Source organism: Lathyrus oleraceus, chromosome 5, assembly GCF_024323335.1.
Source record: "Lathyrus oleraceus cultivar Zhongwan6 chromosome 5, CAAS_Psat_ZW6_1.0, whole genome shotgun sequence".
In the NCBI taxonomy this organism is placed as follows: domain Eukaryota; kingdom Viridiplantae; phylum Streptophyta; class Magnoliopsida; order Fabales; family Fabaceae; genus Lathyrus; species Lathyrus oleraceus.
Genome location: NC_066583.1, coordinates 507,067,831 through 507,196,319, shown reverse-complemented (window position 1 = coordinate 507,196,319; position 128,489 = coordinate 507,067,831). Strand labels below are relative to the sequence as shown.

General features: G+C 37.4%; 2 protein-coding genes and 2 pseudogenes across 2 annotated transcripts; all 4 read left to right on the top strand.

Annotated features, from left to right (window-relative positions):
* The first annotated feature begins 13,162 nt into the window (after positions 1-13,162).
* LOC127081656 (kinesin-like protein KIN-10B) lies at positions 13,163-53,409 on the top strand (annotated as a pseudogene).
* A 167-nt stretch (positions 53,410-53,576) lies between these two features.
* LOC127081655 (kinesin-like protein KIN-10B) lies at positions 53,577-66,920 on the top strand (annotated as a pseudogene).
* Positions 66,921-79,064: 12,144 nt separating this feature from the next.
* Positions 79,065-92,956, top strand: LOC127085846 (E3 ubiquitin-protein ligase KEG). The gene is made up of 16 exons (XM_051026396.1): positions 79,065-80,193; positions 81,908-82,270; positions 82,372-82,602; positions 83,172-83,294; positions 83,383-83,719; positions 83,805-83,962; positions 85,335-85,492; positions 87,424-87,545; positions 87,633-87,767; positions 88,698-88,822; positions 89,021-89,125; positions 89,235-89,468; positions 89,899-90,232; positions 90,319-90,507; positions 90,630-90,935; positions 91,304-92,956. The coding sequence occupies exons 1-16, from the start codon at positions 79,442-79,444 to the stop codon at positions 92,516-92,518; spliced, it is 4,887 nt and encodes a 1,628-aa protein (XP_050882353.1). The 5' UTR covers positions 79,065-79,441; the 3' UTR covers positions 92,519-92,956.
* A 1,932-nt stretch (positions 92,957-94,888) lies between these two features.
* Positions 94,889-97,352, top strand: LOC127085845 (transcription factor IIIA). Its single transcript, XM_051026395.1, has 6 exons — positions 94,889-95,114; positions 95,334-95,471; positions 96,051-96,342; positions 96,473-96,708; positions 96,822-96,965; positions 97,045-97,352. The coding sequence occupies exons 1-6, from the start codon at positions 94,986-94,988 to the stop codon at positions 97,219-97,221; spliced, it is 1,116 nt and encodes a 371-aa protein (XP_050882352.1). The 5' UTR covers positions 94,889-94,985; the 3' UTR covers positions 97,222-97,352.
* The last annotated feature ends 31,137 nt before the right edge of the window (positions 97,353-128,489 follow it).

Here is a 128,489-nt window from a genome sequence, read left to right as displayed (position 1 = left end):
AAAGAGCCCCCTACTTGAGAAGCATGAAAAAGATGCAAAATAGATTTAATCTCATAGTCGGGGACACATCTCCTAATTACTTGATCACTACCAAGCTTCCAAAGATATGGATCATCCAAAACATAATATTTGGCATCACTCTTGAGTTTGTGAATTTGTGTCCTAGATACACCTGCAGGAAAACCACCAGCAATGAGATAATTAACAATATCAGCAAACCAAGGAGTAACCCCATGCAAAAGTAAAAGTTGTTCATTAGGAAAGTCATCCTAAATAGGAAAAGGATCTTCATCCCTCTCTATCCTGCTCAAATGATCAGCCACCAAGTTCTCAACTCCACTTTCATCTTTAATCTCCATATTAAACTCTTGGAGCAACAACATCCACTGAATCAATCTCGGTTTTGCTTCTGGCTTCTTCAACAAGTATTTTAAAGTTGCATGGTCAGTAAAAACAACAACCTTAGAACCTAGTAAATATGATATGAATTTATCAAGAAAAAAACAATAGCTAGAAGTTCCTTTTTAGTGGTGGTGTAATTAGACTGTGAGGAATCTAAAGTACTAGAAGCATAATAAATAACATGGCCAACCTTGTCAATTCTTTGTGCAAGGACTACCTCAATAACATAGTTAGACGCATCACACATAATCTCTAAATGGAGGGTCCAGTCAGGGGGTTGGATGATGGGAGCGGAGGTCAATGCTTTCTTCAAGAAGTCAAATTCTTTTTTGCAATTGTCATCGAAGTTGAAAGTGACATCATTCTTTCACAAGTTTGACAGCGGAAGAGCTATCTTGCTGAAATCCTTTATGAAGCGCCTGCAAAAATCTGCATGACCAAGAAAAGAATGAATCTCACGAATGCAAGATGGATAAGGGAGTGTAGAAATAACATCAACCTTAGCATGGTCTATTGAAATTCCTTTTTCAGAAATTATGTGACCCAGGACAATTCCATATTTGACCATAAAATGGCATTTTTCATAATTTAAAACAAGGTTAGTTTCGATGCATTTCTCTAAAACCAAATTTAAACTATTCAAACATGCATCAAATGAAGAACCATAAACAGTGAAGTCATCCATAAACACTTCCATGCAATTTTTAATAAAATCAGCAAAAATGCTAATCATGCATCTCTGAAATGTGCCAAGAGCATTACAAAGACCAAAAGGCATCCTCCTGTAAGCAAATGTATCGAATGGGCACATAAAAGTGGTCTTTTGTTGATCTTCTGGTACAATATGAATCTGAAAGTAACCTGAAAAACCATCAAGAAAACAATAGTGTGATTTACCAGTTAGTCATTCAAGCATTTGGTCAATGAACTACAAAAGGAAGTGATCCTTTCTAGTAGCCTAATTCAATCTCTTGTAACCAATATAAACTCTCCAACTATTCTGAACTCTAGTGGGAACAAGTTCATTTTTTTTCATTTTTTACCATTGTGAATCCAGATTTCTTAGGTACAACCTGCACTGGGCTTACGTATTTACTCTGAGAGATAAGATAAATGATACCTGCTTGCAAGAGTTTGGTTACCTCTTTCTTCACAACATCGAGAATCAAAGGATTAAGCCTCCTTTGGGGATGCCTCGTTGTTTTACAACCATCCTCAAGTAAAATCCTGTGCATACACATTGAGGGACTAAGTCCTGGTATGTCAGCCAATGTCCACCAAATCGCCTTTTTATACTTCCTCAAAACCTGCAAAAGCTTATTTTCTTGATCGAAATCAAGGTTAGAAGAAATTATAATCGGAAGTTTTCCATTACTATCTAAATAAGTGTATTTCAGATTTTCAGGGAGTTGTTTCAGCTCTAGGGAAGGTGGTTCCTCAATGGATGGGGTGTTTGGGGAAGCCGGGATATCGAGAGCTTCAATTGCATAAACAACTTCATGGACAACTTCACATGTAAGAGGAATGTTACCCTGCAAGGTAGCATCAATCTCAGCACATACAACACAAAGGTTAGTCTCAGTACAATAATCACATGAATAAACATCATCAAACCCAGATAGAGATGGAAAATCAGGTGAAAATAATTCAGAAAAAGTGTTATCAACCAACTCAGAGATCAATTCAATATGAAAAACGGAATGCTCCTCCAAGAGATGTTTCATGGCATCGAAAATGTTAAATTTCGCGACAATGTCACCAAATTCCATGGACATGGTTCCATCGTCGACATAAATTTTTGTTTTCTCCATTTTCATGAACAGTCTGCCAAAAATGATGGGCGATCTGCTTGAATTTGTTTCTCCATACATGTCCAGAATGTAGAAATCTGCAGGAAAAATTAAGTCATTAACTTGAACAAGCGCATCTTCCACTGCTCCAATAGGGCGAGCATTGCTTCTGTTCGCCAATTGAATGATTAAACGTGTATGCTACAAAGGACTAAGATCAAAGTTATTATAAACAGAATTATTCATAACATTAATGCCCGCTCCCAAATCAAGCATGCAATTTTCGAATTTACTATCCCCAATGGTACATGGAATAACAAAAGTTCCTGGATCCTTGCACTTTTGGGGTATGGCCTGATTGAGGGCTGAAACAGTAGCTTTTTCAGGTGAATGTTTAGGATGGATAAGGACTGAAATGTTTTGTCCCAAATTTACTCTCTCATTACCCTTCAACCTTCTCTTACTTGTGCATAAGTCTTTCAGAAATTTTGCATACTTTGGAACCTGCTTAATCACATCAAGAAGCGGAATGTTTACCGCCACTTTTCTAAACACATCTAAAATCTCTCTCTCTTTGTCTCCATCATCAGTTCTTTTATTTTCCAGTATTCTATATGGGAAAGGAACTGGTGGCACATATGAAGGAGAATTGCGGTCCAAAATGCAGCAGAAATTAAATTTTTCTCCTTTAGAGATCCTTACGAATGGTCATGATCAGTGATAGATTATTTACCTCTTGTGACGATTGAAACCTTTGGTGCAGATCTCTTGTGACGATCAAAACCTTTGATGCAGATCCACGGAACGATCACGAACGTTGAACGATGACAACATCTCTACTTAGTCCACATAAACGAATTCCTTCAATCTCAGGGCTAGCTGGTACGAATGAAGGCTTTGAGTGCGTGTGTGTGTGTGTGTGTGTGTGTGAGAGAGAGAGAGAGAGAGAGAGAGAGAGAGAGAGAGAGAGAGAGAAAACAAAAATAATGCAACCGCTATGAATGCTTCTGCACAAGGGTTCTATTTATAGAACCACTTATGTGGGCTTCAAGCTAAAAGCCCACTTAAGTGTATTTTGGCCCATATCTTATAATATGCCCAAAATCACTTAAGCCCATGGTACCTTACCATATTTCGTATTCTACTTAAGTACACCGTATCTTACGATGTTGTATAATTCACTTAAGGGCACCGTACCTTACGGTGTTCCTTAGTTACTCTATCTCTCATCAATCTGTCCTTTGTGTGTGACCCTGCAGGTTTTCGCGACGTTGGCAATTATATTAAATCACGCATTTAACATAATAAATAGTGAGTGGTATCTAGCAACACATCACTGCTACCCAAGACACGAAAATGTCATGTGATCTGACAAACCTTTTGTGATAATACTTATGTGCATAATTACCCTTTTGCCCTTATGTCTATATTGAACACAAGGCATAGACCGTGTCATCCTTGTCCAGTTCAATATTGGGCCCATAGACATTTATCCTGTTATGCAGGATGGGCAAATTCCATCTAGGTCACTCATATCCTTCAGCATGCTTCGTGGAGTACCCATCAACTGTCTTTATGGTTATCCAGTTACGGACAATGTTGGATCAGCAATAAAGCACTCGACTCTACATCTAGGGTCCATAGTGGTTTCAGGTCGAAGAGTGGTATACACCATTATCACCATGAGAATAACTTATGACACTTTGCATAACTTTCTATATAGTATTCTCATAGCGGGTCAATCCGGTATAAATATTACTCTTAGTATTCATACCTATGTTTAAGACTTGATAACTCCTTATCCATGATCCATGAGATGTGATCATCAGTCTATATACATAATAGTCTTAATGCTTTAATGTTATCCCACTTCACAATAAAGCTCGACTACGGATACTTTAAGAATAATGTCCTTATGTTTAATGTGATCTCATGATCAAGTCACACTTGATACATTAAAGGGACTAGCTATTCTAGGGACTTTATTAAACAAACGTAATAAAGAAAAAGTCTTTTATAATTCGATACAAGTACCAAAAGTATTGGCCTCTAGGGCTTACACCAACAATCTCCCACTAGCACTAGAGCCAATCAGGCATACCCATAATGCCCATTGATCTAGTATGACCATCATGCTTCTGCTACGCAAGAGGCTTTGTCAGTGGGCCAGCAATATTGTCAAGTGTTGGTACTCTGCATATTTTCACATCTCCTTTATCTATTATCTCTCGAATGAGATGATAACGCCTAAGTATGTGTTTGGATCGTTGGTAAGATCTAAGTTCCTTAGCTTGTGCGATAGCACCATTGTTCTCATAATAGAGACCAATGGGATCCACAATGCCAGGAACTATGCCAAGTTCACTAATGAACTTTTTGATCCAAATAACTTCCTTTGCTGCACTTGAGGCAGCAATATACTCGGCCTCGGTTGTAGAATTAGCAACTGTATCTTGCTTTGAACTTTTCCAGCTCACAGCGCCACCGTTTAAGCAAAACACATAACCAGATTGCGATCATGCATATTAAAGCGTCTCAGCACTTTGTCTATGTATGTACTCTGACTTAGGCCAAGCAGTTTGTGATCTATCTCTATAGATTCTGATTCCTAATATATAGGCTGCTTCACCTAGGTCCTTCATAGAAAAGCATTTCCCCAACCAAGACTTTACTTGTTGTAGGGTATGGATATTGTTTCCAATGAGTAATATGTCATCTACATATAATACCAGGAAAACGATCATGCTCCCACTAACCTTCTTGTAGACACAAGGCTCATCTTCGTTCTTGATGAATCCATATTGTTTTACTGTTTCATTAAAACGAAGATTCCAGCTTCTGGAAGCTTGCTTCAATCCATAAATTGATCTTTGTAACTTACATATCTTTTGGGCTTCCTCTGGTATGTCAAATCCTTCAGGCTGTGTCATGTACACATCCTCAAGAAGATTTCCATTAAGGAAAGCAGTTTTGACATCCATCTGCCATATTTCATAATCATGATATGTAGCGATAGCAAGTAAAATCTGAACAGATTTAAGCATTGCAACTGGTGAAAAGGTTCCATCATAGTTAATCCCATAAATTTGTTTATATCCTTTTGCAACCAGTCTTGCCTTATAGGTATGTACCTTACCCTCCATGTAAGTCTTCTTTTTGAAGACCCACTTGCATCCTATAGGGTTAACTCCTACAGGAGGCTCTACCAAGGTCCAAACTTGGTTTGTGTACATGGAATCCATTTTAGATTTCATGGCTTCTAGCCACTTCTCAGACTCGGGACCAGTTATGGCCTCTTGGTAGGTCACAGGCTCATCTTGATCCATGAGTAATACATCACCTTGATCAGTTATGAGATATCCATATCTCTCAGGTAGTTGACGTATCCTGCTTGACCTACGTTGGTCTTGTTCTACTTGAGCAGGTTGCTCTTCCACAACTACTTGTGTTTCCTGCTCTAATTCCTCCATAGGTGTATCAATGCTTTGTGATTCTTGAATTTCTTCAAGCTCTACTTTCCTCCCACTGATTCCTTTGGAAATAAAATCCTTTTCTAGGAAAACTCCAGTTCGAGCGACAAACACTTTGCCCTCAGAAGGAGTGTAGAAGTAGTACCCTCTTGTTTCTTTAGGATACCCCACAAATAAGCATTTGTCAGATTTGGGCTCAAGCTTAGTTGAAATTTTTCGTTTCACATAAACTTCGCAACCCCAAATCTTCATGTAAGACATATGTGGTTTCTTACCACTTCATATTTCATATGGTGTCTCCTCAACCTTTTTGGATGGAACACGGTTAAGTGTGTAAGCTGTTGTCAATAGTGCATGTCCCCAAAAGGAGTTTGGAAGATCAGCGTGACTCATCATGGATCGGACCATGTCCAACAAGGTTCGATTTCTTCTCTCAGATACACCATTCCATTGGGGTGTTCCAGGAGGAGTAAGTTGGGATAAGATCCCACACTCTTTCAGATGGTCATCGAACTCTTGGCTTAAATACTCACCACCTCGATCTGATCGAAGAGTTTTTAATATTCTTACCTTGTTGGTTTTAACTCGTTAGGTTTCACCCTTTTAGTATTAATGTTATTAATAGGCATTTCGAGATCAAGGACATATAGTCCATTGCTCATTTGTGCAGTAGCATAGAATATATCATTCAAATAAATTGAGCAACAATTGTTCTTTATTATAAATGAAAAACCAAACTTGTCCAAACAAGAAATGGAAATAATATTCAGGCTAATTGCAGGTACATAATAACAGTTCTCTAACTGAATTATTAAACCACTAGGTAAAGTCAATACATAAGTTCCTACGGCTAAAGCAGCAACCTTTGCTCCATTGCCAACTCGTAGGTCAACTTCACCTTTTGCCAAATCTCTACTCCTTTTCAGCCCCTGCACATTTGTACAAATGTGAGAACCGCATCTAGTATCTAATACCCATGATGCAGAAGTAGATAAATTTATTTTAATAACAAAAATACCTGAAGTTGAAGTCTCTACTTCATTCTTCGTATCTTCCAGGTACTTTGGGCAGTTTCTCTTCCAGTGTCCGGTCTTACCGCAATGGAAGCAGGTGCCTGCCTTTGTTATGCCTCCACTAGGCTTCAAAGCAGCAACAATGGGTTTGGGTTTGGCAACTTCCTTGCCTTTCCCTTTATCACCCTGCTTGGTGGGCCTTTTGTTCTGTCTCTTTCCATTTCTGATCATCAGAATGGACTTCCATTTTGTCTTCAGATTCTGCTCAGCAGTTCTTAACATGGCTAGCAATTCAGGAAGAGATTTGTCCATATCATTCATATTAAAATTTAGGACAAATTGACTGAATCCATCTGGCAACGATTGCAAGATCACATCAGTCGCAAGTTCCTTTCCGAGGGGAAAACCCAACCTTTCAAGGTTTTCCACGTACCCAATCATCTTGAGCACATGGGGACTTACAGGGGCTCCCTCAGCTAACTTGCCTTGAAAAAGGGCTTTTGAAACTTCAAACCTTTCATGCCTTTCTTGCTCTTGATAGAGCATCTTCAGGTGTTCGATCATATCAAACGCTGCCATGTTCTCATGTTGCTTTTGCAATTCTGAGTTCATAGTAGCTAGCATGAGATAAGCAGTTTCATTGGCATCATCGACATGCTTCTTATAAGCATCTATTTCTGCCTTAGGTGCAGAATTAGGAGGTTCCTCTTCAGGAACAGGTTTCTCCAAGACATACAGCTTTTTATCATGTTTGAGGATAATCCTCAGATTTCGGTGCCAATCCAGAAAATTTGTCCCAGACAATTTTTCCTTGTCAAGGATTGATCGCAAAATGTTGTTAGAGGTGTTTGTTGTCATGGTAATCTACATAAGGATTAATGAAAATATAAGAATCATTGACATATTTAATTAGGCCTTTAATTAAATATGCTCCCACTATTTTACTCAAAACAAATGACCCTCATCATTTGATTCGGAAAATCCCGTTGGAAGATTTTCTAGTGGATCGAGATCCATATTTCACTTCGTTCTAAGTCTGCGTAGGCAGATTACACAAAACTAGGTTATTTAGGTAGGAACTCCTTCCAATTGTATCTCATACAACTCTCGAAAATTTCAGTTGGGTGAATAACTCCTTATTCCAATCCATCATATGGATCATTCCTAACTCTTGCTTCTAAACATATATAATCTTATTATAATTTGTTTAGTTAAGTTTGACCCATTGTCTTAGCAGTTGGATATTACAATTATCCCATCGCACCTTACTAATATAGAACATGCACCCCGCGTAGGCGAAACCTACATTATTCGATACTAGTCTTGATGAGTGCTAAAACTTGGAAAGCATAAACTTAATATTTAGTTTGAGGGAATTGCAATTGTTCTGATCTCACCGGCTTATTTATCATATAAATCGTCTCTCACATGCATCAACATACAATCACATGCATCAACATACATACACATGCATCAACATACATAATGAAACAGTTATGGCCCCTAGCGCAATTGTTCTCCCAAGCCAATGAGAGAACCTAAGCTAACCTAATAACGATCTAAGCTTCTCCAAGCAAGATCTTCAAGGTTATCCTCCTTTGATCTTCAAGGTTGTCCTCCTTTGATATCGAAATCTTCTATTTCTTCATAACATTACATTACAGAAGAAACTCATTTTACATACGAGGAATTGAGATGAGAAAAGAAGTTACATTAAGAGATTAAAAGGAGAGGCACGACACGCAGGTCGTATTTAAAACCCAAAACAAAATAAAGGAAACTAAGGCCATAATTGATCACCACAAGGCAATAATAACGAACACATTATTATTATTAATTTTAATTCCTTTAATTAATTAAAACCAAATTAAATTTCGGCGTCGTTTTGCATCAACACAACTCTTGCGCAGTCACAAAACGGAAAACCCCGAGAATTCTGACTCTGTGAATGTGACGACCGTCACAAGCATGTTACGATCGTCACAGGCCCATGACGAACGTCACGCGGCCAAAAATAAGAACTCCTAGAATTCTAGATCTGTGAATGTGACGACCATCACAAAGCATGTGACGACCGTCACAAAGCATGTGACGACCGTCACATTCAGCTTGTTACGATCGTCACAAGTCCATGACGATCGTCACGCGGCCAAAAACCAGCGCTTTGAAACAGTCAACAGACGTGTTCCAACAAGCCCTAAATTCACAACTCCTTGACAGCACAACCCTTGCGCCGTCACTAACCCTAATGCACCAAATTCAGACCGTCAAACACACCTCGATTGTTGATTCAGTATGATTGATCAACAGGTCATTGCTTCACCATACTAATGTCAGATTCCGAAGCAAATGACCATTGATCGCTCAAAGGAAAACAACCATTTAGTGTTTGAATGAACAAAACAGAAACAATATATCATATATACCATACTTTGCATTAGGATTACTTATATCATATATAAGTTGATTGGTCTCAATTGCGTAACCTATGGACGATCGATGTATCGCTGCTTCACCATACTAATGTCGGCTCCGAAGCATAGTCAACATCAATCATCCAACTCGTACACTCATGATGCCAAATTTAATTACCCGTTTAATTAATTGATTCATTCTGTCTTTTAAACATATTAATACAGAAAATAAACAGCTATCCGATTCATGGTTTCGTAAGTGGCTCTGATACCACTGAAGGAGAATTGCGGTCCAAAATGCAACGGAAATTAAAATTTTCTCCTTTAGAGATCCTTACGAATGGTCATGATCAGTGATAGATTATTTACCTCTTGTGACGATTGAAACCTTTGGTGCAAATCTCTTGTGACGATCAAAATCTTTGATGCAGATCCACGGAACGATCACGAAAATTGAACGATGACAACGTCTCTACTCAGTCCACACGAACGGATTCCTTCAATCTCAGTGCTAGCTGGTACGAATGAAGGCTTTGAATGTGTGTGTGTGTGTGTGTGTGTGTGTGTGTGAGAGAGAGAGAGAGAGAGAGAGAGAGAGAAAACAAAAATAATGCAACCGCTATGAATGCTTCTGCACAAGGGTTCTATTTATAGAACCACTTGTGTGGGCTTCAAGCTAAAAGCCCACTTAAGTGTATTTTGGCCCATATCTTATAATATGCCCAAAATCACTTAAGCCCATGGTACCTTACCATATTTCGTATTCTACTTAAGTACACCGTATCTTACGATGTTGTATAATTCACTTAAGGGCACCGTACCTTACGGTGTTCCTTAGTTACTCTATCTCTCATCAATCTGTCCTTTGTGTGTGACCCTGCAGGTTTTCGCGACGTTGGCAATTATATTAAATCACGCATTTAACATAATAAATAGTGAGTGGTATCTAGCAACACATCACTGCTACCCAAGACACGAAAATGTCATGTGATCTGACAAACCTTTTGTGATAATACTTATGTGCATAATTACCCTTTTGCCCTTATGTCTATATTGAACACAAGGCATAGACCGTGTCATCCTTGTCCAGTTCAATATTGGGCCCATAGACATTTATCCTGTTATGCAGGATGGGCAAATTCCATCTAGGTCACTCATATCCCTCAGCATGCTTCGTGGAGTACCCATCAATTGTCTTTATGGTTATCCAGTTACGGACAATGTTGGATCAGCAATAAAGCACTCGACTCTACATCTAGGGTCCATAGTGGTTTCAGGTCGAAGAGTGGTATACACCATTATCACCATGAGAATAACTTATGACACTTTGCATAACTTTCTATATAGTATTCTCATAGCGGGTCAATCCGGTATAAATATTACTCTTAGTATTCATACCTATGTTTAAGACTTGATAACTCCTTATCCATGATCCATGAGATGTGATCATCAGTCTATATACATAATAGTCTTAATGCTTTAATGTTATCCCACTTCACAATAAAGCTCGACTACGGATACTTTAAGAATAATGTCCTTATGTTTAATGTGATCTCATGATCAAGTCACACTTGATACATTAAAGGGACTAGCTATTCTAGGGACTTTATTAAACAAACGTAATAAAGAAAAAGCCTTTTATAATTCGATACAAGTACCAAAAGTATTGGCCTCTAGGGCTTACACCAACAACATACTACTTCTCTTTTTCTTTTTTAGTTTCTACAACAATAGAGGGTTCAATTTCTATCACAACGGAAGAAGGTTCATGTGTTACCTCAAGAATTTTTTTATTTTTTTCTGGGGCTAGTTCTGTTACCTTCCTGGATCTCAAGGAAATTGCACTCACATTAGCATTAGGGCCTTTTGGATTCACAACTGTTTGTGCAGGAAGTTGGTTTCATCCTTGGGCTTTCTGCATGGCATTCATTGAAGTGGCAAGCTGTCTAATCCGTGTCTGCAAAGTCTGAATACTGGAATTTGTTCGTTGCTGAAATTGGAGGTTATCCACAACCATTTGCTTGACAAGATCCTCTAATGAAGGTCTGGGAGGTGCAGAGGTGGAGACTTGGGGAGTGGTATGTGGTTATGGCAGGGGTATGACTAATTGTTATTGGGTGGGCTGTTGGTTTCCATGTCGAAGATTTGGATGGTTCCTCCAATTGGGATGATATTTGTTGGTGGACAAGTCAGGAATGTTATACCCTTTTTTATTGTTGCTTTGGTTGAAAAAGTTAGTTGCATATGCTTGAGGCAACTGAGTGACTGACTCATCTTAAAGAATAGGACATGTGTCAGTTGGATGTTCAGTGGAAGTACAAATACCACACAACTTTGCTGTTTGAGATTTACTCATTGCCATTTGTTTCACTAAAGAGGTAAGGTCTTCAATTATGGTTTCTAGAGCCTTGTTGGAAGATGAAACTTGAATCTCATTCATACCTTTTATTTGGACCATATAATCATTTCTGGTTGTGAACTGTTGGGATTTGAGTGACATGTTCTCAATTAGGGCTTTGGCAGCAGCTGGAGTTTTATCGACAAGTGCTCCACCACTAGCAGCATCAAGAATGTTTCTATCCGTTGGTAACAATCTCTCATAAAAATACTGAATAAGCAGTTATTCGCTAATCTGATGTTGAGGGCAACTGTATACTAATTGTTTGAATCTCTCTCAATACTCAGCCAATGACTCATTTCCCTGTCTAATACCACATATTTCTTTTCGGATTGATGCAGTCCTGGAGGCACGAAAGTATCTCTCAAGGAAGACTTTCTTCAAGTCATTCCAAGTCATGACAAAACTCAGCTCAAGATAATATAACCAATCCTTGGCAGCACCCTGTTGTAAAAAGGGGAAGGCTCTCAGCTTGATGTGATCTTTGGTGATTCCTTCAGGTCTCAATGGTGTAGAGAAAACAACCTGAAATGAGCGGCTTCGATCTCTATTCAATTCAAGTTTCAATTGACAAGCACAAAAGATATATGACAAATTTATATTCCTATATTCCGAATTAAACAAACAGATTAATACAATGGTGAATTAAGAAAACACGATTTACAAACGCGATTTAACGACAAAGCGACGAAAATGATGTTCAACAATTAGGAATGAAATTATACGAATTTAATCAAAACCATTCCATAAAATACAGATTAAGCAAATGAAATTTCATAGAATAGAATTGAAAGAGAACAAAATTAAATTGATAGGATAAAAACCTCAAAGCCTTGGAAATTCGGTTACAGCAGATTTACTCTAGAAGACTAGTTCCTCTTCATAATCGCACAAAGAAAAAAGTTATTGTGAATAATGTGTGAAGTGATACAGTACAACGGCTGCTCCTTTTAAACAAAATAAGGGTTGCACTTATAATTCAAACTGGGCCAGAAAACCTAAATTCGGCCCAACAAATGGCCCAAAAGAAATTATTTCGTAAAGTACGAAACTTCAACGAATTAGTTGAGACTTTTTCACTCCTAATAAGCTTTTGGATTCAACACAAAAGTTGTAGTTCTTTCTCTTATCTTTCCAACACATATCAGAACATGCAAAACGACACGCCATAGCTAAAGTTATGATCCGAACATTGGATAGGTATCAAATAACCGCTAAAACTGAAAATAGCAAACGAAAATATATTAAAAGCAAACATGAACTTAAATCTAAAAACACAATAAAATAGTAAAATAAGAAAAGTAAAATAGATAAATGCCTAAGTACAATTATAGAAGAATGTGCATCAAAATGCACTGATCATGCAGCCAAGAAAGGGATATTAGAGTGGGCTCAGGTTGGCTTCACCATTAACCACTGTCATCCACCGTGCTGGAGGTCACCTCTGGTGGCGGTGGAACACCATAGCACCAACTAAAACCATCATCGGGATCGTGACAATGTGCTTATTCAGAATCCGAGGTCAATTTTAACAAATTACTGCTCTAAACTCCAAACAGAAACAAAAAACCCTAAGTCTTCAAAGATAAATTATATGGCGATGATTCAAGGATTCATGCTCAAACCTTAGGGCTATTGATCCCTAGAGTATTGTCTACACAATTCTAACAAGACTATGGCAGACATAGAAGAAGAAAATTTACCTCTGAAATGGAGATTTGTTCTGGTGAGTGTTGAATCGGAGAATATGAAGATGTGATAGAAAATCATTTGAACCAAGAAAATCTTGATCATGTCTTCTTCCTTTGATTCTCTTCTTCTTCTAAAACTTCTTATGTAATCGAGATATCAAAGGTAATCGAGAGGTAAGTGAGAGGGACTGAAATAAGTGAAGGCCAAACTTAACTCTATTTAACCTTCGAGGTGAAACTTTAATGGAGTTTTCTGAGAGAGATCTATATGAGGGTGAATAGAGGTTTAAGATGAATAATGAAATCTCAAAAATTAGAGTAAGGTGAAAAATGAATTGTGATCCTATGCAGAGTGAATGATGATTGTATTTATAGATGTATAATGATTCAATTAAAATGAAAATTCAAACTCAATCGAAACTCAATCGAAATTCACAAGTTAGTTGGAAATTTAGAAATCAGTTAGAATTTCAAAATGAGTTAGTTTAATTAGTTTTAATTTTTGTTTTTGAATATGATGTGTTAGTTTGTAACTTAGAAACACGTGTTGTTACTTTGGTGTGAATTAATTGGCATTTTGAAATCCAAGCAATGACTGTGATGTAAATCGAAATTTGCAACTATGAGCAGTAACAAGGATAAATTTCCTTGAGCCATTAGGAATTTTATGTAGGGTGGTTGTGTCGTTAATTCTCACTTGTGCAGGGCCATGTACTTTGAACTTATAACTTGGTGTGTGCATGATGATGCATTCTGATTTGCTTGAGCTATTGTTAATGAACCATGTGCAATTTATGTTATGATCTTATTGTAAATTGCTGATGTAGATTGCATGTATGTTGCTGGTTTGATGGAATATTTTGTTGTTATCATATGATGAACTGAACTAGTTGTAATTGTATATTGCAAGCTACTTTTGGTAAGTCAAACTGAGGTCCATGATGTTGAACTGAGGTTGCAGCAAGCCATGGTAAGGTTGCATACTAGTTGGTCTGCGTGCTACAGTAGGGCAAGGTATGTGAGGTGATATGCAACATGATATCATATGGTAAGCTCATGCTTTGCAAGTAGTTTGACATATTGCATTTAAACTTAGACATTGTTTTGGTAATTGTTTAGATTGATTGTTGACTTGATTAATGCCAAATTCTATGTTGTAAAAAGGCAAGGAGGACTTGGTTTCGACAAGGTAAATGCAAGGCATGACATGGTTGGACAAGCCAAAGGACCAAGTCATGACATGGTGTGACCCATTTGCAAAAGATGGAGTTTTCTTGGTCATGAAGCATCATGGAGACTCATGGGATCAAGCATAAATATAAATACCATTAACATGAGGTTTAGGATAGAAAAACACAAAGGTTTACTTTGGTCAACTATTTGACCAAAAAAGTCAACAATTAACCAAAAAAGTCAACTTTTACAAAATATAATTTTGATTTCTTTTTGTAATGAAACAATGTATTTATTGATAAATGAATGGAAAACCAATGTTTAGAATGGAATGGTCATGAGGGTATGTGGATTAGGTACTTGACTTTTGAATAATCTTTAACAAAAAACAAACTGACTTATGCATGAATCCAACACTTTAGTCAAATGAAACATGATCACATGATGCCATATGAACCAAATGAACCAAGATACATGGATGAAACAATAATGAATGCCCTTATGAATCATAATGGATCAAGGAGAAACAATGGACCAAAGATCAATACAATAATGCAACCATGAATTCAGAGATCAAATACCAAGGAAATTGAAAGTATCATGGGCTTAGAACCAATGTACTAAGAAAAACCCAAATAGCATGCATAGGTATGGATGTTTGAATAACATCTTGAAACAGATGAAAATCCAAGCACATGGACATATGGGCCAGATGAATGAATCTTATGCACCAAGAAAGATTAATGATTGATGATACATGACAAGATGGTCAAGAACTTCCTCCCTATGAATTAGGGTTTCAGTTAATCCCATGGTAAAAAGTCAACCTCAAATGGCACATAATCACCAAGCATACATGATTAGGGTTTCATGATACACACCTTTGATTAAGCTCTTCCAACCAAGCATGAACTTCCATAGTCAATCTCCTAACTCATGGGCCCACAATTAAGGTTTAGATGATCAAATAAATGCTCAAGAGTTAATCACAAAATCTTAAAGGAACAAAGCCAAGAATTTGGGTTTTGAAGCACATATGAATGCCATGATGTGATATCATTGAATCCATGGCACAATGATCGAGAAATTAGGGTTTTGCATCAATGATTCCATATGAAGAGCCATAACACAACCCTAGGGCTTGATCCACAAGCAAACCCTAGATTTTGTTAGCCATAAGCTTTAAATATATGATTATTATAAGCAGGCGTTCACATTAATGAATGACGCACATGAATGAGGCATGAGTGAGTGCATATGAACTTCAAGTCATATGTTAGATGAAAAACTAAAAAGGGAGGGCAAATTTTGGGGTATGACAGAGTCATCAGACTTTATTTCCCTGCATGCTTTTTATATCTACAATGATTCATGGGGGCTCGACTCCTATGGGTTCTTGTAGATGGTATTTGCTCTGAATTACGAGCCCAAATTTCATCGAAATACCACCTCTCATGATATTGAGGCAAGTTACATGGATTTTTGGCAACAGGTTTTGTACCAATCGACCCCAAGTTTGTGTCATTGTTGCTATGAGGTATTTTCAGCTTTGGGTGTGAGAATCCTCACATGTTTATCCTTCGGAAAAAATGCCTTGTTATTGAGTTGGTGCGTGTGTGTGTTAATTATCATACCCCAAAATATGCCCTCCCTTTTTCACTTTCATATGACTTTTGGTGTATGGTTCATCTACATACTAATTGGCATCATAAGACATTCCTTTTACCATTGCATTTTTTGAAGTAAACGTGATTGATTCAAAGGCCTTTTGATATTTATGACCAACATGAAACTAGGGTTTCCCTGAGGGTTAAATCTAGGGCACCTTGATGCTATATTGACTAGTGATGACTAATTCTCTTGAACTCAAAGCTATGGAACCCCAATTCCTTGATCTTTGGCACTTATGGGTAATATGGATTGCATCATGGAATTAGGATTTGATTATGGATTGCAAGTTTCACATTGATTAACCATGAAATATTAAATTTGACTGATTGAATCTCTTTATGAGCTTTTTTAATACACTAGTACATTAGTTGTTTGATTTGGATTCAAGGCAAGACATTATGGTTCATTCAATATTCAAATTCAAGATCAAGTTCCATTCAAATTTAAAAAAGAAGCAAAATTCAAAATTTTAAATAAGGAGGGAATTTTCATTTTTTACTTAAGGCATAAGTTACAAGTTACATACATTGGACAAGCTTGCATTCAAACTTCAAATATTGCATTATAAAGTTTAGAATTTACATTATAAAGAAAACCTTAATTTTGACCTAAGGTTGACTTTTGATTAACTATTGAATTTTTATGGTCAAACAGTTGACCAAAGTCAACTTTCTAATCTTAAACATTAATCCATGGACTTCTATCTTCATATCCTCAAAAACAGTCCCTCTTCATGCTATTTGACCTCATAACCACATAGTGTTGCAATCCTTACTTTAAGAGCCATTTTCAATTTTGGCATAAATTTGCAAAATTAAATGTATCTTTGGGTTAAACATCAGGAACATGTTACAAACAATCATTCAAGGCTCACAATTCAAACATTCAAGTGTACACCAACACTACAAGCACAATCCATGAGAGTTCAAATAACTCACACTAAACTGTTAACATAACATTCTAATAACCTTCTAACAACTCATAACATTACTACAATGTTCCTCAACAATAACTAAATACATCATAATTTAAACCAAAGTTAAACCTTTGCAATACAACAGGGAATGCATAAACAATTCAAATCTCTAACTATACTATTTCAATCTAACTAATTTACTTGATTGTTTTTAATCCATTAATTGTTGTTTTGTTTTTTAGGGTTCATCTTTTCTTTGCTTCAATTCAAATTATTTGTAAGGAATTCAAGAATTTTATTATTAGAATGAGAGGGAGGGAGGGTAGATGATCTAAATGAGGCAAGATTGGAAGGGTCTGGACCTCTGCTGCTGTCGGAGGTGATTTCTGACGTAGTGGAACAAGTGATTTCTGAGAGAGAAAACTAAACATGAGTGAATTGGGAAATGAGGCTTTTCTGCATCATTTCACCCTTCCCTTAACTTGGTGGTTTGGGCTCAAATCCCTGAGCCCAATGGATTTACTTCGTGCACCGAACCCAAACTATTCACCCACTATTGGACTCAACAAGTAGTTAGTTCAGAAACGTTGGGCCTTCTGCTTCGTGGGCCAAATGCTTTGCTTAACATACCCCTTTTGTTTACTTTCTACACCTTATTTTTCCTTTTTTTATCTTTTGATTTTTATTTTTAATATATTTTTTTAGTTATTTCTTTTCAATGCACTTTTTGCTAAGTCTTTTCAAAACATTTCAATACTTTTAATACATTTCATCATGAAAAATACTTAGAAAATTAATAGTAATGCTTAGGATTTAATTAGGTTTTAATCTTATTTCTTATTTAAAAATTCTCAAAAAGATGATAATACACTTAGTTTCAATTATCAATTAATCAAGATTAGTTTCTAGGATAATTTTCAAATAGATTTTTAGTAACTAATACACATGTAATATTAGATTTTGATTAGAAATTTAGTTTTAATTTAGAAATTAATAGGTGTTAACATTGTAATTTATTCATGATTTTAGTCCTTTTAATTAAAATCCATGTGCTTTCATATCTTGATCATGCCTCTGAGTGATTTGATTGATCAAAGTCATTTTGATCAACTAATCACTTTATATTTTATCAATTTCCCATATCCATTTAAGTGATCATGAGCCTCTTGATCACTTGATAGGATTAGTCATTTGCATCGACACTTGCACTTGATTCCCCAAGTAAAATACAAGTTTAAGACATCATGCAAGACTTCAAGGCTGAAGACAATGGACATCAAGCACCATAAAAAGATTTATCTTCAACACTTTAGAGTTATAATGTGAATTGTGCGCCACGAGCCTTAAGCAACAGAGAAGAATGAGAGAGATTATTTCTATCATTGTTCTTAGTATCTTTGGGTACGGGGCACAGGCCCCAATTATTCAAAGTATTCTCCTTTGTTCATAGACTTTAGTACAATTCAAATCAAATGGTTGTCAAGTCTTCTTCTCCATAGAAAACATCTCAACACTGCAACAATCAGCATACATCACACTTGTCTCTTACACTTCCCTTTGAACTAAACATTCCACTTTATTTGGACATCCATACATTCTTTAGGTTAATTACCTCATGGTTAAACACTCATCTCTAAATAAATACTTCAGGCATTTCCATGTGGAGATTCATGCTCTGGAAACCCCCTTCTTATAGGTCTTTATCCTTGGATCTATGCAAAATCATATAATTCTGCATTAGCCACACCATCTATTGTTTAACGTCACACACTCTTTGGTTCAGATACACCTACATATGGATCCAAACAACACAATCTTGTTTCAATCAATACTTTCACCACAATATCCAAGCAACATTTTCCTCATTCCACATTTCTTTTACACTTCAAGCAATTCTCTCTTTTCTTTTAGTTGTATTCAATCAACTCTTTCTTTTTATTTTATCACACAAATATTTTCAAAACAACTTTCTTTCTTTTCTTAAAAGAACTGTTATAATTCGTTTCTTAGCAATCATACAAAAGCTTAGAGCATCCAAACAAGGATCAGAATCACCTAACGTCTATACACTTTCAGGATAAGATTATAATTGTTCCCTAAAATCAACCAATAAATCCGTATTTTCTACCACGAACTACAAAGCTTTGATTTTCTTACTACACTATAAGAATATATAGGTGGTTCAAATCCTTGGCGAGCACACTAATTTATAAACTTATTTTTTTCCTAATTTGCAAGTAACCTTTAGATAGTAACACCCATCCATGCAAAAACAAATTAAAATGGTTCTTATTGAGTACAACATATGTGAAGAGTGCTAATACCTTCCCCTTGCATAACCGGCTTCCTTACCTTGTTTCTCTTCCTCTTGGATTTTATCGATATTTTCCCTTTCCTTCAGGAATAAATAAAGTTCGGTGGCGACTCTGTTGTATCTTCAAGCATGTGATGCGCTTAGGTATTTTTCGCAACGCGACAGTTGGCAACTCTTCCGGGGATTCCATAAGCAGATCAAGCATAAATTTGTTTGTTTGAGTGTTTATTTTTATTATTTTACTTGCTTTATCTCTATGTCATTCATTACATTCTTTATTGATTTAAATAATCATTCATACTCTGAATATTTGTTATGTGTTTTATTGTTAGGTTGGGACCCAATTCCTGTGACATACGATTAACTTCTGCCATATCTGATTCAGATCTCATTGGAGGTTCCCAAATCTCTTAAGCCTCCAGCATAACCATTCCCATTATACAATCCCAATGAGCAATATGGATATCATACTGGGTCGACAGGACACTCGATCGAGGACTACAATGTTGTCAAAGCTAAAGTACAACAATTGATCGACAAGAAGTACTTAATCCTTCAAGGAGGAAACCTGTTGATGAACATTAATCCCTTGCTGTAAGACCCCAATTTTGACCCTAAGATCCCTCATGGCATCATAACATTGCATTTGCATCTTGCCTCAAGGATCATAAGCATCTTGGCTCCTTACCCTAGGATGGGAACTTTTGTGAGTTAGTTTGAGATCACCAAGCATGCTTGAATTGTATATTATTGCTTTTCTTACTTTATTTACTAACCAAAAGCACAAAAATATGTCACTAACATCTTTTGTTTGTAGCTTGAGCAGTCACAAGATCCAAAGCTTCTAGGAGATCCTATGTGCATTGATATGACCAAGTAAAGATGAAAGCAAGCATGGAAATGGTCCCCAAAGCTCTCATTCATCAAATATGCCTCCCAAGTATCTCAGTTCATCATTTTGATCAAAGCAAACTAGAGGGTTTGAGGTTTGTTTCCCAAAGAAACCTTAATTCATTTGTTCATCAACTGTGCCTTGCTCATGAAGCAACCTCAACCCATGATCAAATAAAATCAAGGGAAGTTCTTTCAATCATCATAGAATACATATTTGAACTTATTTGAGTGCCCTCAATCATCAATTCATCAAGATATGAGGTATGGACTTGAGAAGTTGATCAGTCAATTCATCTGATTATTTTGAAGTACACTGAGACCTAACTTTTAATATGTTTGTCAAATGGAGATGACCCCAAGAGAAAAAAATGTCTTAAGAACCATATGAACAACTTCATGTTCATCCAAAATTTATTTGAAGTTTGGAAGGTCATCGTCCATTTCAAAACATTATAAGTCATTTTGACTGAAACCCTAATTTTAGGTCAACTTCCCAAGTACATAACTCATTCATTTTTCATAATTTTGAGTTTGTATCGAATGAATTGGAAATTTTAATGTGTCTACTTCAATTGTTATGTTGAACAAAATTTCAAAATCCAAAAATAAATACATGTGATAATGCAAAACATTATAGGTAACTTTGGACAAAAGGCATTGAAATGTGAAAAAGTCCAACTTCAAGTGCCCATAACTTCTTCATCAAAAATTCAAATGATGCAAAACTTAAGTCCAAACTGATTGTATTGAAAATATATACAACCTTGATATTGAAGATTTTGTCATTTGGAGCTTGCATCATTGAAATAGAAGTGCTTGAAGTTTGGCCATTTTTGAAATTCTCACATGTACATGCTTTGCACCCTACACTTCATAATCATTTTTCACCAATTTCCAAATGTAAAATGAAGTTTTGGTCAACATAACAAATGATCCTCATGCAAAAATCTTTCCAACCATTACCCATAAGGTTATGTTGCAGTTTGAGAAATGCCATTTTCGAAGAGCCAAACATATTGGTACAATTTTGGAAACTCATTAAAAATGCATTGCATGAGCTAAGCACACACCATCTGCACGTCCAAATTGTATATGCTATTGTTCAACTTGCAAATCCAATTGGAATTGGGCCCTCAATGCGCCTGTACAGGCCCATGCATGGAGGCCCTTTCCATCCATGCAATGCTTTGTTCATGCACTCAACCATTCCATTGCTATAAATACAAGGCCAGTGCTTCTCATTTCAGCAACCTAAGAGCGCCTTACATGTTGCACGATTCATTCCTCAACCATACTCAAAGGAACTCACCATTTTCTCTCATTTTTTTCAGATCTAAACTTCAATTTCATTGATTAATTTTTAGATCTAAAGTTCCTAAGCCTTGCTCACCTTGATCCATAGAAGACACTGCAAGCTTAAACATCAAGTGACTGTGCTCTCAAGCTCTGCAATTCAGAGGTTCACTTCAAAAAAAAAATCTTCGAATCTGCTCATATATTGATTGTTTCTTGCTGTTGGTGTGTTGTCTGAAGTCCTCTACATAGAGGCAATCTTTTTGAGCTTTGAATTTTCAAAATCCAACAAGTTTCAGTTGAACTCCACAAAATTCAACCTCTGATTTCTCTCTCAATAGAAATCTAGAGTGGATTTGGTTGGCACAGGGGTGATGTACATCACCCCAGCTTTCATTTGGCATCTTAATCGTGGCTTTTGGTGAACATTTTATTCTCTACAACTTTGGCCGTTGTCGGAGGTTGGCTGGAGAAGACGGTGGTGTACACCACCGTCTGGTCTCCAGATTCAATCACAGTCGTGCATTTCATTTTCCAGATTCAATCTGATCCGTCCCATGTTATGATTTATTTAATGGACATGTGTGAGGCATTGACTAAAGAACATGGTAGGCGTGCGCTCAGGAGCCACACGATTTTCCAGCTCAATTAATGAGCTCTCCATCTAACACTCCACGCTTTTTGCTATTTTTAAATTCTGATTTTAATTTTCTTTTTATTTCATTAATTCTATTTCATTTCAAAAATTCATATCTCCTTCATTATTGGTCCAAAAAATGTGAGACCAATTGCATTTTTCTTCTTTTAATTTCTAGTTTCTAAAAATGATTTTTAATATTTTTTATTTTATCATTTGATATTTTTTAAGAATTTTCTCTTTTCTTCTTATTTTTAATTCATTTTAAATAGTTTTTGATATTAAAAAAATACAAAAATATTTTTCCAACCTCTTTGAATGATGATAGATCTATGAAAAATATTCTCATCAATTTATTAATTGATTTGAGATTTATTTGAGATTTTAATTCAATTAGGTTATTTTTATGCATTTTAATTTATTAAAAATAGTTTCTGATTTCTAAAAATGCTGAAATTTTTTGTCAAACTTTGTTTGACCTTGTTGAACTTAGGATAATTCACTTGGACTTTTCAAAGTTGATTTGAAGTGAATTTGAAGTTTGACATTTCTTTATTATTTTGATTCAAGTATTATTTTACTTTTGAAAAATACCAAAAATATTTTATTTGTTTCTTGACTTCTAATCTTCATTTTGCTTCTGTTTACTATTGTTTGACCTTAATCTCCTCTATGTTTGGTCAATGCTTGTTGATTATTTCATGTCATTTCCATTAATGCACTTTATTATTCTTCATCTTCTTCTTCTTCTTCTTCTTTTTCTTTTTGATCAATGAGTTAAAGATTGATGGTTAGCCTTGATACATGGGAGGTTTAACCTTCCTTGATTCAAATCTAATTCAACTTGATCATGGATCAAGTGAATGGCTTTGCATTAAGGATAGGTTGCTTCCTAATCAAGCAAAGAACCTAAATCAATACATGATCATTTCTCTTCTTCTTTGGGCATGGCAAGTTGTAGGAGCTTGATTCACTAATCAAGATCTCTAACTTGTGTTGTTGCCTACATTATTATTGACCGGCCTCAGATAGTTGTGACTTCTACATAAGTCCAATTACGATTGCTTAACATAGCGCTAAATTGCCTTATGGCACACTAATACTAGCCATTAACCATTAACATTTAATTCTTGCACTTTACATTTATGCAATTTACTATTCTTGTACATATTATTCATTTGCTTTTTCCTTTGCTCATTTGAGCACATGTTTATGTTAATGCAATTTGTCTTTTGCTCACTTGAGCACATAATTGTGCATATACTTTTGTGCTTGTGTTTTGTTTGATTGCTGTGAACCAAATGCAAAAATGGACAAAAAGGACTTAGACTTTAGGACTTTCCCTATGCAAAATTAGAGTCAAAGAGCAACTAGGCATTGAGCCTTTAGAGTGCTATAAAAGTCAAAGAGCAACTACGCATTGGGCCTTTAGAATGCTATAAATGTTGAAGAGAACTTTGAAAGGACCAATTTCTAAACTCCTTCTTGTCTATTCCTTGTTTGCTTTATAGAACTTTTTGATGTGTGTGTTCTTGTGCTAGGAATTCCAACATTGAGCCTAAGTGAAGAACCATTGTCATGAGCTTCTAAAGAGAGAGATCTAAGAGCCATTGGGGATCTTCTAAGAGCTTGCTTGCTTGATTGATTACTTGAGTATACACTTATTTGCTTGCTTATTCCAAAGGATGGGAGCTACTTGGATCATCAATATGATCTCAAGAAAGTAACTCCATTTGTGGTCTTGTTTCTTATCCTTCATCTCTTGTATGATTAGGACTTTATCCATTCTTCTTCTTCCCTCCACTCTAACCCAAGCCAAAACTTTTGTGCAAACATTAACACTTGTTTTCAAACATTAGAAACCTAAGCATTATGCTTTTGATTTTCAAATTTTCTTTTCATAATACTTATTTTGAATTGAATCTTTAAGTCAACTTTGACCATATCTTGTAAATACTTTTCATTGGTAAATATAACCCATTCAAATACTTTTGTGGTTTCAATGGCCACTTTCTTATCAAAAACTTTTCATAACCTTTAGCAAATAGGTTTGAGTTATCCTTAAGGTAGATGTAATGCTTACCTATATCCTTAGTGATGGACAATGAGTCTTCCATGCTTATTATAGGGTTAACCCCTCACTAGCATGTTGAAGCTATCCTCACATGGTGGATTTGTGGTTTTAGGTTGAGTTTTCTCCCTTGGATAACAAAAGACCTTAAGGCTTTTGGACCAATCAATCCACCAACTTGTTTTGAGATTTTTAACCCGAACTACGAGGTTTTGATCCTAATCTTTTTTTAAGATGGTACGTAGGCAATGGGTTTATCCATTCAAACACAAAATTGTAAATAAATTGTATATTCTCTTCTCATCTCCCCAATCATGTTTGCACAAACAAATTTTCATAAAAATACCAACCTTACAACAAGTGTGAAAAGGGCTCCCTAGGAGTACCTAGGATGTTTTGGGTGCTTAACACCTTCCCATTGCATAACCGACCCCCTTACCCCGATCTCTGACATTTTTATTAGTTTTTGATTCGATAAAACTTCTCGGTTTTTGTTCGCTTTCTAACCTTTCCTTTGGATAAATAGAAGTGTGGTGGCGACTCGACTTGTGTGGTTTACTTTTGATTTAGTCAATAAATCTAAAGGTAACGAATACCCCGCTACAGAAAAGTGGTGACTCTGCTGGGGACATTTGCCTAGTGGGTTTTGCCTACTTTTCATATTTGTTGTATTGTATTGTATATTATTTTGTGACATATTTTTTGTGCAATTTGGGATTACTATATTGTATGTAATGATTGAATTGCTTGATATATTAATTGCTTGTATGCTTGGTGATCTTTGTGAGATGAGTTCTATGCCCGAACTCGAGTGCATTTAGGAAAGGAGAATGGCATAGTCTTGTTGACTTGTGTGAAGTTATTCCCTAGCAAGTTGACTTACAAGCCCATTCACTTGGTGGAGGTCATGTTGGGATCAATAATGTCACACGAGTAGTCGTGGTTAGGCATTACTCTTTCCAATATAGACCTTAGAAGCCAAGGACCTTACTCTACCAAGCCCATCTTGGCCTATTTTTAGGACGTAGTGCGAAAGTCGTTCAAGTGTAAGATTTGATACGATTGTTACATGATACTACACTCATAAGAGTCTCTCTTGAGAATATTTTTGGAATACGAGTAATCGTTTATCCGATAATATCAAAAAGATGGGATGATGACTATGGGAACCTCTTGTAGAACATGTTTGGCAGGTTTAAACCCTAGTACACTCCCTTTGGATGGTTCTTAACCGGGACCCCATGCTCGTGACTTACAACAAACCCTTGATTCATGGTTGATCCGTTCTTGTGTATCCTTAATATCAATGGAACTTGGGTGTTGATAAGGTGTAAACCATAATCCACCAAAATGGATGACTGATATTAAGGATGACTTGATCCATCCCATGACCTTTGTGTGGTGTGCTTTGCTTGATCCTTGAGTGTGATTGTTGCATCCATGCATTCATGCACACATTTGCATCTATATCATCAAATAATGATAAAATTTTCAAGGAACTTAAGAGGTCTATTTGCAAATTTTCAGACATGGATAGACAAAGAAGGAATACGAAGAAGTACAGTTTCAGACAACCCGACTTGAAAGAGCTAAGGAATTTGACATCCTATGTATTAGATCCCTTGGGTTTCAAGGCCCGTCATGGGAAGCTTCTATCTATTCTGGCTACTCAAGTGGACAAAGGATTGATGAGTGTATTGGTGCGGTTCTATGATCCCTTATACCGTTGCTTCACATTTCCGGATTTCCAGCTTTTGCCTACGCTTGAGGAGTATGCCTATCTTGTGGGTATACCTATCCTGGATCAGTTGTCGTTCAGTGGCTTAGAGAGGGTTCCTACTTCTCAAGAGATTGTTGATCTGTTGCATATGGATGAATCTCTGATTGGTGCTCATATGACTACCAAAGGTGGAATTCAAGGTCTCCCTTATGAGTTCCTCATTGCTCAAGCTACTATGTATGGGAAGGCCATAAGTGAGGACGCCTTTAAGGCCATATTTGTACTTCTCATCTATGGGCTAGTGTTATTCCCCAACATCGACAAGTTTGTGGATGTGAACGCTATTATGATTTTCTCTACTCTTAATCCCGTTCTGACTCTGTTGGGTGACACTTATTTCTCTTTGCATATGAGGAATGCAAAGGGTGGTGGTACCATTGTGTGTTATTTGCCTCTGCTGTAAAAGTGGTTTATTTCGCACTTGTCACAAACGGTCGCCTTCAAGGAGAACAAAGGATGTCTACGGTGGTCCACGAGACTCATGTCTCTCACTAATGATGATATCTTTTGGTACAACCGTGTATATGATGGTGTGCAGATTATCGACTCTTGTGGTGAATTCTCCAATGTGCCTCTTCTTGGTACATGTGGTGGGATTAACTACAACCCTATCTTGGCACGTCGTCAGCTTGGGTTCCCCCTAAAAGATAAACCTAGTAACATTCTGTTAGAAGGTGTGTTCTTCCAAGAGGGTAAAGATCCCCAAGGCTTGAAGGGCAGGATGGTTCGCGCATGGCGCAAAATCCATAGGAAGGGAAGGAAAGAGCTTGGTCCGAAGAATTGTATTGCTTTGGAACCCTACACCTCTTGGGTTAGGAGGAGAGCTTCAGAGTACCTCATCCCTTATGAGTATCTGAGACCTACACCTTTGGTTGTGGCTGGGCCTTCAACCCTCCCTGACCAAGGAGTAAAGGAGTTGAGAGACGAAGACCGTTCATGTGCCTGGATCCGTGAACGAGAGGAGCTACTTCAGCAGCTCAGAGAGAAGGATGCTTTGATAGAGTTCCTCGAGCACCGGGTTATTGATGAACCTGATGATGTGGTGACTTCTCTTCTTCCTCGATCTTCCAAGTTCTGGAAGAGGAAGTACGATCGACTCGCCAAAGAGAAGGCAGATATGAAGGCAGCCTATGAGAGAAAGGTGAAAAGGCTTCGTGCAGCTTATCTTCCAGTCTCCAGAGCTTTAGATGATTGCTTCTAGGGTTCTATAGGATGTTCATTTTCCTTCTCTCTTGTATTGTATTTGGTTACCAAGACTTTACTTCTTTGGTGTAAAAATATTTTCCAGATATGATTGATATGATATTTCTATATATGTCTAAATGATTAATATTCTTAATATTTGCAAATAGAGCCCTAAAGTTCCTCTGATAAATAAAATAAATCATATGCACAAGCATTGCATGCATCATGTGCATAAGCAGGTTTTGCTCCAGGCTTCTTGTTCAATGGTCTAACTCTATGTTCTTCATTTATTTTGAAGACAAGCTAACTCACCGGTACTACACTCGAGCCAACGCTTCAAGACTGATGGATCACCTAGAGCAAGAGAACTGTGAACTCAAGGAGGGAGTGGCCAGATTGACTGCCCTGATGGAGTCTTTCATGGCCGCCCAAAGTCAGTCGTCTCCGACGCCTTCAACTTCTCCCCAGAGGACAGTCATCTCTGAGATTGCCTCTTCAAAAGTGCCTGCAGCCAGCGCCCACTTTGCACCAACTGCTATGCCAGCCGGGTTTCCCTGGGGGATGCCCGCCAACTTTGTTCCTGAGGGTCTTGCCCCCATGTTTGCTTCTATGCCGGCATCTAGCCCGGTCCTCGTCGTTCCACCTCTTGTCGTGCATACTATGCCAAGAGTAGACAACACCATCTACCATTCTGAGCCATCTGAGGGCCCAGATGTCTATGAAAAGATGGATGCGATGAATGATCAGTTTCTTGAGCTCCGCAAGGAACTCAAAACTCTCAGAGGAAAGGACCTCTTTGGGAAGTCTGTTGCTGAACTCTGCCTAGTTCCGAACGTCAAAATCCCTATAAAATTCAAAGTGCCTGACTTTGAAAAATACAAGGGAAATACTTGCCCTCTCAGCCACCTGGTTATGTATGCAAGGAAGATGTTGACTCAGACTGACAATGATAAACTTCTTATTCACTATTTCCAGGACAGTTTGTCTGGTGCTGCCCTGAGATGGTATATGGGCTTGGACAGCGCGAACATCCGATCCTTCAATGATCTTGGCGAGGCTTTCGTCAAGAAATACAAGTATAATATGGATATGGCTCCCGATAGGGATTAATTGAGAGTCATGTCCCAGAAGGACAAGGAAACTTTCAAAGAGTACGCCCAGAGGTGGCGAGAGCTAGCAGCGCAGATTGTGCCTCCGATGGAAGAGAAAGAAATGACCAAGATCTTCCTTAAGACCTTGAGCTCATTTTATTATGAACGGGTGATTGTCAGCGCTCCTTCTGATTTCACCGAGATGGTGAACATGGGGATGCGTTTGGAGGAAGGAATCAGGGAAGGGTGCCTGACTAGAGAAGAATGCTCTTCTACCAAACGATATGGGGCGTTAGGAAAAAAGAAAGATGGTGAGGCACATGCTGTGACCTCCCATATTAAACCCAAAAGACCCTCAGTGAGGAGGAAGACCGTGCGTCCCGCCGGTAATCAGCATCAGGTGGCTCACATAACGTCTGTTTTCAGAGAAAATCAGCACTATCAGAACAATAATAATCAGCAACAACAACATCAACAATATCAACAATAGCACCGTCCTCAACAGCAGGCTTACCAGCCTCGAAACAACAATCAGACTAGTACTAACTATGAGAGGAAAAGGTTCACCTTTGATCCTATTCTTATGACCTATGCAGAGCTATATCCCTCTTTGATAGAGAGGAAGTTGATTACTCCATGCGACCCACCGGCTATACCTACCAACCCACAATGGTGGTATAAGCCTAAGCTACATTGTGTTTATCATTTTGGCTATACCTATCAACCCCTTTAAGCCTAGAGGTAGGAGTTTCTTTTTGTACGAAAAAACCCTCAGTCTTAACCGAGGGCATGGTAGTCTTCAATTAGTTTGACCATGCATTCAAATTTCAAAATAGGGAGCATCCCACCCGAGGATTAATCACGTATTATCCCTCACGGGAGGTCGAAAACCACAAATCCACAATGGTAGTCCCTAGCCAACAAAAGGAATGAGACAGTCATAACCTTTTCAATAAATCAAACGAACAAATGTCACACAATTTGTTCCAGTAGAATGAGAAATGCAATATATGTATATATATATATATATATATATATATATATATATATATATATATATATATATATATATATTATATATATATATATATATATATATATATATATATATATTATATATATATATATATATATATATATATATATATATATATATATATATATAAGAAAAAAATAGCCTGCTAAGTCGAAAACTTGAAAAACAAGTGACATAGGAAAAAATTAGGACATCACGGTGGATTGTAAACTCGAAAAACCAGTCCAGACAAAAGTTAGGCAAAGAAAAAAGTCCTCAATAAAAACAAATTCGTGTGACTAGAAAAAGCTAGTGATTGCCACTCCGAAAACCCCATTGGTTCCTTTACCATCACCATTCAAAATCCTTTTGAAAAATGAACGCTTGTGTTGAACTAGTTGAATGTAGGATTGGATAACATCAAGGAGAATGTGTGGGTTAAAGTCAAATTTTGAGCCATAAATCCTTTTCTTTTTGAAACCAAGAACCAAACCATGTTACAACCCTCAAAAGACCTAATTGAAGTATAGTTTATTTTGGAAGCATATTACAGTAAAATCGTGTTAAAGTTGACTCCTAAATGATTTTCTTTTCATTTATGTTGGTATTGATATGAGATTCTAACTTTTATTCACTGAATGTCACAACATCATTTCGGTGAAAAACGTGGATTTCAAAACTGACAAAAGCATAACATTAGAATTATCATTTTCAAAGTGAACACTTTTATTCCTGAATAAGCACTTAGCGACAATAAATTTTTCACAATGGAAAGTTGGATCACACCAAGGGGGAAACGCCTGAAAACCCTGTTGAGCAAAAAGACAAAACACTTCAAGATTCAGCCAATCCGGGGCAATCACGTTGAGATTCGACACATCTCTCCAATATCCATTAGCTAGTGGAAGTCCTCTAAGATAAGCCAGCCAGGGGAAAAATTACTTCGAGGCTCTTACTTAAGCAGGCCACCTCAAGAGAATAATAAGTCAACCGCTCCAAGAAATGGTAAATCAGGGGCATATAGTTTCAAGACTAGGGCATAGATAGGCTACGAAGGTACAAGTCCTCTCCATGTTTTAAGGCAAGCGCAGAGGTGTATCAACAATCGTTGAGCTCGAAGTAGGTATCGATGAATCATGTCTTCATAACCCTTATCTTAGCCTCAAATCTCAAATCTTCCATCTCTCACCACATGAGCATTTGGTAAATCATTACACAAATCATTTCCATGCATTAACCATGTAGCTTTACTCATGTTTATCATTCATCAAACATATCATAACGCCTTGTAAAACAAAAAAGAAAGGCCAAAACCCAATCATATTTGGCACCTCTGTAAAGCCCGACTTGCTTGGCATCTCTCAAAGCCCAATAAATTGAATTTTGCATATAGTAATCATCATCGCATAAAGCATTACATCCTCAAATCCATAGCATATCCATCAAGATAGAGCATTATGCCATACAAATTCAAGCATGCATATGAAGCATAAGCCAAACGCCTGTCCGTGTTGGCCCTATTACTTTCCAATACTCGTATTTATTGACCTTTTTTAACACTCGTTTATGTTGACATCTTTTTCTAACACTCATCTGTGTGCTTCCTAAAACTTATTTTCAATACTGGTCCATATTTATTTCCAACACTCGCCTGTGTTGATCCATTTTTCAATACTCGTCTGTATTGATTCCAACACTTGTCTGCGTTAATCCCTTTTTTCAATACTCGTCTGTATTGATTTCCAGCACTCGACCATGTTAACATTCTATTTTCAATACTCATCTGTGTTGACATCACCTTTTTTAATGCTCATTTTTATTGATTTCCAACACCCTTTAGTGTTAACATCCTCTTTTTAATACTCGTTTGTATTGATTTCCAATACCCGTCCGTGTCGATATTCTCTTTTCAATACCCATCCGTATTAATTTCTAGCCCTCGCTCATGCTACTCTTACCTTTCCAATACTCGTCTGTACTAACTTCCGACACTCGTCTGTGTTAATCATTTCCCCAATAGAACATTTCAGTCAATTCTCAATAGATAAACCTAGACAAGTTTGTCTGCCAATCCATATCTCTGGTAAACAGATTCCCAATAATACACTTACCTTCTTTACACTACATACACTCCATCCTCAATGGATAAATTTTTGGATATTCTTACATTTAATCCTCTTCTATCTTGAATTCCCGAAAAGTTATCGCCATTTGTACATTCGGGTCCAAGATGATTAAATAGGGGTAGTTGTCATACCCCCAAATTTTCCCTCCCTTTTTCACTTTCATCTGACTTTTGGTTCATGGTTCATCTGCATACTCATTGGAATCATAAGACATTCATTTTACCATTGTATTTTTTGAAGTAAACATCATTGATTCAAAGGCCTTTTGATGTTTATGATCAACATGGAACTAGGGTTTTCTTGAGGGTCAAATATAAGGCATCTTGATGCTACATTGACTAGTGATGACCAATTCTCTCGAACTCAAAGATACAGACCCCTAATTGCTTGATCTTTGGAACTTATGGGTCATGTGGATTGCATCATGGCATTAGGATTTTATTGTGGATTACAAGTTTCACAGTGGTCAACCATGAGAGATTATATTTGACTGATTAAATCTCTTTATGGGAATTTTCATTACACTAGTCCATTAGTTGTTTGGTTTAGATTCAAGGCAAGGCATTATGGTTCATTCAAGATACAAATTCAAGATCATGTTCCATTCAAATTTCAAAAAGAACCAAAGTTCAAATTTTTAAAAAAGGAGGAAATTTTCATTTTTTAAAGGCATAAGTTACAAGTTATATACATCGGACAAGCTTACATTCAAACTTCAAATATTGCATTACAAAGTTCAGACTTGAGATTATAAAGAAAACCCTAATTTTGACCCAAGGTTGACTTTTTTGTTCAAACAGTTGACCAAAGTCAACTTTCGAATCCTAAACCTTAATCCATAGACTTCTATATTCATATCCTCGAAAATAGTTCCTCTTCATGTTATTTGACCTCATAACCATACAAGGTTGCTATCCTTACTTTGAGAGCCATCTTTCCATTTTGGCACAAATTTGCAAAATCAAGTGTATATTTGGGTTAGACATCAGGAACATGTTACAAACAATCATGCAAGACTCATAATCCAAATATTCAAGTGTACACAAACACTATAAGCACAATCCATGATAATTCAAACAACTTGTAAGACCCCAATTTTGACCCTAAGATCCCTCATGCCATTTCATCATATCAATTGACATTTGGATCACACCTTGGCACCCCCTTTACCCCTCATTCATTGGGTTTGTATTGGGAGAGATCACCAAGCATCATTTGATTGTATCATACTTTGTATTTTATCATTTTTACTAACCCAAATACAAAAAGTATGTCAATATATAGTTTGTTGCTTTTGTAGGTAGTATGTATGCTCGCCTTTGATCTATCAAGTTCACATCTAGGGTTTAAGACCCTCAGTGCAAAGAGTTCAATCAAGAATTGGTTTACTATGGCTCTAAGCATCATATATGAATCCCCATGATCTTCACATGTTATTTTGTTCAAGAAATCATCAAGAGTTTGGAGTTGGTTTGCCTTTGAAGCCCTAGTCCATCTGGGTGTCTTGTGTAACTTCTTCACCAAGCTTCTTCAACAATTAATCAAAGATTTCAAGGGATACATAAAAATTCATCATATTATGCATATATGATCTCCCATTAGTCCCAAAAGTCAAGAGATTTGCAAGTTAGCAAGTTAGTTGATGGTGGTTGACCAGAAGGATTCATCTTATCAAAACTGGGATCCCTAGACCCTATCTCCTACAAATGTTTATCATATGAAAATGATTCCAAGAGAAAATTTACTTTGAATAACATTCCAAACAACTTTCATGTTGAGGTATAGACCTAGTTTTGCTTGGAAAATCATTTTTTATGGTGAAATATTATAGGTCATTTTGTCTAAACCCTAATTTGGAGGTCAACTTCCCAAGACCATAACTTGCTCAATTTTTATGAGATGAAATATTTACAAGTTTTAAAATAAAATTCAAGATGTCTACTTCAACTTTTATGTTTGGAGGAATATCTAATTCAACTTTTATGACCATGTGATATGAGGATACATTATATGTCATTTTGGACCAATACCATTGAACAAGTGATTTTCCTCAACTTCAAAAATGCATAACTCCTTCAAATTAAATCCAAATGATGTCAAATTTGTGACAATTTTTAAGGACTTTGATATAGATACAACTTTTATGAAGGAACTTTTCTCATTTGAAGCTCACATAAAAAGTTAGCCAAGGTGGAATAAGTGAACATATGGCTTGACACTTGGAAATTTTTTTGATATGTTAAAATTTCCAAATTCCACCTAAATATTCATCATGATACAAGCTTCAAATGGAAAAATGCTCAACATGAAAGTTGTTCCTATTGATCTAACCTTTCCAAAAAGTCAAATTTCATCCATTTTGGACAAGATTTGAATGGGATGCACATGTCTTGAACATTGCATCATCATTTGGCAAAGATCAAACTTCAAACTTCCATATAGATTTGCCTTGCATTCCAAGTTGATTTTAGACTTGATCACACTCAATTATGGACCTAGAGGGATGATCTAATGGGCCTGTACACGCCCATGCACCCATACATCACTCATTGCCAATTTTGGAAACTCAACTGTAAGATGAAAATATCATGTGATTCAGCTATAAATAGAGGACCATATGCTTAGAATTAAGGAATCCTTGGCGCCAACTTTGATCCCAAACCCCAAACCCTTCCATTTGAAAGGATAATCCTGAGAATTTCTTTGTGAAATTGAGTCTGAATCTCACTGTTTTTAGATTCAAAACTCCAGGGGTCCAAGACCTTTTGTGCATCTTAATCTACTTCTGCAAGCTTCCTGAGTGAGATCAAGCATGAGCCAAAGCACTAACAAGTGAATCCAGACCTGCATTGAAGGTATTTTCCAAAAAAAATCATCTCTTCGATTCTCACTTAATTTTCCATAATTCTCTTGGATCCTTGGTTGTCTGAAGTCCTACCAATGTAGGAAACAAGATTGAGTTGTTTTGAGGTCAAATCGAAGCAACTCAGATCATGCACCTCAAATTTCAACTCCTTGTATCTCTCAATATACTTGGAGTTAGGATGAATTGAGGCTAGATTCGTGCTCAGTGCCATTTTTACTTTAAAATCATGTCCTTCTTTTTTATTTTAGTGATGGTTATGATTGGACCAGTCTGGCGAGGCTCGCCTGAGAATGAGACCGAAGATTTGCTCCGGTGGTGAGTTGGCAAGGTCTAGAGCCACATGATCAGTTTAAAATATTTTAATCATGAGCGTTGGTTTTGATTACCTGGTTTGTGGCGCGCTAACTCAAGTCCACCATGGAATACGCGCTTGTGGCCACTTGATCTGCCACCTCAATTAATGAGGGAGATCAAATGGTCCACGTTTTTTCTGATTATTTGATTTTCATTTTATTTGAGTTAATTTCATTAATTCATATTAAATTTAATATTGATCCAAAAAATATGAGAGTTTCACCAAAAAAATTTAAATAAATTCCTCTTTCATTTTCTAAATTAAAATTATGTTTTGGATCATTATTAATATTTTTCATGATTTAATTGATTTTGTGAATATTTTTAATTATTTAAAAATAGTTTTAAGTTTCTAAAAATTATGAATTTTTTTATCCAAGGTCCTTTGACCTTGTTTGACATATGATAAATCTCATGGTCATTTCTTTGGTGTTTTGATGAGGTTTTAGGAAATTGAACAACCATAATTTAATTTAATGCATATTTTAGTTAATTTTAATTATTTAAATGCCAAATAAATTGTTTTGAGCCATTTTAATTGACTTGCTGAGTTTGACTTATGTTGTTGGGCCTTGGTCAAGGTTGATTTGACTTTGTTAAGTTAAGATCATTGGATTTAGGGGATTGATTTCATCTCCCAAAATGAATGAATGATCTTAATTTGATAAAAGTCCTCCTTTAACCAATTTGTGTTGATTCTATTCCCCCTGTCTCTTCATCTTATTCCCCTTCTTGATTCATTCATGTCATGGACCTATGATATCTCAATATCCTAAGGCTAGTTGATTGAAAAATCAACATGAGTATGGATGAGATTAGGTCCACCATTTTGCATATTCTTTTTGTGTGTGGTATGTTTTATGAGCATAGTCCATTATACTATGTCTCTAACATGCATTAACACCAAAATTCTACTGTCAAACCTTAAATAGTTGTGACTTCTACATAAGTCCAATTACGATTACTTAACATAGCGCTAAATTTTTGATACAAAAGGCATAGCATTCTAGTAAGTGAGATTGTAAGTCTCCCCTCTTTCATGGTATTGTGTGGAAACTTGGCCTTTTTTCCTTCCTTTGGAAGATGTCTTGGTTCAAGGATCCATGATTGTGATAAGTGGGTTGAGTGTTCTCCAAAGAATGACTTAAATAAAACAAAAGCAAAAGCAATACTAACTTCTAATCAACTAACAACTAACATTTAATTTCAAGCCATTTACTTTTATGCACTTTAATTTTGAGCCTTTATTCATTTGCCATTATTCATACCATTCAATTTGTTTACTTTAATGTCATTTTCACTTTGCTGTTTTGAGCCATAATTTGTGATATATTGTGTTTGTATATATTTGTTTTGTTTGTGTGGTCTTTTGACCTTAATGTACATAATAAAAACAAAAACCCTAAAAGACATTTGTGTGGACTGTTGGATTTGATCTGAGACATTGGACTTAGAATTAGGCAACACTCCCTATGCAAAAGACTTGGCCAATGACAACTTTCATGAAACCAAGTACTTGTGAAATGAACATTCATCTTATACAATATTGAAGATCCATTTGAGTTCATCTGCAACATGATCATTTTGAAACTGTCATCTTGAACCTGTGTCTAATGCCTACTTTTGAAGTCATCTGATGCATGAGAAATTTTGGAGGAAATCATGGAGTTGCTAAGCTTGGATGTGGCTATCTTTATTTGATACCTTGATATTCATCTTGCTATTTGTGTATTGATATTGCTTGATTCTAAAGTCCAAGGGAAATTTGGGTTTCTATATGACATTCTTGTCTATTGGATTGCAGCCCATTGGTAAGATCTTTTCAACTTTTAACTTTTAAAATTGTGCTTAGGATTAGCCTCTTCATCTCCTCCCCACTTCTTTAATTTCAAAAATCTCTCCCTCCATTTAAAATCCTCTTTGTTTGTGATTTCTAAACTTAGACTTTTTTGCAAATTAGAAACTTTGGCCTTATGCCATTGAATTTTTAAACTCTTTTCTTAATCAAACTTGTGAATGAACTTAATTATACTTGACTTAAAGTTTCAAAAGCCAAAAAGAACTAACACTCATCCAAACCATTTTTAGGCCTTTTGTGCCTCTTTCAAAATTAAAATTTTGTTAAAAGCAATGCACTCACTTTGAAATTGATACCACGAACTACGAGGTTTTAATCCCTCATTTTTATGTTGGTACGTAGGCACGAGTCTGAAGGTCTTGTCAAACATAAAAATATAATTAATGATTTATTGTCTCATCCCTCCACTCTATTTATTGCAAACATCATTTTGTACAAAAACACATATGCACACAAGAAAGGGCTCCCTAGGAGTACCTAGGACACTTCGGGTGCTAACACATTCCCTCTGTGTAACCAACCCCCTTACTTGTAATCTCTGGCATTTTATTAGTTTTGATTTGAAGACTTCTTATTTTTGGGTTTTATTCATACTTTTCCCTTTTCCCTTGCAAACAATAAAAGTGTGTTGGCGACTCTGGTTTTATTGACGTCTAGCTTATCCATAGCTTGATGGTCATGAATTTACCGCTACACAACTCACACTAAACAGTTAACATAACATTCTAATAACCTTATAATAGTTCATAACATTACTACAATGTTCTTCAATAATAACTAACTACATCACAATCTAAACCAAAGTTAAACCTTTGTAATACAGCAGGGAATGCATAAACAATACAAATATCTATACTAATTCAATCTAACTTATTTACTTGATTATTTCTAATCCATTAATTGCAAATATATTGGCTTATAGCATAAGAATACTAAGCATGCACCTATGCTAAGAGCAGTTTAGGTTAATGCAAGCCAAACCATAGTTAATTTTCTTCTAAGCTAATAGGCAATGCAACAGTGAATTTCAATTGCAACAACATCATAGTTTACACATCAACTACACCACTAACTCTAGCTTAGCATTAACACCAATGTAACACCAATCCAAACTTACAAGACTCACATGACATACCAGGCAACAAACATTCACCAAAGCAGCATATCAGATCAATTAACATTGAGTTAGGTTACAAAATACACTTAGTTCAACCTAGCATTGCAATTAAACCAACATCTATGAACACACAACTCCATGGCCACATGACAGTCCCCTAATTAACATGTTTCTAAACTAGTGCATTAACATTCCAATTGTCATTAATAGTCCCATAACCAATTAATCAACAAAATAATTCAAGTCAGTTCAACAATCCTAATTTAGGTCAATAACTTTCAATTCCAAACATAGGTCAAACATATGTATCAACTAACTAATTCACAACATTCATAAGAACCACAATGTAACTGAACATTTCATTCATACAATCAATGTAATTTTACATCTAAAAAGTATAACTCTACAACTAACATACTTCCCTCTTCCACTAACCTTGACTTCAGTTTAGTAACTTGATTGAACACCAAAATAACCTAACTAATCTCCCCTAAACTTCTAACTACTAATAGCATGTTAAATAACATAGTTTAATCTAACACAATCAAACTAACAACCAACTTATAACAACTATTATCTCTAACTATTAACTAACATTAACCTTCAATCTCACATGCATAATCAACCTAACTAACACTTAACTCAGCACTAACAAAACTAACAATTTTTAATCACTAACTAACTATGCAATTCACCTAACTAATTTCACTAACTAACTTAAGAAACTAAACTAACAGAATCTAACAAAGTTACATTTAACAACTAACTTCCTCTCAATTTCACTCACCACTTAATCCCTCCCTAACTGATAACTATCACTGCTCTAGCTTGCCCGAAGCAGTTAGGACTAAATCCCTATAACCATTCTCCTTCAATTAAGGAGGACAATCACAATTCTCCCAAACTCATTGAAAATCACTCTCTCAAGCACTATGAGATTGCTCTTAGAAGCTCTCGTTGTACCCCAAAATTTACCCCTCCCCTTTTCATCTTTACATTCAACCCTTAACTTGAGAATCATTTGCATACACTCATGTTTCATTCATATGCATCAAGCATCCTTCCATACCTAGTGGCTGATCATTATGGATCCAAAGTTCTTGGCTTGCAAAGCTAGGGTTTTTGGTGTGGATGAAACCCTAGAGGTTTGGCTTGGATTTCATCTAATCATAGGGGATGTGAAACCTTAATGGCCTGATCTTTAGGGCATGAGTTCAATAAATCCATCAAGGTAATTTTAAAGGGTCTCAAACCCTAATTTGTTGATGATTTGGTGGTGAGGCTTCATGATTGTTCTCGGGGTCTTATCTTGACTTCTAATCCTTAGTTAGGGATCATATATGTTGAATACTTTATTGGTAAGCATCCTAACTCATACAAAGGCTTTGATTAAAAGGTGTGTTATTGAAACCCTAATCCCAGATGCTTGAAGGCTTATGCTAGTAGGGTTTGACTTAGAATCATCTTGGTTTGACGGAAACTCTATTCCTTTTGGGGAGAGCCCTTGCCCAACATCTTGTCCATTATACCCAGACATCTTCCTGTCTCTTTCAAGATCATGTGTCTTATCCATATGATGTAGATCATTAATCATTGGTTCTTGGGGTCATGCTTGCACTAATACATTGTTTCTTTGGGCTTTGGCTAGCTTTTGATCCATAAAGGCTTGTAAACCATTTCTAGGTTGTCATTATGGATTCATCTATGGTTAATCAGTATTCATGCCAACCTACACAAATCCATACAAGAAAACCCGAGTTTGAGATCTACGGTTGACTTTGGTCAACTGTTGACTTTTTGGTTAACTAGTTGACAAAAGTTAACCACTTTCCATAAGTCATTCTCAAGCCATTCACCTTCAATCCATGTCCATTTCAAAGTCCATGATTCATTCCAAACATTGACCATCTTTGACTATATTCCATTAAATTTACCATTCAATATCCAATATTCATTTCTAATTTCGAGCTAAAGCCATTTCATTTCACACAATTTCATCATAGGCCTTGAATCATCAATTTCAATACCACTATTCTACAAGTGTCATGCCATAGTCATTCATCTCATTCAAAACCAATTCTAATTTTCATGCTACCATCATCTTTAACATGAACAAAAACCAAGCTATATTTCATCACATTCTAGTTCATTATAAACCATTCACCATGTGTTGATTATTTGAACTTAGCATAGTCATGACCAACAAATGCATCTACATAAACCAAAATTTCAAAACCTAATGCTCATTCATTAAATTCCAAATCCAACATTCACAATCAAGATTCCTATAAAACTCTTATTTACAAATCATTATGATTTCCATCTCATGATGAATCTATCTACATTCTCTAATATTCATATAATTTGTAACCATTTTAAGAGACCAATCATAATGAAACATCCTAAGTTCATTCCAAGCTAACAAAATCCCTACTAACATCAAAGCATTTCAATACATTTGAGTTCAAAATGGAGAGGGTTATCTACTACATGTGCTACACCATGACACCAAAGTATACAATACATGTTAGACCTAAAGCCATCCAAGACAGAGTGTTGCCACTTTGCATTACCAACACCAGTCAGTATAGGAAAAGAGTTGCCAACATGATGACACTTCCCAATAAGGCATGCTTATCAGGTTTCGGCTGAGTATGTGGTCACAAAGATGATGTATCTGTGTCTTTAGTACCTTCGCCAAGGAACAAGATCATCACCATTGCTCTGAAGTGGATGGAAGACTACAACCTGTCTCCTAACAGCAACAAATGTCCAACAATGTTAGGCCTACAAAACAATGGACAACATCCAACCATTAAGTCTTATTTCATGTTAAAGATAACAATGGTGCATATTTGTTTATATAACATATCAGACCAAGGAGAATACAGTCATGTGCAAGGAAATAGTTGGCATAAAGGTCCTCACTTTCCTGCATCAGCCAAGCATCATACAATCCAACAGTTCATCAGTAGTACTCCATCATACTTTATGGCCATAACAATTGACATAGAATCTAGCAATGTATATAATGGCATACCAAGTACATCAATAGTGAACCAGCTCTGCATCACACCTCATCAACCAATGGAAAATTCAGTGTAAAACTAAATAATTCAGGCCATGGATGACCCTAAGCCAAAGACTCCAAAGCCATCAAGGCATCCTTGCATAAACCAGAATAGCTCAAATACAACAACACTGAAAAGTCCCTGCATTTCAATTGGTATCGTAGAATGGAGTTAACATCAATGAAACACCAATCCAAATTCACCAAAACTTCATAACAGTTAGCTAATACAAAGAAGCATAACATAGTAGTTCAAGTAATCAATCAAATTCACATAATAGTTCCATTAACATCACTAACATGATTTCCAAGTCCCTTAATAATTAGCCAATTTTTCCATTTAATCCATTCCAAGTAATTTCAAACCATAGACTAGCTACTGCCAATTTTAACTGTCATTAGCTAACTAATTTTCCAAGCTTCTAACTGATTCACTAATACACTAACCACCAATAACAAACCTGCCCTAACCCTTAACAAACTGACATAACCTGCTCCATTCTATTACAAGCAAATCCCCTATAAAGGTTTAATTATTGCCAATCATTGGAGGGGATCACTAATCTCAGCATTTCACTCTCACTCTGTTTTTGCTCAATCTCATTTCTCCCCCTCTCTCACTCAAAGCTCTACTCATAACTCCATTGAAGCTTCACATTCAAGCTTCAAGAAGAGTAAGCTTAACCTTGCATCATTCTCAGCTTAATCATATCATATAAGTACAGAAGAGGAAGAATTAATTCGAAGAAGAAGCATACATTAAGAGAGAGCCACGATCGTACATATTAATTAAGTGATTTTCCGTCGCTTACTTCGTCTACTCTGATTCAATGCTTCGCTGGAGCAACCCTCTGCTTCGGAGGTAGGTCCATCCTCACCATTTTGTAGCATTGATGTCATCCTTTTGTAGTTTACCTCAGGGCGACTCAAAGCCCTAACACTTAGGGCTCTGAGTCATAAGCCTTACCATGTAATTTGTGTTTAAACCTCTAAGGTTCTTGAGCTCTTTAATCGTATTTGTGATGATGGATCCATTTTTGTTTTAAATTGAATATGAATTTGAATTGGGGATATGAAGATGATTCTAATGGAGTATCTGGTTTATGTTTCTGGTGTCCACCACCGCCGAAAGCGATTTTTGGCACGGTGGCCCGCGACGATCATTTGATCTGAGATGGTGGGAAGTGAGGGCGTGTATTATAGCTCCATTCAAATTCAATTTTGGGGGGCGCATTTTGGAGTTTTTTTGGCTTTAGGCAATGACATGTCATTTTTGTTGGGCTTACTACATGGTGGGCCCAACCGTATTTCATCCAACATCATCCCCAGCTGATCCATACACCCCCAGATTGTAGTGTTGTGGACCATTTTTTATTTGCAGGAGAGATTCTTGGGCTTAAGGCCCATTTGCCGATCACACATCCAACTCCAGAACTGCACCCCCAACATTTGTGTAGTTTAATTACATTTTAATTCTATATTTTTAGCTTAATTAGGATTAATTCTTGTTAATCTCTTTTTTGCTCAAGTTAATAGAATTTTAGGATTTAATTATATTCTTAGGATTTAATTAGAATTTAAGATTAATTAGCTTAGACTTTTAATTAGACTAAAATTAAGATTAATTAGTTTTTTAATTGATTTTAGAATTTAGTTTAGTTTCTAAACAATTAGGTGTAAATAGGTATTATAACTTGATCAAATTTCAGGTTCTAGTTAGAATTTTAATTTTGTTAATTGATATTTCATGTGAAAAGACCATTTTACTCGTAAGGGTTATCTTGTTGTTTTAGCCATAGAAATGCATGTTCTTTTAAGACTAAATTTTGACTTAGAGTATTAGCTAGCTTAATAAAGTTGATTTTTCATGAAGTATCTAATTAACATGACTTTAACATGACATGCTCCCTTAGGATTAACTTGTGAATATCTTAACCCTTAAATTATGTTAATCATAGTTCTCAAGTTAATTCAAACCCTTCGATTTAAGTTGATCAAAAGCAATTTTGATTAACTAAATCCTTTGATCATGTATAATCCCACAGACAAATCAAGTGATCAAAAGTCCCTTGATGAGACTACTTATAATATTATGGATCTCGAAGCTTCAAGTCCCGACTTTCATGCAAGGCATCCCAATCAAATCAATCAGAGGATTATACAAGATACATCAAAGATCAACACTTGATAACTACGATTCAAATTGTATGCCACGAGTCTTAAGTAATGAGGAATGATGAGGCAAAGTTTCTCTTACCCTCGTCTAGAGTGACTTTACATACGGGGCGTAGACCCTAGCTATTCAAAGCATCTGTCTTCATTCATAGACTTTAATACAATGTGAATCAAATAAATTGCCAAGTCTTCTTCATGAAGCAACATCAACTCAAAGAGCAACAAAGAGGATTCTCCTCCAACAACTTGTTAGTTGTGATAAATATCACATGCCACGAGCCTTAAGTAATGAGGAATGATGAGACATAGTTTCTCATATCCTTGTCTAAAGTGACTTTGTGTACGAGACGTAGGCCTTAGCTATTCAAAGCATTCTCCCTCATTCATAGACTTTAGTTTGATTCATATCGAATAACTATCAAGCACTATTCATATTCCATTATCAATCAATCACTTCTTTTGCCTCAATCATCTTGTTGTCATCCCTAGTGGGTTGAACTAAGAAAGCTTTGGCTTTCTTATTGCACGGTGAAAATACGTAGGCACGAGAATTCAGATTCTCTGCGAGCTACCTTATTTTTTTCTACCTTGTTTATTAATCCTATCTTATTCAGTGATTCTTAATTCTTCATCAATCAATACCATCTTTTTGAGATCAAATACATTTTTCCTTTGATTCCATATCAATTCCTTCCTTTGAACCAATAGATGTTTACCATGATGTCAAACACTTAATTCTATTTGTTTCTGGTTATGACAAGAGTGTGTATGCCTAGTTTCCTCCATATCTTAGTCTATACCTCTTTTACTTTGTGGGTCAGAGTTTACTCCTTCATGGATCCAATATACCATTCTTCTTTGATCTCAAATTGTTGGTTCCCCGACCAGTGATATACTGTTCATTCAATCCAAACAACACTTTCTTGTGGGTCCCATACCTACCCTTTTAGGAAATCTGTCCATATTGTGAACCAAGAGATGTTTGCCTTGATGCCAAACACCTAATTCATTCTTTTTTGGTATGACAATACAATGGGTATGCCTATGTCCATCCACATCTTAGTTTGTACCTCTTTACTCTTGGGTTCATAGTAAGTTTGCCTTTATGGGTTCCCATGTTACCATTTTGTTAGTACACATTATACTATTCATCACTACAATCATACCCTTGAAGTTATTTGTCTTGTTAGTCCCAGTTGCTTAGGCAAACACTTCCTTATCTTTCCTTTGTTTTTGTGCTTCCACGAACTACAAATTCTCTAACTTTCTCATCACACGATGAGAATACGTAGGCACGAGGATGCGAATCCTTGGCGAGCATAATCCTAATTATTCCTTCTTCTGCCTTAGGGAATCATCCACTCATCTCCATGATGCATTCATATTCCACCTTCATTCACTTCACGTGATATAATCTACCTTTGAGCCAAATACGCTATCTATTTGAGCTTCATCCAATGTCAGCTTGTGAACCAAGAGATGTTTGACTTGATGCCAAATACCTATTTCATTCTTTTCGGTATAACAATACGGTGGGCATGCCTCTGTCCCTCCACGTCTTAGCTCATACCAATTTTACTCTTGGGTTCAGTTTTCTTCCCTTCTTGGAGTTCAAATCACATAATCCTCCAGTTCAAACCATACTTGATATCACTCTTCTTTCACCTCCCACCAATAGTTCTATGAACTACGAAACTCTAAATTCCTTATTGCACTATAAGGATACGTAGGCATGAGGGCCCCAATCCTCACCGAACACTTTATCTATTTCTTTTTATTTTCCCTTATTCTTTCACGAGTAACCTTAGATATAACACCTATTCGAGCAAGAACAATCAAAATGATTCCCATGGAGTACCATGGATGTAAGGGGTGTTAATACCTTATCTTTGCATAACCGACTTCCTTACCCAATATCTCTTTCCCCCGAGTTTTATCGATGTTTTCCCTTTCCTTCGGGAATAAATAAAGTTCGATGGCAACTCTGTTGTATGTTCGAGCATGCGATGCATTCAGGTATATTTCCGCTAGCTTTAGCTCTCTCTCTCTCTCCCTCTCCCTATCTCTCTCTCTCCAACTCTTTCTCTCTACTCTCATTTCTTATTTGAAAAATTCTTAAAAATATGATAATACACTTAGTTTGAATTAGCAACTATTCAACATTAGTTTTAGGATAATTTTAAATTAGATTTTTAGTAACTAATACACATGTAATATTAGATTTTGATTAGACTTGGTTTTAATTTTAGAAATTAATAGGTGTTAACATTGTAATTTCTTCATGATTTTAGTCCTTTAATTAAAACCCATGTGCTTTCATACCTTAATCATGCCCTACAGTGATTTGATTGATCAAATTTATTTTGATTAATTAATCACTTTACATTTTATCTATTTCCCTTATCCAGTCAAGTGATCATAAGCATGTTGATCACTTGATATGATTAGTCCTTTGCATTGGCACTTGCACCTGATTCCCCAAGTCAAACATAAGTTCAAGCCATCATGCAAGACTTCAAGGCCGAAGATTCTGGACATCAAGCACGACAAAAAGATTCATCTTCAACACTTGATAATTATTATATGAATAATGCGCCACGAGCCTTAAGCAATGGAAAAGAATGAGATATATTATTCCTACCCTTCTTCTGAGTATCTTTGGGTACGAGGCGTATGCCCCAGTTATTCAAAGTATTTGCCTCTGTTCATAAACTTTAGTGTAATTCAAATCGAATGAATGTCGGGTCTTCTTCTCCATAGACATCATCTCAATATTGCAATAATCAACATCCATCATATTTGTCTTTTACACTTCCCTTTGGACCAAAAACTAGACTTTCTTTGGACATCAGTATATTCTTTAGGTTAATCACCTCATGGTTAAGCATCTATCTATGAATTAATACTTCATGCATTTCCTTGTGATGCTTCATGCTCTAGCAACCCCTTCCTTGTAGGTCTTGATCCTTAGATATAGGAAAAACCCTACAATTCTGCATTGGCCACACCATCTATTGGTTAACGTCACACACTCTTTGGTTCAGACACACCTACTTATGGATCCAGACAACACAATCTTGGTTCAAACAATACTTTCACCATAACACCCAAGCAACACTTTCCTCATTCTACATTTGTTTCAAACTTTAAGCAATTCTCTTTTTTCTTTTAGTTCCATTCAATCAACTCTTTCTTTTTCTCTTATCACACAAATATTTTCAAAACAATATTCTTTATTTTTTTTTAAAGAATTGTTATAATTTGTTCCTTAGCAGTTAGAAAAAAGCTTAGAGCATTCAGACAAGGATCATAATCAACTAACGTCTACACACTTCAAGAATACAATTATAATTATTCCTTAAAATCAACCAACAAATCCGTATTTTCTACCACGAACTACGAAGCTCTGATTTTCTCATTGCATTATGAGAATACGTAAGCGCGAGAGTTTGAATCCTTGGCGAGCACACTAGTTTTTTCCCCTCATTTTCAAGTAACCTTTAGATAGTAACACCCATCCACGCAAAGAACAAATCAAAATGGTTCCCATTAAGTACAACGGATGTGAGGGTTGTTAATACCTTCCCATTGCATAACTGACTTCCTTACCTTGTTTCTCTTTCCCTTGGGTTTTATCGATATTTTCCCTTTCCTTTGGGAATAAATAAAGTTCGGTGGCGACTCTGTTGTATATTCGAGTGTGCGGTGGCACGGTGCACTCAAGTATTTTTCACGGTGTGACATTAGTTCATATTGCTCGACGCTAGGAAAATATTCGGCGGTATGCCTCTCTCCGTAGGCGATTGATGAGTTTTCTATATTCATGGAGTTTCCCTTCTCTTTCACCTTCGACCTGTGCGTGTGCGGTATAATTTTGTGCTCGTTGTCATAACCCAAAATGTGTCCTACCTATTTCCATTTCATTTGGCTCATGGCTCATGATTCATCTGCATACATTTACCCTAGTCATTCATTTTTAAGGATCAGTCATATGTACTTACATCTACATGTAATATAATTGATTTAGAGATTCATATTACTTATGATACAAGATATTGAATTATGCCAAGAATGCCATCAATCTTCATGAATTAGGGTTTCTTGTTGTGTGCAGGCTTGTGAGACCATTGAACTACAATTGACTTTTTGGTCAAAGTCAACTTTGAATGTTGACTTTATCTTGACCTAAGTCTTGGAATTCCTAATTATTTTCAAGGCATATTGGTGGTATTGGTACACAACATGGACAAGAAGATTTGGAAGCCAATCACAAAAGATTAACTTGTGGTCAACAAAGTCAACCATGGAAGATTGACTTTTTGTTCACCAAGTCTTATGAGGTATTTATATGTTAACTGATCGCTCTATTCGGAAATGCACGAATCGCGTCAGAGTAATATAAAAGAATATCGACCCCACAGAGACCAAATCGTTAATCTATCGATTAATATCGTTACGATGTTTATCTAAGGCGGTATAAAAGAGATATTGATGTTGCAAAATAACAGTAAATAAAGAAAATAATAAATACAGTGCAAATAAAGACAGGTTTGAATGTATTTCACGTCAGTTAAACGATGTGTCAATTGTCTAAATAGAACTACTTATGGGGCAATATTTTCTACTCTTGAAAAGAATCCATTTAACAGGAACTATCACTTTCACGTATTCAGAACCGAGTTTACCCTTAAATTAAGGCCTTTTATTGTCACTTATAAAAGGTGCGCAAAACGCTAAAGTAGTGAACTTATTTTTAAGAAATAAGACTCGTAAACTTAGTTGAAAAATGATTTTGATTTGGAAAGTTTACCCAATGAGTTTCCTGATTTTAAATCTATCAACGCGTCCGAAAACAGTTTCAAAATCGTTTTTCCTTAAAGTGATAAAAATTCCTAGTTAACTAAGCCAGGGTGCTTTCGCACTCCTTGAGTAATTAAAACTAACCAAGTTTGCTTCATAAAACTAGAATTAAAAATCAAAACATCATTTAAAGCATTTCTACAGATTCAATATGTGAAACATCTCTTTAACCGCGATCCTTACATTCTGACCTTTGAAAGATTTAGCCAGACATGGTAATACAAACAAACACAACGATATTGATCATGATGAAAAGTTGTTTTAGAATGTAAGGCGTAAAGAACAAGTAAAGCGTGTAAAATAATTAAAACGAGCAATAAAGATAATGGCGAGAAATTTAAATAAAGTAAAGACAATGACATGAATTAAATAAAGTAAAGCATGACAAGAAATTAAATAAAGTAAATCATAACAAGAAATTAAATAAAGTAAAGCATGACAAGTGAAATAAATAAAAGTGATTAAATTAGAACCTGCTCCAAACGGAGGCTTTAAATCTGGTACAAGGAAAATAAACCTTTGACTTTAAAGATAAATACGATAGCAAAATCAAAGTGCTCCAACTCAATTGCATTACGGTGCGATAACCCCTCGATGTGACGGATTACCGCTTTTACAGATGATAATATAGTCTTAATGTTGTAAACTAAGTTGGATTATTTAGAAATGAACTAGAACGACTTATTTATAGAGGAATTCAGCAGCGTGTAAAGACCATGATGCCCTTCAACTTCTCCTTAGTGGGAACGTGAAATGCAAAGGTGGCGCCCGCCACCCCTTCATGGCGCCCGCCATGTGTGTGAATGAGAAAGTTCATGGGATCGTGGCGGTTACCTCCTGGTTGAGGGCTGATCTGTCATGGCTTCTCCTATAGCGGCCGCCATGCATAATGCCATGTGTACAATATTTGCCGAAAAACCCTAATTTTTGGTCTTTTTGCTTCGTTTCTTCTAAAAAGGTCCCGAAAGAGCTAAATATATGAAAACAACATAAAAGAGAGAATAACACAAGTAAAATTATAATAAAGACCTAATAAACATGTGAAATCCGAGTCAAAAACGCGGTGTGATTCAGTGTGATCAAATTCTCTCACACTTAAACCTTTGCTTGTCCTCAAGCAAAACTATTTATAGCTCATGCAAGAAAAACAGTATCAACCAGAGTTGATTCAAGTAAAAAAGGCTTATAAGTTCATTCAAGGAATGTATTGATAGGTACTAACGAATCGAACTAAGGATATTGTAGTGACACTTCCTGCAAATGCGGCCATAGGCTTCGTTCCAATACAAATCAATCATATCACCCCACCATACCTAGGCCTTCTTTTCGTCTTCTTCAAGTCCTTTTCATTCAGGTGCAATCACATTAAGCCCGTTATTCGTACATACTCGTAGTAAGGTGACCAGTTGGTGATTATGATCTTAAGCATGGGGCTCTGGTACATAAGTTGGTGTAACCCCTTTACTTAACCCAATTTGTAGTTGTGGGGGATTGGATCATAATCCACCCTACCAAGTTCAGCACCAGATACCTCTGAACCAACCAACAATAGACATATCATTATATATATTTTTTATTATTTTTCTACATGTTTCGCAAATGTCTTTATTTTGCTGGGTTAAATGACCGTGTGAGAGTCACCTAGCCCGAATTTTCATACAACTAGAGAACAAAGCAGGAATTTTTATGATCATTCACTTATTTTCACCGGTCCCTTACGTAAAGCATGCTTAAGTCGGAGCTGGCTGCAAGGATAAACTACTTAAGGACTTATTTGGAACAAAAATTAGGGCCACATCATATGGGGTATCGGGATCGACTCTTATAATCATGAAGCCTACGGTGTTAAGACAATATCGATTTTTTAAAAAAGTTTTCCTAAGTCTTTTACATCCCGTCATAAACCTGTCTTATAGCCTGAATATTCAAGATGCACTGTTGTCTTTGCTCACAATTTTTTTTGTAAGGTTAAAGAAATGGGAGAAATACGGATACACTACACAAATGACTCGTCAAACACATGTTATTTTATTGAAAAGAAAAGGAAAACAACTAAAAATAAAGGAAAGCGATAAAAAGCGATAAAAATCTCCTCCCACACTTAAACCGAACATTGTCCTCAATGTTTCGATATGAGATAGGGTAGGAGTAACTTGGAAGAGAGAGAGAGAGAGAGAGAGAGAGAGAGAGAGAGAGAGAAAAAGAGAGAACTATGGGTGGTCACCGCCCTGGTCAGGATGCCTGGGTCGACGACGCCTGCTACGAGTACTAAGTCCTTCCTGCAGCTGCCTAGAGCGACCTAAGAGAGACCCTTGGTTGGCATCGATAAGTGCAAAGTGACGCTCAGTAGCCTGTCGCTGGCGATGTTGCTCATTAATGATCGTAAGTAAGGACTCAATGATAGTCCGATGTGCTTGCTCACTACGCTACTGGGAGGCTACCATAAAACTCATATTATCTGTCAATTATTGGTTTGTGGTATTCAGAAGGGTGTCATGCCTTTCCTCTCGAGCTAGGTGCTCACGCCACATCTCCTCAGTGATGTAAAAACTGGGAGCGGTACCTGCAAAATGATCAGAAGAAGAAGGTGCAGTGTGTGCAGGTGATACAGTAGGAATATCATGAGCAGGTGACTGATCGTGCCGGTTATACTCATCATCGGTCCCTTGCTCATCGTCCATATGAACATTAGGTGGCAAAGGACCAGTAAAAGGTGGAGAGTGACACTGCTCTATGATATTTCTAACTTCTTCTTCCGGGATGCAACGTCGAAAGATGTTATTTGTTCCTCTTTTGAAAAGGAGTGGTTCGTCCCAATAGAAATGTCTTACGTCTTTAAAGAACTTCTTCTTTTGTTGATAATTGAGGTCAGGTGGTATGATATCAGCGGCTAGATAATTCACAAAATCAGCGTACCATGGTACTCTACTAATTTCTGAAACTGTCCCAAAGTTGTCTCTATCAGGTTCAAGGGGAACGGTATCTAACTTGGCTATCAATCTATCATAGTTGAAATCATCATTTATAGGTAAATGGTCTGGCTTCAAATGCTCTAGTCTGGAAAGATGGTCATCAACTACATTTTCTGTTCCTTTTTTGTATCGAATATCTAAGTCAGCTCTTGTAGCAAAAGGATCCATCTGAGTAACCTAGGTTTCACATCCTTTTTGCTTATAAGGTAACGAATAGCTGCATGGTCTGTATAGACTATAATCTTATATCCGATAAGATAAGACCTAAATTTATCAATTACAAAAACTAAAACTATGAGTTCCTTCTCTTTTGTTGTATAATTTAGTTGAGTGGCATCTAGGGTTCTACTAGCGTAATATATTACATGTATTTTCTTATCTTTTCTTTGCCCTAAAACAGCTCCTATAGCAAAATCGCTAGCATCACACGTTATTTCAAAGGGTTGAGTCCAATCCGGAGTTTGTAAAATGGATGCTGAAATTAGTGCTTGTTTTAAACGATTAAAGGCTTCGATACATTTTTCATTGAAAATGAATTCAACGTCTTTCATCAGAAGGCCAGTTAGGGGGTTTGTTATTTTAGAGAAATCTTTGATGAAGCGTCGGTAGAAACCGGCATGTCCAAGAAAACTACAGACTTCTCTAACTGTCTTAGGAGGGTTAAGGTTTTCTATAACTTCTATCTTTGCTTTGTCAACCTCAATGCCTCTTTCAGATATTATATGTCTGTCATACCCCGATTTTGGTCCTGAATTTTTTTCATTTTTATTTGGCACTTGGCCTAAAATTCATTTGCATACATTCATTCCCAAATTCTTTTTTTTTAACAGACATTGGTCATTATCTAGCTTCTTGATCATGGTGTTTTTGATTATAAAATGGATTTTAATTATTTGACTTTTTTTAATTTTCAATTTGATTTTAATTTCGAATTAAGTTTAATTCCAAATTTCAATTTAATCTTAATTGTTTATTTTACTAATGATTCAAACTCTAATTGATTTTAATTTCCAAATGAATGTTAGAGTTGATATCAAAGTAGTTTTAACGAATTATAGATTAATTTGATTTTAATTTGGTTTATGCTGATTTGTTATTATTATTTAAATTGATATTTAGATTAGTCTTGGATTATTCCTAAAATCCATAACCATTTTTATAATCAAATATCCAAATTCCTTAAACCCACAATTAAATCCACTTTTTCCAATCCAACAACCCAACTCTATTTTTAAATCCATATCTAAAATCCATATCCATTTTCATTATCCATTCGGAATCAATTTAAACCAATCCATATCCAAAATCCATTCAATAATAACAATTAACCAATTAACCCAAAGTTCATTAATATAAAACAATTACCCAACAAAAAAACAAGTCCCAATTCCAATCCCATAAGAATTCCATAACAGCAACAACCGAGTTTCTTGCATTTACTTTTGAATCAAGATTCTCAATCTCAAGATGAAGTAGCAGTTTATCTCAAAGACCCATACACCAGTCGGAATGAGTGTTATCAACTGGACTCTTATTTTGATCAAGAAGACAACAATGTTGCTCAAATTTTCAAAACAGAAGTAAGCCCCATGATGCCTCATATCTTCAATGGATGCAATGCGACTGTGTTTGCTTATGGGGCTACTGGAAGTGGGAAGACATATACTATGCAGGGAACTGAAGAACATCCTGGCTTGATACATCTAGCAATGTCAAATATCATTTATATTTGTCAAAACACTGGAAGCACAACACATCTATCATACTATGAGGTCTACATGGACCGATGTTACGATCTCTTAGAACTAAAAGCAACTGAGATTTCAGTTTTGGACGACCAAGATGGTCAAATTCATCTTAGGGGACTGTCTCAAGTTCCTGTACACACAATGTCTGAATTTCCAGATGTTTTTGCCAGTGGTGTTCAAAGGCGCAAAGTTGCACATACATGCCTCAATGATGTATCCAGTAGGAGTCATGGAGTGCTTGTGATATCTGTAGTATCTACTCCTGATGAGACAGGAAGAACTGTATGTGGAAAGCTGAATCTCATCGACTTGGCAGGTAATGAAGATAACAGAAGGAGCTGCAGTGAAGGGATACGTCTTCAAGAGAGTGCTAAGATAAATCAGTCCTTGTTTGCGCTCTCGAACGTGATATACACGTTGAACAACAACCAAACAAGAATACCCTATAGAGAAAGCAAATTGACCCGTATATTACAAGACTCTCTAGGCGGAACGAGTCGTGCGCTGATGGTTGCTTGCCTGAATCCAGGAGAATACCAAGAATCTGTTAATACTGTTGGTTTGGCTGCTCGATCAAGGCATGTCTCTAATTTTGTACCTTCAGCTCATAAACTTGAGACGCCAAAAGCTAATGTGGACATGGAAGCCAAATTGAGATCTTGGCTAGAATCGAAAGGCAAGGCAAAGACTTCACAACAAAGACTTGGGCCATTTAAATCTCCAATTTTGAAAAAAAACTCCAAGTTCCATCATGACATCTGCTAAGAAGTCAGTTACTTTCTGTACTTCAGTGAAGGTGGAAAGAACTTACATCAACCAAGATGCTCCAAATACTACTGAAAGCAGGTCCTTTGCGGAGACTTTTAGAAATTTGATAGATGATGAAGCTGCTTTTGATTCTTTCAAGGAGAACAATCATAGGAGAGAGATTGAGCATGAGCGAATAGGCTCTATTCCAAGCTTGCAACCAACATTACCAAGCTTGTCAAAATCAAACCAAGCTCACCGAGTTCACTGCAGTAAAAAACAACAACAAAACAATTAGCAAAAACAAGGAATCTATGTGGAGGCGCATTTGTTTAATCCACCGCTTGCTTCACTAGCCATGAGTCTCAAAATCTTGGAGAAAAGGCCGGATATGCGTGGAGTAGAGTTAATTCTATAATTCCTTATGGACGGGAAGCTCAAGTTAGCGGTGATGTGGAAAAGACCATGTTTGTCGAATCGAAGAGTTGGATGTCTCGGTTATATCGTTATGGTTTGAAGGATCCTAGCGCTGTTGTTGGCATGGCAAAATGGATTCCACTTTTGTATGATAACGATAGTGACTACATATGTTGCTATTACAATGATCCTACCGGCACAGCAGAGAAAGTTGTTGACAAAGAGAATGTCGGCGGGCAAATTACGGCAAAACTGTTAGTTGTGTCGAAGGAAAAACAGAAATCTCTCGAGGCTCATGGTTTGGAACAATGGTGGTCGAGGGATGCGGAACTTCAACAGTGAGCCCCGTCTTCTCATCCTCACCGATCTAGAACCCCTGTGACAACCAAAGTTGCAAAATAACTACCAAGCAGTAAAATTTCAAAGAATTCCCAATTTGGCATCCAGACAAAACAATTGGAGAAAGCGTGGTTCAGATTACCTTTCCAAGGCCAAGCATCAAAGGAGGTAGTCCAATTCTGAGCATCAAAAAGACTTTTGGAAATTTTCTTCTTTGAGCTTTTGAGTACCAAATCCGAAAATCCTAATCGGTGAGCATAAAAGGAGAAAAAGAAATCAGTGAGAAGGGGAGAATTGAGCGGCCACTGTTCATAAAAAAGAAGAAACAAAAGAAACCCTAGGATTGGATTCGACGGCAAGGAGGCGGAAACAAAAGGATCTTAACGATAAAAAGAAAAGGGAGAAGCAGGGCAAAGTAAGCTACCTGAAAAGGGCACACCAGGTCTTCGCACCACTATCATAACCGCGCCGAGTCCTGTTTTGAGGAGGTAATCATCACATTTCTTTCGACATCCTCGCGACATGTGACCTTTGTTTGTATCTTTTGATTTTGCTTTAGGGAAGGTTTAACGTTTTCTAGGTCTTTGTTGTCGGTGCGTTTCGGTTTCGTTGTGAAGGAGATGATAGGATGAGACGAATGTTGGTCATTTTAGTTTAGGTTAGGAGTAATGGTTTAGTTTTCTCTGTGAGTTTGCTTCTGTTTTGAGTGAGGAAGGAGATGAATGTCTCAAGCAGAGAGAGAGAGTGAATTTGAGGCGGAGGTGGACTCCTTCGCCATTTGTTGATGTTTGTTGGTGTTTGGATCTTATCAAGGCTTTAAAGCCATTAATGGCGATGCCTTTCCCACTGCCCAAAGCTGGCTGTTTCGTTTGACTCTCCCTCTGCATTATTACTTTTCCAAGTTTCCATGTAGCAGGCGGCTGTTTTCTTCCTGTTTGTCTTTCTTGTGGTATTACCACGTTGGGCCAGGAAATGAATTGGGTTTCAGTCAATCCGGACCCAATGGCCCATGTTTGTTTACTGTTTTGTTGACTAGAGTTTTGCCACTCTATTTATGTACATTTTTTGGTCCTAGCCTGATAAGCAAGTCATTCGTGGCCGGGTGGGGATAGAGTTAGTTTATCTCTCCATAGGTAGTAGGTTCGGTACTCATGTGTAGCATTGCTTTCTTTTGGCATTTTATTTCTTTTAGCTATTTTATTTTCTTTTAGCATTTTCATTTCTTTTTATGTTTATGCCTTTACTATACTCATAGTTTCATTTGTTAATAATGCAAATTTGTTTTCTTTTAATTTCATCATTCATTCAAAACCATTTTTAAACTATAAAAATCATACTTTTCTCGATTCAATGTCGAGCCCATTTTCCATACCCTTGTAAGTCGATTGCTTTTTAAGCATCGTCATCAACCTCACATAGCTTACTCTTGGGCTTTCTTACAATGAGCCAGTTCTCTTGCACTTACACTCATATTTCGCATCATTTTGTTGTTTGGGCCCGATTTAATTATTTCATGATTTTTGACAACCCCCATTCATAACAAATGTATCCCTCTCCCATGAAATGTATAATATTTATTCTTTCATTCTTTATTCATCTGTTAATACAAGAATTAAAATGAACATTCGATAACCATTTCAAAGCAAGATCAAAACCTCGATCCAACATCGAGTAATCATTTTTCAAAAACCTAGCAGAACCAACACGTTTTCATCCACCCTTTTGTAAGTCGATTGCTTTATGCATCGCCATCAACCTTGTAAGTCGATTGCTTCATGCATCGCCATCTACCCTTATCCCTAACACTTCTCCTTGCTCCACTCGTCGATTCTTGTTCCGATTAGGTAGCACCCATTAGATAGAACCCTTTGTATGATAACATAGGTAGGATTCCCATATCCTTTTGTATGATAACATAGGTAGGATTCCCATATCCTTTTGTATGATAACATAGGTAGGATTCCCTTATTCTTTTGCATGCTAACATTAGGTAGATATTCCCATTTGTAAATCCTAACACTTAAATACATATTGCATGACAACTCTAGGGCAGAGCTTCCCCCACTTCTAGACCTTTCTAAGCGTCTCCGATCTTGTGGCATGTAGTCCGTTCTATTGCAAAGAGGTAACTGCCTAAGACTCGATTCAGCGAGCTGCGACACCTACTGCTAGGACGTGAACACATCGCCCACTCTCCTTTGACACAACTGGTGTCCTCCTTTTGTAAGTCCATATTCAGATGGCAATCCTTATGTAGCCGAACTACGGCAACTCTGATTCTCATGTTCAGATGAGATACGTAGGCACAAGATGCGATGTCTTGCCGAGTTTGACTAACGACTAACAACTAATCCTTGTTTGCTTTCGCCCTTGTCGCGATCCTTTCTCTCGCCCTCGTTGCGATCGAGACCTTCTCTTTCTCTTGCCCTAGTTGCAATCGAGACCTTTGTTCCCGTAGTTAGCTGAACTACGTTTTGCTCTGATTCTCATTCCCGATGAGATGCGTAGGCATAAGACGCGACGTCTTAGCGAGCACACTCCTCTTTAACCCATAGGTAGCCGAGCTACGAAGACTCTGATTCTCATTCCAGATGAGATACGTATGCAGTGGATGCGACATCCGTGCGAGTCATTTTCTTTGACCCTCTCTTTTAGTAAATAGTACATTAGATAAACACACACCCTTTAGACAAGAACAACAAGAGTGGATCCCGTAGAGTACTACGGATGCGTAGGGGTGCTAATACCTTCCCTTCGCATAATCGACTCCCGAACCCAAGATTTGGTTGCGAGACCTTGTCTTTTCCTTTCCTCTCTTCAGGTTTACTTCGAGCGTTTCCTTTCCCTCCTTTGGGATAAATAACGCACGGTGGCGACTCTTCTGTCACTTCTTTCTCGCCGGTTGTTTTTTTGCGCACTGTATTTTTTAGGCTGCGACAGCTGGCGACTCTGCTGGGGACCCGATTTCCCTAAGCGAGTCCCTCCTAGCTTTTGTAGATTTCTTGTTTGTTGGGTGTTTATGCTTTTGTATAGTCGTTTACCTTCCGCATTTATCTGCTTTATCTTATTGCATTCATGTACATATGTTTGTTGTATCTGTGGGTTCCGTGGGTTGTTTGTTTGTTGGGGTGGGATGTTTTATGAGAGATAAGCCCACTACCCAGGCTTGAGCGTACATATAGGTTTTAGAGTGGATAGTCATGAGGCTTGCGTGGCATGTTGTTGCGTTAAGTTGTTCATGAAGACCCACACCCAGACGAGGTTTCTTTGGATATGTTTTGTCCTATGGGTGTTCCATAACGACAAACGTTCCTCTAGAAATCGTCGACTCTGGTGACCATTTCCCGAGAACTCAGTCGAGGCCTCTCCTCCGAGACGCGTTTATGTTAGCTCTGGTGGGCGCATTCTCGCTGCTCAATCCGAGGACCCCGAGACTGGGAACTTGCTTTAGGATATCCTGTTGAGGGGAGTCAGCAGAGGTCTTTTATCCCGTAATAATGCCAAACCTTCAGTGGTAAACGTATTATTCTCGACTGAAGGGCTAAAGCTGACAAACTTCTGTTCTTAGAACCTACTAGTGAGGGGCGGGCTAAATTCAGGGAACCTTAACCTCCAACCAACCCGGTTTTCTGGGGCAGAGTTTTGATCTTGTATTACATTCCTCAGTGGGTTTCTTTTCAGACAGCGCAACCCGACAGATGTTCAAGCAGATACAACAGTCCTGATTTCCATGTCACTGCATTGCATCACATCATTCTGCATTCATATCATTTAACACATGTTTATCTATTCCCAGGGGTTCATATCTTCTTCTTGATTCTAGTCGGGATTTTCTTCTTACACCGTTTATCAAATGTGAGACTGGAATCAAGGGGGTAGAATGCCTTTTGGAATTGATAAACATGTCAGTGCATTTGCATATCCCATAATATGTCACAATGCTGGGGCAGTCTCATCAACACTGCATCAGAAGATCAAGTTCCCAGTCAATGGAAGAGTTATCACTGTTTGTGGTGAGGAGGACATACTGGTAAGTAACCTGTCTACCTTCAAGTACGTAGAGGTAGAAGGTGAAATTCATGAGACTCTCTGTCAGGCCTTTGAGTCAGTTCAGATCAAGGATGCAGCTCCGGTGGAAGGGGTTAAAGCAGGAGCTCCTATCTCATCTTTCAAGCAGGCGCAAGCCTTGGTGGATTCAGGTATTGCTCCCGGTTGGGGACGTCTGTTGGAGTTACCAATGAAAGACGACAAGTTCGGGATTGGGTATCAACCAACACTGACTTCTACAACTTCAGCACTTCAGACTCGTCAGGGGCCGATTACTTTCTCCAGTGCTGGCGTCATCCAATATGGCCAGATCTCTGCGATCAACGATGAAAATGGAGATAGTGATTGCGACATCGACAACTGGGTGCGTCCGAGGATCCCTGGTGAAGTCATCAACAATTGGTCTTCCGAGGAAATTGTCCAAGTCACTCGTCTAGAGGAGTAATTTTTCTTTGTTTATTCATGCATGTCCAAGTCTTACGTTCCGCCCAGGGCGTAATGACTCATTGTAGGGCTCATCTATGTGAATACCTGCATTGTTTATCATAAATGAAGGACGTCTTTTGCATTCAAAATCTTGTTCACTGTTTTTCTATTTTTACAGTTTTCAAAATTTCAAAAGAATAAAAATATTTGGCAATGTTTTGTTTAGTTTTCACTCACTGTTCACACTCATAAGCACATACCATCACTCATGAAGACGCACATCACCGGATCCTATTGATAACAGTTCTGCTATGGCTCGCTTCGACTTCGAAAATCCAATCTTCCAAGCTGAAGAAGAGGGTGATGAAGACTGTGAACTCCCTGAAGAACTTGCCAGGCTGTTAAAACAGGAGGAAAGGGTCATTCAACCGCATCAAGAGGCTACTGAAGTGATTAATCTCGGCACCGAGGGCGCCAAGAAAGAAATCAAGATAGGGGTTGCTTTGGAAGATGATGTGAAGAAGGGGTTGATTGAACTGTTGCAAGAGTATGTTGACGTCTTCGCTTGGTCTTATCAGGATATGCCAGGGCTTGACACAGACATCGTGGTACACCGCTTGCCTCTCAAAGAAGGTTGTCCTCCGGTCAAGCAGAAGCTCAGAAGAACAAGACTAGAGATGGCTGTAAAGATAAAGGAAGAAGTGCAGAAACAGTTGGATGCAGGGTTTCTAGCGGTTACCAATTATCCGCCATGGGTTGCAAATATCGTTCCAGTACCTAAGAAGGATGGAAAGGTACGGATGTGTATTGACTACCGGGATCTGAACAGAGCTAGCCCTAAAGATGATTTCCCATTACCTCACATCGACGTTTTGGTGGATAACACAGCTCAGTTCTCGGTATTCTCCTTCATGGATGGCTTTTCTGGCTATAACCAAATCAAGATGGCACCAGAAGACATGGAGAAGACAACTTTCATAACCCCATGGGGCACCTTCTGCTACAAGGTGATACCATTTGGTCTGAAAAACGCTGGGGCAACATATCAACGAGCTATGGTGACTCTATTCCATGATATGATTCATCATGAAATCGAGGTTTATGTGGACGATATGATTGCCAAATCTCAGACAGAAGAAGAAAATCTGGTGAATCTGCAGAAATTGTTTGAACGGTTAAGGAAATTCAAGCTGAGGCTTAATCCGAACAAGTGCACTTTCGGGGTGAGATCTGGAAAATTGTTGGGTTTTATTGTTAGCGGAAAAGGGATTGAGGTGGATCCTGACAAAGTGAAAGCAATACAAGAAATGCCTGAGCCAAGAACAGAGAAGCAAGTCCGTGGTTTCTTAGGAAGGTTGAACTACATTGCAAGGTTCATCTCTCACCTAACAGCCACGTGTGAGCCAATTTTCAAATTGTTGAGGAAAGATCAGGCTATCAGGTGGAACGACGATTGTCAAAGGGATTTTGAAAAGATAAAAGAGTATTTGCAGAATCCTCCTATCCTTATGCCTTCAGTCTCAGGGAGACCGCTGATTATGTACTTGACAGTACTTGACAATTCTATGGGTTGTGTTCTCGGTCAACACGACGAGACAGGTAAGAAAGAACATGCCATCTACTACTTGAGTAAGAAGTTCACAGATTGTGAGTCGAGATACTCAATGCTTGAGAAGACATGTTGTGCACTTGCATGGGCTGCTAAGCGATTGAGACAATATATGCTGACTCACACAACTTTACTGATCTCCAAAATGGATCCAGTCAAGTACATATTTGAGAAGCCAGCTCTCACCGGAAGGGTTGCTCGTTGGCAAATGGTACTGACAGAGTACGACATCCAGTATACATCCCAGAAAGCCATCAAAGGGAGTATTCTGTCAGACTATCTTGCTCAGCAGCCGATTGATGATTACGAGCCGATGAAGTTTGATTTTCCAGATGAAGACATCAGGTTCCTCAAGATGAAAGACTGTGAAGAGCCAGTTGTTGAGGAGGGACCAGATCCAGATGAAAAGTGGACTTTAATGTTTGATGGGGTCGTCAACGCCAGAGGAAGTGGAATTGGTGCTGTCATTACAACTCCGAAAGGTGCCCACATGCCCTTCACCGCTCGTCTGACCTTCGAGTGCACCAATAATGAAGCTGAGTACGAGGCCTCTATCTTGGGTATTGAGCAAGCCATTGATCTGAGAATCAAGACTCTGGACATCTTCGGAGATTCAGCTCTAGTGATCAATCAAGTAAATGGTGATTGGAACACTCTCCAGCCTACTTTGGTCCCCTACAGAGATTACACGAGAAGACTGTTGACTTTCTTCACAATAGTAAAGCTGTATCATATACCTCGTGATGAGAACCAGATGGCAGATGCTCTTGCTACTCTATCCTCCATGACCAATGTGGTTCGGTGGAATCATGCTCCTAGGATCGATGTTATGCGTCTTGATAGGGCCGCGTATGTGTTTGCTGCAGAACTGATAGTTGATGACAAGCCCTGGTATCACGACATCAAGTGCTTTCTCAAGAATCAAGAGTACCCTGCAGGGGCATCCAACAATGATAGAAAGACTTTGAGAAGATTGGCAGGCAGTTTCTTCTTGAACAAAGACGATGTGCTGTATAAGAGGAACTTCGACATGGTTTTGCTCAGATGCGTGGATAGACACGAGGCAGACATGTTAATGCAGGAAGTTCATGAAGGTTCCTTCGGTACTCATGCCGGCGGACATGCAATGGCTAAGAAATTGTTGAGGGCGGGTTATTATTGGATGACCATGGAATCAGATTGTTTCAAGTATGCTCGGAAGTGTCATAAATGCCAGATTTATGCTGATAAGGTGCATGTACCGCCGAATCCTCTGAATGTGATGTCTTCGCCGTGGCCGTTTGTGATATGGGGCATCGACATGATTGGAAAGATTGAGCCGACTGCTTCCAATGGGCATCGCTTCATCCTTGTTGCCATAGACTATTTCACCAAATGGGTCGAAGCAGCGTCGTTCGCGAATGTCACCAGACATGTGGTTGCCCGTTTCATCAAGAAAGAAATCATTTGTCGCTATGGGATTCCCGAAAGAATCATTACCGATAATGGTTCTAATCTCAACAACAAAATGATGAGGGAGTTGTGCCAGAACTTCAACATTCAGCATCACAATTCTTCCCCTTATCGTCCTAAGATGAACGATGCTGTTGAGGCAGCAAATAAGAACATAAAGAAGATTGTGCAGAAGATGGTCGTTACATACAGAGATTGGCATGAGATGCTACCCTTCGCCTTGCATGGGTACCGCACTTCAGTACGTACATCGACCGGGGCCACCCCTTACTCCCTTGTGTATGGTATGGAAGCGGTCCTGCCTGTCGAAGTGGAGATTCCATCTCTAAGAGTCCTGTTGGATGTCAAGCTAGACGAAGCTGAATGGGTTCGAACAAGGTTCAACGAGTTGAGTCTTATTGAAGAGAAGCGAATGGCAGCCATTTGTCATGGGAAGTTGTATCAGAGTCGGATGAAGAGAGCCTTTGACCAGAAAGTGCGCCCTCGATGTTTCCAAGTCGGAGATTTGGTGTTGAAAAGGATCCTTCCTCCTTAGACGGATCACAAGGGCAAGTGGACTCCTAACTATGAGGGACCTTATATTGTCACCAAGGTTTCTGATGGAGGGGCCTTAATGCTCGCAACGATGGATGGCGAAGACTTCACTTCCCCTGTGAACTCAGACGTAGTTAAAAAATACTTCGCATAAAACAGACCCACTGGACAATAATAAGAATAGTCCAGGCAAAAAATGGGCATCCCGGTGAACCAAGAAAATGAAAAAGGTTCGGGCAAAAATTAGGGATTTAAAAATGAAAAGATCGTACACCCGGTAAGTTGAAAACCTGAGAAGGCAACTTAGGCAAAAATGGGTATCCCGGTGGATTGAAAACCTGAAAGGGCGATCCAGACAAAAGTTAGGGATTAAGCGAATGACTGCGTTCTGAGTAGTTCTGAATCTCATCTCATGTCGATGACTGGAAACTTTCAAAAGGAAGAAAACAATCTAATCACCTTTTCAGAAGGCTGATCATCTGGAAGATCTTGAAGACGGGCAAGTCATAGCAGAATTGGAACCCAATAGAAATCCATTTCACATTGCCATTAGATTAATTCTTGTTTTGCGATTACCTCTTCCTAGGGATTGCTTCCTGATGTAAATGCCTATTCAGAGGCCATTCAATCAATAAAATCATGTTACTCAGTATATCTCTGTTTTCATTTCCATTTTACTGTTTTGTTTGCAAAAATGACGTCCGAATTTTTGATAAACATTGCATCATGACACATAAGGGCTTTACAGGTATATGCTTAATAAACATTTAAAGTTGATGTGAATTTTAAGTGCTTTGGATCATCTATTTAGAACAGATACCCTCAGGGCATTTCCTAAGCATGTGTGTCAGACTATACACTCCCCAGCGGAGTTGACAGTACCAGACTGTATCTTCCCAGCAGAAGCAGCTGCTCCTCAGAGTTCGATGCCAGATCGAGGATTTCAATCCCAGATCGATGATCTCTTTCCTGGAAGCATAACCTCGATACCGTATCGGTGTTTGCTCCCCCCTGTTGAGTCATCTCTCGTAGATTATGGTTGCCAGAACCACTATCGCTTCGCCCAACAACAGGTTTCCAGCGTCGTTCTCTCCCCAGTCAGAGTCTCGGTATCTCGTCATTTCCAGAACACCGCGTGGCCGGTCATTTCCCCACATAGTTCATTATGCTCTGCATCTCCAACAGTAGTGCCAGGGTCCAGAAGATTGTGATCATTTCCCCAACAGGATTCCTTGCTTCAGCTTGGCAGTTTCCCCAGCATTTCGCATCCCTGCATGTAGAATCATATTGCATTGCATCCTCCCAAATCGCGTAGCATTTCCATCTTCATGGAGCATTACGCCATCGCAAAATTCAAACATGCGCATGTAAGCATAAAACATTCTCGGTATCTCAAGTGATAAGCCAGAAGTTTGTTTCCAGTGCTCAAACTGAAGTTTGTTCATGGCTTATTATCCCCAGCATGGGTCGTTGGCCCACGTGCCGCCTCAATTATCGTTTTCCCTATTTCTGCCGAGGCTGATAGGCATGAAGTTTCCGGTATCCAGACCGAAGTGGCATTCAGGCCAGTTTTTCCGGTATCCAGACCGAAGTGGCATTCAGGCCAGTTTTTCCGGTATTCAGACCGAAGTGGCATTCAGGCCAATTTTCCGGTATTCAGACCGAAGTGGCATTCGCCAGTTTTTCCGGTATCCAGACCGAAGTGGCATTCATGCCAGTTTTTCCGGTATCCAGACCAAAGTGGCATTCAGGCCAGTTTTTCCGGTATTCAGACCGAAGTGGCATTCAGGCCAATTTTCCGGTATTCAGACCGAAGTGGCATTCAGGCCAGTTTTTCCGGTATCCAGACCGAAGTGGCATTCAGGCCAGTTTTTCCGGTATCCAGACCGAAGTGGCATTCAGGCCAGTTTTTCCGGTATCCAGACCGAAGTGGCATTCAGGCCAGTTTTTCCGGTATTCAGACCGAAGTGGCATTCAGGCCAATTTTCCGGTATTCAGACCGAAGTGGCATTCAGGCCAATTTTCCGGTATTCAGACCGAAGTGGCATTCAGGCCAATTTTCCGGTATTCAGACCGAAGTGGCATTCAGGCCAATTTTCCGATATTCAGACTGAAGTGGCATTCAGGCCAGTTTTTCCGATATTCAGATCGAAGAAGTTTCCGACGATCAGGTCGAAGTACTTGTGGCATTCAGGCCAATTTCCGATTTTCAGATCGAAGAAGTTTCCGACGATCAGGTCGAAGTACTTGTGGCATTCAGGCCAGTTTCCGATTTTCAGATCGAAGAAGTTTTCGACGATCAAGTCGAAGTACTTGTGGCACTCAGGCCAGTTTTCCGATTTCCAGATCGAAGTGGTGTTCAGACCAGATTTCCGGTGATCAGACCAACATTGATACTCTCATATTCCGATGCTTAGTGTTCAGACTAATGTGCGGCGTTTAGGCCATGGGTATTCCTGTGTTACCATTTATTTTGGTATCCAGGTCAACTTTCTGTTTCGGTACTCAGGCCGATTTTCACCGTACCAGACGGATTCTTCTCTTGAGATTGCTTCTTTGCCGATTCTGACAGGCATTGTTAATTATTTTCCCAACGGAGTGCAAATTGTCCGTCTGTTCTTGGTATTCAATCACTCTTCACCCTAATCGTCAGAAAGCCGAGGCTATTCATATCGACAGATTCACAGTGGATTGAATAGGGACAACTGTAACATCTCAAAATTTGCCCTCCTTTTCTTTCAAAAAAAAAAAATCACGCATCCATGCATATCATATCATATCATATCATATTGTATCATATTATATCACATCATGTCATAGGGATTCAGGATCAAAATCCGGGTCTTCTTAGTATTTAACCATCTCCCGCTATGATCATATGAAGAGTGCCCTGCCTCATATTCTCTAGTTGAAGACGCTTAAATAGGGGCAACTGTCATACCCCGATTTTGGTCCTGAATTTTTTTCATTTTTATTTGGCACTTGGCCTAAAATTCATTTGCATACATTCATTCCCAAATCCTTTTTTTTAACAGACATTGGTCATTATCTAGCTTCTTGATCATGGTGTTTTTTATTATAAAATGGATTTTAATTATTTGACTTTTTTTAATTTTCAATTTGATTTTAATTTCGAATTAAGTTTAATTCCAAATTTCAATTTAATCTTAATTGTTTATTTTACTAATGATTCAAACTCTAATTGATTTTAATTTCCAAATGAATGTTAGAGTTGATATCAAAGTAGTTTTAACGAATTATAGATTAATTTGATTTTAATTTGGTTTATGCTGATTTGTTATTATTATTTAAATTGATATTTAGATTAGTCTTGGATTATTCCTAAAATCCATAACCATTTTTATAATCAAATATCCAAATTCCTTAAACCCACAATTAAATCCACTTTTTCCAATCCAACAACCCAACTCTATTTTTAAATCCATATCCATTTTCATTATCCATTCGGAACCAATTTAAACCAATCCATATCCAAAATCCATTCAATCATAACAATTAACCAATTAACCCAAAGTTCATTAATATAAAACAATTACCCAACAAAAAAACAAGTCCCAATTCCAATCCCATAAGAATTCCATAACAGCAACAACCGAGTTTCTTGCATTTACTTTTGAATCAAGATTCTCAATCTCAAGATGAAGTAGCAGTTTATCTCAAAGACCCATACACCAGTCGGAATGAGTGTTATCAACTGGACTCTTATTTTGATCAAGAAGACAACAATGTTGCTCAAATTTTCAAAACAGAAGTAAGCCCCATGATGCCTCATATCTTCAATGGATGCAATGCGACTGTGTTTGCTTATGGGGCTACTGGAAGTGGGAAGACATATACTATGCAGGGAACTGAAGAACATCCTGGCTTGATACATCTAGCAATGTCAAATATCATTTATATTTGTCAAAACACTGGAAGCACAACACATCTATCATACTATGAGGTCTACATGGACCGATGTTACGATCTCTTAGAACTAAAAGCAACTGAGATTTCAGTTTTGGACGACCAAGATGGTCAAATTCATCTTAGGGGACTGTCTCAAGTTCCTGTACACACAATGTCTGAATTTCCAGATGTTTTTGCCAGTGGTGTTCAAAGGCGCAAAGTTGCACATACATGCCTCAATGATGTATCCAGTAGGAGTCATGGAGTGCTTGTGATATCTGTAGTATCTACTCCTGATGAGACAGGAAGAACTGTATGTGGAAAGCTGAATCTCATCGACTTGGCAGGTAATGAAGATAACAGAAGGAGCTGCAGTGAAGGGATACGTCTTCAAGAGAGTGCTAAGATAAATCAGTCCTTGTTTGCGCTCTCGAACGTGATATACACGTTGAACAACAACCAAACAAGAATACCCTATAGAGAAAGCAAATTGACCCGTATATTACAAGACTCTCTAGGCGGAACGAGTCGTGCGCTGATGGTTGCTTGCCTGAATCCAGGAGAATACCAAGAATCTGTTAATACTGTTGGTTTGGCTGCTCGATCAAGGCATGTCTCTAATTTTGTACCTTCAGCTCATAAACTTGAGACGCCAAAAGCTAATGTGGACATGGAAGCCAAATTGAGATCTTGGCTAGAATCGAAAGGCAAGGCAAAGACTTCACAACAAAGACTTGGGCCATTTAAATCTCCAATTTTGAAAAAAAACTCCAAGTTCCATCATGACATCTGCTAAGAAGTCAGTTACTTTCTGTACTTCAGTGAAGGTGGAAAGAACTTACATCAACCAAGATGCTCCAAATACTACTGAAAGCAGGTCCTTTGCGGAGACTTTTAGAAATTTGATAGATGATGAAGCTGCTTTTGATTCTTTCAAGGAGAACAATCATAGGAGAGAGATTGAGCATGAGCGAATAGGCTCTATTCCAAGCTTGCAACCAACATTACCAAGCTTGTCAAAATCAAACCAAGCTCACCGAGTTCACTGCAGTAAAAAACAACAACAAAACAATTAGCAAAAACAAGGAATCTATGTGGAGGCGCATTTGTTTAATCCACCGCTTGCTTCACTAGCCATGAGTCTCAAAATCTTGGAGAAAAGGCCGGATATGCGTGGAGTAGAGTTAATTCTATAATTCCTTATGGACGGGAAGCTCAAGTTAGCGGTGATGTGGAAAAGACCATGTTTGTCGAATCGAAGAGTTGGATGTCTCGGTTATATCGTTATGGTTTGAAGGATCCTAGCGCTGTTGTTGGCATGGCAAAATGGATTCCACTTTTGTATGATAACGACAGTGACTACATATGTTGCTATTACAATGATCCTACCGGCACAGCAGAGAAAGTTGTTGACAAAGAGAATGTCGGCGGGCAAATTACGGCAAAACTGTTAGTTGTGTCGAAGGAAAAACAGAAATCTCTCGAGGCTCATGGTTTGGAACAATGGTGGTCGAGGGATGCGGAACTTCAACAGTGAGCCCCGTCTTCTCATCCTCACCGATCCAGAACCCCTGTGACAACCAAAGTTGCAAAATAACTACCAAGCAGTAAAATTTCAAAGAATTCCCAATTTGGCATCCAGACAAAACAATTGGAGAAAGCGTGGTTCAGATTACCTTTCCAAGGCCAAGCATCAAAGGAGGTAGTCCAATTCTGAGCATCAAAAAGACTTTTGGAAATTTTCTTCTTTGAGCTTTTGAGTACCAAATCCGAAAACCCTAATCGGTGAGCATAAAAGGAGAAAAAGAAATCAGTGAGAAGGGGAGAATTGAGCGGCCACTGTTCATAAAAAAGAAGAAACAAAAGAAACCCTAGGATTGGATTCGACGGCAAGGAGGCGGAAACAAAAGGATCTTAACGATAAAAAGAAAAGGGAGAAGCAGGGCAAAGTAAGCTACCTGAAAAGGGCACACCAGGTCTTCGCACCGCTATCATAACCGCGCCGAGTCCTGTTTTGAGGAGGTAATCATCACATTTCTTTCGACATCCTCACGACATGTGACCTTTGTTTGTATCTTTTGATTTTGCTTTAGGGAAGGTTTAACGTTTTCTAGGTCTTTGTTGTCGGTGCGTTTCGGTTTCGTTGTGAAGGAGATGATAGGATGAGACGAATGTTGGTCATTTTAGTTTAGGTTAGGAGTAATGGTTTAGTTTTCTCTGTGAGTTTGCTTCTGTTTTGAGTGAGGAAGGAGATGAATGTCTCAAGCAGAGAGAGAGAGTGAATTTGAGGTGGAGGTGGACTCCTTCGCCATTTGTTGATGTTTGTTGGTGTTTGGATCTTATCAAGGCTTTAAAGCCATTAATGGCGATGCCTTTCCCACTGCCCAAAGCTGGCTGTTTCGTTTGACTCTCCCTCTGCATTATTACTTTTCCAAGTTTCCATGTAGCAGGCGGCTGTTTTCTTCCTGTTTGTCTTTCTTGTGGTATTACCACGTTGGGCCAGGAAATGAATTGGGTTTCAGTCAATCCGGACCCAATGGCCCATTTTTGTTTACTGTTTTGTTGACTAGAGTTTTTCCACTCTATTTATGTACATTTTTTGGTCCTAGCCTGATAAGCAAGTCATTCATGGCCGGGTGGGGATAGAGTTAGTTTATCTCTCCATAGGTAGTGGGTTCGGTACTCATGTGTAGCATTGCTTTCTTTTGGCATTTTATTTCTTTTAGCTATTTTATTTTCTTTTAGCATTTTCATTTCTTTTTATGTTTATGCCTTTACTATACTCATAGTTTCATTTGTTAATAATGCAAATTTGTTTTCTTTTAATTTCATCATTCATTCAAAACCATTTTTAAACTATAAAAATCATACTTTTCTCGATTCAATGTCGAGCCCATTTTCCATACCCTTGTAAGTCGATTGCTTTTTAAGCATCGCCATCAACCTCACATAGCTTACTCTTGGGCTTTCTTACAATGAGCCGGTTCTCTTGCACTTACACTCATATTTCGCATCATTTTGTTGTTTGGGCCCGATTTAATTATTTCATGATTTTTGACAACCCCCATTCATAACAAATGTATCCCTCTCCCATGAAATGTATAATATTTATTCTTTCATTCTTTATTCATCTGTTAATACAAGAATTAAAATGAACATTCGATAACCATTTCAAAGCAAGATCAAAACCTCGATCCAACATCGAGTAATCATTTTTCAAAAACCTAGCAGAACCAACACGTTTTCATCCACCCTTTTGTAAGTCGATTGCTTTATGCATCGCCATCAACCTTGTAAGTCGATTGCTTCATGCATCGCCATCTACCCTTATCCCTAACACTTCTCCTTGCTCCACTCGTCGATTCTTGTTCCGATTAGGTAGCACCCATTAGATAGAACCCTTTGTATGATAACATAGGTAGGATTCCCATATCCTTTTGTATGATAACATAGGTAGGATTCCCATATCCTTTTGTATGATAACATAGGTAGGATTCCCTTATTCTTTTGCATGCTAATATTAGGTAGATATTCCCATTTGTAAATCCTAACACTTAAATGCATATTGCATGACAACTCTAGGGCAGAGCTTCCCCCACTTCTAGACCTTTCTAAGCGTCTCCGATCTTGTGGCATGTAGTCCGTTCTATTGCAAAGAGGTAACTGCCTAAGACTCGATTCAGCGAGCTGCGACACCTACTGCTAGGACGTGAACACATCGCCCACTCTCCTTTGACACAACTGGTGTCCTCCTTTTGTAAGTCCATATTCAGATGGCAATCCCTATGTAGCCGAACTACGGCAACTCTGATTCTCATGTTCAGATGAGATACGTAGGCACAAGATGCGATGTCTTGCCGAGTTTGACTAACGACTAACAATTAATCCTTGTTTGCTTTCGCCCTTGTTGCGATCCTTTCTCTCGCCCTCGTTGCGATCGAGACCTTCTCTTTCTCTTGCCCTAGTTGCAATCGAGACCTTTGTTCCCGTAGTTAGCTGAACTACGTTTTGCTCTGATTCTCATTCCCGATGAGATACGTAGGCATAAGACGCGACGTCTTAGCGAGCACACTCCTCTTTAACCCATAGGTAGCCGAGCTACGAAGACTCTGATTCTCATTCCAGATGAGATACGTATGCAGTGGATGCGACATCCGTGCGAGTCATTTTCTTTGACCCTCTCTTTTAGTAAATAGTACATTAGATAAACACACACCCTTTAGACAAGAACAACAAGAGTGGATCCCGTAGAGTACTACGGATGCGTAGGGGTGCTAATACCTTCCCTTCGCATAATCGACTCCCGAACCCAAGATTTGGTTGCGAGACCTTGTCTTTTCGTTTCCTCTCTTCAGGTTTACTTCGAGCGTTTCCTTTCCCTCCTTTGGGATAAATAACGCACGGTGGCGACTCTTCTGTCACTTCTTTCTCGCCGGTTGTTTTTTCGCGCACTGTATTTTTTAGGCTGCGACAATGTCCTAACACTATGCCTTCTTTAACCATAAAGTGACACTTCTCCCAGTTTAACACAAGGTTAACTTCTACGCATCTCTCTAGGATTTTCTCAAGATTAATGAGGCAATTCTCAAAGTCGAACCCACACACTGAGAAATCGTCCACAAATACTTCCATAATTCCGTCGAGATAATCTGCGAAGATTGACATCATACAACGTTGGAAAGTAGTTGGCGCATTACAGAGTCCAAACGGCATTCGTCTCTAAGCAAACATTCCGTAAGGACATGTGAAGGTTGTTTTCTCTTGATCCTCAGAGTGTATGGGTATTTGGAAAAATCCAGAATATCCATCCAGATAACAAAAGTAAGAGTGTTTGGCAAGACGCTCAAGCATTTGATCTATGAATGGAAGGGGGAAATGGTCTTTCCTAGTTGCCTTATTGAGCTTCCTATAATCTATGCACATACGCCATCCGCCTTCTATACGTTTAGCCACATGCTCGCCCTTCTCGTTCTGCACGACTGTGATGCCTCCCTTTTTGGGTACCACATGTACATGACTTACCCATTTACTATCAGAGATCTGATAGATTATACCAGCTTCTAGCAGTTTAAGGACTTCCTTCTTTACCACCTCACTCATTACAGGGTTGATTCTTCTCTGATGTTCTCTAGAAGATTTTGAATCTTCCTATAGCGAGATCTTGTGCATACATACGAATGGGCTTATACCTTTTAAATCAGAGATGTTGTATCCTAAGGCAGATGGGTATCTTCCTAAAACATTCAAGAGTTGGTTTGTCTCGTCTTGGTTTAAGGTGGCACTAACTATTATTGGGTGGTTCATTTCTTTATGCAAAAACTCGTATCTCAGGTTCTTGGGCAGCTCCTTAAGTTCTTGAGTTGGTTTTTGAGAATTTGGTGAAAGGTCTGAAGTAAGATCCAAACATTCGTTAGTGTGAGGTTCTGTTTCCTCTAGCTCATCATCCTTTTCATTCGGATTTGAAAATGGTTCGATCACAGGTTCTTCTTGATCAAATTCCCTTATGCATTCATCTATGATATCGATCGCTTAACATGCGTCTCCTACGATTGGTGCCATCAGGAACTTTGAAAGAATGAACTCTATCTTTTCATCCCCTACTTCGAAAGTTAATTTTCCTCTTTTAACATCTATTATAGCTCCAGCTGTTGATAAGAATGGTCTGCCTAAAAGGATAGGGATATCATCGTCTTCCTTGATATCCATGACCACAAAGTCTATTGGGATATAAAGTTGACCGATCCTAATTGGGATGTCTTCTAAAATGCCTACAGGGTACTTAGCATACCTATCGGCTAATTGGATGAACATCTTAGTTGGTTGTAATTCTCCTAAGTTTAACCTTTTACACACAACTAAAGGCATTAAACTCACACTAGCGCCTAAGTCTAGGAAAGCTTTGTCGATCACATGACTCCCTATAATGCAAGGTATAGAAAAACTCCCAGGGTCTTTCTCCTTCTTAGCAAGTTTATTCTCGAAAATAAAATTGCATTCCAAGGTTTTGGGATCGTCAAGCCTACGCTTGTTGGTTAAGATGTCTTTGAGAAATTTAGCGTAAGATGGAATTTGGGTGATGGCTTCGGTGAAAGGAATCTCTACATGAAGCTTCTCTATTAATTTTATAAACTTTTGGTATTGGTTATTGATTTTGGTTTGTTTAAGTGTTTGCGGATATGGGATTGGTGGTTTGTATAGGGGTGGTGGTTTGTAAGTTTTATCCTTGGCTTCTCCTTCTTGGTCGGTTTGTTTTTCGGGTTCCACTGGTTCTTCTCCTTGGTTTGTAGGTATATTTTCTTTAGAAGCTTTGGACTCGCTCATTGCTAGGTTATGAGGCCCTTCGTAAGCGGTCCCACTTCGTAATGAGATGGCGTTAGCTTGCCCTCGAGGGTTGAGTTGAGGTTGTCTAGGGAATTGTCCTCCAAGTGTAGTTTGTGGGGCTTAGTTTTGTGCTACCTGTAAGATCTAGGTTTCAAGCATCTTGTTGTGAGTGATTATCTGATCAACCTTGGTCCCTAATTGCGTTATCAGTTCGTTTACGTGAATGTTCTGGTTTAGGAATTCTTTATTTTGCTGAGTCTGGCCTGATATAAAGCTCTCCATGATCTTCTCAAGGTTAGGCTTTTGGGGCACAACTTGCATAGGTTGATTTGGTTTTAGTTCGAAATTGTTGGCAGGAATGAGGGGGTTTACTATACTAGAACTAGGTTCCTCATCAGAGGGTTGGGCAAATTCCTTAAGAGGTCTCCGGTCGCGATTCTCGGCCATAACTTTCTTAATTCGGATGAGTAAGAGGCATGTACGAGTGTAACGTTCGGGTTCCGCTAAAGGATCTACTAAATTTCCGGTTCTACGGGTTCTTCGCATTTACCGGCTAATAATGCCTTAGTCTAGACGATGTAACAACAAGGTATGAAATTTAATGAAGTTGGTCCCCGACAACAACGCCAAAAACTTGATCTCTCTATTCGCAAGTGCACGAATCGCGTCAGAGTACTATAAAAGAATATCGATCCCACAGAGACCAAATCGTCAATCTATCGATTACTATCTTTACGATGTTTATCTAAGGCGGTATAAAAGAGATATTGATGTCACAAAATAACAGTAAATAAAGAAAATAATAAATACAGTGCAGATAAAGACAAGTTTGAATGTATTTCACGTTAGTTAAACGATGTTTCGATTGTTTAAATAGAACTACTTATGGGGCAATATTTTCTACTCTTGAAAATAATCCATTTAACAGGAATTGTCGCTTTCGCATATTCAGAATCGAGTTTACCCTTAAATTAAGGCCTTTTATTGTCACTTATAAAAGGTGCGCAGAACGCTAAAGTAGTAAACTTATTTTTAAGAAATAAGACTCGTAAACTTAGTTGAAAAGTGATTTTGATTTGGAAAGTTTACCCAAGGAGTTTCCTGATTTTAAATCTATCAACGCGTCCGAAAATAGTTTCAAAAGTCGTTTTTCCTTAAAGTGATAAAAATTCCTAGTTAACTAAGTCAGGGTACTTTTGCACTCCTTGAGTAGTTAAAACTAACCAAGTTTGTTTCAGAAAACTCGAATTAAAAATCAAAACAGTCTTTAAAGCATTTCTACAAATTCAATATGTGAAACATCTCTTTAACCGGGATCCTTACATTCTGACCTTTGAAAGATTTAGCCAGACATGGTAATACAAACAAACACAACGATATTGATCATGATGAAAAGTTGTTTTAAAATGTAAGGCGTAAAGAAAAAGTAAAGCGTGTAAAATAATTAAAACGAGCAATAAAGATAATGGCGAGAAATTTAAATAAAGTAAAGACAATGACAAGAATTAAATAAAGTAAAGCATGGCAAGAAATTAAATAAAGTAAAGTATATCAAGAAATTAAGTAAAGTAAAGCATGACAAGTGAAATAAATAAAAGCGATTAAATTAGAATTTGCTCCAAACTAAGGCTTTAAATCTGGTACAAGGGAAATAAACCTCTGGCTTTGAAGATAAAGACGACAGCAAAATCAAAGTGCTCCAACTCAATTACACTACGGTGCGATAACCCCTCGATGTGACGGATTACCGCTTTTACATATGATAATATAGTCTTAATATTGTAAACTAAGTTGGATGATTTGGAAATGAACTAGAACGACCTATTTATAGAGGAATTCGGCAGTTTGTAAAGACCATGATGCCCTTCAACTTCTCCTTAGTGGGAACGTGAAATGCAAAGGTGGCGCCCGCCACCCGTTCATGGCGCCCGTCATTTGTGTGAATGGGAAAGTTCATGGGATCATGGTGGTTACCTCCTGGTTGAGGGATGATGTGTCATGGCTTCTCCTATAGCGGCCGCCATGCATAACGCCGTGTGTACAATATTTGCCGAAAAACCCTAATTTTTGGTATTTTTGCTTTGTTTCTTCTAAAAAGGTCCCGAAAGAGCTAAATATCTGAAAACAACATAAAAGACAGCATAACACAAGCAAAATGATAATAAAGACTTAATAAACATGTGAAATTCGAGTCAAAAACACGGTGTGATTCAGTGTGATCATTAATTATGGGTGGGAAATTGACCTTTTAATTTAAGCATTTCAAATTGAATTAAAAGGAGCCAAAAATTCAAATTTTCAAATGGTACAAAATGGAGGGAAAAAATAATTTACTGAAAAAAGCAAGTTACAAGTCAACATACCTACACATCAAATGCACCAAACACATACATGACCATTCAAACCTATATCAGTCCAGCCACACATGTATGCAACCAATACTCATGGCCATCAACTCACTTTAAAGCATCACGGTCAAAGAAGCCTAACCATGCAGTCCAAAGCAAACCACAACCTAAGGTAATTCAACATAGCTACCATGATAGGTCCCATCAAAATGGCATCATACACACATTACCAATACACATTCGCAATACACAATTTAACATGTACCATCATGTCAAAGTAAAACAATGCCATTCAACATACACACAATGAATACTTAAGATAAAATTGCTCAAACAATTCACATAATAATATGCAAGATACATACATAATACCAACTCATGATCCATCAAGCTAAATAACCAATCAACCCCACAACTACCCTAATTCCTCTAATTTCCAACCTTAGTTCTAACTACCAAATGACTAAGTTAGTTACATGCCTACCAAAATCCTGCCTTAATTGACTAAATCAGTTGCAATTCCCAACTATCATGGCCTATAACTAACAAGCTGAATTAACCAAATTATTAACCATATGACCAATTAACTTAACCAAACATTAACATACAATAACTAACTTACCATTCAAGTTAGTTACAAACTAACTTGCATCAATCCCTAAACTAACTCTAACAAATTGCCAACTGCCTAAACAAGTTGCTAACTGTCACTAACCATCTCCAACTGCCAACTAATGTGTTCATCTGAAACCTTGAGACTAGGTCATTTAATTTTTGATTGAACTTCTAGGATTATTTATGTTTGGCTTCAAAATAGAGGGATTAGAGTGACAATTAAGATATTTGAGGTTAAGAGGTGGATAGAGGATGAAGAATGAAGGTCAGTAATGGTGGTTGTAAGTGGTTTGGGCTCCGCAGTCGTCGGAGGCGATTTCCGTCGCGACAAAGTGATTTTTGGCGATGCCATGTAAAAGAGAGAAGAGATGATGTTATGTGAGCATGAACGTAGGAGGGGCTTCCATTCCCTTTCCCCCCATTATGAAGTTCATCACTTGGGCTTCATTTTTGCTGACACACCTCCAATCTGAACTCAAACAATAACAACAACATTGGGCCTTAGGCTTTGGGCTAACGCCCTATTTGCACTATTCACATCCTTTCTTAATTTCACACCCCGTGGCAGAGTTAAATTATTTCTTATTAATTATTTTTAGACAATTCCTTTTAATTTTTTAATACATTCAAAAACACTTTAGTGACAATTAATTAGATCTATTTTTTTAGGTTAGAATTAGCACTAATAATTAGTAAGTAGGTTAGAATTAATGCATAACTAGTGTCACTTTTATCACTACATTTTGATTCTTTATTTTCGTTGACTTTTCCTTCTTGATGTCTTGGTTTTTGATATAAGTAGCTTGACTTAATTCATGACTTGATCCTCTTGGTTGATTTGATTATTTGATCAAACATACTTTGATTAGTTAATTATACTAATGGCTTTAGGACTTCTTAATTGAACTTACCATACAAATTGCATGCTCCCTTAAGGTTTGTTATTCAATTAAGTGATCACAAGTCCCTTAACCACATGATTTGAATTAGATCTTAAGACTTGTACACCATATGATCCCTTAAGTCAATCCTAATCTCGTTCATATTTAAAACCCTAAAAATAGGTGACCATTAAGACATGACCACACTAAACTCTATTCCCATCCTCTGACACCACATCCCATCTATTTAAATCAAAAACCCTATTTTATTATTAAACTTCAAAACACTTAATAATCATGATGCGAATTGTATGCCACGAGCCTTAAGAAGTGGATAAGGAAAAAGAAGGAGTATTCCCATCCTTATCCTGGATATGAGACAAATGACCCAGTTGTTCAAAGTATTCACCTCAATTCACAGACTTTAGTGCAATTCAAATCAAGATAATTTTCAACACTCATCCTCAGATTAAAACTCATAACAATCAATAACAAAAAAAACACTATTCTCTTTGGATCCAACACAACACCTTTTGGTTTTTGACACCCATACTCCTGCATGTTTGCCTTGTTAATCTCTTAGTTTAGGCAAACCCTTTTGCATGTTTTCCTGGTTAGTCCCTTGGTTTAGGCAAACCCTTGTTTTCCTTTGTAATCCATTGGTTTAGGTAAACCCTTCTTTGCGTTCTTAATTCCTTGGTTTAGACAAACCCTTATTTGCCTTGATCCCCTGGTTCAAGAAAACCCCTAAAAGTCTAAAACACTATATTCGTTTAGACACCTCATTCTTGGTTCATGCACCTCATTCTTGGTTCAGACACTTCATTCTTGGTTCAGACACCAATGTATGGGTTCAAACACCTCACTATTGGTCCAAACAATACCTTCACCATATTCACAAGCCTTCACAATTCTTTGTCCAAACATCAAGTTCTTTTCATAAAAGAACTATTATAATCCATTCCTTAGTAGTCAGACTAACAACTTAGAGCATCCGAACCAAAACTAAATAGCTAACGTCAAAACACTTTTAGGATATGATTATAACCTAAAATCAACCAACAAATACTTATTTTCTACTATGAACTACGAAGCTCTGATTTTCTCATTGTACCATGAGAATACGTAGGCACAAGGTTTCGAATTTATGACGAACACATTAATTAAAAACTTATTTTTCCTTAATTAAAACCAATCAAAAGTAACATTTAAATAATAACACCTATCAGCGCAAAGAACAATCAAAATGGTTTCCGTTGAGTATAACGAATGTGAGGGGTGATAATACCTTCCCATTGCATAACCAATTTTCTTACCCTTTTTCTCTTCCCTTTGCGTTTTATTGATATTTTTCCTTTCTCCTAGAGTAAATAAAATTCAATGGCAACTATGTGTATTTTGAGCGTGTGATGCACTCAGGTATTTTTTGCGGCGCGACACTCGTCTTGAGATATATTGAGACCGATCAAGCTTCCACTGTAAATTGAGCCTTTTAAAGCGGTGCGACCTATCACCATGATAAATAAGGATTTCAAAATCGCGACAAAAGTTTGTTTCTTAAACTAGGATAACGTTGATTCATGGATTCTTTCGGTCTCCCATTCAGATAGGGTGAGATGTGGCAATAATGAATGAATTGTCTCTATTGTAAGTTTTCGTTCTCAATCTTCTTAATTACAGTCGTCAAAATCGATAGTTGGAACGAGGATGTTGGAGGAAGAGTTCTCTGCCACAAGGTTAGGGATGAAATGAGGTTTGACCGTGGAATTTCATGGGAATTAGGAGTCGATTCTCACATGCAACGTCACTGTTTTGTGCGGGAATCAGAACAATGCTTGGTTGATGACGGTGGACTCCAAACACGATGATGCTAATCTTCGATACAATAGTGCAGAGATAGACCTACAAGGTTATCGCTCAGACGCTCAAGTCAGTTACAAAGTTTTAGATAAGGGAAGTGAAATTATAAGATAACAAAAAATATATTGAATCTCGCCTATGCTAATTATATACGTTAGATAACTTTTATTTGACTTTACACTGTTTGACTGAATATATAGATCCTCCGTATTAGACGTTTGACTGATGCATAATAATTAATATTTTTATAAAAAAATAAAATTGATTTTTTAAAATATAATAACTAATATTCTAAATAAATCGTGATTACATCTGTTAGTTATAACTATTACTTTTATGAACACAATCATGATTTATTTAAAAATATTACTTTAAGAGTATAATGAAATTAGTTTCCTAAAAAGAAATCATTAAATTTTATTACACTAAATTATAAAGTTAATTATTTTTATCTATGGCTAGTAATGTAATATGATTAGATCTATGTAGATATTTTAATGCATATTTTAATGGTAAATCTGTTTTGCAGAACTATGTTAACTATATTTATATTATAAATTACTATCAATTATGAATAAAAGAGCCACATCCTTTCGTACAAATATACCATCGCCATTCCACTCACCACCATCACACTTCCCATTCCTTTTTTTCTTCATTTTTTGGGTAGAATAAAGTAGCATTATTTTCAAAAAGAAGTAGAATTAGGAAGTACTTTCCCAACGTGTAAAGACAGAAAGCAAAAGAAGCTTATATATTCCATATAGATATAGGAACAACCTTAAATTTGGCAAGCACAAAACACTCCATTACCCCTTCACACATTGCTTATCACAAACTCCAAATAAAACAAGATATGACAAATATTTAGAGAAAAATGCATCTGAGAGATGTCACAACAATGAGTTTTTCTCGTAAATTTTAGGATAAGCTCCACTCTATGTATTTTTAAAATACACATGTAATTCGAAATAATTCGAAGACAAAAACTTATAAACAACTTACTTTTTATATTGTAGTTTGATAAAGTATTTAGTAGTATCTCAAAAACAATTTTTTTTATAAGTACCTACCAAAATAATTATGTTAATCAAATTACTTACAAAGCAAAAAAAAGTGTTTTTGAAGACTTCAAAGTCCAAGCAAGAAACCAAATAATCTCTCATTTCACCCTTCCTACCCACCTAGGCCAAACCCATTTGTCATGAAATTAGAATAGGAAAAAGAAGAAGTGGAAAAAGTGAAACTAAAAATGCATACCAAAAACCCTCCTTTTCACAAATCACAACCTTCTTCTTTCTCTCTCTAAACTCCTCTCTCTTTCTCTCTCTAGATTTCCTTCATCATTAGCCTAATTGATCACTCTTAAAATTCACCCTACAAACTTCAAACTCCTTTCCCTTTACTTAACCCATGGATCTGCTATTCACACACCCTTAACATCTTTCAATTCCTCCTAAAGAAGATCCTTTCAGCTTAAATTCGAATCAAACGTGCTTTTTTCTAGAAGTCGAAGAACAACTCAATAAAGTTATATAGATAGAAGAAAAAAATAAGAGAGAAGAAAAAAAAATGAAAATCCCTTGTTGTTCGGTGTGCCAAACGCGGTACAACGAAGAAGAACGTGTTCCGCTTCTTCTTCAATGTGGCCATGGCTTCTGTAAAGAGTGTCTGTCTAGAATGTTCTCCGCTTCTTCCGACGCCACTCTCACTTGTCCACGGTGTCGCCACGTGTCAACCGTCGGTAACTCCGTTCAAGCGTTGCGGAAAAACTATGCGGTACTTTCGTTAATCCACTCCGCCGCCGAAGCTGCCGCTGCCGGAGCTGGCGGTAGAGGTTCGAATTTTGAATGTGATTACACGGACGATGAGGAGGATGGTGACGGTGGGGATGACGGCGAGGTTGACGACGGCGACGACGAGAAACGTCGCCGGAACAGCCGTGGCTCGCAGACGTCGAGTTCTGGAGGTTGTGCTCCGGTGATTGAGGTCGGTGTACATCAGGATTTGAAGCTTGTGAGGCGGATTGGTGAAGGGAGGAGAGCTGGTGTGGAGATGTGGACGGCGGTGATCGGAGGTGGACGGTGTCGGCATCATGTGGCGGTGAAGAAGGCTGTTATGATGGAGGGAATGGATTTGGATTGGATGTTAGGGAAGTTGGAGGATTTGCGTAGGGCTTCGATGTGGTGTAGGAATGTCTGTACTTTTCATGGAGCTATGAAGGTTGAAGAGAGTTTGTGTCTTGTGGTGGATAAATGTTATGGATCGGTTCAATCTGAGATGCAACGTAATGAAGGAAGACTCACTTTGGAGCAAGTTTTAAGGTTTTTGCAATTTTTCTTTTTTACTTTTCTATTCAGATTTAGCATTTTTTGTTCTTGTTGTTGCTCTGATTAATCTCCATAGAAGAAGTTGATTTTACTAGGTAGCACTAGCAGTAGCAGTATTGTCAAATAATTGCTATAGTAACGCCCCGGCATAGCAGAATTTGAACAAAATCGATACGCTATTATAGTACAAGAATTTGAACAAATTGATACGCTATAGTACAAGATTTTGAACAAATTGATAATCTATAGTCCAAATTGTTGTCGTATAGTGGTTATGGTTATAACGTAATTTGAACAAATCGATAAGCTATAGTACTAAGTGTTGTGGTATAGTGGTTATGGTTATAATGGAATTTGAACAAATTGATAAGCTATAGTACTAAGTGTTGTCGTATAGTGGCTATAACGGAATTTGAACAAATCGATACGCTATAGTACAACTACAAAGCGTTGTCGTATAGTGGCTATAACAGAAATTGAACAAATCAGTACCTTATAATACAAAAGGGTTGTCGTTTAGTGGCTATAACGGAATTTGAACAAACCACCGTTTTCCATTATTCGCGACTGACAATACTGCTAGTGAGTGATTATTGTGTTGGATTAGCTTAGTTTCTCTTTATTTGTTTGACTAGTAATAAAATCAAGGTTTTAAATCTAGTTTCTACTTTGTTGCACTTTGAGGTTCCAATTATTAATGATGTTAGTTAATCCTCCTGCTATGCTGAAGTATGAATGACAACTGTTATGTGGTTGTCAAAGCGTCAGTAGGATTACATGAACTGAGACTATGCTTTATCAAATGATTTGACCTGCAATTTGAAACCGTAATGAGTATTGTATTAATTTGACTGGTGTAAGTAGGATACACTGCAATCTTGTTAAATTTTGGAGTAAATGAAATCTTACTATGCCTCTTCTAGTCAATGACTAATCAATGTTGGAATTGAAGCTCTATCCTGTGTGATCATCTAGGATTCACAAAATCAGAATGGTAAATGGTTTAATTCAGTGTCTAAATTTTTTACATTTTACTCCAGCCTCCTACTTTTATGTTGCTTTGGTATAAGTGCATCCCGAAACAGCGAAATAGTTGAATACTTTGCATGTAATTGTTTAGAGAAGATTTTGTTTCGACCTTTGATTTAAGAGTTGTGGTAAAAGGTACAGAGACTTTTGACATGAAATTTGACGGAGTTAAATATAACTGACCATACACATGTAAAGTGGTAATATGATTAATGAATAAAGGATTAAAAGGGTAACGAAATTTGACGGTGTTAAATATAACTGACCATACACGGTAAAGTGGTAATATGATTAATGAATAAAGGATTAAAAGGGTAACGAAATTTGACGGAGTTAAATATAACTGACCATACACAGGTAAAGTGGTAATATGATTAATGAATAAAGAATTAAAAGGGTAACGAAATTTGACGGAGTTAAATATAACTGACCATACACGGGTAAAGTGGTAATATGATAATGAATAAAGGATCAAAAGGTAATTGTCAATTAATAGCAGTGCATTTCGTTAATTTTTTTCCGTAACAACCTGCTTTTTTGTTGACTTAATTGCTTGTTTTCGTATTCATGTTATATAGGAGGCATAGTAATTATTTTGGTGGGCTTTGACTTATCCCGTATAGCATTTCAATTTCCCTTTACAGTCACGAATAGTAACATTGAAATTTGCCTAATGTAGATACGGGGCAGACATTGCACGAGGGGTTGTTGAGCTTCACGCTGCAGGCGTTGTTTGCATGAATTTAAAGCCTTCCAATCTGCTTCTTGATGCAAATGGTCATGCTGTGGTTTCTGATTATGGACTTGCTACAATTCTGAAGAAGCCTTCCTGTTGGAAGGCTCGACCTGAGTGTGACTCCACAAAGATCCATTCCTGTATGGAATGTATAATGCTTAGCCCACATTATACAGCACCAGAGGCTTGGGAACCTGTGAAGAAGTCATTAAACTTGTTTTGGGATGATGGAATAGGTATATCTCCCGAATCAGATGCCTGGAGTTTTGGTTGTACATTGGTGGAGATGTGCACTGGTGCCATTCCGTACGTGGAGCAACTCATTATTTACTCGAGTTTTTTTTTTTCTTGTTTTCTTCTCTCTTCTTTTTCAAACTCCTTATTGAAAAAAAACCATGCTTATGCAGTTGGGCTGGCTTGAGTGCGGAGGAAATCTACCGAGCAGTTGTGAAGGCAAAGAAACAGCCTCCACAATATGCTAGTGTGGTTGGTGGTGGAATTCCGAGGGAGTTGTGGAAGATGATTGGAGAGTGCTTACAATTCAAACCATCTAAAAGACCTACTTTTAATGCAATGCTGGCAATATTTCTCCGTCATTTGCAAGAAATACCACGCAGCCCTCCTGCAAGCCCTGATAAGTAAGTTTGTTAAGTATATTATAACCATGACTGCATCTTCCGGTTTAGTTTTTATACTATCTGATTGAGCAGTTATGGTGTTTCTGATTTAATATGGAAAATGTGAGCTTGATTTCGAATGAGCCCAATGCACAGTTTGCTTCTTCAAGGAAAATTTGGATAGACTACTTAATTAAGTATTTATTCAATAAGTGGTTATCATGAGAGGTTATTTAATAAGTGCATAATTCATTAATAAGTTATTTCCGTTGGATATATGAATCAAATATCTTTTTGAGTTTTCAACTTTTATTTTTCCTGTAAAATTATAATTTGTTGATGGATGGGAATGAAGAGGAGAATGGGTTAGCTTCCCATAAACTTCTTCCATATATCTATGTTGGGAAGCTTAAAATAAGTTGAAAAACAACTTGGTGGCATGTCATACTCTCCTTTGACAAGTTCTTCCGCACTTATACATGTGCTTAGGTCATAAGATAAACTCAAATAAGTTCTCCCAATTCCAAGAAATTCCTTGATCTTAAATGAACAGCGATTATCTCATGCAATGTTTGTTTCTTTTTATGCAGTGACCTTGTTAAGGGCTCTGTATCAAATGTGGCAGAGCCTTCCCCAGTACCTGAATTAGAAGTTCCTCAGGACCCAAATCGTCTTCATCAACTTGTGTCTGAAGGGGATGTCACTGGTGTTAGGTTGGTGTCCCATTTTTATTGCATGAGTTAGCCTATACTAGAGTTTTGTTCTTTCATTACATTTGTTTTCTTTGTATTTATTGTACAGAGACTTTTTGGCAAAGGCGGCATCAGAAAATGGAAGTAACTACATATCTTCTTTGCTGGAAGCTCAAAATGCTGATGGACAAACGGCTCTCCATTTGGCCTGTAGACGTGGCAGTGCAGAACTAGTTGAGACAATTCTAGAGTATCAAGAAGCTAATGTTGATGTCTTGGACAAAGATGGGGATCCTCCTCTTGTTTTTGCCTTGGCAGCTGGGTCCCATGAATGTGTTCGTAGCCTTATCAAAAGAAATGCTTGTGTGAGATCACGATTGAGAGATGGACTTGGCCCATCAGTAGCTCATGTTTGTGCCTATCATGGTCAGCCGGATTGTATGCGAGTGCGTTTTCCCTAAATTTTACTTTTATGCTTCCTTTTCTTTATTGAAGCTATATGCACCTAAATTACATGCGGACAAATGACAGGAGTTACTTTTAGCTGGAGCTGATCCCAATGCAGTGGATGATGAAGGTGAATCTGTACTGCATAGGGCAATTGCCAAGAAGTTCACAGACTGTGCTCTCGTGATAGTGGAAAATGGAGGCTGTAGATCGATGACCATCTTGAATTCAAAAAATCTGACGTGAGTAACAACTTAGGTTCAATTTTCAAAATCTTAGAATTAGTATACCAATTAGTGTAGAGGTATATAAACTTAATCAAATATTGGGATATTCGTTAACAGATTATATATTAGACTGAGGAAAAACAGATTTTCTGAAGTTGCTTTGTCATCAACATGAAGTTTCACATCTATAGTGTTCTGGTTCGCTGCATGTCTTTTTCAGTTCTTAGCATAGCACCTTCATGTTGAAAGATGTAGCTCAACTGGATGAGGTGCTATGAACTACTTTAATTATTTCTTCTCCACACTTGTATAATTGAAAACATTTAAGGATGGGAACAGGATGATGATATGTTTCTGTAAGTGGAGCTAGTTATGGTCTCATCTTCACTCTGCTTTCCTTTTTATAGTTTGCTGCAAAATTTCCAGTCATGTGTAGTAAGATTTACAAATTCTTTTATATAAATAAAAGGGGTGTATTTACTAAATCCCTTGAGAGGACCTTGGGTTTAATCTATTTGTAACAAGATTGGTGCATATGACATGTATGCTCCAGCTTGAGGAGGAGTGTTAGAATTAAGTAAACATGTAGATATTCTAGATTGATTGCTATTATTCCTAGAGGATACAACTCCCTAGATTAGTGCTTATTCATTAGATATTCAATGTCTTTATTGTAACACAGAATTTACAGATTTACAGTAACAACAAAAATCTTTATAATATTTTTAATTGAAAAATTGTATACTTAAAGTTTATGTATTCCCTTGTTCAGAATTTGGAGTGTCCTGTTGATGCCAATGGAAGCTTTCTACTTTGAACATCTGTCATGTTTGATTGATCTGTTGCTTTCCTGAATAATTGTGTCATGTATTCAATTCATTGTTTCAACTGTAAAAAGTTGTCCATTGTCAATGGGACTGTTATCTTTCTGTGTGTTTAGTCTATTTAGAGCATCAATGCTTAGTTTTTCTGAGCAGAAAGGGAAAATCAGGATTTGCTTAAATGTTTGTTAATAAATTCTCTCAGGAAGTCGTAGTTACACTTATTTAGATTTAAATATGAAAACTAATCCCAAGAGATAATATAAGATATTCTAAGATTAGAGACTGGTCCTAGGAGATAAACTAAGATACTCCAATATAATTTTTAATTTTATAATTATTAATTTTAACCATACTCAGAATCCAGGATTCACATTGCTTTACTCTGGAATTTTACATTATAAACTTAGGACGGTATTGTTGTTCAGTTACATTAATATACAAGAAATTTCTTCAATGGGTCATTTTGTTCATAGTTGAACCCACACTGTGAGAATAAGTTTGGTTATTATTATTAATTATTGGCTATGTGCAAATGATCATACATTTTTACTCTGTTGTTACAGACCGCTGCATTTGTGTGTAGCAACATGGAATGTTTCTGTTGTGAAGAGATGGGTGGAAGTTGCGACTTCTGATGAGATTGCTGAAGCAATTGACATACCAAGCCCTATTGGCACTGCCTTGTGCATGGCAGCTGCTTCTAAGAAAGACCATGAAAGTGGTATGCAAAAAACATCATTGCTTGATTGTGATTTTGACAATTGGCTATTTTTCTTATTGAGCTATTTATTTATTTACTACAGTATTTCATCGCCTAGTTATTATATTGCATTCATTTTAAAACTGTAAAGTTAGTTAGTTGTATTTTAATCTTCAAGGGCTCAGATCGAAGGGTGAAAAACAACTTTTGGAGGTTAAGGAATCCTCCAATGCAGGAAAAACTAAGAACAAAATTTAATAAGGAAACAAGGGAAGAAAAATCAAGCATGGATGAATGCTGCTGTTTCGAATGGCAACCTTGAACTAGCCATTGGCCAAGCACCAAAGGATGCCATAAAAGTGATCATATATCCCATAAAAGTGAGTGAGAGGTTGTCAGATAGCCCCAAAGATGCAAGCATTCTGCGTCGACAACTGTAATTAACAACCTCAAAAACTGCATATAATGCCCACAAAATTTATATTTAAGGGTTGAAGAGCCTTGATCAGCAGCAACTGTTCCGGAGTAAAGGTCGGGGCCACCACTCTCCAATAACCCCCAACAAGTTGTTCCACGTGAACATGGATGCCATGAAGTGCAGGTATCTGATCGAATATGAGTAAGAATTTTGCACAAGATTCATCAGATTTCAGAGCTAATTGGGACCTAATACTTACAAAAAATCATTTCTATTATTGGGATTAATTACCACTTTCCAGAAAAAGACTATGTACTTTCAAATCAGATTATATAACCGGGAATCTTCAATGATTAGAAGAATTGGTAAGGAAGTAGAAGAAGGATTTTTAATGAAATATTCTCAAAGAACCTAAATTCCTAGCTTTACTATCTTCTGAAGTGGAAGACAAGTGAACTGAATCAAGTAATGCTGGAAGAAACGGTAACTAGCTTAGCTTCTTTTACTACTCTATCATTCAAGTTTGTATGAAAGTAGGAGTCCAGACAATGGGGAGAATTGAGAAGAAAGGAAACTTTCAATAGGAAGATTATGCTCAGTGAGTAGATTGGAAAGATTACTTGTTGTCTGACTTTTTAAAGTGTTCCTAACCTGACCTTTCCCATATTTAACTCCAAAGTCCAAACAATCTTCAAAGAAGCCCCTTTGAACTCCTGCTTTCTATCGAGAAATCATATTACTTATTTTATTTCTAGCTAACACTTTCTTGGTGAACTTAATGATTTTCCCAAAATCAGATAGTTTTCAAGTGCCATATTGGTTGGAATGTTGGAATCATTACTTAGCTGTCCATCTTAAGCAGAAACAAATCTACCTGTATACACTCATTCTAATTGAAGAGTAAATAATGTATACAGTGTATCTTAGAATGCTTGGAATACTTTTTGATTATATTGTAATATCAATTAGTCCTCTAATCAATCAAGCAATATACCGAGTTTGTTCCAAATTTCATAATGTTTCTTAAGTTGTTTCCTTAATTAGTAACATCACTTTTTTTTTTCTCAATGAATATTAGTGAGCTCTGGCTTGTAGTATACTTGATCAAACTCTTTGTATGAATCAGTGTTAGTGCTTTGTATTTTATGCATGTGGTGGTATCAATTAATTCTCAGTTTTTATAACAAAACTATAGAAGTTCTAATTCTTTATGATTTAAAATTTAAATGCTAAAGTGTTGTACCTAGAACTAGTTTATTGTATAAAATGATAATGCTATTCTTCTGCATTTGGGTGCAATCAGAGTAATATCGCTAAGTTAAAATGTTTAATTGCTAAGCTCATATTGATCATAATTGAAGTATGCCCATGTGTGATGACTCAATAATGTTCAGTTGAATCCCCACTTTTCTCTTCAAGATTAACTCTTCAAATTTGAGGGTTAATGCATGGATATTCTTAAAATCGTTTTTCTATTTCTTCTCTTCACAAACTAGATGAATCATCTGATCTTCTTTGTTCATGCTGTATATAGAGGGGAGAGACTTGGTGCGGATATTGCTTACCGCAGGAGCTGATCCATCTGCTCAAGATTCACAGAATGGGAGGACAGCTTTGCATACAGCTGCTATGACAAATGATGTGGACTTGGTTCAGGTTTGGGAATCAGTTTCTTGATTAAAATGATAATGTATATCCATAAATATTTTGATGATGCTAATATGTTTTGGTTGCTTTGAGTAGGTTATTCTTGCTGCTGGTGTTGGTGTTAACATTCGCAATGTGCACAACAGTATACCTCTTCACTTGGCCTTAGCTAGGGGTGCAAAGGCATGTGTCGGACTGCTTCTAGCTGCTGGGGCAGATTATAACTTGCAGGTTTTATTCCAAGTTCTCATTTCCTCCATTTGAGCACTTATAACCATAGTTATAATTAATGTTGAGATGGCCAAAATAGTTTTTACGGGGCTTAAACAATTCCCGTCCCTTGAGCCAGCTTTTACAGTTGTGCCGGGCCTAGTTGAAATTGTAATATGGTATCATTGTGTATCTTAGATCTGATATTAAACCATCCACATTTATCCACACTGTAGATGTCATGCTGTGCGTGTGAAAGTAGTTCTTATAAGGCTTAGACATTCCTCACCTCTTTAACTAGCTTTTGGGTTTGAGTTAGGTGTAACCAAATTCTAATAATTAAAATTTTGATCTGGTAGCATTTTGAAGATGGTTCTTCTTTGATCATTGCTCATGATGGCTTATCTCTCCCTGATTTCTCATTCATTTTACAAAGTGGTTTCTGTTTATTTTACTAGATCTTCATTATATGACTTGTTCCTTTCTGACTCAGTATTTGATGTAGCCATTGAGTAGTTTTATCTTTGATATATTAAACTGTTAAAGGTGGTTGGATGGTTAACAAGTTTAAAGAACATGATTCCTATTAAAGTTTAGAAAGTATGATGGAGAAGACATGCAAAGAACGTTGAGATTATTTCTATAGATTAAAATGATTGACTTAATTCTTGAATGAATTGTATTTATTGTTATATTTGGGGTTATATGTTTGCTGCCATTACATTGAAATGTACACATTTTCTATTTGTCGTGCTCTTGTATTAACTATGTATTTAAACCTTTTGCACTTACTTTTGTGCATGATCAAAGATTAGTATGAGCAACTTATTTTTACTCTGAATTTTGTTTACTTAGTGAAAACAATTGGAAGTTAGTATTTTCCCTATCTTTTGGAAGGAAGCTTACCATTACATCCCTGTGAATTATGGTTCTAATGTAACTTTTGTGCAGGATGATGATGGTGATAATGCTTTCCATATAGCAGCAGAAACAGCAAAAATGATACGTGAAAATCTGGACTGGCTTATTGTTATGCTAATGAATCCCGATGCCGATATTGAAGTCAGAAACCACAGGTAAGTCACAAGCTCACAACTGAAGACCCTGCATTTTCATTAAATTTCAATTTTTAAAAAGTTTCTTTGAACATCTGAAAAGTTGTTATCAACAAACATTGAATCCACTTTTAACTGTTCACCGTTGTTCTACATCAGCATATTAAACACATTGAATTCCAAATCATTACTGTAACTGATAGGTTTCTTTTGTGATAGTGGCAAGACACTACGGGACATTTTAGAGGCTCTACCCCGAGAATGGATATCTGAAGATCTGATGGAGGCACTCACAAATAGAGGAGTTCATTTATCTCCTACAATGTGTGTGGAAGACACCATTTTCTGGAATTTTTTGCTGAATGTAGTATTTATTGTCTAGCTATTTGCAACAAACATACATTAATTTTTTTAAACTTATTGATATATGTAGATTTGAAGTGGGAGATTGGGTGAAGTTTAAAAGAACTGTCACAACTCCAACATATGGGTGGCAAGGTGCTAGACCAAAGAGTGTTGGCTTTGTGCAAACTGTTCCAGACAGGGATAATCTCACTGTTTCATTTTGTTCTGGAGACGTTCATGTTCTTACAAATGAAGTTGTAAAAGTCGTTCCATTGGATAGGGGACAGCATGTACAACTGAAAGAAGATGTAAAAGAACCTAGGTATGATTTTGCATAGCTGCACCACTTAAAAGCGCTTGCAATGTAATGGCTTCTCTTTAACACACTGTTTCATCATATGCCTCTCGGTTTCTCTTTTATTCAATACTGATGGGAATTCAGAAGACAGACTCTGAAAATTAAGTTAGAATTGCAACAAGAATAACTAAAGCCTTTTTCCTGAGTTTGGCTACATGGATCAAATAAGTGTTCCAAAGAAACTTTATATGATGATGAATAGCATGGGATAAGTCATGGAGGATGGTTGCAAGCTATTATTTTTAATCTTTTTTCTCTTGGGTGTTTATTAGGCTCATACAGCCGGAGAGAATGATAATAAACAAGATGCCTGTTTAATTCTGTTAATCGGACCTTGTGCATGGCATGCTTTCAAACACTTACCTTTGATTTTGACGACTATTGTCTCTTTTAGGTTTGGTTGGCGTGGGCAGTCACGTGACAGCATTGGGACTGTGTTATGTGTTGACGAGGATGGAATTCTCCGTGTTGGGTTTCCTGGAGCATCCAGAGGATGGAAAGCTGACCCAGCAGAGATGGAACGTGTTGAGGAGTTCAAGGTTGGAGATTGGGTTCGTATTCGTCCAACTCTTACATCTGCAAAGCATGGATTAGGATCTGTGACACCAGGAAGCATTGGTATTGTATATTGTATCCGACCTGACAGTAGTCTGTTAATTGAACTGAGCTATCTTCCAAATCCATGGCATTGTGAACCAGAGGAGGTTGAGCATGTTCCTCCTTTTAGGGTAAGAAGAATATAGGTTATTTTTATTTTAATTGTCTGATTTACTATATATGTCCTTTTTTTCTTACATGATTTGAATGTCTTCAGATTGGTGATAGGGTCTGTGTGAAGCGTTCTGTCGCAGAACCTAGATATGCTTGGGGTGGTGAGACACATCATAGTGTTGGAAGAATAAGTGAGATTGAGAATGATGGTCTCTTAATAATAGAAATACCAAATCGTCCCATACCATGGCAAGCTGATGCATCTGATATGGAGAAGGTGGAAGATTTTAAGGTGACAATTCTTTCAGCTGATAATGATCATTTGCTTCCATTTTAAGTTTATACCTTATATTTATTCTGTAATACACCATTAGTGTTTTGCTGTATTTAAGTTTTTAATACATATGAAAGCAGGTTGGAGATTGGGTCAGAGTGAAAGCTTCTGTATCTTCTCCAAAATATGGATGGGAAGATATTACAAGAAACAGTATTGGGGTAATTCATAGCTTGGAGGAGGATGGCGATATGGGTGTTGCCTTTTGCTTCAGAAGCAAGCCTTTTTCTTGCTCGGTTACTGATGTGGAGAAAGTTCCTCCTTTTGAGGTGGGACAAGAAATTCATGTGATGCAATCTGTTACTCAGCCACGGCTTGGGTGGTCTAATGAATCACCGGCTACTGTTGGAAAAATAGTGAGAATTGACATGGATGGCACTCTCAATGTAAGTTTAGATCATTGTTAAATTTTAATTTTTGCAAGAGAGACTAGACCTGCAATCACTTTCAAACTAGCTATAACTTATTAAGTGTCCTCCATTACTACTAAACAGGACTTAAACTTCATAGGACCAGATTGAAATTAAATCTTATAAATCCATATAAACACGGCCTAGGTAATAGTATTTTTCTGGGGGGATTTTTCCACTTTATATGGCTAAAATCAAAATTTTGCAGATGATTTAGCTTTTCTGCCACTCCTGCCCATCTAAGAAAATTATACCAAAATATTCACCACTATACCTTGGGATTTACTCACACATTCTATGAAACATTTCATTGACAATAAGTGATTTAAATGTTCTGTTTGTAGGCGAGGGTCACTGGTAGGCAGAGCTTGTGGAAAGTATCACCTGGAGATGCCGAGCGACTTCCAGGATTTGAGGTTGGGGATTGGGTACGCTCTAAACCAAGCCTGGGAACTAGACCTAGTTATGACTGGAATAGTGTTGGGAGGGAGAGTCTAGCTGTTGTGCATAGTGTACAGGATTCTGGTTATTTGGAGTTGGCTTGCTGTTTCCGTAAAGGGAAGTGGATCACTCATTATACAGATGTTGAAAAGGTTCCCAGCTTTAAAGTTGGGCAGTATGTTAGGTTCCGACTTGGTTTGGTTGAACCTAGGTGGGGCTGGAGAGGAGCTCAGCCTGAATCTCAAGGTATTATAACCAGTATTCACGCGGATGGAGAAGTCAGGGTTGCATTCTTTGGTTTGCCAGGACTGTGGAAAGGTGATCCTTCAGATCTGCAGGCAGAACAAATCTTTGAAGTGGGAGAGTGGGTGAGATTGAAAGAAAATGCAAACAATTGGAAATCGATTGGGCCAGGTAGTGTTGGCGTCGTTCAAGGAATAGGGTATGAAGGAGATGAAGTTGATAGAAGCACTTTTGTTGGCTTTTGTGGGGAGCAAGAAAAATGGGTTGGACCAAGTTCTCATCTTGGAAGAGTTGACAAACTCTTTGTGGGACAGAAAGTTAAAGTTAAACAATATGTAAAACAACCTAGATTTGGGTGGTCGGGGCACACCCATGCTAGTATTGGTACTATACAAGCAATTGATGCTGATGGAAAGCTTCGAATATACACTCCAGCGGGTTCAAAAACATGGATGTTGGACCCATCAGAAGTTGAGGTGGTAGAAGAGAAGGATCTCTGTATTGGAGACTGGGTAAGGGTTAGAGCATCAGTTTCAACTCCAACCCACCATTGGGGGGAAGTGAGTCATTCAAGCGTTGGAGTGGTCCATCGAATGGAAGACGATAATCTATGGGTGTCATTCTGTTTTGTGGAGCGGTTATGGCTTTGTAAGGCAAGTGAAATGGAACGGGTTAGGCCGTACAAAGTGGGAGACAAAGTAAAGATCAGAGATGGACTGGTATCGCCGCGGTGGGGATGGGGAATGGAAACCCACGCCAGCAGGGGACAAGTTGTAGGAGTAGATGCAAATGGTAAACTAAGAATAAGGTTCCGATGGAGGGAAGGGAGGCCTTGGATAGGAGACCCTGCTGATATTGCCCTTGATGAAAACTGATGTAAAGTTTTATACAAACATGGAAGCTTGTATTATCATAACTTGATTTTCTCATTCTGATCTTTGGCCTATTACTTTTATTGGCCGGAACTTATGCAAGAAATAGAAATCTTTAAGGGACCTGCCACCAGATTTGCTGTTATCAAGGTTGAAATGCAGTTTGGCCAGATTTATTGATGTTAATTAATGAACAGAGTTAAAGGTTTGAAATTATGGAGAGGGAGTTTAGCTTGCTGACTGAGATATGTATGGAGATTTAAGGCAAACAAACTATTGGCAATTGCCCATTTATATTCATTACTCACATATATAAGTTTGTAGTTCCAGATTTTGAGGTGTATATTTATATATGTTTTATTATTGAATATTGTTGTACAAATTATACTCAGCTGTCAGCTTAGATGCATTTTTTACTGTCTCATTATGCAGTTTCATGAATTGAATTGATTCAATTATAGGGCATTTGCATTTTACTCCCCTATCCAAATTGAAAAATTAATGCATAGAACAAGTATGTTCATCAACATGGTGTCATACAAGTGACAGATGTTTAATCTTTTAATCATTTGACAATGTTTCTCCCTCAACCATGATCCAACTTGCAAATGTTGATGCTTTACATGAATTTTAAAACCAGTAGGCTACTTCTACAATTTACCAACTTTGGTAACTTCAGCATATATATATTTAGGAGATATATAAATAAATAAATTATTCAGTTGAGAGGGAAATGAAATTTTTCAAGAAAGAAACAAATACTTAAAAGTAGAGAATTTGAAAACAAGCAATCTTGATCCTTTAAATTCATAGTGCCCAAAATTTTATTTTATATACTGTTTTTTTCTCCCTTTTTATAAAGAATAGAGAAATTTAAATAACAAATAATTTACATTTATTATTACTAAATAAATTTACTTAAATATCATATTTAATTGACACTTTAATATAATTTGTTTAAGCAAATAAACAAACGAGACGTGACAATCCCACACTTTTAATTTAAATTTATTTAACAACTTTTTTTTATAAAATTTCACTGTCGTGAAATAAATATAGATTTTGTTTTTGAAATTTATGAGATAAAATTTATGTGAAATACTGTATGTAACAATTTTATGTATATCTATATATTTTTTGTTTTATTTTATTTTAATATCACAAAGGTGTAAAAAACTTGTGCAAATCTATATAAATTAAATCCAGTATTTAATAATACTTTATTCCTTATTCCTTGAGCTTAAATTTGAGTCTCTCATTTAAGTTGAAAAAGATTATTGTGTCTCACTTTTCGGGGTAAACATTTTTATTTATGTTAAAAATAAATGACTTATTTTTTTTTCTCTTAGCCTGCATTAGAACTAAAAAATGATTAGGATAAATTTGAAAGGGAATTTCTAACCTCGTTAAAAAACACTAATGCGTCATAAATTTTAGATATATCTTGAATGGATTTAAATTCACAAATAAAGTTGTAAGTAAGACATTTTTATTCTTCAAAATCCATCTTAATAAAACGTAATTTTACATTATTATTATTATTATTATTATTATTATTATTATTATTATTATTATTATTATTATTATTATTATTATTATTATTATTATTATTATGTGATTCATTTATGCATGTATTTCATGTATTTTGAGATATGTTTAAAGATGTATTTCTGAAATTTAATAACATTTTAATATTTTTATGTGGTGTTTAAATAATATATAATGTGTAATAAGAAATCTTCATTAAAGTAGAATTCAAATCAGACAACCATAGGATTTGGATTGAGTTTTTTCCGAACAAAATCAAATTAAATTAATGGAATTTCATGTTAATTGATTCAAAATATTGATTTTAAATTTTTTATCCGTAAATCCGTCTATCTAAACTAATTTTATTAATTTATATAATTTATATCATTATAATAAAAATTAATATAAAATATTCAATTTAAAATAAAATAAAATAAATATTATTTGTGATATTCATAATTATATAAAATAAATAAAAAAAATTAAAAAAATTGTTTATTATAAAAAATTAATCAATGTAAATTAGATATTTTTTAAAAAATATTTTTGTACATTTGTTATTCAATATAATTCGGTTTGAATTTTATAAAAAATTGACAAATCAAATTAAAACTAATCAATATATTTTTTATGGATTTGAGCTCTTGAAATTGAACTAAACCGACCCAGCAAACATCTCTATCCAAAATTTAGTTAAGGTGGAAGAGATTTTACCATTTCAACCCTAATTTTAAACATAAGTTTTTATCAAATTAATTAGTTAGTTTGGTTAGGTTGAAACTCAAAATTATATGAAAAACGACATCGTATGGTAAAGCATATATATACACTTCCCAATCTCATTTTGCTGTAACCCTAATCTGCTTACTGCTTACAAAGCCGCACACTTCAAAACCATCGATAAAAGCTTCAATTTTTCAACAATTTCTTTTATCAATCGATGGAAGAAGCTTTGTTAAGCGATGAATTACCTAAATTCAGTGATATTAGACGCTATTTCTGTCCCTATTGCGGTGTCTGTAGGTCCAAAAAAACCCTAATCACCTCCCACATCAATTCCCAACACAAGGTACTCTTTTTCTTCAAATTCAATCTTGGATTTGCACTTTAAACCTAACGGGTGTCTCGATTGGTTAAGAATTGAACATCGTTTAGTTTTAGGGTTTGTTTTTTCTGTTTTGTTTAATTATTTATACTATTATAATTTAGATCTCTAAATCAACTATGTGTGATTGATTCTAATGATATATTGGATTGTTGATGAGAATTTTGTATGTTTATATTTTAGGAAGAGTTAGAGAAAGCAAAAGATGAATCTGAACATGAAGCAGAGGCTACTTTGAAAGCTAATACATGTGAGGAGTGTGGTGCAAGTTTCAAAAAGCATGCTTATTTGTTGCAGCATATGCAAAGTCATTCTCTTGAGGTATTTGCTTTACTACAGTTTTCATGCCTATAATCAATTTTTTTTGGAAAACTTGTATTGTGGCTTTTAAATTATCATGTTTTATACTTATTAATTCAGTTATTAGGCATTCTATATAATTGGATAGTTTGTATTGATAAAACATAAACCTGAAGATGAAGATGAAGATGAAGATGAAGATGTTATGCATGTTTCTATGTTTGGTGTTGGACCGGAATTATGTTTCTTGAAAAGTATTAATATGGATGAACTAAAGATACATGTTTTTGCAGGAAAGTGATGTTTTAGACACTAAAATGATCTATATAATTATGGACATTTATAGTGTGAAGCATTTGGATCCCAGAGAAAGAACTCCAATATGCGTGAGGCATTACGCTTGGCCTTGATGGATTAGTATCAGGTTGGGAGACCTCCTGAGAAGCTTCATCAAGGATATGCCTCGGTCACGCTCAATTCAAAACGAGGTTGGCAGTTTGTTCATACGTGTTTCTCTTGATCTTGGCATAGTTTATCGGTAGTTCTTTTTACTTACTTTTTGTTTTCTTGCTTTAATATATTATTTGTGATTTGTTACAGAGGCCATATGTATGTACCCTTGAGGATTGTAATGCAAGTTACAGAAGAAAGGACCATTTGAATCGTCACCTTCTACAACATCAAGGGAAAAATTTCAAATGTCCCATTGAGAATTGCAAAAGTGATTTCTCTTTGCAAAGCAATTTGAAAAGACATCTTGTCGAGATGCATGATGAAAATTCTACACCTCCTAGGAATGGTGAAAATCAGAAGCGTTTTGTATGTCCTGAAAATGGTTGCGGAAAGGTTTTTCGATATGCATCACAGCTACAGAAGCATGAAGATTCTCATGGTATGTTTTCTTTCTTTTGTTTTTTCTCTATGAGTTAGCTCTCTTTCCATGGATGGTTTGTAGTATTGTCATTTATTTGGATTTTCTGAAATGTTTTGGCACAATTTTGAATGAAGTGTTTATTATGCAGTTATGCTGGAGACGGTTGACGTGGTGTGCTTAGAGCCGGGCTGCTTGAAACATTTCACCAATTCCGAGTGCCTTAAGGCTCATGTTAAGTCCTGCCATCAATATGTAACTTGTGACACTTGCGGGACTAAGCAACTGAAGAAGAACATGAAAAGGCATCTCCGCACACACGAAATCGGCACGTCAACAGAACCCTTTAAATGTGAATTTAAGGATTGTGACTGCACATTCTCAACTGTAAGATGCCTCCAATCATCATTGACATTGCATACATCCTACCTGAATTCTAATTTTTTGGTTTCATAATTTTATTAACTTTAAATATCCAATTGTGGGTTTGTATCAAACAGAAATCTAATCTTCAAAAGCATGAGAAGGCAGTACACTTAGAATTAAGGCGTTTTGTGTGTGGATTTCCTAACTGTGGAATGAGATTTGCTTACAAACACGTGAGAGACAATCATGAAAAGACGGCAAAACATCTTTTTACCCTTGTAAGTTCTGTTGCTTGTTCTTGTGATGAATTATTGTTGTTTGAATTGAAATGCTGATCAAGATTTACTTGATATATAGGGTGATTTTGAAGAAGCTGATGAAGAATTCAGGTCAAGGCCAAGAGGAGGGGTGAAGAGAAAATATCCTACAGTTGATATGTTGATTAGGAAGAGAGTTACTCCACCTGGTCAATTGGAGAACTTGTTGTTTATGCAGACCTGTGAGCAAGATGGATCATATCATACTCCTCTCTAGGCATTAAGTTTTGACTGTATATTATGTAGAAATTATGTATTTAGTAGGATTATGATTTGTGCTACACTTGTGAGATTAAGGATCATAATGTATAATGTTTACTTATGAATGTTGATTTATCTATTTATTAATTAGTGTGAAAATTAAATGGTGATTTTTCTAACGACAGATTAATTAGTGCTACACTTGTAGAAAAGCCAATCTTCCTGGTGTATTTACTTTCAGCTGAGTTTTACTTTAATCACCTAAACGCCATTACAATATATGTGTGAAAGCATACATGTAAAATTCTGAAATAATTTTTTTTAATTGTTTCAAAGATGAGACAAGTTCTGAGAACCATACCTGGTTTTCAATTTTTCTTATTCAATTTGGTGAATGAATCTTCTTTATATTTGACTCAACTTTGATTGGTTTTCAAACTTCACAAAGTCTACTCGAATGCCTAAAAAAAATGGTACTATCAAATTCCTAACCAACAAGATGACATGAGGCAAAATGAGGAACAACATGTAAGTCAATTGCATATTGCAAAGTCATGAACATGTAAATCAACTGCATATAGCAAGTCATGATCAGAATCATCAAGCTGCAAATGTTGCTCAGAATAGCCAAATATTTAAAAACTTTGGAGACATAATTATCAAAACGTTACTAAATTTTTCTTAAATTAAAAAAAATAATTCAAAAAGATTAGAGAATTTAGTTGTTAATACTTGCTTTAAATGCGGTTTTTAATAATCTCACTAAATAACCACAATTTTGAATTAAAATTCTAAAATAATTTATTTTTTAAAATATATATGAAAATAATCACATTTTAGGTAGTATGCAATCTATTTTTCATTTAACAGAGGCGTCAATGGCTTGGGCGTATGCATTAGGGCGTGCATGTGAAGGCGCCACATGCAATGGCGCATGCATGTAGTCATGTGTGTGTGTGCGTCCAAAGCAGTGACGCATATGCATGTAGCCATGTATGTGTGCGTCCGTGCGTCCAAAGCAATAGCGCATGCATGTGTGCATTCATCTACAAATACAACATATCTCCCATAATTTTTCACATAACTTCTTACCCTCCTTTCATTTTTCTTCAATCTCCTTCAATTTTCTTTAAAATATCTGTATATTCATACTTGTGTCCATATATTCACAAGAAAAATGCAGATTTAATCTTTTCAGCAGTGCAACCCCCGACGAAGATCCGACTTTGGAATGTAGATACGTTTGAATATCTTAATAGGACCTTAAACCGTTGGTTAGATGGAAATTTTGCAGATGGTGAAAGGATCAGAAGATTTTAATGGCTTGATACGACGTTCAACCAAAATGGAGAAGTTCGTTTCTGGGTGGATATTAAAACTGACAAAGACGTTCACAGGATGAAGTATACTCCTCACAAAATTGTTTTGATGGTTGTAATCGCAGAATTATGTTGTTTATGTGTTGTATTTGTTTGTGATGGTATTTTATTTGTTGTAGTTTTTTGTGTTGTTGTTTATGTGTGTTGTATGTGTTGTATTTGTTTGTGATGGTATTTCCTCACAAAGTTATCATATGAAATGAATGTATGTGTTGTTTTTGATATGAATGTTGCAACGTTTTGTCTTTGATCTCCCACATGAAATTTTGAGCAATATGTCTAATGTAGTAGACATGCGCTAAAGGAGGATCCTGCCAACCATTATCAATGTTTTTGTAGGCACTCACTATTTAAGGGTGTTGGTCAGAGGTCAAACATAAGTTAGGCTGAGAAACAACGTGCAATCAGATACTTTTTAGGAAAAAACTCCATCCCCTAACATTCTCCTATTCAACTAGGGCAAATGTGATTGGAAAAATATTGTTGTTGCCATCTTATACCACTATCACCAGTAGCGTTCCTTTATATTTCCCGTACAACCATGTACCATCAATTTGTATAATAGGATTACAAAAAGCAAAATCTTTGATGTATAGTTGATATATCCAGAAGAGTCGGTGAAATATTCCATTACCAATAGCACAAGTCCCGTATGGGGTATACGCAGACAACGTTTCCAAATTGACAATAGTCCCTGGAGCATAATGTTTAAGAGCCACCAAATATTTTGAAAGTTGTTTGTATGACTCCTCCCAATTGTCAAACACTTTTTCAACTGCCTTAGTCCTAGCTATTCATGCCTTCGTGTATGATGGAATATAGTTGTATTATATTACAATATGCGAGATTATTGTACTCACCTTTAACGATGGATTATCGCTCATGACAGACAAAATTTCATCGCATATTAATTGAGAACTGAGTTCGCGATGATCTTGTATTGGGTTCATGATTAATCATGTGTGAACTGGACCCATAGAACCTATCTTCCAAGAATCACTCCTCTTCCGGTAAGATGCTAGCAACCGGAACATGCAGGTTAACCATGATGCTGCTGCAGTTTGGACAATAAAATATCAATTATCTGGTTCACTACTGTGGAGATGCACCAGAGTGACCGTGTAAAACTGCAGTTCGGCATGCAACAACAAATTCCAGAACCTCCGACGTGTTTGGGAGATTGATATCAACAAAGAGTCGATGACCAATGGGATTATTACGATTGGAGAGACTTTGCAAAAGAGATATGTCTTCATTGGAGGAATCAACAACAACACATCTTAAACGAACTAGTCATATATGATGCTAGACCAACTCAACATTATATGGCATGGTTTAGGTTGGTTACAACGCCACCGTTTGTGTCTGAGCCAAGGTATTTGATTGATCCACGCCAACGAGCTACGACATCAAACATCCAACAACAAATCCCCGCCCAAGAACAATGTCAACCCACCCAAACCTAACGACCAACCTCACACCATCACCCTACCATATACACTCAACCACCAAACACCCAACCTCGTAATCAATTCATGGCACACACCCAAACTCAAAACCAGGAATGAAACCATAATCACCAACAACCATACGCAACCACTACAACAGTATAACCCGGATTATTCATACGATTCAACGTCATGCCATCGTAGCCCCCCATTAATGAACACCCAAACATCCCATCGCCACAACACCCAACAATTGTTTGACTTTAGTACACCACATGAACCATTGTTTCGTTTCCAAAACGATTAAATGTCCTAATTCGGGCAACCATACCGTCCACAAACCCCTAAGCTATTGGGGAGAAATGATGACAAATCTATCAAATATTGGACCTTCCACCGGACCTTCACACGAGCCACCATTGCATCATGTCAACACTCAAAGACCCCAAACACCTCAGGGAAATCGTGAGAGACCTCGAAGACAAGCTACCGCACCTGAATGTGAAACATTGAGGCGTTTCAATCGGACGAGTCATCGATTTTCTTGTCAATTGTTATGTATTTTAACTTTATATTATAATATTAATCATTATTTTTTATTTACGTATTTAGTTTAATTATTTATAAATATAAAATATAAAATAAAAAAAATTGCATAGTGCATACGCCACATGCATTGTCGCATACACATGATTTAATGTATGCATGCAACAATGTAATTGGCTTCAAGACATGCATGCACCCAATCAAATGGCGCCTTTGTTCATTGGGAAATTAGGTGCGCCGGTTGGACTGACGTATACTTAATGAAAGACGGTTATTTCTGTAATTATTTTAAAAATAGATTATTTTAAGAAAAAATCGTTTGTTTATACCCTCCAAATTTCTTTTCTAATTTTTAATAAAAAAATTAGATCTAATTGTTTTCCTTTTGTTACATTTTTTTACAATCTTTATAATAAATATTATTTTAAAAAAATCTAATTTCTCTCATAAAAACTAGACTTATAAAATAATAATAGTCTTCAACAAATCTAAAGTAACAATTTTTCTTAATTTTCTTATTTTGGGAGAATTTTTTTTCCGTTTTTTATAGATATTTTGGAGAAAAAACTTGTACTTTTACGATATATTATCACATTTTCTTCAATTATTTAAATTTACTTTCTCATGCTATTAATAAAAGACAATATTATAAAATCCTTTATAATTTAAAATGATTTAAAAAAAAACGTAGGGAGGAGGGAATATTACACATAGTTCTATTAGAAAAAAAGTTGACTGTTGACTACAAGTGATTTTGAATGGCAATCAAAAGTCAAACAAAATTCTTCATTAAACATTTTGAGTCAAACATGAGGTAGGAGACATTTTTCAAATTCTTGTTCCGAAAAGCTATTCTCTTTTTTCTAAATTTGAAAACTCAAAATTATGTACTATATGTTAGATAGTTAATTGATAATCCTGGATAATCTTCGAAGAATCGTGTTCGTTCACTTTCCGAACAAAGTATTTCGACCCTATTTATGCCTGGGTTCACGAAATCTTTGTGGGGATAATTCTTGAAGAAAGAATGTTTCTGGCAAAAGAAAGATTCTGGAACGTAGAATGGTTTTTGTGTGTAACCCTAAACCGAGGCCAGATTTCCCCCTTTTATAGGAGAACGAAAACTGAAAACGAAAAGTCATACCTTTTCAAGAAAAACGGTAATAACGGTTGGGAAGGTTCAAACGTTCAAAAGTCATACCTTTTCAAGAAAAACGGTAATAACGGTTGGGAAGGTTCAAACGTTCAAAAGTCATACCTTTTCAAGAAAACGGTAATAACGGCTTCGCCCCTTGGAACCCAGTTTTCAATTACTTGCAGTCAATTACACGTTGGCTCTACGAGCGTGCACTCCGCACTACTCCTAACTCGTTTCCAAGCTTTAACGCATAATTGCATCGGCCTAGAGTAAATCTCATTACTACTAAAATCATGGGTGATACTAAAATCACCAATAAATCCCCCCCATTTTAGTGTAATCCTTGATTTACTTAATATATACAATAAAATATATAAGGGTATATTACAATCAAACAGATGCATAAACGAAAATGTCTTGCGATTGAATTTTCATTTTAGTACAAATACACATTTCAAACACTCGAAAATCTGGGTGTCATAGCGATTGAACCCGTCAATCCATTTGAATGTCAGAAGATATAGTACACATATGTTTCTTACAATACTCTACTATTCATACTTGACACTTTACAAGCCATGTGTCCTTATCCATTAATAAGCATATAGGAAGCCAAGTCCAAACTTCTTGAAGCGGCAAAACTTCATGCTTACATAGGTGATTCTTTTAATCTTGTACCTGCATTTACAATTTTTCAAAAGAACCATTAAGAAGATATACTTCAACCTAACCATCACTTGCAGGTCTGAGCACATACCCTGGGAAGATAAATATAATTGCTCCAATCTTTAACTATGATCTTTCCACATTGAATTCTGCTTCTAACGTCATATTAGAAGGGAATTGGGTATATCAAAGCTAATAGATTTAAATGGACTTTAATCCCATCCCAATTACCGACTTCTTTACTAAGTCTCTAGCTAACCCCTTCGTCAAGTGGTCAGCTAAGTTTTGTTGCGACCGAACAAACTCTATAGATATCACCCCATTCATGATTAATTCTCTAATCATACTATGTCTGACACCCAAATGTCTAGACTTTCCATTGTATATTTGACTATAAGCTTTAGCCAATGTGGCAGTACTATCACAACGGATAGAAATTGGTGATATCGGTTTAGGCCATATCGGAATCTCGTATACCAAGTTCCTTAGCCATTCTGCTTCTTTACCAGCAGCAGCTAATGCTACAAACTCAGATTCCATTGTGGAACTAGTTATACATGTTTGCTTCTTGGAAGCCCATGAGATAGCACCTCCCCCAAGCAAGAACACCCATCCACTTGTAGAGGATGAATCTTCAGCATTATTTATCCAACTAGCATCCGAATAACCCTCTAACACCGAAGGAAATCCCATATATGACAATCCATAATTCATTGTACCCTTCAAGTACTTGAATACCCTAGTTATCGCATGCCAATGATGCCGGCTAGGATTACTCGTAAATCTGCTTAACTTTCCAACCGCATAAGCAATATCCGGTCGAGTGCTAATCATAGCATACATCAAAGAGCCTATAGCTCTTGAATATTCGAGTTGATCTACAGGTTTACCTGTATTTGGCATAAGTTTTTCTCCCGGATCCATTGGAGTACTTACTGGAGAACAACTTTCACAATTGAACTTCTTGAGCATTTTCTCAATGTAATGAGATTGCGTAATTACAATCCCTTTATTTTCCCGTTTAATCTTAATTCCTAGAATAACGTCCGCTTCTCCCATATCTTTCATGGAGAACTTTGATGACAAGAAATTCTTTGTTATATCAATTTGATTTTGGTCGGTGCCAAAGATCAACATGTCATCAACATATAAGCAAATGAAAACTCCTTTACCGGATGTATCAAATTTGCTATATACACATTTGTCAGCTTGGTTTAGAATGAAACCATTGGACAAAACAACCTCATCAAACTTTTGATGCCACTGCTTCGGAGCTTGTTTTAGCCCATATAATGACTTAATTAGTTTACACACTTTATGTTCATTCCCAGGCATTACAAAACCTTCAGGTTGCTTCATATACACTTCTTCTTCCAAATGACCATTCAGAAATGCTGTTTTGACATCCATTTGGTGAATCACTAGATTATGAATAGCCGCCAAGGCAATCAACAATCTAATAGTAGTGATACGGGCAACAGGAGCATAGGTATCGAAATAATCAATCCCTTCCTTTTGTCTGAAGCCTTGGATAACTAGTCTAGCTTTAAACTTGTCAATTGTACCATCGACTTTCATCTTCTTTTTGAAGATCCATTTGCAACCCAATGGTTTGCAACCTGGTGGTAAATCAGATAGTATCCAAGTATTATTTTCCATGATAGAGCCAATCTCTTCATCAATTGCTTCTTTCCAAAAAGCAGAATCTCGAGACTTGATAGCTTCATCATACGTTCTTGGATCCTCTTCAATACTATAGCAATAATAATATTGAGTGTCAATCTGATCCTTTGATCCCTCAACTAAATATAGTTGGAAATCAGATCCATAAGATTTAGTTTTTCTAGCTCTTTTGCTCCTACGGGGTTCAAGTGCTTGACTTGGCACATCATTTGAATGATCATCTCTTAGAGATTCATCTGAAATAGGTATAGAGTCCTTTGGTCTAGGTACAGAGGAGAAACAGTTCTCATCAAATATGGCATCTCTCGATTCTATAATTGTGTTAATAGAGATCGAGTCATTAGGCTCTATAACATAGAACCTATAGGCCTTGGAGTGCTCGGCATATCCAACAAAGATGCAAGCTACACCCTTTTCACCCAAAGTTTTCCTTTTTGGGTCCGGGAGTCTAACCACGGCCCTACAACCCCAAACACGTAGAAATGTCAGGTTGGGTCGTTTCTTATACCAAAGTTCATATGGGGTAGTTTTGTTCCTTTTATTGGGAACTCTATTTAACAAATAGCATGCCGTTAACATGGCTTCTCCCCAAAATCCTTCACTCAGACCAGAGTAAGATAACATGGCATTCACCATTTCTTTTAGCACTCTATTTTTCCTTTCAGCCACACCATTTTGCTGAGGTGTGTAAGGAGCCGTAGTCTCATGAATGATTCCTACGGATTGGAAAAACACAGGATCATAATATTCACCACCTCTATCTGTGCGTAATGTTTTAATCAACACATTTTGTTGCACTTCAACTTCAGTTTTATAAATTTTGAATTTATCTAAGGCTTCGTCCTTAGCGTGCAACAAATAGACATAGCAGAATCTAGATGTGTCATCTATGAAAGTGACAAAATATTTTTTATGCCCTAATGATGGAGTAGCATGCAAATCACATAAATCACTATGTATCAACTCAAGAATGACAGATTTCCTTGTTATACTTTTAAATGGTTGCCTAGTTATCTTAGTTAACATGCAAGTTTTACACTTTTCTACATTTTTATCAAGATTAGGAATTAATTTATCTTTAGACATTTCATGCATTCTTTTATAATGTACATGTCCTAGGCGAGCATGCCATAACGAAGAATTGATAATATTCGAAGAGGACATAAATACAGAACCAGAATCATTAGGAACTCCATTCAAATTCATCATAAACATACCATTATTATAATATCCAAATCCTACAAACACACCAGACTTTGATAATACATATTTATCTGATTCACACACTTGCTTGTATCCAAGCTTATTTAATACAGGGCCAGAAATTAAATTCTTTCGTAATTTAGGAACATACAAAACATTAAACAATGTAATAGTTTTTCCGGAACTGAATTCTAACACCACGTTTCCTTTGCCTTCAACGGGAGCGAAGTGATCATCTCCCATGTAGAGGACAGAACCATCTTCCACTGGAACAAAAGTCTTGAACCAGAAACGATCCTTGCAAACATGTGTAGTGGCGCCAGAATCAATCCACCATGCGGTAGCATCATCCTGCACATAAAATGCTTCAGAATTTAGTGAAACAGAATGTTTAATTAAACTATTCAAATCACGAATTGATTTCTGACCTTGGTTTTCGGATTGGTCCTTAGACCCCTTTCCTGAACCACTTGCATTCGCGTTATCGTGCTTTTTAACGAAGCGACAATCCCTCTTGAAGTGGCCTGTTTTACCACACTTCCAGCATTCTAATTTCGGTTTCTTGTTAGCACCGAAACTGCCCTTATTGTCCTTGAAAGCACGCTTCTTTCCTTTGGTTTTGTTGTTACCGTTCCTACCACCCTCTTCGATCATATTAACCGAGGGTCCAGCAATTTCTTTGCCTTTTCCTTTGTTATCCTCCTGCGCTCTTAGAGATTCTTCTATGCGCAAGTGACTTCCAAGTTGGATCAAAGACAGTTCGTCTTTTCCATGTTTCAGATTGTGTTTGAAATCTTTCCACGAAGGAGGCAACTTGTCTATGATGCTTGAGACAGATATTGTTTCATCCATATTTAATCCGTGTAGTGTGAACTGTCCAAGGATTCGGAGGAGTTCATTGAATTGTTCCATGACAGACCTTGATTCAACCATTTTGTAGTTGTTGAAATCAGTCACCAGAAACTTTTTACTGGATGAGTCCTCTGCCATGTACTTGGATTCGAGACAATCCCACAATTCCTTTGCAGATTCTATGTTTTGGTAAATATCAAATAAGGGATCAGACATACCGTTAAGAATGTGCCCTCTGCATATGTAGTCGTCGTTCTCCCACTTTGATCTGCGTCTCAGATTTTCAACTGTGTCATCTTCCCGAATTTCTGGAATCGGTGTAGATAGGACATGCACCACCTTCAACGTTGTCAACATGAAATGCATCTTCTTCTGCCAACGCCTGAAATCTTGTCCTTGAAACTTGTCCAATTTTCCGAAATTTCTGGTCATCTCCTTGACGGTGTTTCCTCCAGCCATGATTATCAGATGAATACTTTGTTCGTTTGTTAGATAGTTAATTGATAATCCTGGATAATCTTCGAAGAATCGTGTTCGTTCACTTTCCGAACAAAGTATTTCGACCCTATTTATGCCTGGGTTCACGAAATCTTTGTGGGGATAATTCTTGAAGAAAGAATGTTTCTGGCAAAAGAAAGATTCTGGAACGTAGAATGGTTTTTGTGTGTAACCCTAAACCGAGGCCAGATTTCCCCCTTTTATAGGAGAACGAAAACTGAAAACGAAAAGTCATACCTTTTCAAGAAAAACGGTAATAACGGTTGGGAAGGTTCAAACGTTCAAAAGTCATACCTTTTCAAGAAAAACGGTAATAACGGTTGGGAAGGTTCAAACGTTCAAAAGTCATACCTTTTCAAGAAAACGGTAATAACGGCTTCGCCCCTTGGAACCCAGTTTTCAATTACTTGCAGTCAATTACACGTTGGCTCTACGAGCGTGCACTCCGCACTACTCCTAACTCGTTTCCAAGCTTTAACGCATAATTGCATCGGCCTAGAGTAAATCTCATTACTACTAAAATCATGGGTGATACTAAAATCACCAACACTATATGTATATTATGATGAACAAAATCTCAACAACCTTAAGAAAAAGAGAAGGATAATGTAAATGACTAAATGTTAGATGTATTTAGAAGAAGTGGTAAATTTGAGCACGACACAACAATACACTTATATTTCGATGTATTTTAAATGTGCTTAAATTTCAATATCCAACATCACTTGTAAACAAAATCTTAACGTTTTCTTTAAAGAGGAAGGATCCTTAATATTTTCTAAACCATACTTTTAATGTTTCTTATTTTGGAAAGTCATTTGGTAAATCTTTTAGCAAGTGTCACACTGTATTTAATTAGATAATTGGCTTTTATTATTAGGATTTAACCTCTCACTCACTCTTTCTTAAAAGTGTTCATGCTCAAATTCGATTCAAATGTCTGTATACAATTTTTGGTATAATCAAAAATTTTGTGTATTCATAATTTTTGATATAAACTAATATTTGAATTTTTAAATGTTTTCAATACGCTTGAAGTTTGAAATCTTACCGGTATTTTAAAAAATATCATGTTATTCTAGAAATTTCAATGTGAAATTTTTGATAGTTCAATTTTATAAGATTTTCAACAGTTAGAATTTTTCCGATAGTTTTGTATGGTTGTTATTGCACCGACTGTTTTGTGTGGTCTGAAATGAATTCAAAGTTGTATAAATAGGAATCATCTACCGTTGAGAAAAACATCTCAAAATATCTTTTCCTCAATTTTTGATTAAGACAGAAGTGTACTTCAACAGAGCTGCACCTCCTGTACAGTTCTGACTTCTGAATAACACCACTTCTCTCGCCGCATTGACATCCAAGTTGAATAAATTGTTGCCTGATACCGATAACACAAAGGTGAAAAAGATTGAGTTTCATAAATATTGGATTGATACTGATGGAAGGGTAAAATACAACCTTATTGAGTTGAAGACCGATGAAGATTTGACAGTTATTTGAAGATCATTTTGTCGTAGGCTAACTAAGGGGCCAATCGAGTTAGATGTGAAGATTTCAAGATCTCATGATCTCTCGACGACATAATTAAGATGTTAAAACGTCCAGAATCATCTGGCAGTGTCTAGGTTTTCATGTTTCCTTATTGTTTATTTATGTTAGTTGTAATGTCTTAAGTTATGTTCATCTTTGAATCATGTAATCGACACAATATTATGTATTAAAAGGTACGATGCTAACTAGTTTGAGTCATAAATTATTCGTAACAATTAAATAAGAACTAAACTGCAAATAATGCTTTTTAGTATACCTGGAATAAACTCAAATAACCAGAAAGTTGTCTGGTCTCAAAGACAGTCGCAACTCAAAGTGCTGCATATAGGATGGTCAATGCAACGCACCCCCAAGCCAAACTGGTATCGTCAAGGCTACTGAACAATCACATGTACCAAGCATCAATATAAACATGAGACTTATCCTCAAAAAGAGTACATGCTATTAGATGTAGCATGTACACCCTAGCGACATCCTCATACATCTGTGTCTCCACAAGCTCGTGGTACTTGTCCCGAAGCCAAGGCATCTGATGGTGAGCTCCCTTATTAGGATTAAACTCCTTTAACACTTCTGCCTCAGTAACTCCCAAATCCAGTGTAGACACAACTACGGAAGAGACTTCTGGTCAACCTAGGGGTCAATGTATTAATTTAAAATATCTTAAACAATATTATTCTAGTATAACATTAAACGAAGAATCTACCGAGTATGAAAAGATAATTAAAGCTCGCTATTATAGTTATGATTCTATTTGGTAATTTTTTATTTCCTGAAAGTACTGGTAATACGGTAAATATTATGTATTTGCCGTTGTTATGAAACATAAATAAGGTAAACATATATAGTTGGGGTTCAACTGTTTTGTCCCATCTATATAGTTCATTATGTAAAAATTCCAAAAAAATACTTGTACATTTTATTCTTGCGCCTATTTGCTACAAGCATGGGGTTGGTCAAAAATGTCGTCACTCGCCCCAGTCAACGAGAAGCCATTCACATTCCCATATGCAACAAAGTAAGTTTAAAATTTTACCATCTAATTTATTAGACTTTATACTACAACTAATTATAACTAATATATTTCCAATCTTTTCAACCTAGGTGGTCAGTTAAAGGGATGAACTACAATAGGTGTCTCAAACACGTTGTAGTAGTCTATCACAATCTTTTAGACCACATTGGACCAGACGATGTAATCCTACTACAAAACTCTATATTTGATTTAAAAAAAATTATCCAATTACATATCCTTTAATCATGTCATATTCTTGTACAGTTTATCTGGAGGTCATATTTGGGTCTTGATCATCAGGTTAACCATGATGATGCTGCAGTTTGGACAACAAAAATACCAATTATCCGGTTCACTATTGTGGAGATGCACCAGAGTGACCATGTAAAACTACAGTTTGACATTCAACAACAAATTCCAGAATCTCCGACGTGTTTGGGAGATTGGCATCAACAAAGAGTCGATGGTCAATGGGATTATTCGGATTGGAGAGACTTCCCAAAAGAGATGTGTCGTCATTGGAGGAATCGACGACAACACATCTTAAACGAACCAGTCATACATGGTGCTAGACCAACTCAAAATTATATGGCATGATTTAGGTCGGTTACAACGCTACCGTTTGTGTCTGAGCCAAGGTATTTGATTGGTCCACGCTAACGAGCTTCGTCATCAAACGCCCAACAATAAATCCCCGTCCAAGAACAATGTCAACCCACCCAAACCCAACGACCAACCTCACACCATCACCCTACCATATACACCCAACCATCAAACACCTAACCTCGCAACCAATTCATGCCACACACCCAAACTCAAAACCAGAAATCAAACCCTAACCACCAACGACCATACGCAACCACCACAATAGTCTATAGCTCAAATGATTCATACGATTTAGCGTCATGCCATCGTAGCCCCCCCACCAATGAACAACCAAACATCTCATTGCCACAACACCCAACCATTGTTTGACTTTAGTACACCACATGGACCATTGCTTCGTTTCCAAAACGATTCAACGTCCCAATTCAGACAATCATACCATCCACAATCCACCCAACTACAACGACCCAACTACGGCAACATGGGCACCGAACTCAATTACAGAATCGCCGTTGACGACACCCCCAGCTATTGGGGACAAATGATGACAAATCTATCAAATACCGTTGGACATTCCACCTGACCTTCACACTAGCCACCATTGCATCATGTCAGCACTCAAAGATCCCAAACACCTCAAGAAAATCGTGGGAGACATCGAAGATAGGCTAACACACCTAGATGTGGAACTTGTGGGCGTTTCAATCTGGCGAATCATTGATTTTCTTGTAAATTTATGTGTTTTTACTTTATAATAAAATATAATTTTTAATTTAAATATTTAATTTAATTAATTATAAATATAAAATTAAAAATTAAAAAAGAAAGAAAAGGAAAGTGCATGTGCCACATGTATTGACGCATACACTGATGAAGTGTATACATGGACCAAGAACATTGACACCTCTGCTCATTTGCTTCCCATGCATGCGTCAATGGGTATGACGCCTCCTTTCAATGTCAAATAGATGCGTCAGTTCAACTAACGCATCAGTAATGAAATGTCGTTATTTAAGTAATTAATTAAAAAAGTATGTTATTTAAGTATTTAAATTAAAAAAATAATTATTTAAAAAAAAAATCAAAAATATTAGAGGGAAATAGTCTAGTAATTAAAGTATATAAAGTTCTTACTTCTACTTTTTCCACAAATAAACCATAAACCCAAACATCCTCTTAATTCTCAACCAATTATTCCTACTTTTATTAATGATTACAATACATGTCACACCTAATTACCACTAGTTGAAACCTGGAACCTAAATTAATTAAGAAAAACACGTCTATAACCACAAGACAAGACATGATTAACACATTAATTAAGTATAATAAATCAAACATTAGAGTTTTGTAAACAAGGGGCGCAGTGCAATGTATTAGTGAAAGAAAGTTTAGAAGATAGTAGTAGAAAGAATTAGAAAGAAAAAAGAATGAGTTGGTGCGTGGTGTTGTTACAAGTAAAATCCACGTGATGAGATACATTGAACAAAGACAAAAACAAATAATAACATATCATATCAACTTGCATATATATTCTCTTTCCTTTTTCCCATTCCATGCATTCTTGCAATTACAATCATAATGTGATGCACTTGTCTCTGACGTGCCAGCTTTTATTTTTAACCAAACTTATAGGGTCCCCATATTTGTATCATCTATATATAGTTAGGGTAACTTTTAGATCAGAAACTATGTCATATTAATGGTCTACACTGACATCAGTATATCGGAATTTATAAATATATATTATTATTTTTATTCTCTTAGATAAGATAACTAATTTTTTTTATAAAATTTAAATAATTTAATTGAATTTTTTAATATATTTTAAATGAGAGTAGTAAAGTTTCACATCGAATAGAAATGAATGAAATGTTAGATAAATAAGAGAAATATCTTGTATACGTAGTGTCAATGTCTCTTGAATCCTGAACGTTTAGTCCATTGATATTTTTGGCGTTCTCCAGACTCTCCAATAAGTGGTATTAGAGCCTTGGTTAAGTTTGATGGTGGAGGGGAAGTGAACCCTAGTGTGAATCAAGGCTAGTGATGTGTGTGACTCACACTTATGGAGAGATTGTTGGGTTTTAAGAGTGAAGGTAAAGTCTTACATCAACTAAAAATGGAGGAAATGTTACATATATAAGAACAATGACTTATATCCCTAATGCCTTATCGTTTTGATGAATATGTGGTGTCAAAGTCTCTTGGATCTTGAGCGTTTAATTCATTGACACTTCCGACGCTCCCTGAACTCCCAATATTTTAAAATTCTTTTGTTTGTGTTGGGGTGAATTCGGGGATCAACACGTGAGAATATTTTTCACTTTGGGTTTTTTTTCCTTATGAGCAACACACATGTATAGAGACACACCATATACTCACCTAAAACCTTAAGGTGATAGATGTGTGGATTCTCCCACTTATAAATGTCAAAGTCTCCACATTTCTAACGCACACCACTCACACTTGTAATTCTCAACACTTTCCCTCAAGTGTGAGTTTATACAGAATGCTCCCCTCAAGTGAAAGCTTCTTTTGTCCACACACACTTGTACTTCAATTGACACTTTTCAACGGAATACTCTATCCACAACCATATGGGGATACTTTTGATACAAGTGAGTCGGTTCCTTCACTCGAATCAGACTCTGATACCACTGTTGAGGTCAATTTGCGGGGTCAACACGAGGGAACATTTTTCACTTTGCGGTTTTTTCCTTATGAGCAACACACATTTGTGAGAGACACACCACGTACACACTCAAAACCTTGAGGTGATAGGTGTGTGAATTCTCCCACTTATAAATGCTCAAGTCTCCACATTTCTAACCAATGTGAGACTTTCCCACACTACTCACACTTGTTATTCTCAACAGTTTGGATAGAGTATTAGATAAATTATTGTTAAACTTTTGGGGTCGTTTTTATAAATTTTAAAGTTTTAGGGCCAAATTTTAAATTTTAAAACTAGTGAGTAATTTACAATTTTTTAAATTTAAAGGACCAATTTGTAAAATTTTAATATCATTAAGAATTAATTTGCAATTTTGGAAAATATGGGGAGCAATTTACAAAATTTTAAACAATAACATTAATCAATTTGAAATTCAAATTTATGGAATCTGAGAGGAATTAGAAATTCTTTGATTTTAGATATCATTTCAAAATCATAAAATTTAACTTAGATAAAATACTTCATAATTCTTTATATTTTTTAATCCAAACAATAAATTTTGTCAAAATCATTTTAAATTCTCTTAATTAATTTTACATTCCCTCGTTAAAAAGACTCATCCAGAACACTCTAAAAGACTTTATCGTTCTAATATTATAGAATTTAGTTCATACATATAAGTATTGTGTGAACCTCGGTAGTTGAAACCTATTAGTATACGATCAAATAGATTTTGGATTTTACTTTAATATCATCTTATATTTTGAGTAGAGTCTAATTAAACCTTACAAAACCAATTTTTAATAGAGAAATCACATTCACTTATAAACTCATGTTGAACTCATATATCATTTGATATAGAACTCTTAAGAGATTGAATATAATTGGTAAAATTACACTAAGAGTTCTTTAAGTTATTTTATTATAACATGTTGATCCTTTAAGTTTTTTTTGCAATAAGTCATTCATTTAAGTTACATAACATCTACATTGTCACCCTTTTAAAAAAATTATGTTCCAAAAAATGCACAAATGACATTAACGTATGTGACATGGTTGTAACATTTATGACATGATATTGTTTTTTATTTATCTTTAAGTAATTATCCAAAATTATTTTCTTCTTCGTTTAAGAAAAAAGCCATATCAAATCCCTAGTTTTGTATTCATCTTCTCCTGTCAAATTTATCTTCTCTCTTCTCCATCAATGGCTTCATACGGTATCAATGAGTCAGATCCACGAAGTCAGAACTGTCAATCCTTCATTTCGAGTGCAACTCATGGGAAAATCGCACAAAAATGTCCTTGTGTAGGCAAAGCAATGATGCAAACAATTAGGACGAAAGGGCAAAATTTTGGGAAGCTCTTTTGGTGCTGCAGATACTTTGTCGTACATTTATTGCTATATTCTTATATGTCTTTTATGAATTCTCAGAAATTAGCTGATGTTATATGTTAATAGAGTGAATGTGATAACTGTCGGTGCAATTATTTTGAGTGGTATGAAAAAGTACAATGATGAAGTGCAACCAGAAATACAACAATCTCAATCTTCAAGATATTCAAAATGTGAGGAAAAAGATGTAGAAATCAAGACACTTAGAATGACCATTAAGAATATGCATGAAGATGATAAGAAGATCCATGCACATGACAACTACATTGAGAAGATGATGAGAAATATGTTAAAGATGCTAGTATTTGTCATAACATTTTTAGTTATGATTTTTGTAGTGTTGATGTGTATTTTGATCAATAAGTGGTGATTATGGTTAATATTGATGTTAGTGTTGTAAGACATCTTGTTAATGTTATCCAGTAATGACCTTCTTCAATGTTGATGTTTAGTTTGTGTCCAATTTTATGTTGAATTAAGCACTTTAAAATTCTGTAACTACTAGATTTTGTCCAATTTTATGTTGCAGTATGGACATATTTGTCACGCTAAAGAAAACTTAAGGATATGTGTGTTACAATAAACGAAACATCAAGGATCTGTCTGTTACAGTATGGTAGACCTTAAAATGAAATGCGAACAACTAAGTTAACTATATGGACCTGAAAATTACACAAAATATTATAAGATTCCTTGATTGAACAAAAAAGGCCAATTAACGAAAACAATGATGATTTCTTAATATCCTTCATTAAACCAAACAAAATACATAAAGTAGTCATCCAAAATACATAGTAGCCATCTGTCGCATCCGCGAAAAAACAACCGGCGGGCTAAAACAAAAACACAACACAGAGCCGCCACTGCGCGTTATTTATCCCAAGATAGGGAAAGGAAACGCTCAGAGAAACCTGGAAAGGAAATGGTCTCGCGACCAAAGAGAAAGGGTAAGGGAGTCGGTTACGCAAGGGGAAGGTATTAGCACCCCTCACGTCCGTCGTACTCGACGGGATCCACGTTCTAAAAGAAAGAAAAGGTTGCTAAAACATCACACACACACACACCGAAGACAACACAGGTGGGGTTAAAAGAAGGGAGCTCGATAGGACATCGCATCCTATGCCTACATATCTCGTCTGGAACGAGAATCAGAGCCACTGTAGTTCGGCTTACGCACGCCAAACAACACAAAACACACAAACAGATGGCAAACATGGAGCCCAACAGCCAATCATTGGACTTACGTCAGCATCCGAACCAAAACACACTCAAAAGGGCAAACGTGGAGCCCGACAGCCAATCACTGGACTTACGTCGGCATCCGAACCAAAACACACGCCAGAAGATAACAAGTAAACACACACAAAAAGAAAAAAAAGTGCCCGGAGAGGTCTCGCACGACCTCCTGCCTACATACCTCGTCTGGAACAAGGATCAGGGCGATGTAGTTCCCCCTCAAGGGAAAGAAATCCTAGCCAGAAACCAAGGGAAGACACACTACCAGGGAGCTGGACTCGAGCCTAGTGTTGTCATGCATCGTTACCCTATGTTCAGGTTTCTACCTACTTGCACAACTGCAAGCTAATCCTATCCAGGAAAGAAGCAAGCATACAAGCATACAAACAGAACAACCCAAGCATTTCAAACAAATATTCACATAGCACACATTATAACCAATCAAGTGAGGCCCACACAATGGGTTTGACTGCCGAAGCAAGTCATCTGTACATGGGTAGTATTCGCTCTTAACCTTGCCATTACGAGGCTAAGGTGAAGCAGATGAAAGGTGAAGTGAGGATGAGACCTCACAACTCTTATCCCTGACTAGGGAGAGCTTCAGACAAAGGAGCGTGGGTCCAGAATGGAGGGACCCTTCTACGCTCAAAGACTCTGACTCGATTGTGCAACAGCACAGGATCTTGGGTTTGTGTCCCAATGCATCAACACACAGCCGTGTGAGCAGAGGGACGACTCACAGAATAGTGGGGGATAGATTGCATATCCCTGTGATCCACCAATTGCCTCATAGAGGTCTTTACCTGCTTGGCACAAATGTAAACAACCACAAACATCGCCTCTTAAGGAGGACTTCAGACAGTTGCCTGGCCAAGTAACAGGCCAGGTCTTCCAGACTACATGAAGAATAGAAGTCCTACCTCAAGTGGTTTAAAAACCAAGCAGCAGCAAGCAAGTTCTTAAAGAACTGTAAGCGACTAAATGTACCTGAAATCAATCAAGTATCATCAGTACTCAGACAAACAACAATAAACAGCAAATGTTAATCAGTCAGACTATACAGATTAAGCAACACAGATTAATGCACACAAGTGCAAGCTATAAGCTCAAGCTCAAGCTTCACAACCTACAAAACAAAGTCATGTTAGTTCAAAACATCCAACAATCTCAATTTAATTGACTTGAAGCATTCTCCTTGAGCATTATGCATTTCATCCTGAAAATCCACACCAAATGTGAGAAACTAGACCACTAGGCCAAGCCTAGGGTCCAAAAGGGAGAAAAAATTCTAAACAGCAAACAATTCTCAACCAAAACCAAATTAATGCAAATAGAAAGCAAATGCAATTGATCCCATACTCATACCATTCACCATATTCATTTCATGACCAAAACAAGTCAAACTAGGTCAAATACAAAACCAAAAGTCCAAACAGAATGACTTCAATCAAAGGCATACCAAAACAATTCCAAAAATCCTCAAATAATTCACACATAAACAGGACATATTCAAGGTATAGCATGTCAATTTTCAGCTCAATTGGACAAAAGGAACTAGGTCAATGAAAATCAAGAAATCCAGACACAATTATTCAAGCTAATTCAAGGTATCAACACATGCATTCACTTCAAAAATTCATAACACAGTGACAACATATTAGAAATGAATGGGACCAAAACTATGATGTCCTATAATGTGTCTACAATCAGCACACCAAATTTCACCTTCATCAAAAACCATATGAGAATTTCACACAAGATATACAAACATGTGTCATATAAGCTTGCACAATGAACCAACAGAGAAGAAAAATATCAATCAAATTGAAAATGCCATAGGAAAATCCAGAAAAATTCACATAACATTTCAACATATCAATAATCATCCATGCAAAATTTCAATTCAATCCAACAATCATAGGTCATGCAAATAAATTCAGAAAGTGGACCTAGCTAGGTGTGACACAAATTGTCACACCTAGCTTCAAAAAATCATATTTCACTCCTCAGGTATCCAAAAATCACAAACTTTATATGTAAATCACCATTAACATGTCCAGAATGAGCACAAAAAATTTCAATCATTTCTTTAAATGTATGAGCATTTCATGAAGGATATGGTGAAACATGTAAAAATGTACACATGAACAAAATCAATAGGCCAATCAAATTTCCACACGTGCAAAAACTTCACAAAAATATCATTAAATTCTACACATTACAAGAAAAACAATGCAAAAAATTGCACTCAATTTGGATGATTTTTGAAGCCTATAGGAATTTTCTAAGATCATGTAATTAAATGAAAAAAACAAATGAAAAAGAAATAGAATAATTAATTAAATAAATGAAGCAGTGGCATTTTTGAAAATAAGCTGAACTTTACCAAAACGGCGTCGTTTCAGGCGCGGAAACGAAATGTTTTCATTGGTTGGAAGCGGCGCCAAACACCAAATTCAAAAGAAACTCCAGAAAAACGGATCAAACGCAGCAATCTTCATCATTTTCTCCAGAAAATTTCCAGAAATCTCAAGAACACATGAACATCGAATCTCAACAAAAATAAACATGCGTATAGTCATTGGAAAGGTCTGAACACCAGGATTCCAAATATGCAACTAATTCATCCTAATTCTAACTGTAGCTCACGGATCGAGCGATTTAGGTTTTGCATTCAAACATTCAAAGGCACATAACTCAACCTATAGTTCATCATTTCAAAAACTGAACCTAGCATGATCTTCTACGTTGCATGAACTACAAAACGCATATGGAAATCGAAGCAATGGTGACATTCGAAATTTATGTACCTTGAATGGCAGTTGATGAATCTTGAGCTTCCACGCGTGGTTCCTCAAAACAGTTGGAGTTCAATGTCCAGGAAGGTGATTGGAGTGATTAGGTAAGCTCACAGTTGATCCAGGAAGAAGAATTCACAAAACTCCATGAATGTGCAAGATGTGAACAGTCGCGGTTTTGATGTTGTTAGCCATGGATTCGTCCAAACAGATGGAGAGCTTGACTTGTAGAGGATGAATCAAAAAGAATCAAGCCAATTGATGGAGAATTCGTGGAGAAATCTTGAAAAGTAATGATGAAGTTCTTGATGAATCTTGGAGAAAATGGAGGGAAAAGTAGTTACAAACCTTGAGAATTGTGATTCTGATCAAAGTTTGTTACAATTAAGAATTTATACTTCCAACTAATTACATCCTTAATCATGAATTAACCAAAATGAATGGTAATTAGCATAAATGTCATTTTCAAAGCAAGGGCAAAAATGCCATTTCACCACAGGCCAATGACAGCTCACTTGACAGCTCACACACTCTCAAAATGACATGTGTGATCTGTTGCAACTTGTCCCATGGCCATTGGATGTGTAATTTGCATTTTCACTATGTCATGGCACTTTATGCATTTTTCAAGTGAAGTTCAAAAGTGACTTGACCAAATATGAGACCTTGACATGTTATGACCATTCCAACCATTTTCAAATTGCATTTGTGAGGTGTTGCAAAAATCCCCACTCAAAAATTCTCATTATTTCTCAAGTTGGACCATTTTGCCCTTGGATCTTTAACTGTACACTTGAAATTTGACTTTTTGCATTGACCATTTTTGATGAATTCCAATTATGCACCATGAAAGTACATGTCAAATGGAGTTTGCACATAAAAAGATCACTCAATTTGGACACTCCATGTGGAAGTTATGCCCCTCTGATTATGGGTCATTTTTGAAATTGAATGGACCATAACTTGCCAACCATACATGGGAATTTCAAGTTCTTGGACTTTTTGGAAAGGTGAGAACAAGATCTACAACTTTCATGTTGAACAAATTTTCATTTGAAGCTTTTTTGGACACGTAATTTTGAGGTCAAAAACTTTCCATTTTTGGAAACTTTCATTACAAGTCACTTTCTATTTTTGGCAATTCTTGTCCTTACTTGATTTTCTTCATTCTTAAGCTTTGATATGTCAAATAACACTTGTTTCAACATGAATGAAGTGTATTCAACTCATTTCCACCTCCAAATCCATTAAATCATGCACAGTTGACCACAGTTGACTTTTCAACTGATAGATGAATTTGGCAATGCATAGATCAAACTGAGCTCCAATCCTCTGATGAAATGGCCCAAGGGTGAAACCCTAGCCTCAATTAGCTCCATAAAACATGAAATGATCCCCATATACATCATAGACCCCATCTCCTGATCATACCCTGATTGGCCCAGTGCAACTGATTAGGGTTGACAAGTGGTCAAAACCCCAATCTCAAGGTATCCTGATCAAACACTTGATGATGACAAACCATGATGATGATGATGTATCATTGCAAACAAGATGAAGACCAATCTCCTTGAGAATCAAAACCCTAATTTGGACCTCCACATCCTCAGATAATTAATGACCAGTCCAATGAAACCCTAGCTTGCACATGACCTCCTATCTTCTGACCAAGACTTGAGAGAATGACTTGCACCATGTAACCACATGATATGCAATATGCAATGCCTAATGACCTAAAATGATATGCAAATATGTTATGCTAGTCCCAAGAGAAGAGGGCAAATTTTGAGGTGTTACAGTTGCCCCTATTCAATCCACTGTGAACCTGTCGATATGAACAGCCTCGGCTTTCAGATGATCAGGATGAAGAGTGATTGAATACCAAGAACAGACGAACAATTTGCACTCTGATGGGATATAATTAGCAACGCCTGTCAGAATCGGCGAAGAACACAGTCTCTGAAAGAATCCGTCTGGTACGGAGAAAGTCGGCCTGATCACCGAAACACAAATGTCGACCTGGATACCAAAATAAAGGGTAACACAGGGATAACCATGGCCTGAACACCACACATCCGCTGGGGATTACTATTCTCTCTCCTTTTTCATGCTTCTCTTGAACCCCGAAATTTTCTGATAATTGCTCTTTTTCATTTTCTTGAACCCCGAAATTTTCTTTCGCGCAAATGATCCTCAAATCACTGCATTTGAACCCCGCTCTCCTATTTGCCAAATAATGAACCCCATTCTCCAGTTCGAACCCCAGTCGCCTGACGATAACTCGCGATCGCCAATGTGAACCCCGTTCTCCAGAAAATGCCGCAACATCTCCCTTTCTCCATTTGAACCCCGTCTCCAGAAAATGCCTCAACATTTCCCTTTCTCCGATTGAACCCCGTTCTCCAACTTCTTGTGATAATTCCGCTGGCAATGTCGGAAATAACACCAAACACCACTCTGAGGGCGACATATCAGAGGGTACCCCTTCACAAAAGGAAGGTAACATGTGCATCTCTTCATCCGAAGACACCTATAACGACCTCCACTGGCATCCGCCAAAGTCTTAGGTGACACATGAACAGAAGATAATCCTGCGGACCTCATCCCGGATATAATCTCCAACTCCAATCTCCATTTGAACCCCAGAAAATGCCTCAACACTTCCTTTTCTCCATTTGAACCCCGAAAATGCCTCAGCATATACTCTTATCTGATTGAACCCCGATCTCCAGAAAATGTCGCAACATCTCCTTTTCTCCATTTGAACCCCGAAAATCGCGCTGATCGCGTAACGTCTTCTGATATTATTTCCATCTCTGCCCGACGGAAACATTTCCTCCAATATCGCACTACTGGGGAACATTGCTGATCTGACGTCGTGATGCTGAACTCCTCGGAGTACCATCTTCACCATCTGATGAAACCAAACCTTCAAGCGGTAACCACGACTTGAATCGCACTGATCGCGTAACCTTTCCATCTCTGCCCGACGGAAAAACTCCTCCAGTATCGCACTACTGGGGAAATACCTTTGATCAAATCATGAGGCCAAACTCCTCGGAGTAACACCTCTACTTCTGGTAAAACCACCTCTCAAACGGTAACCACGGCTTGAGACTAGCTTGTGCTTGCAATATGATGCATGATTGATTTTTTTTCTGCGTAATGCTCCATAATTATGGAAATGCTACGCGCTTTATTATTTTTCTATGCAACATGCTATGCTATTTTTTCATGATGAATGCATAAAAACGTCCCCCTCAAGGGATTCTGCTGAAGAGCTCGAGACACTCTGCTGAGGAACTCGTCAATACTCCGATCTCCACCCCGCTGGGGAATAATACTGCTGTTGGGAAAAGGCCACCCTTGCTGGGGAAGACCCTCCTTTGCACCCAATCCGCTCGAGAAACTGCTGGGGATAAGCACCACCAACGCTCTGTGGGGATACAACAGTCTTTGACTTGCTGGGGATATCAATCCCGACTCTGCTTGGAGAACCCTCACAGATACCTGTCGACTTTACTGGGAAAATGCTCACAGATACTCTGCTGGGAAACAGCAACCTCCAGGACTGTCGACTGGGGAAGCACCGATCTGACACCTGCTGGGGATAACCATCCAAACCCTGCTAGGGAAGCGAATGCTACTCCGCTGGGGATTACCCATGCAATCCATAGGTAGAATCAACTCAGCTGGGAATGCAGATATCAGTCCGCTATGGAAACTCATTCAATCCACTGGTAGGATGAACACTGCTGGAGATATATTTCATTGAAACCCGCTCCACTCGGGGATAGCAACCTTCTGGCCTGGCTGCTGAGGAAACACCGTTGTAAACCTACCGGGGATAACCATCCTGACTCGGCTAGGGAAGTCACAGACCTTGGATCTGCAGGGGAGTTGGTCCTCACAACTCTGCTTGGGGACCTCGCTGGGAAAATGAGAAAAGTTGGTACAGAACACCCGTCAACTCGTCGAACCATGGTATCCACCTCCCAATCTCGTATCGGCTTTCCACTTTTGAGAACTCCCAGACTCGTCTGGACCTTTTCTGCTCCATCATCTTGTATTCCCAATCGCCCCGCGCTCGACAAAGAACGAACTCCTGGGACTTATACAGAAATTCCAATTTTCCGACTTTGAAGAGTCTTCTTGATTAATTCCAAAGGTCGTCGGACGTCCCTCGTCGTCTCTTCACCGTCCCTCGTCCGGACTCCATGGGGATTTGTTTTTGTCGACAAGCTTCCACATCACAACCTGCAAGTGAGTGAAAATAACTAACAGCACCTGCAAAACAGATCGTTAGAATAAAACCGTGCCCCAGGCGTGTCAAGATTTCAACACTTGGGTCACTCAACCTTCCGAATAAGATTTCAAGCTTTCAATCTTATAAACATGCATTGGAAGGGACCTGTATGTCTTAAAATGCAACATTCTTTATCAAAAATATTGGATGTTTTTGCAATCAAAGCGGTAATGAAAACAAAAACAAAATTATTTGACTGAATATGCATTTTATTGATTGAAAAAGTGTGGCTCAAATTGAGCAATACAAAGGAAGCAATTCCTGAAAAGAGGTAATTGCGCAAAAGGAAAAATCTATCCTAATGGCAATGTGAAACCCGTGATCTCATCGAGTTCCAACTCGGTTACACCCCATATGTCCTCAGACTCTCTGTGCTTTCTGCCTTCTGAACAAGACGTTTCTGATTGATCCCTACCGGGTATTATCCATGATGCTTTAACCAAAGCGCAAACGATCATGCTAGACGCAGTTGTTCGTTTCAATCCCTCTTTTGCCTGGACTGCCCTTTCGGGTTTTCAGTCCACCGGGATACCCTTTTTTGCCCAAGTCGCCTTTTCAGGTTTTCGACTTGCCGGGTGTACAGTTTTTTTCTTATCCCTAATTTTTGCCCGAACCTTTCTTTCTGTTTTTTGGTTCGCCGGGACGCCCATTTTTGCCTGGACTATTTTATTCTTTTCGTCCAGCGGGTCTTTTTATACGAAGTATTTTTTAACTGCGTCCGCATTCACAGGGGATGGAAAATCTCCGCCATCCATGGTCGTCAGCAACAAGGCTCTGTCAGAGAAAACCTTCTTGACCACGAATGGACCTTCATAATTTGGCGTCCATTTGCCCCTTCGATCGTTTTGAGGAGGAAGGATCCTTTTCAGCACCATATCACCTACGTGATATACCCGAGGTCGCACCTTCTTGTCAAAAGCACGCTTCATCCTTTGCTGGTATAACTGCCCATGACAGATGGCTGCTAGCCTCTTTTCCTCAATCAGGCTCAACTCCTCGTACCGGGTCCTTACCCATTCAGCCTCTTGCAATTTCACGTCCATCAGGACTCTCAAAGAGGGAATCTGAACCTCAACAGGTAACACAGCTTCCATCCCATATACTAATGAGAAAGGAGTTGCCCCAGTAGATGTACGTACTGACGTTCGATACCCATGCAATGCAAACGGCAACATCTCATGCCAATCTTTGTAGGTTACCACCATTTTCTGCACAATCTTCTTTATATTCTTGTTGGCTGCCTCAACCGCCCCATTCATCTTCGGACGATAAGGAGAAGAATTATGATGCTCAATCTTGAATTCCCGGCACAGTTCTGCCATCATCTTATTGTTCAAATTAGAACCATTATCAGTAATGATTCTCTCGGGAACCCCATATCTGCAAATGATGTCTCTCTTGAGAAATCTGGCAACGACCTGCTTCGTCACGTTCGTATAAGAGGCTGCTTCCACCCACTTGGTGAAGTAATCAATAGCCACTAATATGAATCTGTGCCCATTCGAAGCTGTAGGCTCTATCTTTCCAATCATATCAATGCCCCACATAGCAAACGGCCATGGAGACGACATTAAGCTCAACGGATTTGGAGGCACGTGCACCTTGTCAGCATAAATCTAGCATTTATGACACTTCCGCACGAAATTAAAACATTGGGCCTCCATTGTCATCCAATAATAACCTGCCCTCAGCAACTTCTTCACCATTGCATTCCCACTGGCATGGGTACCGAACGATCCTTCGTGAACCTCTTTCATCAATTGGCTTGCTTCTCTATCATCAACACATCGAAGCAAGACCCAATCAAAATTCCTCTTATACAAAACCCCATCCTTATTCAGGTAGAACACCATGGCCAACCTCCGCAGAGTCTTTCGATCCTTCTTTGATGCCCCCTCAGGATACTCTTGAGTCTCTAGATAGCGCTTGATATCATAATACCACGGCTTCTCATCATCAGACGCTGTATCAACAGCAAACACATAAGCCGGTCTATCCAGACGACCTACTTCCACACTGGGGAACTGATTCCACCACTGCACCTTAATCAAGGCGGCCAGAGTAGCCAAAGCATCTGCCAAAGGATTCTCCTCTCTGGGCACATGATGCATCTTCACCTTGGTGAAAAACGTCAACAATCTCCTCGTATAATCTCGATACGGAACCAAATGAGATTGATGCGTATACCATTTCCCGTTAACCTGATTTATCACCAGAGCTGAATCTCCATATATGACAAGGTTCTTGATTCTCAAATCAATCGCCTCCTCAATCCCCAATATGCAAGCTTCATATTCAGCTACGTTGTTGGTGCACTCAAATGTTAGCCGGGCAGCAAAAGGAATGTGGGATCCTTTCGGCGTAACCAAAACAACACCAACACCGCTTCCATTCACGTTAACGGCCCCATCAAACATCAGAATCCATTCGGATTCGGGGTCAGGCCCCTCCTCCGGGATTGGTTCCTCGCAATCTTTCGATTTGAGAAACATGATGTCCTCATCAGGGAATTCAAACTTCATCGGTTGATAATCATCAATGGGTTGCTGAGCGAGGTAATCAGACAATACACTCCCCTTGATTGCCTTCTGAGAGGTATACTGTATATCATACTCAGTCAAAATCATTTGCCACCTCGCAACCCGTCCGGTCAATGCTGGCTTCTCAAAAATGTACTTGATTGGATCCATCTTGGAAATCAATAAAGTGGTATGAACCAACATGTACTGCCTTAGTCGGCGAGCAACCCAGACCAAAGCACAACAAGTTTTCTCGAGCAGTGAATATCTTGTTTCACAGTCGGTAAACTTTTTGCTAAGGTAATATATGGCATGCTCTTTTCGACCAGACTCGTCATGCTGCCCCAATACACACCCCATAGACCCCTCGAGGACTGTCAGGTACAGAATTAACGGTCTCCCCTCCACAGGAGGCATCAGAATCGGAGGCTCCTGCAAATACTCCTTTATTTTTTCAAATGCCATTTGGCAATCATCATTCCACCTGACCGTCTGATCTTTTCTCAACAATTTGAATATTGGTTCACACGTGGCTGTTAGATGAGATATGAACCGTGAAATGTAGTTCAATCTACCTAAGAAACCACAAACCTCCTTTTCTGTTCTCGGTTCAGGCATTTCTCATATCGCTTTTACTTTTGCAGGATCAACCTCGATTCCTTTTTCACTCACAATGTACCCCAGCAATTTACCGGACCACACTCCAAACGTGCACTTGTTCGGATTCAACCTCAGTCTGAACTGTCTCAGCCGGTCGAACAACTTGGCCAGATCTACCAAATGCCCCTCTTCTGCCTGGGACTTTGCTATCATGTCATCAACATAGCATTCAATTTCATGATGAATCATATCATGAAACAAAGTCACCATGGCTCTCTGATAAGTAGCACCGGCGTTCTTGAGACCGAATGGCATCACCTTGTAACAAAAAGTGCCCCATGGTGTAATGAACGTTGTTTTCTCCATATCATCTGGCGACATTTTGATTTGATTATAGCCAGAAAAGCCATCCATGAAGGAAAACACCGAGAATTGAGCTGTATTGTCTACCAACACATCAATGTGAGGTAGCGGAAAATCATCTTTCGGACTAGCTCTGTTCAGATCCCGGTAGTCCACACACATTCTCACTTTCCCATCTTTCTTCGGGACCGGCACGATGTTTGCAACCCATGGCGGATAATTAGTGAAAGCAAGGAAACCAGCATCCCACTGCTTCTGCACTTCTTCTTTGATTTTCATCTCCATGTCAGGTCGAGTTCTGCGCAACTTCTGCTTCACTGGAGGACACTCAGCTCTCAACGGTAGCTTGTGCACAACGATATCAGTATCCAACCCTGGCATATCTTGATAAGACCAGGCAAAGATGTCGACATACTCTTTCAACAACACTACCAATCTGCTCTTGACACTTTCCTCCAAAGCAGCCCCGATTTTCACTTCCTTCTTAACCTTGTCGGTACCCAAATTCACCACCTCAATCTGTTCTTCGTGCGGCTAAATCACCTTCTCCTCTTGTTTCAACAACCTGGCTAATTCCCCTGGAAGTTCACAATCTTCTTCGTCTTCTTCCTCAGCAAGATAGATTGGATTGTCGAAGTCATACGAGGGTGTAACAGGATTGTTATCAATGAGATCCGGAGAAGAATCGCATCTGCATGAATGTTGATTCATGCATTGCTTTAGAACCGGTGTGAGAAATTGAAAAAGAAAAAGAAAACATTGCCATTTTTATTTTGTTTTTTTTTATTTTTAAACTGCAAAAACAAATGAAAAACAGGGAACACCGCTTTTTGACTGAAAAACATCCATTTATTCATGATGCAAATTTGCAAATTTAAACATGAGGTGGCCCTTACAATGAACCATTACGTGTCGGGCAACACGTATGGCTTTCATGCAAATGAAATTGAGAAGCAAGAAACATTACTCTTCCAGCAGAGTGACCCGGATGATCTTTTCAGCCTTCCAGTTCTGGACTTCCATCCCTGGTGCACACGGCTTTATCCATTGGTCCATGTCGCAGTCGCTATCAGTATCTTCACCCATCATGCAGATGTGATCCGGATCCAGCATTCCGGCACTTGTAAAGGTTACTGACGTACGACGTCCTCTTCCCTGTCCTGAGCCTCGGCCCGGCTGATACCCCACTCCAAATCGGTCTTTCTTCGCGGGGACCTCCATCATTCTGCCCCAACCAGGAGCCTCTCCACTCTTTACCACCTCGGCAGCCTGCTTATATGAAGATATGGACGGTTTTTCCTCTTCCTTAGCAAACAGAGCATTCTCCACCTTAACAGTTTCAAATGCCTGACTGGGTGTCTCCCAAATCTCACCATCCATCTCCACATATTTAAACGAGGACAGGTGGCTGACAAAGATGTCTTCCTCTCCACAAACAGTGACGACTTGGCCTTCCCAGATGTATTTTAGCTTCTGATGCAAAGTCGAGGTAACTGCCCCAGCAGCATGGATCCATGGTCTACCCAACAAGCAACTGTATGCCGGCTGAATATCCATGACATAGAAAGTTGACTTGAACACCTCAGGTCCAATCTTTACTGGCAGCTCTACCTCCCCAAACACAGCCCGCTTCGACCCATCAAAAGTCCGTACTATCAAATCAGTAGGGGTCAGAATCAGCCCATCACAATTAAGCTTCACCAGAGCTTTCTTCGGCAACACATTTAAAGAGGAGCCGGTATCAACCAGCACATGCGAAAGCACGGCTCCTTTACATTCCATCGCAATGTGTAGTGCCCTATTATGATTTCTCCCATCCACCGTCAGGTCCATGTCCGTAAAGCCCAGCCCATGGCTAGCATGCACATTGGACACGACCGTCTCCAGCTGGTTAATAGTGATCTCCTGAGGAACATAGGCCTTCTTCAGAATTTTCAACAAAGCTTCCCTATGCCCCTCAGAGCTTAACAGCAAAGACAGAATGGATATTTTGGAAGGAGTCTGCTGCAAATGATCAACCAACTTATACTCTGACTTTTTGATGATTCTTAAAAATTCCTCAGCATCATCGTCCAGTTTACTTTCCGACCCCGCAGGCGCCGGTGTCACCACAGGAGTACTATTACCAACCACAGCTTTTCCTTTCGCCCTGGCTAAAGCCTCTGCCTTTTCTTTTTTATCTTTTTCTTCTTCTCCTCTCCTCAACGCATCAGGAGCAAATAACCTTCCACTGCGAGTGAAACCGCTGGGACCGGCATTATCCACCTTTGAAATAGTGGTTTCACTTGCAGATTGCTCTTCTATCTTCTCCCCATTGCAATATACCTCCCCACCATAATGCCACGGCACGACATCATCTTTGTCGTAGGGAATTGGTCCAGGTACCGTGATGGTAACTGGAGCCGCTTCAGCAAGATCCGACAAATCCACCGGATCAAAATAGATTGTTATGGTGGAGACCTCCTCTTTTTCCGAACCAGCCTTCTCAACCACAATACTCCCCTCGTCCATCAAACCCTGGACATTCTTCCTCAGAAGCTCACACCCATTATCAGAGACGATGCACTCAGCACACTCATGGCCACAGCCCGGATAAACCCCATTCTTCAACAACAGCCCTTTGACCTCAGCCAACGGAGTCCTCGACTGGTCAATAGACAACAACCCCACTCGACTCTCCTCAGAGATCGCATTCACCCCCCTTTGACCATGCGCGGGCATGGGATTTGCATTTACATTGGGAGATGGTGCGAAGTTGATTGCCTTTGAATCCACCAGGTCTTGAACTGTGTGCTTAAAAG

Excerpts from the sequence above, each read along its gene's own strand:
- LOC127085845 (XM_051026395.1), top strand. The coding sequence starts at position 94,986 with ATGGAAGAAGCTTTGTTAAGCGATGAATTACCTAAATTCAGTGATATT. Across the intron at positions 95,115-95,333 it reads ACATCAATTCCCAACACAAG|GAAGAGTTAGAGAAAGCAAA; the intron begins GTACTCTTTTTC and ends TTTATATTTTAG. Across the intron at positions 96,966-97,044 it reads CAAAACATCTTTTTACCCTT|GGTGATTTTGAAGAAGCTGA; the intron begins GTAAGTTCTGTT and ends CTTGATATATAG.
- LOC127085846 (XM_051026396.1), top strand. The coding sequence starts at position 79,442 with ATGAAAATCCCTTGTTGTTCGGTGTGCCAAACGCGGTACAACGAAGAA. Across the intron at positions 85,493-87,423 it reads TAAGAAAGACCATGAAAGTG|AGGGGAGAGACTTGGTGCGG; the intron begins GTATGCAAAAAA and ends TGCTGTATATAG. Across the intron at positions 90,936-91,303 it reads ACATGGATGGCACTCTCAAT|GCGAGGGTCACTGGTAGGCA; the intron begins GTAAGTTTAGAT and ends TTCTGTTTGTAG.